Genomic DNA, 144,179 nt, shown 5'->3' on the forward strand with positions numbered 1-144,179 from the left:
GGGGGGCTGCATTGGGCATCTCCCCATGATCCTTGGAAGAGGCCAGGGTTCAAGGGGAGAATAGATGTTGTGCTGAGAGGATGGAGGAACTGAGAAAGTTAGTACTACTTGATGGCTGCAGGTGGGAATGCACATGCACTGGGTCTTTCATTGTCCTCAGCCTTTACGTAATGATGTCACCATGGGGGGAGGATTTAGGCCAAGAAAAATCACTTATATTGAAATGTGATTGCTTCTTCACTGGCCCATCTCTCCTGCTTGCCTGGCATGTAGCAAAGTCCTGATGCACCTCCTCGATGCAGGACCTTCCTGGCATGAGAGCACCAAAGAGCCACTAGGATAGAACAGGTACATGGAGATAATTAGACAGCTGAAGGCAGCTTGTTGGTCAGCCACTATAGGAGTAGAAAATTCAAGGTAGTGACTGACCATAAATCTCTTTGTTTTATGAGCCCAAAAGTTTGCCAACAATAACAGTAGCAATAATTTAAATCCATCCTATCATTCTGTCAGCGTAGACAGTACAGTGTAGAAATTCCAAGAGTTACAGCAATGATGATGGATTCTTTAGAGGTTTCTTACCTAAAGTTTCAGATAATGCTACAAGAATTACTCAGCCCTCATTAGGCCAGTCATTAAATATAATGCCCCCTTTGGCATATATCTGTCCAGACACATGCAACAACTGGAACACCCACAGTGATACCTTATTAAAAGGATGCAAGGTCTAAGCAACATATCCTGCATGGGCTGACTTAAAGTCCTGTCTCTATACTCAGTGTCCTACAGACTAAGAGTTGACCTGTGTCTGGTGTACAAGCCATCCACTGACCTAAAATCGATGGATTTACTGCATATCAGTAAATCAAAAGGCATCAGAAATACTCAGCCTAGGGATCTAAACCTCTTCTGCAACATCAACAAAACAGTTTTGAGGGATATGTGTATCTCGCAGAAGATACCACTTCTGTGGAAGAAACTCCCAATCCACATAAAACAAAGTTCAAACTTTCTATATTCAAGTGCAACTTAGATCTATGGATGGGAAACAGAAAATGTACCACATAACTTCCTCCTGTACTTCTAATGGACAAAGACAGCTTCTAAATGCTTTATCCCATGCATGGGTCACATGAAATTATCAATGGTATGATCCCAGTTATTCTCATTAGAGGTAATATATAATTATTGACCATGGGCTTGGTAAGGACAATCTATATCCAAATGGGATAGGTTATTTTGAGCATCTTCTTCTTCTTCTTCTTCTTTCGGCTTTTCCCGGTTAGGGGTCGCCACAGCGGATCACCTTGTCCGCACATTGAATGGCAGTGGAGTTTTACGGTGTCGAGCCAGCACCGGCGCCCAACCTTCCACAGAAGGCACACTCACCACACCTAGGGCCAATTTAGAGTGTCCAATCCACCTGCAGCATGTCTTTGGGATGTGGGAGGAAACCGGAGCACCCGGAGGAAACCCACGCAGCCACAGGGAGGACATGCAGACTCCGCACAGAAGGCACCCCAGCCGAGGATCGAACCGGAGAACCTCTTGCTGTGAGGCGGCAATGCTAACCACTGCACCACCGTGGCCGCCCGGATAGGTTATTTTGAGCATAAAAAGGGAAAATAGCTCAGCTTAAAATGGCCTACAAGCACAGCTAACATTATTTACTTATGAATCTATGGAAGGATCACCATCAAGTATGTGAAATGATTTGACTGTTGAACACTTTCAGGATATAACTGTTAGAGCAGATCCAGAAGCACAGGTAATAAGAACTGACCCTGACCTGTCACAAGCATTACATTTTATGATGGAAGGCTGACCAAATGCAGAAATAACATGAACTGAGGACAATCTGCAATTTCAGGAGATCTGAAGGTTCAGCTGAAAAAGGCTAGATCTTATGGCACATTGAGCTAAACTTGCTTATAAACTGAGAAAATCCACATTGCAGGATCTCTTAACAGGTCACCCATGTATTGCTAAAATGAAAGCAACTAGCCAGAAGGGTAACCTAATGGCCAATGCTGGATGAGGAGACTGAGAATATGTGCAGGGCTTGTGTACCAAGTCAGATGAATAAGAAAAAAGGCACCATTATACCCATGATAGATGTTGGGAAAGATTATACATCGGTGTCACATTGCTGTTTATGAATGAAGTATTCATGTTAGTGATAGCTGCATTTCTCAACTGGCTGAAGAATTTTATGTCTAAATCACAAGCTAATAATAATAATATGATAATTCTACTTGCTGTTTACTTATTCTGCCTGAACATATTGCCACTGAAAAAAAGAACTGTTTGTATCACATGAATTTTGTCATTTTGTTAAGCAAGATGGAATAATTCATTCCATTCTTGGAAAAGAATATCCAGCAGCAAATGGGTTATTAGAGAGATTCATAGAAGCATTAAAGCAAGTATGAAGTAACTGCCAAATTCCACACAGGAAACTGCAACTAAAATGTTACTGTCAGGAAACTGTAACTAAAATGTTACTGTCAAATGCTACATTGAAATCTTTAAATGAAATGTTGCTATTTTGTGACAATATCAATTGACTCCAGTTTGTACTGCAGGGCAGATACCGCTAGAACTGTTCTTAAGCAGCTATATCAGAACCAGATTGGACTTGATAAAATAAAGTTTTATTAGAACTATATAAAATAAACTGTACTTGCTCCATCATGATAGCATGCAACGGATAGATCGTTCACTGATGAAAATCTACCCATATCTCCAAGCTACCATTGCAAGAGGTCAAACATGCATTCCAAGAAATGTTATGAATAATGATTATCTAGTTGTATACTAAATCAAAGGGAGTGAGCCATGAAAATTTATTCATTCATTCATTCATTTGTTCATTCATCTGAATATCAATTTATCTATCTATCTCTCTCTCTCTCTCTCTCTCTCTCCCTCTCTCTCTGTTTACAGGGATTGAGGAAAACTCCTTTTCAACAGAAGCCTGCAGAGAAAAGCTCCAGAAAAAATGATTAAATATACAGAGTGACATGGACAATTTACCACAATAACTATTTACAATATACACTGTTTTATAACATATGAACTAAATATGTATGTAATACAGAAATGTAGTGACATCATACAGAGGGACAGACTTTAAAGAAGGGTAGACAAATAAGCAGAGAATCAAAAAGTGGAATAAGGGCATAGCTATTTGGAGGATAAATAGGTTTTTAACTTATGGATAAATTTATTGTCATTAGGTTCAATTCAGATTAAGAGGAGTGTAGTTCCAGACCCATACCACTCAATTGTCCAGATCTTTGCAGAATGCTCAGATTTTTGCCTAATATTTTTCCTATGTTACTCATTTAATGTGCGCCTTTCTGGTAAATCATGAAGGATGGAAGTCAATAAATAATAACAGACATTTGAGTGTCAGACTTAGTAACCTTCAGAAAATGCATGTAAATGCAAACCATCTTATTCTGCCAGCTAAGTTTATTAGAGCAAAATTTTAAATCTGTCCCTATTTTTGTGCCTTTTCCCCCCTTTATTTTTGGCTCTCTCCAGATTTCCTGGGCTACGAGGTATGTTCTGAGTTAGCAAACTGGTTGTTGCATTGCTTATATATAGTATGTTTTGTGTCTGTGACCTTATGTTTTTAGGAGGAATACATTTGCTTAAGACAGTAGATAGAGATGAGCAGCATTCTTGCTTCTGCAGTATGGTGTGCGGTGTTTGTACCTGACTGAGGAATATTATGTGCTTTAGTTCCAGCCATAATGAAACATACATAGCCTGTGTGGGGTTTTGAGGTCACATAGTCAATATATAATAATTACAGTGCAGTTTGAAATCAATACTAACTCCTAGAAGTTTGGCATTGTAAATTGCTAAATGAGTGTATCATGATGAGTTCTGATAGGGATGCTTCCTGGACCGAACATGATCAAATTTACTTTGTTGGGTTTTAGTAGAAGTTGTGAATCAGCCATTTCTCTAACTTTTAGAAGGATTCTTGAGTGGTGCATTGAAGATGAATGAGGGATCTGCCACTGTGTACAAGAGAGAGTTGTCTGCATACTGTATTAATTTGGTGCCTGAAAGTTTTGTGTGCATTTTATTAAAAGAAATGAAATGGAAATATTTTACATTTTCTTGAATAGCACTTCAAAGAGCATTGCTTGTTGTGTCTGGACACACCTTTCATTTGTCTGCTAGACAGATGAAACATAGATCATTGTGGAACTCCTAAGATGATGGGTTGAAAGATAAAGTATGCCTGTGCCCATTTCATGACCTGAGATGTCTCTGTGAGATAGCTTTCAAACCATAGTATTGAAGCTGATGTCAATTTTTGTTAATTTGTGAAGTAAGAGAGGATGAGATACAGTGCTGAATGGTTTTGAAAGCTCAAAAAAGAGAAACTGTGGAGACACACTGTCCATTTAAGACCTAGACCAGTAATGTCAATGGACATTGTCACTTTGGATGAAATGAATCCTGATTCTGCTAGCTGGGATAGTGACTGTTGTTGTAGTGCCAGATAAGGGACACGAGTCACTTTGTAGTCTTGCTTTGCTCCCAGATTTTACACAAGAGGCTGCTCTGCAGAATAACGAGTCTGAAGTGTCAGTGAGCCAGGAGTTAGTACCAGTACTGAAAAAAATCAAAAGGGTTTGAAATCAGCTTCAGTGTGTCATCAACTGACTAATGTAACCAATGACAACAGTTTCAAGCCTTTGTATGAATAGAACTAGTTGTGTTCTAGTACTCTACAAGCTACTTCATCATGGATGTTATGGACTTTGAAATGCCTTCTTTTCTGCAATGATTTAGGTTCATAGGCTACCCCTAGGCTAATGACTCCTAGGGCCCTTACAAGCCTAGCTGTGCCCCCTCTCCAGCTATCTGGATCGCAATTATCAAGAGTGTCTATATGGGCAGCTGCATGTTAGTAAAGAAGTAATTAATGGATTTGCAGCATGGTTTGAATGAGTCAAGATAATACTTTTCTTATTGAAGGCCTCTGTCCCTAAGGGACATGGGGGTCAGACCATGTGTAAATATACGATATCCCATAGAATTGTCAAGGTTTCATTTAACTAGGGTCATTGATGATCTCTGTTTTACACAAATTGTAAACCTATTACACAGCACAGGGATCCTTTGGGACATATCTTTCTCTCCAGCACATTCTATTTATGTCAGAAGTGAAGTTCAGATCCCTGGATCTAGTGTTTCTGGTGCTGTTTGTTTTGCACATGTGCAACAGATCCATCAGGGCTGAGCCTGAAGAAGCCCTGTAAGCCAGGCAAAGATTCCCTCTCAGCAACTTGTAGGAGAATGAATATAGAGTCAGAGTCTTTAGGTGATCAGTGTAGGACAGGGTATTCATGCCCTGAATTCTACTGATAAGAAACCTTTTGTAGCCATTCCAGCTGTTACAAGTGTCTAGTTAGGTACATGCCAAAGGTGACACTGTAGTCAATAATAGGTCTTATAAGGACTGAGCAGAGTGGTACTGTAACTTTCTTGGACCAGTATGCTATGCTCTTGCCTATAAAGTTGGGCAACATACAATAATTTTCTTAATATCCTAACTATGTGTTGCTCAAAGGCCCAGTTGCTGTCTACATATGTTCCCAGATCTCTTACTTCTGGGTCACCTCTTGGGGGGGGGGGTTCAACAGAGTCATTAACTTGGGTTGACAGTATCCCAAAGGGCATTAAAATACATTTTTTGGCTTTGAGCTTTAGGCCATGATTTTGGCACCAGTCATTTGTCTGTGTTAAGCCCACTTACAAGATGTTTGTGTCTTGGGGCGAATCTGAAAAAGCTCCCAATTCGCAGTAATCTGTGAATTTGGTGAGCCAGAGGCCTTGAATGTTAGCCTTGACTTCTGAGAAGTAGATATCAAACCAGAGTGGGCCCCACACAGAACCCTGGGTTAAAACTCTGGTGATCACTCTCTTGGTGAAGATGGTCTCATTAATCCTGACAGTCCTTGTGATGCCAGTGCCCTGGCCCAGCAATCAAGGACCCTCAATCCTCACCACTAACACCAGGGAGGGCATCTCATATATGAGGAAAGGATAACAAATACACACAGTAAAATGCATTTTCCCTTAAGAGCAGACAGAGATCACAGTCAGTCCGGGGCTGGTTGCTCCCTTGCTCTCCAGGTCCCCAATAAAACTCCCCACTGGCACAGCTATAGGGCCCAGATCTCAGCTTAGTGGGCAAGCTAAAACCTCTAGTGCCCTCTCTGTCCAACCAGTGTTTTGTGTCCCTGCCCAAGTAGCTGACACACACATGCACTTTGAGAAGAGTTTATACAACCATACAGACACTCCTGGGGAAGGCTGGCACAGTTTCTCCAGCTGTGCCCCTTTCTCCCAGACTATATGGTAGTTCCACTTGCCACCACCCACTAATACTTATCAGCTACTCAAAGGCCCTTAAAAGGGTGTCCATTATTACTGTGCAATATTATTATCCAATTGGTAGTTGTGACTAAACAGTCAAGGCTTATTAGAGTGACTTGGTACAGGATCCTTATATACATGCAATGTACTCTTAGAACTTAACTTATCTCTATACAAAACAGCCACAGTTGAAAAGTTTTAAAATATTTAATAATAAATAATTAAAACCACAAGACAATACTTTCTACTACACAGTGCTAGTCAAGAGTTCAGAAATCACACAGACAAAGAAATACTTAAAATAATTCAGTAGTACAGTTCTGACATCACAGGAGAACACTTAGTCTAATCTTTCTAGTTCATAGCTTTTTCTAAAAAAAACAAGATAACTTACATCTAGTGCAAGACAGTGCTGTGAGTTAGATGGTCAAGACAAACAATGTTTAATGCCTTCTGATTCTCTCTGTTTAAATTGCTATTTTCAGTCCTGATTCCCATTACATCATTTCATACTTTCCTGGGGTTCCCAGGCTAACAGATACTACATAATTGTTATCTTGCACCTGCAGGAAACTACAGCCATAAAAGACATTCCACATGTAAACTCTAGTAATTATTACTTAAGTTAAAACAATAGGTAGGATGCTTCACTCCAGACTCATCGACTCCAAATTCTAACTTCAAAGGGACAGACATTAAATAATTTTGACAAAACCAGATGGGATGAAGTGTCTCTTAAAGAAAAGAAAATGTATAAAAACAAGGAATTAAACCACACCGATTTCATTCTTTTTTTTAATTAAAAAAAAAACATCAAGCAGAACAGCTGTAGGAAGGAGTAAGTGCTTTTTTTAACAACTGAAGTCTGAAGAATGAAGAAGCATTGTTAAGCGTGAAAGCTTACCCTCTTCCTACAGCTGTCAAGTTTGATTTTTTAATCTATTATTAAAACCTGAAGAATCGTAAGTGGTGTGCCTCTTTTGTGTTTTTGGATTAAATAATTTTAATTTCAAAGGACAGACAAGAAATGCTTGACTTAGCTTTCTTTACAGCAGAGGGCAATGTTGCTACATTGTTTTAAGTTCAACATTTCACAGCATATTCTTTCTTTTCAGGAAACAAGTCTGTAGTTCAGCATTTATATTTACAAATGATAGAATTATCTGCACAATTCTATCAGGCTAGGCTGGCAGCCTTCACAGTCCTGATACCTCTTGTGTGGGGATTTATGCCTATCTTAGAGAGATTTTCAACAATGCCTGAGTGAGGTATTCCATCAAATGCCTTGGCCAGGTCAAAATACACAGTATGGACTGTTTTGCCATTGTTCATTGCTACGGTGACCCTCTCAAAGAAGTCTAACAAGTTAAGTAGGTATGACCTTCCATTAACAAAGCCAAATTGAGATGGTTCCAGCATCTGTAGGTTGCCAGTGCCCTTGTTCATCATTTATATGAGAATTTGTTTCATGGCTTTGCATATCAGGCTAATTAAACTGATGGGTCTGTTGTTCCCTGGGTCAGCTGATGATCCAGCTTTGTGGAAGAAAATGACTGTTGTAGTCCCCCATTCACTTGCAATGTAGTCCATTTAGAAGCTGTAGTGGATGAGTGCCTCAAGTGGCCCTAATAGGTCCTGTTTTAGACAGTTCAAGAGGCAAGCAAGGATGTTGTCAGAACCTCTAGTAGTGGACTTCTTGGTTTTAGCAAGTACTGTCAGCACCCAGTCCCTGTTAATAGTTGAGGGATGTATGTTGGAGGGGATTTCACTTGGAGGAACTGGGGGGGTGAAGTTTGAGTTGATGTTTTCAGCCAGCAAATTTGCTATGTCACCCTGATCGGTGAAGGTGGTACCATTCACCACTGGTTCAGCCCACTGCTGTGTGTTAACATTAAGGTTCTGGACATAGCTGAAGAAGGCCTTGTGATCGTCCTTTTCCTGAGAGACTATCCTGAATTTGTAGTTGGCCTTGTTGGACTTAATAGTTTTTGTTTAGTTGTGTAAGAGGCCACTTGTCTTTAAGGGAGTTGATCTTCCTGATTTTGGTCATGAGTTATATTATTTTATTATATACCCTGTTTATGTGAGATTTTACCAGCGGGAGTTTGTTTTTAGAGTTTGGTTCGAAATTACTTCTGGTAGGAGTGGCAGCCTCTATGTAGCCATTTACATGTCTGTATAGGAACTCTGTGAATAATTCTGCATAAGTAGCTGTTGTTTCAGGGTTAGGAGGGAGCCTTGAATTTTGACAAACTGTCACTTAATAGAATGTAATTTTCCTTAGAATAATACCTTACTTTTACAAGTTTATCTGGGTTTTCCAGGCTGATATTTATTTCAAAGAGATAGCTTTGTGATCCGATCTCAGTAGTGAGGACATAACATGGGGGGGGGGGTGCAACTCTCTCCCATGTTGGTTAGTACTAGATCCAACATATCTGATCCTCTGGTTAAAGCATGCACGCTCCTTCTAGGGTGTTTGTGTTAATAAAGTACAGGAAGCATTGTGCCTATGAGTTTGAGGCAGTGTAAGTTTCCCAGTCTACATTGGAGTAGTTAAAGTCACTCATGAATAATGTGTTTGGTTGAATGGTGACCACCTCTAGTAGGTTTAGGTCAAAGTCATGAGACTCTAGGGGCATCAATGGTGACCCGTAGCTAGCTATGACATGCTGAAGGACCTTATCTGTGGAAACTTTCATGTGGACGAGCTTAGTGGTATCATCCTGTTTGACCAGCCTGGAGGCATGTTTGTTGCTAACATAGATCAAGACACCTTAACCTGTGGCCTCAGTCTGTGCTGTTGTTGGTCTGTGTGTGGAAACCACTATAGCCTTGCACTGCCAAAGTACCTTCTATGGATTTAAACCAAGTCTCAGTCACAGCACAGATGTCTACATTCTCCAGAGTGAGGAGGGCTTGAAGGATGTAGTGTTTTTTGTTTAAGCTACTAACACTGAACAGTAACACCTTAAAGTTTCTTGGAGACTTCTTACTATATTGGTAGATTTGTCTTTTTGGCATTGCCAAAAAAAGGCTTTAAGGGGGGTGAATAAAGTTTTACCCAATACTGGAAAGCCTATGGGTGACAGATGCACCGCACCCTTGGCAAAACAACGTGGTCTGTCAACCATGTCCTCCCATGCTGACATATATTGCATCCCCCTGGTGTGACACCAGAAACTAAGCCAATTATTAAAATCAATCATTTTATGTTCATACTGTGACATCATCCTTGGTGAAAGTAGAATGTTGCTCAGTGTATGGCTTTTACCTGTATGTGACGCATATTCCAAGAGATCCATTATGTCTCTTGTCATATGGTCTAGTGAGGTTTGCCTCAGGTCATTTACACCCATATGGACTATGACAGAATAATATTGGTACCTGCCTGGGGTGCATTGACTTGAGGGTGTGCATGATATTGCAGATCCTGGCTCTAGATAGGCACCTAATCATTATCTTCTCCTTGTCTGACCTGGTGAGTGAGGCATCTGTGTTGCACAATGGAGCCCCAGTGACAAAGAGTATTAGGTAATGTATGTGCTTGCCTTATGCTTTACTCTTGGAGGACCATTGGGTGTATGCTTATGTTGGTGTCTCTTTTGGTGTGTGTTTTAGTGATTGCTGAAGAACAGTGTTACCATTAGGTGACTTTGGAGGTCTTTGAGATTTGGGAAGGTTTCTTTTAAGCACCATATCATAAGACAGTCAGTGTGTGTGTGGTAAGCAATATGTGTGAAGGATGTAGTGCGGGTATTGATAACTTTGTTTATATGCAACATTTTTGCCTCCAAGGAAATTGTATATTTACATCTCTTGTATTCTGTGTTATTTTTATTAATGATTAACTGGTTATCTGAGAACATGAGACATTTGCTATATTGCATTAGGATGCCCAACTCTACCAAGCTGGCCACAGAGGCTTTAGGAAATTGCATATCTATGTTGTACAGTACTGTAATAGGGTGGGGTGCTTAGGATTAAGGATTGGGTTTTAACAGGGGTCTCCTAGGGTAGTTTCAGGGTAAAGGCCATGATGTATAGTGCTAGGATATGGTACTTGATATATCAATATGGATAGGATATGGTATATGATATAGGATATGGAATAGGATATGGTATTTGATGTGCAAGCTAGCTACTCTAAGCTTAATTCCATGCAGTGCCATGCTGTTTACCAGGTTTCATACCTAATAATAACTTTAAAGAAAAATTTGACTGCCTAGGTGTTTACTACAATACATGGTACTGCTAACCGCCACTACATCATGGGTTGCTCCACACATACTCTCCTCATTTATGGCAGAGAAAAAATCCTGAAAACTGACTCCTATACCTTCTAGCCAATAAATGACCAGACTTTGAATTCCCTGGATCACTTCCCAACTCAATGAGACTAGATAAACACCTTTTGCTACAAGACTGATGAGTTTAGAATTTGTAACTGTTGCATTGAGCAGTACACCTAATTTTATAGGTCTGCACACCCATGCATAAGGTGACTGAGTATGTGTACATCAGTTCATTAAGTGCTTGGTCTGTAGTCAGGTAGTGTTCTGTCTGTACTGGCACAATTAACACATGGCTTACGCGTTTGTCTCTGCAGTCATTTGTAGGGAGACACATCACACACATTTCCACTACATATCATCATCTCAAACTTGATTGAAGCTTCAGTTGTATTAAAAAAAGCCCAACGCTGCATCCCAGTGGGAAAGAAGGGGTAGTCACTCCCCACACACCTCTACCCACGTAATTATATAAACTAACTACCTGATTAGACAGCAGTGCAAAAAATCCTAAAGCCATACATTACTATTGGCACAAAAGTAGGAATGACACTAACAGTGAATCCCTATGGAGAACAAGATGAACCAGATGAAGATTATGGAAAGTTTGAGTTTACATTCGGTCAAGGGTAGGGAAGTGATGATGTCCAAGCAGCACCAAATCATTGCATGGGTAATACCAGATGATTGCCTGATCCGACGGCTGATCTAACAGGAGGTGATGATGACACTTTGCTTTTCTACTCCTTACATCTGCCAGTACTAGACAGAAAAGGAAGTGTACTTTTTGCGTCATGAAACTTATAACAGTAACACTTAGCACGCTCTGTCAATTTATTTACTTTCATCTTACAAATATAAAGCATCGGTTTGAAAATTTGCTTGCAACACTTAAGGCCTGTCTTTTACGATCACAAATGTGCACAGATATATACAACTTTGCTGTGATACCTTCCTCCAAGTATATATACTGTTTTATTGGTCCCATACACTACAACATTTCTGGCAGATAATGAAACGTGGCACAGTGTATAGGCGTACAGCATCTACATTTGAGTATTTCTTTGACAAAAGGTTTGGCCAGGATTAAATTTTTATGAAGTTTTGTACAGTTTCACTGAAAGTGTAATGTTGCATAAACAATTTCATGTTTTTCTCTCTTGTTATTTTACTTTTCTTATCTCATAGACTCTCAGCTGGTAAAGTGAAGAGACCATGCATTTTATTTCCGTCAATGAAAGAATGACAAGAGACCGATTAGCTTCAGAATCCGGGGTCACACTCCAAGCAAACATCTTTTATAGGCTGTCAGAAACAAACAAAAAAAAAAATAAAAAGGAGAACACAAAACAATTAAAAAAAACAGGCAAAGGATTTTTTCTTTGGGCTTAGTTTGACTTTCTTTTTAACACAATAATCAGCCTACCACTATACTGTTGACTTACATACATTATTTTCAGAACTAGATGCAAACAGCTGAACAGAAGCCAATAAAGAGTTACTTGTGTAAATCTTTTTAATGTTGCCATGAAGATGTTATCTGTATTAACCCAAAGTTACTACTGGGTCATTACTGGAAAAGGTCTATAGACTCTATGTGTTCAGTGAGCTTGCCTGATTAACAAATATTTATTATTATTATTATTATTATTATTATTATTATTATTATTGTTACATACTGTTTCTGTAGGAGTGCAAAACTTCCGAATAAAACAGAGTCAAATCAATTTGTGAAATTTAACTGTGGCTAAAACATATTTCCATTTAGTTAGTTAGTTAGTTAGTTAGTTAGTTAGTTAGTTAGTTAGTTAGTTAGTTAGGGGCATCAGGGGAGAAAAGCTTGATTTCAAAATAATTCAGTAAATGAATGACAAATTCAACACACTTGCATTGAAAACTAACTACACAGATGCACAAAAGACCATAAACAATATTGTAGAAAGTGTAAACATATTTGAAGCCTGAGAAGATGTTATTCACACAAATTTATATAGTTACATTTCTTACCTTTATTTTGATGAACTGAGCAAGATTAGAAATCTTTGTTTCATCTTGTGATTCCACTGGTTGCCAACAGTTTTATGATACTTCTCACATAACGGTTTACATTCTGATTTCTTATTTGTATTTCAGTATTACTTTTTTTTAATTTTTTGTGGTGAACTTTAACTATTAATTAATTAAAATGGCTGTTTTGTTGACTAACCCATTGTTGTGGACACAATCACATTTTAAGGCATGATTAGGGGAATACAATGACAGTTTATGGAAATGCATACTATTAAAACAATAGAGCTAAATTATATATGGGATGGGAGAGACTTTCCAAAAAAAAAAAAAAAAAGCTTTACATGAAAAAAACTTTATAATTATTGTCAGAAATTTCTATGCAAAGTGCAAAGAAATAAACTGTCTGGTCAAATGTATGAATGTAATCAATAGCTGTGTGTGCACGTATGCAATTTTTTAAATAACTATACTTTCTAAAAAAGAATAATTAGAAACATACATGAAATCAGCCCATCTGAAGTTGCTGCCAGTTCAGTCAATATCTGCTGTCTCTTCAGCCCACTATAACCCCTGACATAACTACACACCACAAGCAACAAGCTACAGACGCAGAACTAATGACTTACTTACAATTCACTGAGCAAGAGAGGGAAATTACAGTGGGGGAGGGGGAATTCCTTAATAAAGAGCAGCTCCAGCCAAGAGACAATGCTTCAGAAGTCAAGCAGTATGATAGCCCCCCCCCCCCTCCACACACACACACAGAAGAGACTATGACTCATCTGTCAGAGCTGTCACCAGCTGCGACTGCCTCTGGCTTGGCACAGTTAACCCTGTGACCCACCATACCACTATAAATCAAAGCACTGTGGAATTAGAAAAGCAAATAGTGTCTGTTGAGCAACAAGAAAGGAAGGAAAATGAAAACACAGACTAAACTAACAGGTCAGCCAAGGCATTTTTAGGTAGGGTGTTGTAAACTTGGCTATTGAAAGAGCTGAATACCAAGGCAAGGGCCAGTAAAACTGAACAAGTATTTTTTTTACGTCAAGTGATGACCTAGTATGGCAGTTATTACCACATTTCTTGTATTCCAGGCTTTTATGATTTAATCTGTGAGTAGAACTCCAATTGCCCCTCCTAATTTCATACAGTTCTGATAAGAACAAATCTTTGAACAAATAAACAATCTTGAAGAGTTTTTAGCAGTCCTGTTTTGTTTCTGCCTGTACAGAAAGTTCTCAGCCCACATGTGTACTTCAGAAGTATCAAACTATTGGAATATGAAACCATACAACTAGCCTCTTGCCATGATTTCTGAGTAAGCTTTACTTCAGGAAAAGATAAATGCGGTGATGACAACCTTCTCATATGTTGAAAAAAAATTCCACAGTGCATATCTAATATCCATTGTAACTCTGCTGTTAGGGAACTAATTTCATGGTAACTCTTTGGGCAGCTATTTTGGGCATGACACTTCATATCTGAGACATATCTACCATCTACCTCCAAATATGGAGCAAAGCTCAGGAATCATACTCTCACTTTTTGTCTTCAGCTCTCTGGTTTCCCCAGAAAATAAGTAATTATGTTTAATAGGTCTTAACAAACGAATAAATATAAATACATACATGCATACATACATAACTACTAACATACATACATACATACATACATACCTACGTACATACATACATACATACAGACATACAGACATACATACATACGTACATACATAGATATGCACATACATACATACATACATGCACATACATACATACATATGTACATACATAAATAGAGCAACCAAAAGCAGCAGACTTGGGACGGCCTCCTGTTGCAGTTTCAGATGTACACACCCTGAGTTTTAAAGACCTGTGACGCCCACTTTTTGTCCTAGACCAAGATACTGCTTCTGCGCCTTTTACAATTTATTTATTTATTTATTACATTTTGTTGACCAGGAATGTCCAGCTGGGCCAGAGGCCCATTTTCAGCGGAGGCCCAGGGAGAAAAGCTCCACAGAAAAATACAATACAAGTAGATTTTAGATACACAGATTATAACAAATTAGCATGCAATTTTACAAATGAAAAACAAACATCACAAAATAGTATGCATTTCTACAATAGCAAAAACATCACCTATCAATAAGAAACATTCCATGAGAATTCTGTGTTTAAAGGTGCAGATCCTAGGGGAAGATCTACTTTGATGAACAAACACAACAGGATAGTGGGAAACTAAAACCTGCTAATGGAGCAGCTCTGTAGTGAATAAAAAAGAAGCTGAAGTAAAGCATTATTTACAAGCTGAGAGAGCTGATGGCGAAAGTGGTAGATGGAGTAGAGATGAGTTACAAAAGAAGCAGGAGAAGAGCTTGTCCTGAGCGTAGCTAACACGAGAGGAGAGTAGGCTTAAGCAGGGGAGTGGCAGGGGCATAGCCAGTGGTTGCTAAGGTGGTGTTTTAGTAATGTTTTGAAATGATCATGTGAGGGTATGTTCCTTAGGGTTTCTGGGAGGGACTTCCAGAGTTTGACTATGGGAATAGAGGTAGTTGCAGTGTTGGTTGTGGGAGTTAGATGCCTTAAGTAAGAGTTTGTTGGAGGATCTGAGAGTTTGATGGGCGGAGTGTGGTTGAACTAAGGAGGATAGGGCAGGGCAATTATTTGGATTGCAAATTATTTTGTGGGTTAAAGCTAGATGATTGAGAGAGAGAAGGTTTGGTAGCTCTAGTCAGTTTAATGCTGAAAGTGATGAGCAGTGGTGGGATGTGAGTGGGAGGTTGGTGGCAAATTTAGAGATTTTTATGGTAACAAGATTCCAGTTTATTGAGGTCAAATTTCCGGAGGTTTGTGAAAACAATGGAACCATAGAGAAAGGTACTTAGGAGGTGTGTGCATGCAGTGACAAGATGGCATTTGGTGTTGGGAATTGCTTGGCTCTATACAGGCTGCCTAATTTGGTGTGGACTTTTTTGATGGTTTGGGCAATATGTGTGTCAAATTTGAGGTATTCATCTATGGTAATACCTAAGAGTTTTGTGTGGTTGGTGGGGGTAATTTTGGTACCATTAGCAGAGGTGATGGACAGGGAGATTTGTGAAATTTTGGATTTGTTATTTCTAAATACTATAACTTTGGTTTTGTTGGGATTTTTATATGATTTGGTGTTGAGAGAGGTATGATTCGATGTCCTGAAAAGCAGATTGCATTCTGATTTGGAGATCTTGGGTGGAGGGAGCAGAACAGATAAGGGTAGAGTCATCAGCGTACTGAACAATGGTGGCATGCTGGGTTGTTGTGCTACTTTCCTCCTGTAAGTATAGCCATCCTGCTAAAAAATAGTCTATACTGCATAGCCACACAGTCATTGATATACAGACTTGCAAATCAATGGACACATGAGTACCATTACCAATGTTATAACTGGCTTCTTTTCACAAATACACTGATATCCTGTTTATGCTGTGGTCATCTCACTGTCTATGGATATTGACTGGAGTGCTGGGTTGCTTATAATCCCCTGTGCCTTCTTTCCCCATGTAATCACCTCAGATACTCACATCTTCAGTCCTGGGGTCCATGTTTGTAGATCCAGGCATTGCATATAAGAAGTACCATTTACTTGGCATCCTGTGATTCACTAAGCACACTGTCCATCACTGCACACTGTCCATCACTCTGTCCCTCTAACTCTATCTCTGCTGTCTCCACATAGTCCTTTTACTCTCCCAAATTGCTGTGTGGGTTTGTCACTGCATCTGAAGAAGGAATGGGTTCCAAGTCTTGACTGGATTACCTGTTAGGTTCTCAGGAGGTCTGCATTCCTCACCTTAAGTCCTCCTCTGACACATGGGACTATCCATGTTTTTCATAAAATTAATTGGCCTTTGTATCCTGTTCTGTAGTTTGTACAGCAATGTAGTAATGTCTTCGTCTTACCGAGCTCAGTCAGTTGCATCCTACCTGCCTGTTGACAAATGCACTGATATCTAGACTGAAAAACATTTCTTCAGTGTCGTTCTTGAATCTGATCCTTCATTTTGTGGCTGGTATTAAGCAGTCCTTACCACCTTCTACATGAGTTCAGTAATAAACAGAACAGTGGACTATGAGAGGGGAATCTTCAGTACCCAAAGTACAAAATAAATGATGATTTTTACGATGGTGAGACACTCTTTTTGCAAAACATCCCTGATTTACTTTATACTTTGGTTTATAAAGGTTCCTTACAGGGTGTACTTCTTTTGTTTATTTTTTCATCTGACAAGTTTTTTTTAGAACTGTGTTTTATTTTTCCTGAAACCCGCTGTTTTTTTTTTTTTTTCAATTTTTAAGAGTTTACTTGGAAAACTTATATTAAATGTACAGTGTCCTAATACAGAGTTTAACATGGTAGATTTGTCAACAGCTGTATTAAAATGGGTTCTTTTTATAATCACTGCATTGTAAAGTTTCATTGTAGTTAGCACAGAGGATTAAGGTTATGATAGGCTTCATCTTGCAGCCCTGAGTTTGAGTCCTTTGGTCTTCGCTTACATACTGTGTGACTCTATGCAGTCACTTAACTGGGAAATACAGGCTTACACAGAAAATACACCTCAAACCAGTTAAATCTCAGGTGGGGAGGACATAAATTTCATATAAAAAAATAAAACACAACATAATATATACACAGTAAACAGCTATCTGCATGGCAGACAAAGTGGAATATTCCCCATTTGGGTTATAGTCATCACAGTGACATCACTACAGTCACACATACACAGACACACACATAAAAATACATACACTCATACACTTTCGCTTATTTCGAGAAAGATCACCCCTGGATGCGCAGTGGCAGACCTTGCCCAAGTCCTGCCTATAATGAGCCAATATCAATACCCACAGACAAGGGGAAGCTCTACTTTATGAATATTCATCATCTCTCAGCAGTGTGTGCATTCAATATTCACTGACTGTTTCTTGGGATGTATGAGGTTCCATCCATCCACAATCCCTTTTCCCATTTTTTGCACATGGGGTTGGGGTGTCACTTCAACAGTGACAACTATCTAGAGCCAAGGTTTACACCACCAGGTCACAGCGACTAGCCCTGCCATGGTAGTTCTTTCACACCACACCTCGTGGGACGCTATAAGACCGACAGTTATTAAACTCATTCCAGTAATGATAATAAAAAATAATGCACAAAATATCAATTATTTAAAAATATCTCAATTACTCCGATTAAGGTATGTCCAATATCCAAGAAATCCCCACAGTTCCTTATTTTTCCTATCTGGAATGTATACAATCACAAGTGTTTTCAGAACAGTCTGTTGTCATACTGAAACATTCCTAATGCATGAGTGAAATTTACACTTTTTAGTAGTCAAACTAAGAGTATAACATGGAAATGGAAGTGATCAGCTTGGTAAACACCTATCTGGTTCTTATCACATGGAATACAGGCTTTCTGTGACTGTCCGTATCCCCGCCTGTGACACTGGGTCTTACTGTCTTTTACACTGCCTTGCATGCATTACTTTTTTGTATTTGTTTATGTGCAGTTGTACACTGTTTTGTACTCACTGCTTTTTTATTTATGTGCAGTTACATACTGTCTTGTATGTACTGCTTATTGTATGTACTGCTTATTGTATTTGGTCATTTGCAGTCATGGCTGGTAATGCATTGCAGACACAAGAAATTAAGCTATCATACTATTTTTTTCTGCCTTCTTCAGGAAGGCTTCAGGACTACACTTTATTCATTTTATTTCAGACTGACTGCAAGCCAGTGATTTTGACCTCATCTTGTTTTGGCTGTTGCACTGCTTTCCAGTGTGCGCAGCCCCAGACCTAAAGGTGCTATGCTTCTCTTCTGGCATTACCCATTTCTGATATTTAAACATTTAGAACTGTGTTGTAGCCTGCTTCATATCAACAGTATGACATGTAAGTACAAATCACCAGTTAATATGCCTAGCATTAGCATTTACAGATAAAGAAAATGGCCGATCCGTGTGTTCCACATTTTGGGTTTTTGGGGATTGTGGGTCGATTATATAGTGTTTGTTATTCATTGAATTCTCTAATATAATATAGACCCCAAGAAAATTGCTTTGTAAAAGTGAATTTCGACTCACTGTATTAATATCTACCTCTATCAATGCTTCAAAGTTTTTGATCTTATGTGGAAAAAAACACCTTAATTCACTAGTTACAGTAAATTGTCCATATATATAATGTATTTTCCAGCTCTTGTACCTAGGGGTCATGCTCCAAGGTCCCTTGTAAACAGGGATTCAATTGTAATGTATTCCTGATGTCATAGCCTCATTAATATAACATACCTTCCCAAGTAATGTAAGAGTGGCCACTTCTCCTGCATGTGTTAATCAAGGCAGGAATGCCAACACCTGCACAGTCCCACTCCTGGGCGGATCTTTCTAAGATTGAACCCACATTTTTATTTTAGATATATATTAAAAATAAAGCAAACATTTGCAAAACAATTGAAGAGCCTGTTTTCTAAGTACAATAACGGCTGGTATGTGTGTGTTACCAGGAATAAAGGAACTTCAAAAGGTGGGGAGGTTTTCCTCATGACACCCCTGGGCAGTCTCGTTGTAACACCCGCCCTGTTGGGCAGTATTTCTTGTCAAAGAAACCCTTATGGCATTAATAATATAACTGACATTCTTGTGTATAAAGTATCTGTCAAAATTCACATCAGTCTCTCTTCATTTATCAGGGCTTTCTGCCATACCTCCCAACTGTACAGATTTTGGTAGAATGTCTATAATTTTGCCTCATATTTTTGGTCTGTTTTTCATAAAATTTGTGATTTTCTGACAAATCACTGGGATGACCTGAGGATTGAAGTCACTAAATAATGATATACATTTGTGTTTCAGACTTCATATCCTTCAGAAAATGCATGCTAAGACAAATTATGTTATTCTAGCAACTTTCTAAGTGTGTAAGAGCAATATTTAAAATCTGTTTCTATTTTTGGGCCTTTGTTCCCCCATTCTGTAAGGCTTTGCCCATGTTTTTTGTGCTAAGAGGATGAGAGGTATGCTTTCTGCTTTGGTAATGTTTCCCCATTGCATTGCAAAGTGCTCACTGATTCATGTTTATGTTGTTCAAAAATAAATTAATATAAAGTATCAGTGCTTAAGGTAAACACTGCCCACAATAATTACCAATAGTGGGTGAACCATCACACAAAGAATAGGTTCATAGGTTCATAGGTTGAGGCTCCCTTCACTCTGGAATAAAATCCCAGTCCAGGTTAGGCAGAGTCCCTCATTGACTCTCTTCAAGAGGAATCTTGATGAGTGGATGGGGGATCGTAGGTTTACCCAGGGTATCACTTCTATGTCACTGTTAGACAAAGGCACAGTATACTAACCTCGAAAAAGGGCATAGCAAAATTAATTTAAAATGGGTGGCAAAAGCCAAACACACTCTGGCTAGGCTTATAAATGCCCTAGGGCAGATAGCCTAGTATGAACCTATGAACCTATTCTTTGTGTGATGGTTCACCCACTATTGGTAATTATTGCGGGCAGTGATACTTTATATTAATTTATTTTTGAACAACAAAAACATGAATCAGTGAGCACTTCGCAATGCAATGGGGAAACATTACCAGTGGATACTGTTGGTTTGCTGTGCTTATTTCTGTTACTGATTATAAATAATTTTCAATTACTTTAAATTAAAGACGTACACTAGTTTCAAGTTGATACAGCTGTATATCTGATTATCTCTGCCCTGGAATGTCATTTATACTTAAGTTTAAGACTTGCACGACTAATACTTGATGTGATGACCCACCACTGGACCAATAATCAAGGATCCTCAATTCTCACCACTGGCACCAGTAGGAGCTGTACATTGGGAGGATGACAAGTTACACACACAGTATTTCCAGATGCAACTCACTGCATCAAGTGCAATTTCCATTAAGAGCACACAGTGACCATAGTCAGTCCAAGGCTGGTTTCTTCCTCTTTCTTCAGGTCCCCAATAAGATCCCCACTAGCACAGCTATAGAGTCGAGATCTCAGCTGAGTGGCCAAGCCAAGGCCTTCAGCACCCTCTCTGTCCAACCAGTGCTTTGTGTCCCTGCCCAAGAAGTTGACCCACACACTCTTTGAAGTTTGATTTACACACACACACACACACACACACACACACACACACACACACACACACACACACACACACACACACACATCTGGGAAAGGCTGGCACAGTTTTACTAGCTATGCCCCCTTTTGCCAAGACTGTAAGGTAGTTATCACTGCCACCAACCAACTTTTAGATATAGATGCGTACATATATGTGTAACAATACATAAACATGGTATTTAATATAAAAAAAATATATATATATATATATATATATATATATATATATATATATATATATATATATATATATATATATATATATATATATATATATATATATATATATATGTATGGCAGACAAATGAATAATATCCAAGATGTATATTAAAAGACTATGTAGCATCTAAAATTATGTATTAAGAAGCTATATAAAAGGCTGTGTAAAAAGCTAGGTATTATGTGTTACATATTAGAAAACATATATATATTTATTTATTTAATATCCACTAAATAAACATAAAATTCCAAAAATAAAAATAAAAAACTCTCAAGAGTATATGCGATACAAATAGAATGTTGTTTTTTTTTTTTTTTTTTTTTTTTTTATATTAAATACTATGTTTATGTATTGTTACACATATATGCACACATCTATATATATTATTTGAATTTTTTTGTGATTTGAATGATGCTCTATATATACATTTTTGAAATAGGCTCAAGTTTCTAAGATATTTTGACATTCTGACAATATCATGATATATTAGTGCTTAGTTCTTTGAGCTGTTATAGGCTGACATTGTGCGATCATTAGCCTTTAATGATTCAGTGTACTTGAACTGGTCTCATGTTTTTTAATTTGATTGATTGATTCTAATTATTAGTTAATTGAATAATTAACTATGAAGTTTATTGTATATAAGACCTCATGTTTTAAGACACAGTAGATCTGAAGAAGCGTACACTGAGTACGCGAAAGCGCTCATCCTTTCTGTTTGTTCACGAATAAACTCATTTTATTCTTCGTGGTGGTCGAGATCCTGTTTTGTTATCACATATATATACTTGGCTTAGACAGCATATTACTGACTCTGAAATAATTTCACCTTCTATAATATTATCTCTAACAGATTATACAAAAAAGCTGGTGGTGTAACAATACTATATTCAAACCATAAGCCTCCTTATTTTCATCCTACTGAAATGATAATTGCCAACTGTAAACTTAACAGTCATGAAAAGCTAAGTATCATAGGTATATAGATCCCTCCATGGAATAAAATTCCCATTCTAGAAGATTTTCTCTCCTGGACCACCAACTCTATATCTTATGAAACTATAATTGTTGGTGATGTCAGTATCAACTGGCATACCTTAAACACTGACTTACCTTCCTCAATCGTTATGGCTACCCTCAACTAATTACCGCCTCTACTCATTACAACAAATCCACAAACACAGGCAGCATCCTAGGCTGGATCCTAGTATCCAGTCCTAGTCTGTACTAAAACCCCAAAACACTCTCTGATTCTATCGGTGACCACTTCCCTTCATCCAGCTAGACAACAGAAATATAAAGAATGCCGCAGTCTCGCATTTTCAATCTTAATTTATTTATCATCTTACTCTCTGCTATAAAATGGTCCTTCCTCTTTAACTGACCACTAGATGATGCTGTTCTAAAATTCAATTCCATATTTCTAGATTCTAATTAATAGCCCAGCTCCCCTCAGGAAAAAAAAGTGAAATCTCTCCATGCACCTTGGCTATTCCATTCCACCCAAGCCCTAATGCACAAAAGGGAAGCTGCATGGGAAAATTGGTTAAAATCTCAATCTCCCAGCCAGCTACAAGCAACTATGGAACTTAACAAAAAAAAAAAAAAAACAAGTCAACAATGGCAAAAAACCCCAAAAAACTACTATCTCAAACCACAAATTCACCAAAAAAAAAAAAAAATCCCCAAAAATTCTGGGTTATCATTAACAAGATTTGTAACCCTGGTTCTCCTAGCATACCAAACCCTCGCCGTAATGACTCTCAGTTGGCAACCACCACAAAGTTCAATTCCTACTTCATAGACTCCATAGTCACTCTAACTCAAAACCAACTCAACTCAAATCAAACTCCACCTCTCTCACCTCCCCACAATAATGCTACTTTTTCTCTAATGCCTAACCCTACCTTGTCCATCAAATCTTTGTTGTCTAAATGTAAGTCCTGTTCCCCCCTCCGCAGACAACCTACCAACTGAATTCCTAAAACTTGTGTCTCACTCCATAGCCTGCCTAATGTCTATGCTGATCAACAGGGCAAGCCAAGAATGTATAGTCCCTTCCATCTGGAAACAATTCTATGTTATTCCACTTCATAAAAGTGGACACTCTACTGAATTCACAAACTGTAGGCCCATAGCTATATTGTCCCACTCTCAAACATACTCAAAAAAATGCATACACAAACAACTTCTAGATTATATTCTGCACAAAAATCTACTCTCCTTAAGGCAATATGGATTTTGCCCATACCACACCACAACTACTGTGTTACTCTCATTCACTGATACCATCATAAAAGCCAGGAAAAACAATAACTTGGTATTATCCCTCTTTCATGACCTGTCCAAAGCTTTTAACACAGTCTCCCACCCTAAACTTCTCACCAATATATCTGCCCTCAGTTTCTCTAACCCTACTCTTAACTGTTTTTTCCAACTACCTTTCCAATCGACAGCAATCAGTTAAGTGGGATTCTTCAGATTCCCAGTTCCTCACAGTTAGTTAAAGCTGGTGTACCTCAAGACTCCATTCTTAGAATATTCTCTTTAACATTTTTATAAACAATCTCCATTCATCCTGCCCTCAATCCACACTTGTACAATATGCCAATGACTCCACTATCATCTGCTCTTCAGACAATCTGCCACACCTCCAATACATCACCCAACAATCCTTTAACTCTATTTAAAGCTGGCTTAAAGATAACCAGCTTCAACTCAACCTAAAAAAAACGTAACTACTGCTATTTCTCCCAAAAACTAATTCCCGTTAGAAACCAACCTTTACTATCACATCCCTTGATAACACCAAGATAGAAGTAGTGCCACACACCAAACTGCTTGGTGTTATCATTGGTGATGAACTTATGTATGATCTCCATATCCTAAACTGTATTAAAAAAACTTACCAGAAACTTGGCTTGCTCCATAGATCTCAACTCACACCACTGTTGATCTCTAAAACCCTTAAACTGACTTGAACTGCCTCACTATCTCCTCCTCTCTCATCTAGCCCTTCCACATTTCATATTAAATAAACCTACTTTCTGCCCATCCATCTCATCTGTAATCACCTATTTTATTCTTAACTGCTCCCTCTAGATTTCTGACCAGCTACTCTTGAATATCTATAACCCTAAAAGATCTATAGACCACAGCCTATACAGTTGTACATTGGCCTTAGCCTGGAAAAGAATCCCTTTAGACATCAGATTCATACCAAACTGCCACAATTTAAAAAAAAAACTGCTAAAAGAAAGGCTCCTTAACACCTTACTCTGTTTCTGCCTTAATCCTGCCTAGCATCTCCATAATCCACTTCACACCCCTGCCTAGTCTGCCAGTAGCCATTTCTTCCTCTGTCCTTCCTTACCCGACTTGGATACTAGTCCTCCTCCTCCTGTTTTCCTCACTTCTACCATCTATACTGCCCTGCTGCCTTTTGTTAGTATTCTGTTTACCTTCCCCTTCCCACTTACCCCATTACTACTCCTATTCAAAACTCATCTTCTTCTCTGTATCCCCTTTTCTCATTACTAACCTTCAAATACTTAACCATTACTTCGTATACTTTTCTTAAACACTGCACGTAATCTATTCTGCCTCTTCTATACCATCCTTTCACCTATCTGTGGCTGTAAACTTGTCAGTCCTCAATGTGCAGTCCAACTACTCTTGTTTTATCTTATCTTATTGATGCTGAAACTTAATTGTATTTGCTAAATCTTGATTTATTATACTATTACCCGGCTAAGTGATGCTGAAACATAGTTGTAATTTCTAGCTTCAATTCTCTGTATACTTATCTATTTTTTTATATATTTGCAGCTTTTCTTCCCGGGCTTCTGCTAAAAATGGGTTTTTGCCCAGTCGGACTTTTCCTGATCAACGAACATCAAATAAAAAGATAAAATAAATATGTGGATTTTTCCTTTGGTTAATTTTTGGGGTGCTTTTGTGCATTTTTCTGCCAAACATGACCACTTTTGGGTATGTGCACACTAAAGAACTGTTGTTTCTTAGAAGCTGTGACTTAATTTATGTCAGTAAGTGCACTTGAGTGGGAGCAAGTAAAATTATTAATGCTACTTTGACTGGATGCCATTCCAATGAATAACATTTCATCAGAGTTTGGCTATATGAAACCTTGGAGGTAAGGACACTGGACAGGTAGCCCATCTGGTCCTTTTACTATATCCTCCATAAAGACAGCCATTTCTCTCTGTCTGTCTCTCTCTCTCTCTCTCTTGATTTTCCTTCTCTGTCTTGGGGTCTGTTCACTGTTTCCACATTCTGGTCTGTCTCACTTGCAGCATTAGATAACCTTTTGTTTAACTCTTTGAAGAATAAAGCAAAGTGCTCATTCAGCACCTCTGCATTTTCCAAATCTATGGTTTTCCTGCCACATTTGCTCATTCTGGGCAGTTTTGTCCCTCCCTTGTATCTTTCTTGTACGTACCTAAAAATCGTTTTCCTTTTGGATAACTTGACTTAACTTCTTTTCATCTTTCTGCTTTGATGCCTTTATCCTTTTTGCTATTCTTCTGCTTACCTTCTTTCAGTGTGCTGACTCCCCCCTCCTAACTGCCTCATTTCTACCTGTTGTAGGTTTATAGGCCCTATTTTTTTTTTGCCTTAATTACTAACTTCATACCATAAGCCTCCACAGCATCCTTTTTCTGATTCTTCCTTACAAACTTGACCATAATCTCATTTATTCTATCGCAAATCCATTCCCATATTTTGTCTCTCTCTCTCTCTCTCTCTCTCTCTCAATTTATGTCCAGACTCTTAACTCATCTTTGACCCTCTCCCCAGCACAGCATAATCCACTTTGCTAAAATCTCAATTTACACACACACACACACACACACACACACACACACACACACACACACACACACACACACACACACTTCCAACTGTTCTCATCTACTTTATTCTTTCCTCCAGTCTCTTATCTTCCTCTCTGCATATGGTTGATGTTGATATACTATGCCAGTACACCAGCTCTATAATAATAATAATAATAATAATAATAATAATAATAATAATAATAATAATAATAATAACTTTGTAAACATGGTAAATCCACTAAACACACAGTTCTTTTTCAGGGTGACCCAGGAGGAATGGCTGGTTAAGTGGCATGCTCACAGTAGGTAAATGGACACTGTGGTAATAAAACATAGGACTCTGATACTCTCCCCTTCCTGTACTTTATCTTGCAGGACATTGAGGGGTTTTTTGATGCTGTCTACTGCTTCTCTCTTGATTTGGTGCCCTTCTTCTTCTTCTCAGACTTCATATCTTATGTTCCTGTTTATGAACATTGTTACTCCATTCAAATGTGTAAAATGGCACTCCACCCTCTCTCCATACCTCCCAGTCACTACTGGTGTGCCACAAGGCTCTAGCCTTGGTGACCTCCTCTTTAACATTCTAATCAACACTCTCCACACATCCACACAACAGGTCTCCCTAATACAGTATGCAGATGACTCCACACTCATTTGCACATTTGACAACATGGCTCACCTCCAAAAAATTACTCAGGAAGTTTTAACAGTGAATGAAACATGGTTTTGTAACTCATGACTCATGCTTATCTCTAAAAAAAGACAAACCCTATTACTTTTTTCTCCAAATCCCTCTCCCATGAAAAAAACTAAATTTAAGATCATCTCACTTGATAATATAACCACTGAAGTCACTTCTCATAGCAAATTATTAGGGATGATAGTGGATGGTAATCTTATAGTAAATTGCATATACAAAATTGCCTAAGAAAAACTCATCAAAAACTAGATAGGTTTATAGGTTCATAGGTAGGTACTAGTCTATTGGCCCTAAGACCTATATAAGCCTAGCCAAAAAGGTACCTTGGCTTTCCCCACCCAAGAAAATGATTTTCCTGTGCCCCTGTCGAGCAGAGCCCCAGAGGTGATCCCTGGGGTGAATTTCCTATTTCCCATCCAAGCATCAAGATTTTTCTTGAAGAGTGCTAATGGGTATTTCTGCGGCCTTTCCAGATGAGGTTGTTGCAGACAGAGGTAGGGGTGTGTACTCTATAATGAGATGCTTTATAGAGCCAAAAACCATCTCACTGACACAACTTAAGCTACAATTGCCACTCCTTATCTCCTCTCCACACTTCTTTATGGTGCTGCCATCTTGACTAACCTTCAAGCATCACAAAAATCAAAACTTGAACAATGCTATAACAAGGTTGCTAAATTTGCAGCAAATACTCCTTTCAGAACCTACCACTGTGTATCACTAAAAAGCCTAAATTGGTTAGAACTACCCTGTCAACTAATATGCTGTATAAAAAACTTCTTACCACCTATATAATCATCCAGAATCCATCTGCTTGTCCAGCATTAAATAACATTGTACACTACTATGTTCCCAGGTGGTCATTATGATCCAATGACCAAAGCTCCCAGCTGGTCATTATGATACAATGACCAGAAACCCCTGTCTGTCCGAAAAGCCATGTCTTTCGGCCTTTCCCAGTTAGGGGTCACCACAGTGCATCACCAGTCTGCAGATTGATTGGCAGTGGTGTTTTTATGGTGTCGAGTTGCCAGCCCAGCACACAACCTTCACAGAAGGTACACACATACACACCTGCACCTACCCACATGTCTTTAAAAATCACTTGACCGCAGGGAGGACATGCAGACTCTGCACATAAGGCACTCCAGCTAAGAACTGAACCAGAGAACCTCTTGCTGTGAGGTGGCAATACTAACTGTTGCACTACCATGGCTAACCTGTCCACAAACCTATCAAATCTGCTGGGCAATGTCTGTACTCATACCATGCTGCTAAGGCTCAGAACTCCTTATCTGTATCCATTGGGTAAATAACCCCCTCCCATCCTTCGAAACCGTTCTGAAAGACTTGCTAGCCAAAAGATGGCTCTGCTCAACACCAAGATAAACTATATCCCTAAATGTGAACAAATACCTAGTCATACCTTACATCTCCTTACTCTCCCTTCTTCACTCACTTCCTGACTTCTAACTTACCTTTAATTTTTCTATAAACTGGATAAAATTTCTAATTATTAAATCATTGTCATATGACTTGTATATATCCTTAACCAATGTCTTCATATTATGTCTACTTTGGTATAATTATTTAAACTCTAGTTGTTTTTTGTGTTATTTTTAATGGCTGTAAAATTATTGTTCTTAAAATGTTTTACAATACTTTGGAGCTTCCCCCCTGGGCCTCAGGTGAAAATGGGAAACTAGCCGGTCAGAATTTTCCGGTAATCAAGTGTCAGTAAATAAATACTCCGCTTCCATGTCTCCTTCCCCTGTCATGTCTGAACAACATATATCCTGCCACCTCCATGTCCTAAATCTTCTTGTCACTGGCCCATGCCTCTGTGATACCTGCAATGTCCACTCTTCCTTCTTACACCACAACACTGTACCTTTGCTCTGTCTCTTGCTCACTATGTCAAACCTCAAATGCCTACATCTATCAAAAGAAAAGCTTTTATTGTTACTGTTAAACAGAGGAAAGCAAAAACAGTAACTCTTGCTTGCCCATGTATCCCACCAGATCCTGTTATATAGGATTTTTAGAATCAAGACTGAAGAACTGGGTTGCCCGTTGTTGAATAACAAGGCACAGGGGGTTGTGGTGAGGGTGACAATGCCAGAGATAAAGAAAGTGACTCCATTGGGTTCATTCAAGTCATACATGAGGGGAATAGAACAAAAGGTAAAACTCTTGGCTTATGACACAAAGTTAGATGCAGAGAAAGCAGATCAAGTGGGTTGAAAAGAGGCAGATGAAATTCAGTGCAGACAAATGCATAGTGTTGCACCTGGGCCTCAGCAGGTGTGATATGAACTAGCAGCCAGAAAGAGTGGAAATTATGGCAAATAGCATTAAGAAAATAATGGGGCGGGGTTGTTTACACATTGATTACACCACCAGGATCAGAGTGAGGGGGGAGTGGTGGCAATGAGAAGAACACTGGGGGTACAACTTCAGGGAAATTAACCCTAGAAGTGAATAGAGTCACAAGTAAAGAGGGTCTGCATCAGTTCTATGTCATTGCCAACTTCCCCATGTCCTCAGTACAACAGACTGCATCTACACCCCAATTAAAAACACAACTATACCTGATGCTGAATAGTACATCAATAGAAAGAGTGGCCATTGCTCAGTTGTCAGGTGGTGTGCTCTACAGATGGCTCATTACTAATATCATGGCAATACACCCCAGTAGAGTGCATAATGCAGCAATCTGGAGAGAAAGTACCTTACGGTCTGCTTTCCAATATGGTGAAGTACTGGAGGGACTTGTGCTAGGTAGGAACATGACTTCCACTATAAGGTAAACAGCAGCCAGACATTGCAACAGGAATCAAGATGAACAAATATTCCTGTTCATTCCTATTCATCCATGTAAAAACAGGTGACTGTGGTTATCCACTGGAGCCTTGGCTAATGAAACTATGCAGAGCCCCATCAACCTCTGCCAAGATGCATACAACAGAGCACATATGACACAAAACACCAGTGAGCATGTGTTTGGTGCATTGAAAGCAAGAATCAGATGTCTGAGCACATCTGGGGTGCACTCCAATACACACCAGAAAAGACATCACAGATGGTCACTGTGTGCTCCATGATGCACAACAGAATAGCATCAAAACACGGTGGTTACCAGCCACAGGTGCAGATGATCTACCCCCAGAACCCCAGATGTCTAATGTTAAGCTATTAGAACTCTTGCAGGATGATCAGGAGGACACAGGGATGAAAAGAGACAGGTGTGGGTGACTGAGATTGTGACCACAAGTCCAGGCTCATGCAGCACAGCAGCATCTGACACACACCGTTGAGTCATGACAAGTCACACCTACAGATGCACACAGACTAAACAGTGATGTTCATGTAGTGTTGCCCCACAACAGCATCACAGAGCATGACTAATGGAAAGAAACCATTAGTTGTTCATATTGAACATAATGTGCAATAGAAGCATATAACATACCTGTAAGACCATATACAAAACATTCAGCAAGTAACACATCTAGATCTATATGAAGGAAACATCACCACAGGAAGTCTGTCTGCATGATACCTCACCAAATAGGACCACACTAGCATTTGTGTGACATGCAGGAGATGTGCACAACAGAAGGTGTCATTGTATAGGTAGGATATTATCATACAGACAACTACATGGGAAGGTAGCCATAAAATAGCCAGCAGCACAAGAAATCTAGGCCCATGCAGTGTATGGGAATGTATCAGCACAAACATAACCTACATGGAGAGGTCATGCATTAACAGTGATGCAACGCGCATAACAGTGATGTGCAGCAGTGTGGTACAACACAGTAAACAGCTTGCAGCAGTATGGGTAATGCAAACATCCCTAGGCCTATCCAAAAAGAAAAAACAACACAAACAAGTCTCAAATTCCATGCCTGACATGGAATGTCGCACATAAGACAACACCTTGATGCACAGGTTATTGCTGCAATATAACTCAGTTAGAGGGAAGAATGCATTCAATCATGCAGAACATCAATGGCAGTGAGTAAATATCAGCCATGGAACTTGCAGCAGTGTTTGGGATACAGCAGCAATGTTATATATGTGTGTGGAATCAGGTAGATATGGGAAGACCCTCATGGGAATTATATGTCAGTGTGCAGAAAAAAAATGGAAACTGGTCCACAGAAGTGCATTGAGTGATGAGGGTGAGGCATGTGCAGTACCATATTAAAAGGCCATAAGTAACATAGGTATGCATACCTGTGCATGTGGAAATGGCAGACAGCAAGCAAATGTGTAATATAGTAATCACTAAGATAACATGCTATTAATCATGAAAATATGTGTGTCAACTAGTAAGAGATGATGATTCTGACACACAGCACTACTCTCATCAATATCTGTTCTAACACATACTAATGACAAATATGTATTACATATCACAACTTAAAATTAGTCACCAAGGTTAGATAACTGATCAGAAAAACCTTGTGGCATCAGACATTTAAAAAAAAAACACCACCAGACTGATTAGGTAGTGGTCAGCACAGCAGTCATCATTGCTACAAGGTCAGAATGACACAACAGGGCACAGATTGGATCCACTGTCAGTTTTACCATGTTCCTGGCTGCCCCTCCCAGCCCCACACAGAGGGTTACAGAGGTCTGACAACAGCTACCTGATGCCTACAGTAAGTCACATACTTTGTGCCTTGACACCAGCATTATCATATATGTATGTAGTAAACATATGTGTTTAGGTAATGCACTGTGTTTCAAGTGTATTCCATGATTATCTGTAATAATAATAATAATAATAATTTATATGGAAGAATAATGAGTTTTAATCATTAAAGTTTACACTCCCTTGTTGACGCATTCTGAAGTTATGTGCAACTATACTGGTCCAGTGTAAATATTATGCAGGACTGTCTGTTATACCAGTTTCAAACATAGACCCCAGGATTTAGCAAACGGAAGAGATCTTTCCTGTACAGCATGGCAGAGCACCATGCATATTCATGAAGGTGTGCTGCCGTGCTGTTAAATGGACATGGATCTGTGTACAAATGCAGGGGATGTGTCCGAAAGCAGTGCTCTCACAATACACATGCCCCCTGCACACCAGAATTGTCGTTCGGCAATATAAAATGAGCAAGAATGCTCGTAATATTCCCAAACCATCAGGGTAAGAAATCTTGTCAAAGCCATAAGGGACAATCGTCCCTACCAAGGTAAAAGTCAAAAGAATAAGAGTTATAGCATAAGCACATAGCACACACCTCCCAATCCATCAGAGTAAGGAATGTGGGCAAAGCCATAAGGGGCAATCGTCCCACAAAGCAGAAAGTTGATAGACTAACAGGTTCAGCATTAGCAGGGATTCTCTGAAGGGTACAAATAATAAAACACAACAAATAATTTATTTTTTATACATGCAATAAAGTTTAAGCATAGCTGCGCAGGTGTGCCCGTTGCTTAGCTACTCTTAGTCTAGCTTAAACAGCACAAGAAGTTAAATAGCAAGTGCCATCCAACATAAGCAGTACTGCAATAGTGTAGTGGTTAGAGCGTACACTTTGCAAGCAGCCATTCCCGATTCGATCCCCACTATAACCAATTTGCATTTTACATGTGAAAGCAGTACATAAACATTTTTTTATCATTAGCTATTAAATAACATATATTTGTTAACCAGGGTACTGTAGTAGGTCCAGATGTGAGGTGTTAGTTTAATAAAGTTGTGAAACCTCCATATAAACACAAGTGCCCCATACAGTATAGTCACACATGAATAAATGTAATGAAAGCATATTGGGGGATGTTAGGGACAGCAGACAAATTTCTAATATGTAATGAATGATGAATCAATCCCATACAGCAGATAGTCTGTAAAATAAAAAATAAGCAATGCTAAGCATTGTGTAAATATGACTGGTAAGCAATGAGTAGCCCAGCTAAGTGGATTTGCCCATTGGAAAGCAGTGCTGAACCTGCCCTTTTAAGCACTGCCAACCTTAGATAAGCAGGTTTGCCCGTAGCTTAGCTTAGCTCAGCATATTCAAAACTGTCCAATCACAGCAAAGGGCAGGCAATCTGCCGTATTTAAACTCTGCAGGTGGAAATGCAGCTCATAACTGGTTGCAGCTTCCCACTGTAGGCAGTATGGCAGGTGTTGGTGAGGGCATGCGCTTCTGGGTGCAGCAGCGCTGGAGTATACAGGAGTCCAAGGTCATGGTAGGACTCCTGGTAAAAAAACATGATGAGAGACTGCTGCAGTGCCAGTACCAGGGCTCCCAATATAAAGCAGAAACCTGGGGCCGTCTCCGCCATGATCTCACCAGTGCCACTGGTATCCCTCGGACTGGTGAGCAGGTCCCGCACCACTATGCCGACGTGAAGTGAAGGAAGAGTGAGCTCTTGGATGAGTAGCTCCAAGAAGCAAGGCAGAGGGGTGATGTCCCAGCAGTGTGTAAGTATTCATATCAATAACTGTTTACCAAAGTCCAGCCTGTGTATGTGATGGATAGGTATGCATACATGTAACTCTATTCCCTTTACAGCTGCAGCTGAGCTGGCTGTGAATCAGGAAGCCCATGCAAGTAGGCTGCAAAGGCTACATCGTGAGGCTGGTGAATAATACTCCTGCTTGTAGTAGTCATACCAAATAAATATAAAGTAGTAGAAAGTCACCTGGCAGTATAAAAACTGTGTATGGGTTGTACTGAATAAACCAGACAATATGACAGTAATAGTCCCATATAGGTGATATTGAAATAAAACTGTAACTGCCTGGCAATAAAGTTCTAAATCCTGAACTGGTTGTGTTTACTCTGGTATTGTATGGCATTTAGTGTTGCATTCTCTGAATAGTAATGATGTGTTAACCACTGTTACCCACACTGTGCTACATAAAAAATGTCCAGGAATGTCTGTATAAGACTGTTGTAAGTATAAGGTCAGCTTGTACAACCAAGAGAGACTTAGAGAGAAAACATTGAAGGAACAGACAGCAGCTTCTAAATAAATCATGCTGATGAAACAGAAATTGTTGTATTTTTAGCACACACAACCATGGTTCGAATCCTGGGAGTGGTAGTAAGCTGTATGCATAATCATACCTCTCAACTGTACAGATTTTCCCAGAATGTCCAGATAATTGGCACATATTTTGGTCTGTTCCTCTTTCTCCCTGGCAAATCACTGAGATGATCTCAGAATTGTAGTTACTAAATAATGACATACATTTGAGTTTCAGACTTCTAATCCTTCAGAAAAATGTATATTAAAACAAATCCTGTTACTCTAGCAACTCCCTAAGTTTATAAGAGCAATATTCAAAATATGTCCCTAGTTGTACCCCCATGTTGTCAAGCTTTGTCCAGAGTCTGTGCATTAAGAGATTGAGAGGTTTGTGCATAATTTCAATTAGGAATCTGGGAATATGTTTAGAAACAGTCGGGTAGTGTTAACAAACATTTCCCCCACAGGTCTTTCAGATAAGAAAACTGTAACTGCCTGGCAATAAAGTTTGAAATCCTGTACTGATTGTGTTTACTCTGGTATTGTATGGCCTGACATGTAGCATTCACCAAGATCTGATATCAGAATAGTACTGTTGTTTCAACTACTGTTTCTCACACTGTGCTACATACAAATATGTCTAGGAATGTCTGTATAAGACTGTTGTAATTACAAGGTTAGATTGTACAACCAAGAGAGACTTAGACAGAAAACACTGAAGGAACAGACAGTGATTTCTGAATAGCTCACTCTGATGAAACAAAAATTGTTGTATTTTTAGCAGACGCAGCCATGGTTCGAATCCTGGGAGTGGTAGTAAGCTGTATGGATAATCATACCTCTCAACTGTACAGATGTTCCCAGAATATCCAGATAGTTGGTTCATATTTTTGACCTGTCCCTCTTTTTTCCTGGCAAATCACTGGGATGATCTCAGGATTGTAGTCACCAAATAATGACATACATTTGAGTTTCAGACTTCAAACCCTTCAGAAAATGTATATTAAAACAAATACTGTTAGTCTAGCAACTGTCCAAAAGTTTATAAGTGCAATATTCAAAATATGTCCCTATTTGTACCCCCATGTTGTCAAGCATTATCCAGATGTTGTGCATGAAGAGATTGGGAGGTATGTGCATAATTGTAACTAGGAATCTGGGAATATGTGTAGAAATAGTCAGGTAGTGTTAACAAACATTCCCTCCACAGGTCTACCACATAAGAGAGTTAGGATTTAGCTATATGACAGTTGAAGTATACACTGTGTACAAACATACCACTGCCCAAACCAAGGCCATAGGGTATGGTAATAATACCTGTAGAGTAATGATTAGAGCAATGATAATTAAAGTTGTGAGTACTACAAGGATATACAAATTGTTAATTGACATCTCTCCCCCCACCATATCTGCAACAATAATCTAAACACACAAATCAATGGGTATGTTTACACCAAACTTACTGTTGTTCAACAAATATTGAAATGTGTTTCTATTAATGTTGCATGTTGAAATACTATCATTGGTGGCCTGTTGCTATAAATGTAACCTGCATGCCATTGTAATGGCCACTTGGTTCCATATATACATGTGTTCTGTTTGTTATGCAACTGTTCCAAATCTGTTGTTTTGGGTTAATGGGAATATCTATGCATGCTGTTATAACTAATCCTGGATTGTGTTGACTATTACTAACCCACTTATGTTCTAAAACTGTAACACCATAGCACATTTGGAAAGACCGGTCCCAGTGGACCCACCTCTCCCACCGCATCTGGCCATGGCACCGGGCCCCAGCACATCTGGTACCCACCCCAGGACCTCCTCGTCCGCTGGTCCTGCACCACCTTTGGGTGGAACCACCTCAGGGGATGGGGCTCATCCCTCCAGGGAGTGGGCATGGGCAGGATCCTGTCACCCGAAGCCAGGTCCAGGGTTTGGTGTGTAGCAAACTCTGAAAGGAGTTTGGAGATATTCTACACCAGGTCGAGGGCCATGTGGCACAATTAGAGGGTCAGCCTTCCCCTGCTGCACAGCCCCCAGTGCAGCCACCTTCTGGGCTGTGAAGGTACAGTGGTTACTGCCCATGGGTGGGGACCTCAATCCCACTGTTCCCATTTGGGAGCTCATGGTTTTCCGATTTCCAAACACCCCTCCCCATCCAAAGTGTTTACCCCCACATGTGTCATATACTGCCCCTGTATGCTGTCTTATCTGTCTTCCTACCCAACCTTCCTCCCGAAATATACCAACTATCCTTCCCCAACATCACACTCTCACCTTAAAAAAAGGGCAATCTGTTCCCAAAAAAAAAATTGCCGCATACATAGCTGTCCATTTCACACACGTGTCCACTGGACACATGTAATCTGGTCTAATTGGCTTCACAACACATTATTGTTGTCCTCACCCCTCTCTCAAGGGTTTGAGTGTCCAAATATACCTCCAAATTCAGTATATATGCACAGCTGTTGCTTTAGAAGAAATGGACAGCTATGGACCTTCTCTACACCCATCTTGCACATCCTAGCTACTTCCCCTATTGTCTTTCCCTCTTTGTGCCCCCTTTTTTACCACTTTCCTATCACCCCTTTTTTCTTTTCTTTTAAAGAAATTAGTGTAGGGGGTAAGCAGGAGTAAGCACTTTTAAGCAGTAGTAAGCAGGATTAAGCCTTTCCACATGGTGGTAAGCAATGCCTAGACAGATTAAGCACTTTTCAGGCTAACTGCCTGTAAGCATAATTAACCGGAAGTCAGCATTGCTTACCACAGCACAAACTCACACAAACCCAGTTAAAACTGCTTAAAAGTGCCTTAATCACTCTGTATACAACAGCCCTTGTTCTGCCCAGCAACAAAAAAAAACAGCCCTGCCCAGTCTTGAACCCACTACCATGTGCACCATAGTCAGAGCAATATACCACTACTCCATCAGAGCTGTACTACTGAATGTTTTTTAAATATATCATTCAATACAGGTATAGAATACTATGGAACAAACACTGTGGAACCAGCATGTTTATAATATATAAATATACAAATATAGATGCGTATGGTGATAGATGCATATGAAAAGTGTATACATCAGATATATGTAGCTGTACATGCGAGATTACACATATAGAATATGTACATATATATCATAAAATAATATAATGTGTACATATCAAACAAGAAATATACTGATATATCATAGGTTCATAGGTTGGTACTAGGCTATCGGCCCTAGGGCCTATACAAGCCTATTCATAACAATTCCCTGGCTATTTCTTCCCACACTATTTACTTCCCTGGACCCTTGTCTAGCAGGGCAACTGATGTGATCCCCAGGGTGAATATTTCCTTTCTCCCATCCAATCATCAAGGTTCCTCTTGAAGAGAGCCAAAGAGATGCTCTGCTTGACATGTATTGGCAGTCTATTCCAGAGTCTGGGGAGTCTCTGGGTCAAGAACCTATCCCTCCAGTATGTCTTGTTTATTGTGATGACAAGGTTTAGATCCCTGGAGCATGTGGCTTTGAGGGATTGGGATTTCTTTAAGTGTAGCATGTCCAGCAGCTCTGGGTTTGACATAGCCATAGTCGACATACTTGACATAGTATGTTAAGCAGAGATTGCCTCTGAGTAGACGATATGTGACAGAGTATAGCTGGAGTTTTTTAAGGTGGTCAGCGTATGGCATCTACTTTAGGCCTGTGATTCTTTTAGTGAGGTATTTCTGTGGCCTTTCCAGTTGTTGCAGATGTCTTGAGAGGTACATACCAAATGGGGTGTTTTATTCTATAATGGGTCTAATGAGGGATGAGTACAATGGGACAATGACCTCCTTTTTCCTGGATGAAAAGCCCTTAATGATGAGGTGTGCCACATAGAAGGATTTCCTGACTGTTGCGGCGATGTGGTTACCAAAGGTGAGACCACTGTCCACCTGTGTCACTAAGTCTCTTATCACACTTACGGTGTTTATTGTACTCCCACCTATGTGGTAATTCATGGGTACATGTTTTTTCCCAAAGGGGATAACTATACATTTCTTGGCATTGGGCTTGAGCCCATGGCTCTGGCACCAAGCATCTCTTTCTGTAAGGTCCTTTTGTCCACATCATTTGGGGATTCAATAATGGCCCACAGTTTGCAGTCATCTGCAAACTTTGTTAGCCAGTGTCCCTTAGTGTTGGCCTGTACCTCAGAGAATTAGATGCCAAACAAGAGCAGTCCCAGGACTGAACCCTGAGGTACTCCACTTGTCACTTGTCTGGAGCTAGATTTGGAGTCGGCTACTTTTACAGTGTGGGTTCTGTCAGTAAGCCAGTTGGCAACCCATCGAGTGACGTAGGGATTAATGCCCAGCTTAGTAAGTCTATCTATGATTCTAGAGTGGGGAATGGTGTCAAAGGACTTGGCAAGGTCCAGATAGGCTGTGTGGACAGCCTTACCCCCGTCCACGGCTCTGGAGACTGATACAAAGAAGTCAATCAGGTTCAGGAGACAAGATCGGCCCTTCGCGACCCCAAACTGGGTTGGGTCCAGTGTTTGAAGGTTGCCAATGTCTTTGTTTATAAGTTCCATGATGATATGTTCCATGGCCTTGCAGATTAGGCTCGTCAGACTGATGGGGCAGTAGTTCCCAGGATCCAAGGTGGATCCCCCCTTGTGGAGTGGGGTAACTGTAGCTGTGCGCCACTCAGTGGGCATGAAGCCTGAGGTGAGGCTATGATTAAACATGACACTTAGGTGAGGTGCCAGTTCATTTTGTAGTTCATGTAATACACAGCCCGGGATGTCATCTGGTCCCATAGATGGGATTCATATATAAAAAAATATATACAAAATATCTATACAAGGATAAATATATAAGAACATAATATATACATATACATAAATATATATCTAGATACACACAAATATCTATCTATATATCTATATCTATATATATATATATATATATCTATATATATATATATATATAATATATATATATATATATATAATATATATATATATATATATATATATATATATATATATATCTATATCTATATATATATATATATATCTGTGCATAACATGCTGCAGTTATACCCAGCACCATACCTCCCCACCCCCAAGTGCAAGAGATCTGGGCAAAGGCTGCAAAATGGGGGGGCAATGGACCAACACTAGAGACACAATATACATCCTGCAGGTATAAATGTAGAATGTCGCTACAGGAACAGGGTGTGTGTCAGCATACATGTTCAGAAGGATGTCAGTTATGAAACTGTAATTTATGTCATCACATACTGACAGACATCCCCACATGATCACAGTGATTCATCACAGGAAGGAATAAAATTATACTGTTAAACACACCAGAAATATGGGCAATAAATATGGACAGTCTGGAACAATCTGGCCGGTGAAAGGTATGCTCAGAACAGTTTAGTGCAAGAAAGCATAACCAAGCCTAGCAAAGAGGAGGGGCGTGTGAAAATGTGGACATAGCTGACATACTGGTGTAGATGAGCTGACACATGTGATGCAGTAACACCCTCCTGTCTGTTCTAATATCTATTGAATGGAATAGCACAAGTCAAAAACCCAGTGACTTCCCAAGAGTTAGGCATGTAAATCTTCACATCCCCCCACTGATGTGTCAGACATACACAATGCTTATGTGGGCCAGGAAACACTACACATCTGACAAATATCTGGGCATAACATAAAATTAGAGAAAATATACTGAGCTGCTAGCCATGTCACCAAGCAATATCCAAACTACAGGCAGAATGACACAACAAAAAAGCAGTCTTGCTATGGGGGAATATACATGTAATTGTAAATATACCAGGCACTCTAGAGATGTAACAGCATTGAGAAACAGGCACCAGTGTGAAAGTGCATAAAGTATATGGAGTGTGTGCACCAAACTGTCAGCATGTTTGATACTCACACACTACCCCTACATATAATGGCCCAATACACAGTGTAGTATGATGCCTGACTGTGTTATGGGACATGTCTCAGTCTTACCCAACAAAAATGTAACACTTGATAAAGCACCAGAAACTGGATCCGCATGCAAAGGCAGATAGAAAAGGAAACATAACACTGACATCTACCCCCCCCCAAGAAATATATTCACAATACACTGTTACAAATTCCTGACAGTCTGTCAACAATAGCCGGAAATACAAAGACCTCCCAACTGTGCACACTCCCAAAGAATGTCTAGGCCTTGTCATCATATATAAGGCCTCTTACACATAAAATGTCTGGCAGTCTGATACCTAACTGTGATCATATTATGACTTACGTCACTAAGTAATGATATACCATTTCTCTATGCTTCTGACTGCATGCTATATGGACAAAGTTTGACATACTCATGGTCAGAAGCCTAAACACAGGTCTAGGATGGAGATATTGCAGTTATAAACTGAGAAAATAGCTGGTGTAGGTCTAATCCTATCCCCTGTCACATACAGTGCAAATGTGAACATCCCACACTCTGCTGTGTCCAGCCCTGAATCCTGCCTGTCTGTACAATCCCACTGTCTACAACCAATATAATGTAGCCAGTCACACTACCCTCCTGTAGACTTTACAAATCACTCTTAATAGTACTTGCCTGTCACAAATAACTCCTGACTCCCCTCCCCACCACACACAACCTGCCTGTACTCTCTCGTACACCTCTCCCCCACACTACCCATGTCTCTGAACTGCTGTTCCCAAGCAGTTAGATCTATCCACCTTCCAAACTGAATGCCAGGGGTGGCTCATGCTATTGGACTGCAGGACTAAAGCCCCCCCCAGCTGAAAAGGAAAAGGAAAAAAGAAAATAAAAAACTCCTGGAACAGGCTCCATTCATGCGTGTGAGCATTCCCGTAACTACACACATGCATGCAGAATCCGGAGTGTTTTAAGAGCAGTCTGGATTAGGTAGAAGGCAGCAAACTACAGGAATGCCCAGAAGTCCATGCAGTTGCACCCGCATAGACTGGAAGGTGACTGGACTGCAACATCTGCAAGTTGGATATCCAGATGGCTCTCACAGGAATGTTACTTTATCATTGCGGGGATTAGGAAGCAGGGAGCCTTATTTCTTCAATGGAGATAGAGCTGGGAGACCTATTTAATAGCACAGTGTGTGTGAGTGAAATGCCCCAGATAAACATATCTGGTGGCTAGACAGACTCAGGCAAATGTGTCAGGGCCATCACCATCAGCCAGAGACATTTCAAATTGTGACATACTTGTTGTACCCCACTCCCCCATGTAGTGACTCAGGATGTGTCCAAGCAAGGCAAGGAGCAATTATGCAGTGTAAATGTGCAGAGTATCCCTCCATCAAAGGTAGGCACAAGTACTACAGTGGCTTTTCATCTGTCCTTGATTTTGCAGAATGTTCTGGTTTTCTGTCATATTTTTATTCTGTTGATTTATGCTTCTTGTTCTTCAGAAAATGCATGTTGTTGCAGTACCGGTTGGTCTTTGTTTAAGTAGCAATGCTTTAATGACCATCAGGTAAGCTTGTCTGAGATTGTAAGATGCAAGTAAGCTTTAATAAGCATACTGTTAAAGAATTATCAACATTGAAACCTTTTTGTTGTTGCCATGCAGAGAATATTTACATAACTATATAATGTATTAAGCCTTAGGTACTGAAATGCATATGACAGTATTTGTAATAAAGGACAGGATTACAGTATTTTCAGAACCTCTTTACATTTGTTGGAGACTTGCAGTCATCTTTGCAGGCTTTACCCGTAAACTAAACAGAATGCCAATCTATCATGTGTGGTCCATAACCTGTGCAGTAATCTTTTAAGCAATTTATCTTGAGCTCGTTTCTTGTTTGCTGTTCATTTTTTACTTTGATCATGTTTTCCCCATTAAAAAGTAGATAGTTGTTGTTAGGCAACAGGTCTGTTTTGGATATGAAACATTTTTACAAGTGGGGGGTATCACATAGATTGCTACTTTCAACATGTTCAAACACAAAAAGGACATCCAAAACTAGTATACTCCACAAATGAAATTGAAGAATAAAGCTCAAGACCACAAGTTAGTATAAGTAAGCGCTTTCGTTTACTAAAATACAACAAACTTCTGCAGACATAAAAATCCCTACATTAACCAGCTTAAATACTATACAGATATGACATCATCACGTGCATTGAGCAACACCTGCCCACATTTAAACTAACAACAGCCAAAAGTCAATAATCACAATTAAATTAAATTTCATCAGTACACTAAACCCATCAGTTAATCCAAATTATTACCATTAAAATCAGTATCATACATAATTATTATACATAATTAAGAAATATATATAAGAACACATGCTAAAAAGTTTCTACTTCAAACTTATAACCATATAACCATCCTCATTCTTATTCAAAGATCTTAATAGGGGAAGATGTCAATTCCCAAATATATACATTTTACAAATTTTACAAATCCACCCAACAAGGAACATCATAAATAAATTTAGGGAATGCGGTTGATTATATCATCTAAGCAAAGATTTCAGTTTAAGGATACATTTAATAGATAAGCTATTGTTTAGCCCTGGGGGTGTATAGGCATTAAGCCTAAGTTGCCAGGCTAATTCTTTTTCATCCAATCTTAGGGATGTTGGACCCCACCCCATCATTGTCCATTACTCTGTCGATAGCTAAAAACATGAATTCATGGGTAGGGTTTAAACTCACATGCCTAGCCAAAGCATTATTCAAATTCATCTTATTGATGTTATAAATATGCTCATAAATCCTAAGCTTAATTGATCTCTCCGTCTTTCCTACATAAAAGGACAGGCAATTCTGGCACATGCTCAAATAAACAACCCCATTTGACTCACAATTAAATTTCCCCTTAACTGGGAAATGATGATTCAGTACTGAAAAGGTATTACCAGTGTTAATATATTTACACGACCAACAATGTCCACATTTTGACATACCACAATAGGGGGAGTGATTATATGACATAAAATTCTCCAAAATTGCTTTCAGGTTCCAATCCTTCCTAAAAACCACTGTTGGCGTATCACCCACCTTATCTTGAATAGATGTATCCTCATAAAGGAAACGCCAATTTTTTTATCAGGATATCCCTCAATAAGGGTGCATCTAATGAAAAAGTGGTAACAAATCCAGTGGTGCTACCCCCAGGGGTTTGTAAGTGTGGACGTTCATTATCCATTATTATACTAGTTGGTTCAGCCAACAAAACTTGCCCAACATTAGGCGTCAAAAAAACATCTTGTATAGGGACCACTTCCTGACCAGTTAGATCCCCCACCAACCTATCTCCAATCACATGTTCACACTTACTTAACCCAAACAGTAATGGTTTAAATGTCCCATTAGTTCTTTTAATGTGAACTTCACTGATTAACTGGCTCACTAATCTGGAAGGGTAACCCCTCTTAAGGAACATTTTCCTCAATAGGTTACATTCTTCCGAGAAATCAGAGTCAAGGGTCACCATCCTTGCTGCCCTAACAAGCTGGCCTTTAATGACTGCTCTCTTCTGGTGGTAAGTGTGGGAGCTTGTGTAGTGCAAAAAGGCATTCAAGTATGTGGGTTTCCTGAAGATCTTAGATGTAAATCTCCTATTACATCAATTCTTAGTCAATTTGACATCTAGGTAGGCAATTTTTTCTCCTTGAAAATCACAAGTAAACTCTAAAAAGCTAGTGGACCCTGAAATATAATGTATAAAGTCTAATGTCATAGTTTAATCACCTTTCCACATGATGAAAATGTCATCCAAATAACGGGTGTACCACACAGCTCTCAGTTGAAAAACATCATCTCTAAATAAAAAGTTTTTCTCCCGGTGGTCCATTACAATGTTCGCAAAAGTGGCTGCACAGGGCGAGCCCATGGCCACACCCGTCTTCTGCAAATAATATTCTTTATTAAATATAAAGAAATTATTGCTTAGTACTAAATCTAATAGATAGTCAATAAGATCGATAGTTACATCATCCATGCCTTTATCCAACAATAAATCCCTCACCCAATTCCTCCCTATATTTTGGGGAATGGATGTATATAAATTTCTGGACATCAATTGTTAAAAAATTAACTTTGTTATTATACAGTAACTTGTTGATGGCCTCTAGGAATGCCCAGGAGTCTTTACAATTGTAATGATCAGAGTTATAGATTACTTTTAATTTCAGAAATGCATGTAGATTTTTATTTTGTCTGCTGCTCAAGTTAACAGTACTAATAGTAAAAAAGTGTCCCTTTTTTGATAGGTTCCCAGCTGTATTGTGTTGCTATTTTATATATTTTCATCACATTTTAGTCTGTTTTTCATAAAATTGTGGTTGTCTGGCAAATTAGTGGCAAATCGATAAAGATTAAAGTTAGAAAATAATGACAGACATTTGAGTTTCAGATTTCATACCCTTCAGAAAAATCATACTAATGCAAGACCTACAATTCTATTATCTTTCTAAGGTTATAAGAGCAATATTTAAAATTGTCCTTATTTTGGGGCCTTTGTCCCACCTCTATTTATGGCTTTGTACAGATTTCTTGCTCTGAGGTTGAGAGGTATGACAAATGTGTCAGGGCCATCACCAGCAGCCAGAGACATTTCAAATTGTGACATACTTGTTGTACCCCACTCTCCCATGAAGTGACTCAGGATGTGTCCAAGCAAGGCAAGGAGCAGTTATACAGTGTAAGTGTGCAGAGTATCCCTCCATCCAAGGTAGGCACAAGTACTACAGTGGCTTTTCATCTGTCCTTGATGTTGCAGAATGTTCTGGTTTTATGTCATATTTTTATTCTGTTGATTTATGCTTCTTGTTCTTCAGAAAATGCATGTTGTTGCAGTACCTGTTGGTCTTTGTTTAAGTAGCAATGCTTTAATGACCATCAGGTAAGCTTGTCTGAGATTGTAAGATACAAGTAAGCTTTAATAAGCATACTGTTAAAGAATTACCAACATTTAAACCTTTTTGTTGTTGCCATGCAGAGAATATTTACATAACTATATGATGTATTAAGCCTTAGGTACTGAAATGCATATGACAGTATTTGTAATAAAGGACAGGATTACAGTATTTTCAGAACCTCATTACATTTGATGGAGACTTGCAGTCATCTTTGCAGGCTTTACCCGTAAACTAAACAGAATGTCAATCTATCATGTGTGGTCCATAACCTGTGCAGTAATCTTTTAAGCAATTTATCTTGAGCTCGTTTCTTATTTGCTGTTTATTTTTTACTTTGATCATGTTTTCCCCATTAAACAAGTAGATAGTTGTTGTTAGGCAACAGGTCTGTTTTGGATATGAAACATTTTTACAAGTGGGGGGTATCACAGAGATTGCTACTTTCAGCATGTTCAAACACAAAAAGGACATCCAAAACTAGTATACTCCACAAATGAAATTGAAGAATAAAGCTCAAGACCACAAGTTAGTATAAGTAAGCACTTTCGTTTACTAAAATACAACAAACTTCTGCAGACAAAAAAATCCCTACATTAACCAGCTTAAATACTATACAGATATGACATCATCACGTGCATTGAGCAACACCTGCCCACATTTAAACTAACAGCCAAAAGTCAATAATCACAATTAAATTACATTTCATCAGTACACTAAACCCATCAGTTAATCCAAAGTATTACCATTAAAATCAGTATCATACATAATTATTATACATAATTAAGAAATATATATAAGAACACATGCTAAAAAGTTTCTACTTCAAACTTATAACCATATAACCATCCTCATTCTTATTCAAAGATCTTAATAGGGGAAGATGTCAATTCCCAAATATATACATTTTACAAATTTTACAAAGCCACCCAACAAGGAACATCATAAATAAATTTAGGGAATGCGGTTGATTATATCATCTAAGCAAAGATTTCAGTTTAAGGATGCATTTAATAGATAAGCTATTGTTTAGCCCTGGGGGTGTATAGGCATTAAGCCTAAGTTGCCAGGCTAATTCTTTTTCATCCAATCTTAGGGATGTTGGACCCCCCCCCCATCATTGTCCATTACTCTGTCGATAGCTAAAAACATGAATTCATGGGTAGGGTTTAAACTCACATGCCTAGCCAAAGCATTATTCAAATTCATCTTATCGATGTTATAAATGTGCTCATAAATCCTAAGCTTCATTGATCTCTCCGTTTTTCCTACATAAAAGGACAGGCAATTCTGGCACATGCTCAAATAAACAACCCCATTTGACTCACAATTAAATTTCCCCTTAACTGGGAAATGATGATTCAGTACTGAAAAGGTATTACCAGTGTTAATATATTTACACGACCGACAATGTCCACATTTTGACATGCCACAATAGGTGGAGTGATTATATGACATAAAATTCTCCAAAATTGCTTTCAGGTTCCAATCCTTCCTAAAAACCACTGTTGGCGTATCACCCACCTTATCTTGAATAGATGTATCCTCATAAAGGAAACACTATTTTTTTATCAGGATACCCCTCAATAAGGGCACATCTAATGAAAAAGTGGTAACAAATCCAATGGTGCTACCCCCAGGGGTTTGTAAGTGTGGAAGTTCGTTATCCATTATTATACTAGTTGGTTCAGCCAACAAAACTTGCCCAACATTAGGCGTCAAAAAAACATGTTGTATAGGGACCACTTCCTGACCAGTTAGATCCCCCACTAATCTATCCCCAATCACATGTTCACACTCACTTAACCCAAACAGTAATGGTTTAAATGTCCCATTAGTTCTTTTATTGTGAACTTCACTGATTAACTGGCTCACTAATCTGGAAGGGTAACCCCTCTTAAGGAACATTTTCTTCAATAGGTTACATTCTTCCGAGAAATCAGAGTCAAGGGTCACCATCCTTGCTGCCCTAACAAGCTTGCCTTTAATGACTGCTCTCTTCTGGTGGTAAGGGTGGGAGCTTGTGTAGTACAAAAAGGCATTCAAGTATGTGGGTTTCCTGAATATCTTACATGTAAATCTCCTATTACACCAATTCTTAGTCAATTCGACATCTACGTAGGCAATTTTTTCTCCTTGAAAATCACAAGTAAACTCTAAAAAGCTAGTGGACCCTGAAATATAATGTACAAAGTCTAATGTCATAGTTTAATCACCTTTCCACATGATGTAAATGTCATCCAAATAACGGGTGTACCACACAGCTCTCAGTTGAAAAACATCATCTCTAAATAAAAGGTTTTTCTCCCAGTGGTCCATTACAATGTTCGCAAAAGTGGCTCCACAGGGCAAGCCCGTGGCCACACCCGTCTTCTGCAAATAATATTCTTTATTAAATATAAAGAAATTATTGCTTAGTACTAAATCTAATAGATAGTCAATAAGATCAATAGTTACACCATCCATGCCTTTATCCAACAATAAATCCCTCACCCAATTCCTCCCTATATTTTGGGGAATGGATGTATATAAATCTCAGACGTCAATTGTTAAAAAATTAACTTTGTTATTATACAGTAACTTGTTGATGGCCTCTAGGAATGCCCAGGAGTCTTTACAAATATGAAACTCCATTAGTAATACTTGCTTCAATTTATAATCAATAAACTTGGCACACCCATAGATAATCGATTGCTTCCCATCCACAATTGGATGTAAAGGAGGGTTAACCAAATCCTTATGGATTTTTGGTAATCCAAAGATGACAGGCACAACTGGGCTAGTGATGTTCAAATAATTATACAAGTTAATATCAACTGAACCATCCATAAACAAATCATTAATAAACCCTCTAATTCACTGGTAGGCTCCATTAATTTAATTTCTAGAAACTTTTTCGTATGCTCCACAGACAATAAGAGACACAGTCTCTTAACATAGTCATCATTGTTCATGAAAATTAAGCTTCCTCCTTTGTCAGGTTTAATAATATGAATGCCAGCAAATTTCAAATCCAACAATGCTTCCCTTTCAGGGGGGGGATAGGTAATTAACATGTTTATAATGAACACATTTATTATTCAAGAGAGACCTGATATCATTCTCGCACACCTTCTCAAATAATAAAATAGACGTCTGCAGTGGGGGATTAAAGATACTGGCAATTCTGAAATCAGACACCAAACTACTCAAATTACCTAATAAGACATTCAAATTAAGCTTCCTAGTATAATATCTCAGGTCCATTAATGTCTTCACCAAGTCACTCCGCTTGCTCGGTACAAAAGTAAGACTTTTAGCTAAGGTTTCAGTCAAACTGATTGATGGTTCAAAGTCAGAATAATTGAATATCTTAAAGTCACCAGTGCTATTATAAAGAGTTTGCACTGTAATAGCACATTCAGTTGACTTCTCACATATATTAGACTCAGTCTCAACTATCTCCTCCTCTGTCTGTTCTGTTGTTTCTTCTTCCAATGTTGTTGTTGGAAACCACCCTGTTGAACAACTGGTTTCTTCCCATTGGCTTCCGAAAATCCTGGGGGTCATTGGAGTTATTATCCACATCCATAGTGTTAGTGGTGACTATGTAATCCCGCTAATTAGCGATTCTCTCACTCCTTCTAACACCTGGTCCCTCAGGTTCAGTGTTGTTGTTACAACCAACATTACCATTAGCATTAGCAATATTTACCAAATTAGTAACATTTGTTCCCATCCCGCTCCCAACCCGTATGTTAGTCTGTACATTAGTTAGAGGCAAGGGGTAAGCAAGCCCGTGTTCATAATCCTAATTGTCCCTATTAAGTTTTTTAATTTTTATCTCTTTGATTTTCACCAAACCACTCTCAATACTGGAAAAGATGTGGATAAAGTCATACTTATAACGCAGAAATTCAGGATCCGCCTGAATATCCCCATCCAGCCAAGTCAAATCTACTTTAAGGCCCTCAATTTGTGAACTGTAATCCTTAATTAAATATTCTAGGAATTCACAGCTCTGCCCGTCGAACAACTTCAATAATTCCACATGCAATGTGGAGTTAGGTATCAGTCCAGTGGGGTAGCACCATTGCCTTAACCCCTTTGGGACATGTTGCTGATTTAAGCATTCCCTAAGATATTGTATTTCTACCGGAAGCTTTTTGAATTTAAAGAGCTTCTGGTCAAAAATCTTCAGGTTCTCAACAATTAAGTTTCGATTCAATTCAGGGTCATTAGGCGAACTATCCGGTGACTCGTTGTTAAGCCCCATCAAATTAGGTTCTTTTAACCAGTCATTCAAATTCGGAACAAGATTAATAGTACTTACATTCCTTGACATGAGTTCATTAGTTGTCAGCTTTCATTCCTGATGGTATTAAATTCCGATATCATCATTTGGCCAGCAGCACCACTTAAACTGGCCAAAGAAATGGGAACAGATGTACTCATCCTTCGATCCTGCGATCCAGAAGGCTGAACCATAGTAGTATTCCCCATCGGTTGAGTCATGTTTACATTAATTTTTCTGTACAGGTCAGTAACACGTTGCGTGAGATTCTGGATAATGCCCATACACCCCCAGGGCTAAACGATAGCTTATCTATTAAATGTATCCTTCAGCTGAAATCTTTGCTTAGATGATATAATCAACCGCATTCCCTAAATTTATTTATGATGTTCCTTGTTGGGTGGATTTGTAAAATTTGTAAAATGTATATATTTGTGAATTGACATCTTCCCCTATTAAGATCTTTTAATAAGAATGAGGATGGTTATATGGTTATAAGTTTAAAGTAGAAACTTTTTAGCATGTGTTCTTATATATTTTTTTTAATTATGTATACTAATTATGTATTATACTGATTTTAATGGTAATAATTTGGATTAACTGATGGGTTTAGTGTACTGATGAAATTTAATTTAATTGTGATTTTTGACTTTTGGCTATAGTTAGTTTTAATGTGGGCAGGTGTTGCTCAATGCACATAATGATGTCATATTTGTATAGTATTTAAGCTGATTAATGTATGGATTTTTTTGTCTGAAGAAGTTTGCTGTATTTTAGTAAACGAAAGCGCTTACTTATACTAACTTGTGGTCTTGAGCTTTATTCTTCACTTTCAGCATGTTACTTGGTCCTTCTATAAAGCTGAATATAAATTATAATTAGAACTGCAGTGCAAGGAGAAGTGGTTTAAGTTTAGTGCTGCTTGTTTTTTATACTTGATTTTGACAGGCATTCCAGTAATGTATTTAAAAAGTAATTTTTTTTTCATGCCTCACAACCTTTTTGTTTCCATCTAGATATTAAGTAAGCTGTCATGTAGCCAATGCATTGAAATATTTTTTTTTATTCTACACTTCATTTTATCTTGATTGGATTCTCATAATGACGGTTTGGCACCCAGGGCAGCGTATTTAATTAAAGTCCCACTTTTTGCATTTTTAGCATAGCTCCACCCTTTCTAGTTGGCTACACCCCTTCTCATTGACCCCACCCATTCAGCTGACTCCTGCAGCCCCCTTTTGATTTGAAGTCACCAGCCTCCACTGCTGTACACCCTTCATTGTCACCATTCCTCTATCCCCCACCCCATTCACACACATGTATTCTTACTTAGTTCTGCTGACCATCATTCCTCCCTGCTCCACAACATAACTCCACCTCCCCAGGGTCTCCCCAACCTGTCCCCTAATCTCACTACAAATCACAATGTTATCTGAAAACTGCACAGTCAACAGGGCCCCCTGTCTGATCATGTCTGCCAACCTGTCCCTCACCACTGCAAATGTGAAATGACACACAGCTGATCCATGATGTACTCCCACCTCCACTTTAAATCCACCTGTCATATCAAAACCAGAAATCAGTGCTGTCACACTAGCCTCTTACATATCCTGTGGCATCTGACAGACCCGTCTTGCACCCCTGACCTCCACATACAATACCACAACTACTCTTCAGGCAGCATGTTATATGCTCTCTGTAGGTGCACATAGACACAATGCAGCTGCATTTCAGCCTCAGTGCAAAGCTCCATCAACACTTGTGGATCAACATTTGCATCTGTAACACTCTTACCAGGAATGAAACCATACTGCAACTCATCAATCATCATCATGTTCTCAACCTAGCTGCCACCATCCTTTACCATTACCTCATCCTGTGACTGATCAATGTTATCCCTCACTTGTTACTACAGCTCTGCAGACCACCCTTGTTCCAATAAGCAGTGCCCATACATATTCATCAGCATCTCACACATTCTCTCACGTTCCAGGATTACAGTAAACAATCCAGTTAAAAATACCACTGTTAGGTCTCAGAAACACCTCCAGGCATTCACAGGTATGTCACTTGGAACAACAGCCTTTCCAGTGATAGCCCCCTCATAGCTATCCTTACATTCTCCTTGATAATCTGTTGCACCTCCTGATTAATTATACCCACCTTAGCCAACCTATTCCTTTATCACCCTTTTGTGCTGCACATCCTTCCTAGCTATGTGTCTCTGTCTAGCCAATAGGTACAGGCCCTATACACCATCCATGCTGTCCAACATTACATACAACCCCAGACTCCACATCTGTATGTCAGACTCCACATCCATAGCCATGTGCATCACTCTCTTTGCCACACACACCATCTCTTTATATTCATGTCTACTCTCTACATCTGTCTGTCAATCCCACTTCTCCTTTGCCAACACTTTTCTCTGCATACTCCCCTATACTTCTTCATTCCACCACCATGTGTGTAGGAGCAGTCACCATCTGGGCAGCATGTCAACCTGTGTCTGATTGAGCATAGTAGATCACAGGTTCATTAATGTAATGCTGAATACGAGTACAAAGAGGACACATCCACTGAGGGCAACCGGAAGGCCATCCCCACATGTGGTCTCACATGCAACTATCCAACCCACCCTGAAATGGAGGTCAGCCACAGCACATATAAACACACCATAGCTACAGATGACCAGTTTCGGACATGTTTATGGCAAACATCACCCCCCTGGCTCAACATCAGTACAGAAGGATATGCACACCACATGCACCTCTACCCTCACCATTAATCAGGTGCAAACTGCCTACTTACACATAATACTATGCATGTCCATACAATTCTGCTAGGTACTGGAGTATTATATGATGTAATGTTGTGGCTACTGATACTCATTACTAGTGAGCTGTCTCTGTAAAGAACTATGGACAATGTCTAATGTCCTGTGATGTGTTTTTCCCTGTTTATGTCTTTCAGGTGTGATGCAGAGGCTTAAAGCCTATGATGTCCAGGAGACAGCAGCCATAACTGAGGCCATCCTGGAACACTATCACATCCTCTTCAGTCAGGGTTGGCAACATCAGCGGGTGAGGAGAGCCCTCTGGGAAGACCTCACACACACAGAGTGAACAGCTTGGGGAACCATGGCTGCACATACGAACAGGTCAGGCACAGAGCAACTGACCTGATTTGGTGTGCACAGCAATGGGCTGCTGCGATGGTGAGGGACCATTTCACTACTGGTAGGGGGACAGCCAGAGAAGCCCCATTTATATGTATAAATTTATATATATATATATATTTATATATATATATATATATATATATATAGAGAGAGAGAGAGAGAGAGAGATACAGCCACATGTATATCCACATATATGCATAGATACACACACACACACACATATGTATATATATATATATATATATATATATATATATATATATATATATATATATATATATATATAAAGATGAATACATACATACATATACAAACCAGCGCAAATCCACTTAAAGCCGCTTTAAACTGCCTTAATCACCCTGTCTCCATCAACCCTTGTTCTGCCCATCAACAAAATAAATAGCCCATGCAGGTCTTGAACCCAGGACCCTGTACACTACACTACACTACCAGGACATAACCACTAAGCCATCTGAGCTATGAAGATGTCTGTTAGTTTTTCAAGTATATAATTCAGTACACATACTGAATAGTAGTGAGCAACTGCTTTGACTACTACAATTGTTTAGTACTTGTAAGTGAAAATAGTGTTGAATCAGTCATGTTCTTATATGTAAATATACACATTTCAGATAAATGTGGTGGTATACATCTGAGAAAGTACATACAACACTCATGTTTACATATATATATATATATATATATATATAAATATATATAAATATATATACATATACATAGTCATACACACACACATGTATGTATATATATATATATATATATATATATATATATATATATATATATACACACACACACACACACACACACACACACACACACATATATATATATATATATATATATATATATATATGTATGCGTATATATGTATGCATATATATAACATGCCCATAACGTGTAGTGGAGTCATACCTCAGCACCATAACTCTCAACCTCTTAGTGCAAGGGAACGTAATGTATGTATTGCAGTTATAAATGTAGAATATTGCTACAGTGACAGGGGTTGTGTCAACATACATGTTGTGGAGGAAGGCTCTTCTGAAACTGACATGTACGCCATCAGTTACTGACAGACATCATAAAATCATCACAGTGAAGTACCACACAAATCACAGTAATGATCCTGTGGAATACAGATGAAGTATGAGCAATAAACATGGACAGTAAGAAACAATCTGGTCAGTCAGGAGGTATATACAGAACTCCTTAGTGCAAGAAATGTGGAACAAAGCTGACAAAGGGGATGTTTAAAGCCATGAAAATGGGGATATATCACACATACTGGACTAGATAACTTCACACAGTTGATGCATTCATAACTTCCTGTCTGTCCTAACACATATTAACTGGAGGAGCAGAGGTCCCAAGCCGCATACTCCCCACTAGTCAATGACATACATCTTAACAGCAGCCTACTGCTTTGTCAGAAATACACAACACGTATGGTGGCCAGGTAACAGTACATCTGACAAATATCTGGACAGAACATCACACTAGGGTAAATACACTGAGCTGCTAGGCATGTCGCCAAGCAATGTCTACACTACAGGAAGACTGCCACAACACTAACCAAATTTACCTATGGGGGAATACACATATAATTGCAAATATAGCAGGCACTACAGGCATGTATCAGCACAGAGTAACAGACACCAGTGTGAAAGTGCATACCCAGAACCAATCTTAACACAGTCACAGTCACATAATGGTAAGCCTAAGTTATAGTACACTATATGGACTGTGTGAACAACAGTCATCATCATGTTTGCCACTCACACACTAACCCTACATATACTGGCCCAATTCACAGTGTAGTCTGATGCCTGACTGTGGTATGGGACATGTCTCAGTCTGGTCCTACAAACATATAAGCTGACAGGGTATCAGAAACTGAAGCAGCATGCAATGTCAGATAGAACAGGACCAAGAACACTGACATCTACTCCAGTCTGTACACAGGCCAAGTAACATAATCACAATACACAGCTACATAATACACACTCTGTCAACAATCACCATAAGTACACAGACCTCACTGCTGTACAGACTACAACAGAATGTCCAGGTTTTGTCCTCAGATATTAGGCCGCCTATAGATTACCTGTCTGGCAATCTGATATATCACTGGCTTGATATCAGGAATTATGTCAGCAAATAATGGCATACTGTACATATTCACCTCTTACTGCATGACATATGAACAAAGGGTGACAGACTTGGCAGACAGAGGCAGAAACACAGGGCAAATACTGACATAATGCAGTTATAACCTGAGAACATTGCTGGTGTAACAGGGTTTGTTGTGACATATCTCTTCTGAGGGATATGAAGTCAGTAACACACATGGATGTTACCATTTATTGACTACAATCATCAGAGTATGCTACTGCATTTATAAAGACAGAAAATGTGTGAGTGACACACCAAATCTAAGACTCCAATCTCTGGCCAGTCTGCAGATAGCCCTACGGTGAGAGTTTTCTCAACCACATAACACTGTCATGCCAGACTTTAAATCATGCAGAACAGCCATATCCACACAAACCCTGCTAAACCAACATTACTTCAAATGTAGAAGAGCAATACTTACATTCTGTCCCCATGCCTAGAACATCCCCCTCCAGTTTGTTGGCCTGTCTCCACAGTGTTTGTTGTAAGAGGTATTTCCAACTACCCTCTGTGATGCTGTTTGGCACACACACATGAAGTCCTGCTCACGGTGAAGGAGAAGGGCCAACACCCACTTGCAGTGCTTACTTATAGGAGTGTGTTTCCATGCAATTGGCTATAGGAATGATACCACAGCTGTTCCACATACAATTAGCAGGTGGAGGACTCCAATTCATGCACAGGCCATCAGCTGATCATGAGCATTACCTACCAATGTCAAGCTCCTGCCTATGCAAAACAGATGCATTTTTCCACATCTACCAGAGAGGGGGAGAGAGAGAGAGAGTGAATTTATGGCTGTGTATTGTCTACAACAACCTCTACGGTGTTTGACAATGGCTGGCCTTGTAATGTGACATTGGGACATATGGTTCCTCAATATGAAAATGTAGCAAAACCCATCCTCCAATGGATCGTGTTATTACACAATCACACCAACACAATAGTTACCAGTACTGTGTTTCAAACTTCTATGTCTTGGAACTACAGTGTTACACAGTTATTGCAGGCACCACACAGCTTATATATTAGAGAGCTGTCCAAAGGTATCTTTGAAGGTGAGTGATATCAGCTGCATTGCTTAAGAAGGGATGAGAGAAGTGTAGGAAGTGTGATTGACCACAAAGTCAAGTGTTAACAAAAACACACACACATTATCACAGTTACCAAAGACACACACACTCTCACTCACATTATCACAGTTGCCAGAACCAGGATTAGTAGTCCTACCTAACTAGTTTGCTACACTATGGTATTATACAGTTATCTTTGAAGGTGAGTGACATCAGCTGCAGTGCTAAAGGAGAGAGGGAAGTGTAGATGGCCACAAAATCAGGTGTCAGCAAAGACACCCATACTCTCACACACACATTATCACAGTTGCCAGGACCAGGATTAGAACTCCTACCTAACTAGTTTGCTACACTATGGTATGACACAGTTATCACAAGTGCCATGGAGCTTATATGTTGAAGAGCTGTCCAAAGGTATCTTTGAATTGACTGATATCAGCTGCAATGCTAAAGGAGGGGATAGGAAAGTGTAGGAAATGTGAATGACCACAAAATCAGGTATCAACAAAGACACACACACACACTCACACACACATTATCACAGTTGTCAGGACCAAGATTAAAAATCCTACCTAACTAGTTTGGTACACTATAGTATTATGCAGTTATCGCAAGCACCGTGGAGCTTATATGTTAAAGAGCTGTCCAAAGGTATCTTTGAAGATGAGTGACATCAGCTTCAGTGCTAAAGGTGGGAAGAGGGAAGTGTAGGAAGTGTGAACGACCACAAAACCAGGTGTCAACAAAGACACACACTCTCACACACACATATTATCACAGTTGCCAGGATCAGGATTAGAACTCCTACCTAACTAGTTTGCTACACTGCAGTATTACACAATCACAAGCACCATGGAGTGTATAGGGTTAAGACTTGGCCAAATGGTTATTTCAAGGTGACTGACATTAGCAGGCATGCTAAAGTAGGCCAATGACAGGTGTAGTAGTGGGAATGGCCTCAAAATCACTCATTGCTGCACACACACACACACACACACACACACACACACACACACACACACACACACACACACACACACACACACACTTGTCATGACCTGGATTGGAACCCCTACCTAATTAGTTTGCTATACTACAGTATTACACAGTTACTGTGAGCGCCACGGAGCTTGTAGAGTTGAGACTTGGCCAAAGGGTTATTTCAAGATGACTGACATCAGCAGACATGCGAAAGTAAGCCAATGGCAGGTGTAGCAGTGTGAATGGGCTCAAATTCATTTATCTCCACACACACACACACACACACACACACACACACACACACACACACACACACACACACACACACAGTTATCATGACCTGGATTGGACCTCCTACCTAATTAGTTTGCTATACTACAGTATTACACAGTTACTGTGAGCGCCACGGAGCTTGTAGAGTTGAGACTTGGCCAAAGGGTTATTTCAAGATGACTGACATCAGCAGACATGCGAAAGTAAGCCAATGGCAGGTGTAGCAGTGTGAATGGGCTCAAATTTATTTATCTCCACACACACACACACACACACACACACACACACACACACACACACACACGCACACACGCGCACACACGCGCACACACACGCACACACACACACACACACACACAAAATCACAGTTGCCATGACCAGGATTAAAACTCCTACCTAACTAGTTTGTGACACTACAGTATTACACAGTTATCGCAAGTGCCATGGAGCTTATAGGGCTGAGACTTGGCCAAAGGGTTATTTCAAGGTGACTGCCATCAGCAGGCATGCTAAAGTAGCCCAATGGCAGGTGTAGTGGTGTGAATGGCCTCAAAATCATTCATCTCCATGCACACTCACTATCACAGCTGCCAGGAGCAGGATTAGAACTCCTACCTAACTAGTTTGCTATATTACAGTATTACACAGTTATCACAAGCTCCATGGAGCTTATCAGGCTGTGATTTGGCCAAAGAGTTATTTCAAGGTGACTGACATCAGCAGGAGTGCTAACATGGGAAATGGGAAGTGCAGTGTGTGTGAATGGGACATAAATTATTCTTCTGGAAACATACACACTCAGTCACACACAACTTGACATTTGACAGGACTGAGTATACAAATGCTACGTGAATACTGATTTGTACTACCATCTTATACAGTTATTACAAGCACCACAGACACTATAGGGCTGAGGGCCACCAAAAGGAATGTGTACAGTGATTGACATCAGCACATCATGTGATATTGGCCAATTGGATGTGTAGTGGGTGGGACAGACCTCATAATTGAATTCTCGCTGTTACTGTCTGTCTCTCTCTTCCCCACATCTCTGTGTGTGTATGTTTAACATATTATAGTGTGTTGGCCTTGGATATGTGTGAGTGTTCCTATCCAATGTGTGTGTGAAGCATGAATGGTGTACAATTTGGTGTGTGTGCACAGACATCTGCGAATGACAGATATGTATACTCCACTGTGTTGTCAGTCATGGGCTATATTTCTCTAAGTGTAGGAGCATGCCCAGTATGACCGTCTGTATTGAGTGTGTGAATCCATTCCAGGTAGGGTTGTACTCCAGTCCAGGGTTTGGTGCTCTACACATACAGCTAGCAACCTGTTTCTGCAGGATATCTGTAGATAGGTTGATTTTATGGAGTCACAATGAGCTACAGATAGGGGGATACTGTAAATATTGCTATCTGTGCTGCTTGTGTTACATGGTTGGTGTTAGCAGAGATATTCAGACATATGTACTGTTTTACATTGTGATGTATTATGTCATCACCTACTGACAGATATAATTATTTGCTCACAATTATTTACTGGGAAATACCAGATGCATGAAGATGAGTCCAGTATTGTGGTCCACAGCCTACACATTCTTGCACACTCATGCCATTCTGGAGGGGTAGGTACAGACAGTTGCTGATGAGTCTGTGTAAATGGTCCAGCACCTTGGTACTATGTTGTCTGAGGATCCCCTTCTGGTACATATATCGACTTAACAAATTGGCCATATCCTGCTGTGGCCATACCTCTCAGCTGTACAGATTCATCCAGGTTACCCAGAGGCAGGACTCATATATCTGGTCATTTCCCCTTCACATTGTGGTTTATGAGCAGTTTGGAGCCACCCATTACTGGGTTTGCAGGCAGGGGTAGTATGGGCCCACATCAGAGTTTCAGACTTCACACACTCCATGACATCCATGCGTCTACACCCCCCACTCTGTTATTCTATCCTCTTCCTAACATTATGCGAGTGATATCTGAGAAGTATCCCTATAGTTGACCCTTCATCCCAGCGGTATTTATGAATTGGTCCACAGTTCATGCAGTGGGACATGAGGGGCATGCTACTGGGATATGTCAACATGGACTTGCATTTTTGTTCCATTGACTGTGTTAGGTTGTTAGCTGTGATCTTATGAGATACCATACATTGGCACTATGGGTGAGGCACAAGCCATTAATAGAGGACTGTAGGCCATTTGGTAGTGATGCAGACCATCTGTAGCAGGTCACTGCATTCTGTCACTCCTACATTCCCAGACTGCAAGCCAGTGGATTCCCCTGGGGTGACAGGGTAAGTATGCAAGGTGTTAATGGTAATAGTTCCTGTCCATATTGATCCATTGGTCTGGATGAAGTCAGGGTGCTGCTTACAGCTAAGAACACATGCATTCATAGGACAGATCTTCAGCATGCTGCATTCAGTGGGTATTCCCATACAGAAGTGGGGTGATACTGTACTCATTCCCAACAGCAAAGATATGACCTGTGATAAACCTGTGGCTGATGGTGGGGTGAGCTGAGTGCATGTGTGACATGGAAGCTATTTGCAGCTGACTCACAGATATACATGGGACATTCCCCTTATGCTGCATTGTGCAGGGACATAGGCAGTATCTCATTACTTCATAACTGTGCCTTTTGTGGTCTGCCAGTGATTGGCCAGACTACATCAGTATTCCATACTACACAGACAACTAATGTGCTGCTAACCTCTCTGTACAATTCCAATGTTGTGTGCAGCTGACAGTTAAATTTTATGCACTCTAGGGTACTTCCACATGTGTACTGTATGTATGTATGGGCCCACATTCATGGCATGTCCTGCTTTCAGACGGTGACAGATATTGACATTTGGACAGTGAGTATGGACGAATGCTAACATGGGTATTGCTGACAAGCATTTTGTTTGGCACTGCAGTTGTTGTAACATGGCCCTGTCAACCACAGTACTGGCCATAGGCCACCAAGACACAACCCTCCATGCCTACATGCTGACCACTTCCAGTCAATATTGAATACACAACAACCTAACACACAGACCCCTGCACATTGTACACATACAACACTCTATCCTGTAGATTGGGCGATTGATACCACTCCTCACACTTAGATGTTACTGCATTTCTACATATGATTGTGGGGCGGGGCACACCTGACAACTTTAAACTGTGCTATGACTGTACTGGTATGTCAGGTACTCTGTTGACTTTCACATAATTTTGTATTTGGACCTATCATGCAGACTGGAGGCATATCAGTGGAGTACAGATCTTAGGTTTTATTGACCTACATTTCATTTTCAGACTTCTTACTCTTCAGAACTAACATACAACTGCCAGACCTATTGCAGTCTGTCTGTGTAGCTCTGGAGGGGGTCTGTTTACCATTGCCATCAATTGGAGACCTTAGCCCAGCCTTTCTTTATGGTCATCTACACCTGTCCTGCTGGCTGAGGCTGGGGGTGGGTATGTGAGCCTCACTGACATGCATGTGTGTGTCCTATGGACACACATTTGGGCCACCACATGTACTGCAGTGGGATTTGTTACCTTGTCTAGTACTGCCTAGTGTGTTGACACCAGTATTTGTTATGGATTTCGTGCTGCCCATATAGGTGTCCAGTATCTGCTGCCATCCCATTCAGCCACCCGATTCTCTTGCATGCTTGCATCCATACCATACATACAACTATCAGAACATACTACTCCATTTAGTAATTAATAAGAAGAGTGACTTACCTTGTGGTGGGGCCAGTATTGAGGACAGTGCTGGAGGGCTGTCGGATGCACATAGTACACTCCCTATACATGGTAAAGCACAGGTAGTGTCATGTTTGGCATCCCTTTTACTGTATGTGCGAGTCAGAGAGAGGTGTCATTCCCTGGGTCCCTACTGTGTCAGTGCATGTGCTATGCGTTGCCTCTTTGCCAAGGCCTGGGCATACTAGGCATGCCTCCTGCTGCCTACATGAGCAGGCTCAAGTGGTGCCTCCTCCAAGTCCCTCTGTGCCTGTGCTGGCCTTGGCAATGGTGGGGGGTGTTGTGGCCTTGCCCCATGCTGTTCCTGCTGCAGCTGTTTCCGCAGGATCATATTGTGTAGCACTGCACATACTATGAACATTTGTGTACATGTAGCTGGAGAGTACTGCAAGGCTCCACCGGATATGTCCAGTCAGCGGAACCATGACTTGAGCATCCCAAACACATGCTCTGTTATGATTCTGGTTTGTGCATGTGCCTCATTATGGAGTTCTTGTTCAGGTGTGTGTACATTTCTGAGGGGTTTCATCAGCCACGGCTCCAGTGTGTAGCCAGCATCCCCCACTAGGTGGCCATATGGGATGTCCCCATTGGCAAATGACTGGTACAGCTGTGTCATGTGCCAGATGTGGGAGTCATGATAGCTTTCAGGGCTGCCAGCACACACATTCAAGATAATGCCCTGGGCATCACACTTGACCTGGCAGTTGATGGAGGGGAAGCCCTTGTGGTTTATGTAGACCCTACCCCACAAACTAGATGGTGCTTTTATGTGTATGTATGTGCAGTCTATAGCACCCACTACCTCAGGATATTCTGCTGTTTGGTGGAAGAGACCCATACTGCTGGTCAACGCCTCACAGGTGATGGGGAAATATATGTGCTCACCGGCATGTGCTAACATGGCATCGAGGAACTGGTGGAGTACCCTGGATGCTGATGCCTGTGAGATCTCAATGATATATCCAGTTGCCCTTTGGATGGTACCTGTGGCTAGTATTCTTAAGCCTACACATACCTTGGTATGGGTTCCCATCTGTTGGTTCTGTGTTTGAGGCGGGGCCGGCACAGCTCAACAATTTGCTGTAGAATGTCCCTGTCTACTCTATAGTGCTCCACTATCTCCAGCTCATTTAGCCCTGGTAGATTACCCTGGGTCTGTACACTCTTCTCCTCCTCCTAACTGTGGGATGGTTGTCAGCATTCACATCCTCATCACCCTCAGCCTCTTGCACATATTGATGTATGAGAGCGACAGCCACCCCTATCATTTTGTTAGTTTTGTCAGGTAAAATTTCCCCCTCTGTGTACAACGGAGGTGTAGAGTTTGTGGGAAAAAAAACAGAGTGAAAGGGGTTTGCATAGTTTATAGTAGTGTGCTGGGCTGGGCTGCTGCCTGTGTAATTGACTGATTCTGATACATTTCACCTGCCAGCTATGCTAGTTCTCCTTTATTACCTTCCTACTGCTGTTTTCCCTTCCCATTGCCTTCCTGTTTAAGCCCAGCAAATTAAGTAATTTGCATACTGAACGGAATTCCATGCAGGAACAGTATATGGCCACTTGTGCATGTGAAAATTACCCTATCCTGGATCACACAGCGGACATACTGCGTGCAGGAGCTGCTACACTGTTCCTGCACGGAATTTGGCCATTCATGAATCTGGCCCATTATTTTTACTGTTCTTCTATAATATCTTCTATTAAAATATTTAAAGCAACATGCTGGTTTTTTGCTCAACTGGTTCAGCAGTTTGGAAAAGTAAATGTAATTTGCCTATGTGTGGGTTCAAATCCCAGTCTATTCTATTTTGGAGAAATTATTGGTAGTAATTAACTTATTATTGCACACACCTTTGGGAAGATCTACATTTGTTTTGTAACTTATACAGTACATATTTTTACACAACAAACTTAGCCGTGGTGCACTGTCACCCATAGCGTTTAGGCCGCAGATGATTACGGATTTCTCTGTTATAATCAAATCTTCTAGAAACATCATATAGTTTACTATTCTAATGCATGTGTGAATGCTGAATACTACATACATTACTTAAGTCTAAAGTTTCTCCTTTCATCAGTTTAATGAATGTAAGAACAATTCAGGTAATCATGGTTAAAATATGAGTCTTGTAAACACAATGCAAGCACATAATGTGTAGATCTGTAATCCTTATACTGTGTTATGGCTGTCAGGTTAGCACTGCACTGTCATTAAGTCATTGGCTGCCCACTTACCTACTTTACATGTGCAGGTTTGAATCCCACATACAGGTAATAATTAGTTAATGCAGATGTCTGCATGCAAGTATGATTGCGTTATGTGATACATCAATACATACTGTGAAGAAGTAGATAGATGTGGCAATATAAGAGGACTTGCACATGTAATATGCCCAAACAGATGTCTCTGTTGTGAGAGTGACCTCCATACTGTGCCCTTCATAATGCATCAGTATAATTTATTGTGCATTGTGTAAACTGTAGTTTGATATACTATACATACAAATATAACTATTGGCAAGTTTTGTAACAGAGCTATCATAGCAATGGAATGTACATAGTCACACAATGCACATGATGATTGCTAACATACATAAGTAATGCATATGTATATTAATGGGCGGATGCATGTTTATGCATGCCTTATGAAGCATTGTGTTTTATTTTGGGCATGTTTGGCATATGACTGTGATGTTGATTACACACCTTTTTACAATTTATTTTAGATTGTATGTATGCCTGTCCTCAAAAATGCATTAGAGTTGGATAATATCAGACAATAGTGTAACATCACATACATAACAGTTAAAACATGTAGCTTATGTACTTTCTATCAGAATGTTCAGATAGTCATTATTTTGAAGTAGCTAACTCTTATGTATGTATAATTTTGTTCCTGCTTTGTAATGTGATAGAACATAGGATCCCTGCTGCTTCACTGATCAGATGACAAGTCAGACCACTGTCAGCTGAGTCAGACTCCAAAGACCAGGGTGGGGATCACAACAGAGATGATGATGATGATGATGGTGATAATGGCAGTCCAGAATATTCTCATACCATTCTTCCTGTGAATCAGTTTTGGAGACATCTACCACCACTCCAGGCTGAAGACCTTTAAGACTATGTCTGAGATGGGATTACTGATGTGTTCCCGACACAAATGAAGGACCTGAGGGCGAAACTTTTTTCAGGTCATGGGCCATGTGGGACTCCTTGAAGGAGATTGTTAGGGAGATCTTTTGTGATGTTTGACCCCATTAGGGTGGTTCCTCAGGGATGTTAAGTATTACCTGTGTGATCCAATTTTGTAATGCTGCCACCATGATGTTTTGTGTATTCCAATTTGTATGACATGGGCACAGTTGTGCACACATCCCATATTGCTGTCATGCTTTTTGAACAGACGCCATGATGAACACTGCCCATATCAAGTCATTTGTGGCTTTATCTTGCTGCTGCTGCAGTATGACACACATTAGCAAACGGCACATGCACTAAAGGTATGATGCAGCTTCACTAGAAGCATGTCTTAGAGTGTGGGCTGCATCATACCTTTACATTTTTGTATTAGAAATTGTTAATGTGGGTAACAGATTAGGAGATATAAAGAATAAGAAAGTATTTAGAACATGTATGGATTCTACTATTGAAACACTTTGTCGAACCTGACTTAAATGAAAGAGTTCTCTCAAACCTGCTTCGAAAGCATGACCCTTGAAGCATTAGACTATTTTTAGTTTTCGTTGTAGTTGATTTTTTATTGACTTATATTGTGGTTTCCAGGTGCCCAGTTGGGGTTTTCTTTGCATATTTTTATTGTGATCTTTAGGTTCTCTTCTTATGTTTTGTATGTATTTTAGTGGTATGTTCTTTGGTCATCCGTTATTAATGCTGTCTGCTTTTATTTTGTTTTTTAGGTTGATGTTTTCATAGGGGTTCTTTTCCACTTGTTCATTTTTTGCAGTGTTCTCTCAGCAGTGACTCCTTGAATTTAGGGTGACCTGACTGAGCTATATTTTATTTTATTTATTTAACAATTGTTTGCCAGGATATTCCAGTTGGACAACTGGTGTCCATTTTCAGCGGAGTCTTAGTGAGAAAAGCTACAGATATTACAGAAAGTGAAGTAAAGACAATGATTAGTTACAAAATTATAAAAATAAAAAAATTAAAAAATTTTACAGAAGCATAATAATTACTATTGTTCGTAGTGTCTGTATAATTTTTAATTGTGTGTTTATGTTAACAACTTGTAAACATTTTTTTGTGATTTTTATTTTGCTTTTGTTTTGGTTCTGTTTAGTTAGCCTCCATGAAGCTTTCTTGGCTATATTTATTTTTTTCTTTTTATTGGTTGTTATAATCAGGATCTGTTGCTTGTTTGATTGCTGCTGGTTATGTTCTGTTTCTATAGTGCTGCAATAGTAAGATCATTTTTTTCCCTAGGCAGTTTCTTTGTCTTTGCACCTATACAGCGTGATCAGCCTACAATAGTTTTATTTTTGTTCAATGGTTTATTTCCTGTGTATGCTTTTTCGTTTTGGTTATATGTATCATTGATAGGTACGTTGGGACTTTCATGTCAATTGTTAGTATTTGTGTGTCTTTAGTTTGATAGTTGCTCCTTCAGCAGGTTTTTTCTCATTGGTTGTTATGCTTTGCTTTATCCTGCTATTGGCCGTTTGTGGTGCTGCTGTTTCTTGTTTGCAGCATATTTAGACTGCCCGTTTTCAGGACATTTTTTGCCTGTGCATCTAACTTGAATAATAGCTTGTATTCATTTCTTTACTTGGCTTGCTTTGTTGATTTTACCTCAAGACCATTTTAGTTTTATCATTTTTATTTGATTAGTTTGTTTGAAGATACTTATGACATTGATGTATTTGTTTAGTACTATGTATGTTTCTATTGGTAGAGAAGCTAGGATATTCCAGCTAATTGGCTGCTTTTTATTTTGTGTTGCCCCACAGGCATACATTTAGAGATCTCTTTTAATTGGTAGATATGCTATGTACTGGTGGCTGATAGGCAATCCTCAGTCGTTCCTTGTTGTAAAAGGAAATATTGATGAATTTTTTATCCTGAGTACTGTCCAGTGTATTTAATATGTCTTCATGTGGTGATGAGGTTTTTTTTACGTTGTTTTATTTTTTTGATAGTTTAACAGTTTTAATAGTTTTTTAGTTCCAAATGACATTCCATGGCCATTTCCAGTGTCTTATTGGTGGTTATGCCTAGAATAATTTTTAAAAGGTTGCACTTTCTGTCACATGGTCCTATATGGACCAAGTGTTTGATCACTTTCTAATTGCTGGATTTGTTGAGTTTCTATATTTGATAGGTTTGTGCCTATGTTTCACAAGGAAGCATTATTCTATTTCAAGGGTTGCTTATTGTTCTCGCTTTTTACCATTAATGCATGTTTTAGGTTTTGATCAATATTTGTGTATGTTTTTTTCTCAATATTGTTGGATTTTTTTGCTTGTACACTATGTCTATAAATCTAGCTTCATCTATTAGGTTCTTATGTCGACAGATGCACAGATGTTTAGCCTATTAATCAGATTAATTTTTATTCTGACAGCATGTGCTTAGAAGTTTTAGCGTCTTAGTTCTATTGGTCAATTTTGACCAATAGTCACTTATATTTACATATTTTGGTCAATGAAAGGCAGTTTTCTGTTGAGATTCATTCTTTGTTTATTAGGATGTTTTCTCATTGTGGTTTTCCCCCTTTTTCTCTTGGTTATTTTATTGTGTTTGCAAGATATTTAAAATGATCTGTAATCTGATTAGTGTATTAAAGTGTCTTGTTTTCATATGATCTTTGTTTTTTTAAACATGTGACCTATATACAAAGTTTGATAGGTTCTTTATTATTATAAATACTGTGATTTTATTTCTGTATGTTTGATCTGAAGAAGCAGTGCTGTTCGATTGCGAAAGCACTAGCCATTTTTGTCAATAAACAATATCTTCACCATTCAGTCTTGGCAGCTCGGAGTATTTTTCTTTGAGTCTTTGCTCCTGCTTTACTCCATGCTTCTGGTTAGCAGTGTCTGTTTTTGTTCTTTAAATGTTAAATAAATTCTTACATGATCATTGTATGTTGCTATTACTTCATACATTCCTCTGTATGGCAGCAGTGCTACTCCTTCTAATAAAATATTTAAAGAGATATAAGAGATTCCATGATTACAGATAGTGAGATGAAATTAAGTGATGTCTTAGTATGAGAGTGATGTTCGTATTTTGGTTATAGTCCCCAAACAAGTGCAGAAACCACTGAAAGGTTACGGATGCAGTCAGAACACAATGCCAATGCAAGAAGTATAAAAAATCTTCCTTAATAAATGAGACATAAAAGTCTCGAACGCATTAAGCGCTTTCATCCACACTAAGGTGGACTTCATCAGAATACATTACAGCTGTTGAATATGCATTTAAATATCTCATTTTGGCACCAAAAGTCACTCAGTGTTCAAGATTTTAAAGTGAACTGGTGCCAATAAAAATGACATGATGCAAGTATCAAAATAGAAGTAAATAAACCCTCCATGCCTTCCAACACTAAAGTAATCTATTTAAAACAAAAAGTATATATCAGTTCAAATAAAATCATATTTACTGATTTCCAGTAACTATACTAAATACAATAAATACAATATTTATAATAATTATAAAAAATGTTAGTTTAAAAACTGTATGTGAACTTCATAGAATACTTATATAATACAACCAGTACATATCATAATGGTAAAAAATATATGTTTGTATAGTAATCTATCAAAAAGTCCCCTTAAGATGTTCTCAAATAGGTCATATAAATATACCAAAATACAACAATAATGTCTTAAAGATATATTTGATATACTAGCGTAGTTGTTATAGAGGTTTTATGGTAATGTACTCATTAAGTCTGGGCTCTCTTGCAGCATCAGTTAGTATTTGCCATATGATTTCTCTCTTACCAAGAAGTGCCTTAATATTACCACCACATGGACCTAAACAAACTTGAACTAATATTGCAAACTTCAAAAAAATGTGTGTCTCCATATTTTGCTACATGTCTGTACAAGGCATTATTCATGTCCTTAGTTTTTATACTATATAGGTGGTTGTAAATTCTCTTCTTGAATTGCCTCTCTGTTTTACCTATATAGTAACTGGGACATGACATGCATTTAGCCAGGTAAATAATGAATCTAGTGTTGCAATTACCATACCTAAAACTGATTCTAGTCCTGTTAGTATTTTCTAAACTCAACCCTTCTGTCTCCAGTATGGCACTACATTGCCTACAACTCCAACACTGTCTAGTGTGTTTACTGTGATCATTTCTTATTCCTGATATAAATCCATTTTCCAATTTTTTCTTAATATTTGCTCCCATTTTATGGACAAAAATTGGTGTGTCACCTATTATTTTCTTTATATCTTGATCAACCACAATAATGTTCCAATTCTTTCTTAATATGTTTGTTATACAATCTACATAGGGGGAGTATTCCAAAACACAAGCTCTGTTGTACTGAGTATTAGTACCTTTCACCACTGATGCTGAATTCGTAACAAATTCCTTGCCTAACAAAGGGGGATATTTTTTTCCCCATTCACTCACAACATAATTCGTAACATCATTCAACATAGGTATGGGATATCCCCTAGAAGTAATCATAGATTTAATATAATTTACTTAATCTATCATGTCATTATATATAGATGTCATACTGGCAGCTCTAATACATTGTCCCTTATATATATATTCTTCATCATGTTCCTGGGATGGTTACTGGAATATTCCAGATAACTGTTCGAAAAAGTACTTTTTCTGTATATTCTAGACTTGAACCCACTGCTAGAGTTGGAAATAAAAGTATCCAAGTAAGTTATACCATCCGAACTACATGAAAAAGTAAATTTTAAGAATGTACTCATACTGTTCAAGTAGTCCATAAACGGCCCAATACTATCCTGGGGTTCGTCCCATAGAATAAAAATATCGTCCAAGAATCTGGAATAATAGGACACGTTTGTAATAACTGCTACAAAACAGATGTGTAGTTTCCCATTCCAACATAACCAGGTTGGAAAAAATGGGGCCGCAAACAGCCCCCATTGCCACCCCCTGGTTTGTCTGAAGTGCTCCCCTTCAAAATATATGTAATTATAGTATAATACCATAGACATAAGTTTCATAATTAAACTAATTTTGTCCCATTCCAAATTAGAGAATTTCCTCAGACTGTTACAGAAATCATCCGTACCCTGATGTTTGGATATACAGGAAAATAAATCTATAACGTCTATGGTGATAAAAATAAGATTCTATTTCCATATGTTGGAGTTTAAATTTCCCAAAAAAGTCCAGGAGTCTTTAATCAAATGTGGTATATTGGTATATATGTGTTTTAACCATTTGTCTATAACCACACCTATAGGGTAAACTTTGGAGTGACTACCTGAAACAATGGGGCGAAAGGGAGGCTTGGTGATGCTTTTATGAATTTTTGGTATACCCATGATAGAGGCAAGAATAGGATGTTCAACCTTTAAAAAATTATACATATCTAAGGTAATATAATTGTCTAACAAGAATTCCTCAAAACGTAAGTCTATATGTTTATAGCCTATATTGATCTCATTGATAGACACAGACTCATAATTACCAGATTCATGTAAAATCTTATACATCTCAATATATTCCAAGGAATCATAAATAACTACTCTGCCCCCGTTATCTGGTTTCATGACTTTTATATCCTTATCTTTAGTTAACTGTACCAGTACTTCCCACTCACCTTCAGATAAATTGTCATGAAACCTCCTATTTCCCTAATTGTTTGTATATTTTATATATGTCATTTATCACCGATTTCTCATAAATGGCCACATTAGGATAAGTGGGGGTTATATATGTGCTTTTTCTTCTTTAATTCATCTTGTACAAATGGTTGAGCATTATTTTGAAACTGTATGGCTAAGTTTAATTTCCTGAGATATAATTTCATTTCCAAAATGGTGTCCACAATATTAAATTTAGTTTTGGGTATATATTTCATACCCTTAGATAATAAAGCACAATGTTCCTGTTTAACCACTAAACTGGTATAGTTATATATCTTAAAATTGTTGTAACTGTTAACTATACCACCAAAATTGTCAAAACCTGTTTTATCACTTAAATTTGTTACATCTACTGCCATTGTGTGGTCCTCTCTCCCCATTTTGTATCCCCATGATATGTCTGGTTCTAACCTTGTCTTTGTTTTTTCCTTTTCCAATCCTTTCTCCACTCCATCAGTGCTTGATATTGCCCGCCTCTCTGAAAATTTTGACCCCTATGACTCTCATAATAACTCCTAGCTCCTGCATGTGTGGCATACTTTACTCTTTCCTTATTACCTTTATCATCCCCTTCTTTTCATGGGTAAACATTATTATTGTTGTACTGGTCAACATCTCTCAATTTTCTTACATTTCTTATTATAAATAGCCTGAGCCTTTTTATCGGCTATGCTATATTGTTTCTCATACAATTTCTCCCATTGAGGGAACTATAAATAGATGCCAAATGCTCCAGTTGATCATGACGAGTTGCAGAGACTTCACTTGGAAGTCCAAATTTTAAAAGGGGAAGTTACTTGACTGATAGAGCTCTTCACCCAACCTAACAATAAGAGCCAGGGCACGCAATTTTGGTGGTATAGTTAACAGTTACAACAATTTTAAGATATATAACTATACCAGTTTAGTGGTTAAACAGGAACATTTCACTTTATTATCTAAGGGTATGAAATATATACCCAAAACTAAATTTAATATTGTGGACACCATTTTGGAAATTAAATTATATCTCAGGAAATTAAACTTAGCCATACAGTTTCAAAAAAATGCTCAGACATTTGTACAAGATGAATTAAAGAAGAAAAGTACATATATACCTCCCACTTATCCTAATGTGGCCATTTATGAGAAATCAATGATAAATGACATATATAAAATATACAATTAGGAAAAAGGAGGTTTCATGACAATTTATCAGAAGGCGAGTGGGAAGTACTGATACAGTTAACTAAAGATAATGATATAAGGGCGGAGCAGTTATTTATGATTCCTTGGAATATATTAACAAGATGTAATAGGATTTTACATGAATCTGGGAATTATGAGACTGTGTTTATCAATGAGATCAATATGGGCTATATAAGTATAGACTTAAGTCTTGAGGAATTCTTGTTAGCCAATTGTATCACCTTTGATACGTATAATTTTTTAAAGGTTGAACATCCTATTCTTGCCACTATCATAGGTATACCAAAAATTCATAAAAGCATCACCAAGCCTCCCTTTCGCCCCATTGTTTCAGGTAGTCACTCCAAAGTTTACCCTATAAGTGTGGTTATAGACAAATGGTTAAAACACATATATACCAATATACCACATTTGATTAAAGACTCCTGGGGTTTTTTGGAAAATTTAACCTCCAACATATGGAAAGAGAATCTTATTTTTATCATCATAGATGTTATAGATTTATTTTCCTGTATACCCAAACATCAGGGTATGGATGATTTCTGTAACAGTCTGAGGAAATTCTCTAATTTAGAATGGGACAAAATTAATTTAATTATGGAACTTATGTCTATGGTATGGAATATGACGAAGAATATATATAAGGGACAATGTATTAGAGCTGCCCATATGACATCTATATATAATGACATGATAGATGAAGTAAATTATATTAAATCTATGATTACTTCTAGGGGATATCCCATACCTATGTTGAATGATGTTATGAATTATGTTGTGAGTGAATGGGGAAAAAATATCCCCCTTTGTTAGGCAAGGAATTTGTTAAGAATTCAGCATCAGTGATGAAAGGTACTACTACTCAAAACAACAGAGCTTGTGTTTTGGAATACTCCCCCTATGTAGATTGTATAACAAACATATTAAGAAAGAATTGGAACATTATTGTAGTTGATCAAGATATAAAGAAAATAATAGGTGACACACCAATTTTTGTCCATAAAATGGGAGCAAATATTAAGAAAAAATTGGAAAATGGATTTACATCAGGAATAAAAAACAATCACAGTAAATACACTAGACAGTGTGGGAGTTGTAGGCAATGTAGTGCAATACTGGAGATAGATGGGTTGATTTTAAAAAATACTAACAGGACTAGAATCAATTTTAGGTATGGTAATTGCAACACTAGATACATTATTTACCTAGCTAAATGCATGTAATGTCCCAGTTACTATATAGGTAAAACAGAGAGGCAATTCAAGAAGAGAATTTACGACCACCTATGTAGTATAAGAACTAAAGACATGAATAATGCCTTGTACAGATGTAGCAAAATATGGAGACACACATTTTTTTAAGTTTGCGATATTAGATCGTTTGTTTAGGTCCATGTGGTGGCAATATTAAGGCACTCCTTGGTAAGAGAGAAATCATATGGCTAATACTAACTGATGCTGCAAGAGAGCCCAGACGTAATGAGTACATTACCATAAAACCTCTATTACAACTACGTTAGTACATCAAATACCTCTTTAGGACATTATTGTTGCATTTTAGTATATTTATATGATCTATTTGAGAAGATCTTAAGGGGACTTTTTGATAGATTATTATACAAACACATATAATTTTTACCTTTATGATATGTACTGGTTGTATTATATAAGTATTCTATGAAGTTCACATACAGTTCTTAAACTAGCATTTTTTATAATTATTATAAATATTGTATTTATTGTATTTAGTATAGTTACTGGAAATCAGTAAATATGATTTTATTTGAACTGATATATACTTTTTGTTTTAAATGGATTATTTTAGTGTTGGAAGGCATGGAGGATGTATTTACTTGCATTTTGATACTTGCATTATGTCATTTTTTATTGGCACCATTTTACTTTAAAATCTTGAACACTGAGTGACTTTTGGCACCAAAATGAGACATTTAAATGCACATTCAACAGCTGTAATGTATTCTGATGAAGTCCACCTTAGTGTGGATGAAAGTGCTTAATGTGTTCAAGACTTTTATGGTTCATTCATTAAAGAATATTTTTACACTTTGTGTATTGGCATTGTGTTCTGACCGCATCTGTAACCTTTAGCAATTTCTGCACTTGTTTGGGGACTGTCTGCATTGTTGTTACACTGAACTTTGTGTGTTATGGTTATAGAAGGAAGAAGGATGGAGAGAATGAGGTTATAAGAATCGTTCAAGGTAGGGTGTCTTCAGGTAGCTTAGGTGAGTAGAGAGGAAGAGGTAGAGGAAAGGTCTGCAGAGATTAAATACGGTAAAGTAGTAGGGAAAACAAAAAGGAGTGAAGCAGGAAGCTGGAGAGGATTGCGAAGTGTGGTCTAGGCTGAAGGGGGGTGAGAGAAGTATAGTGAGTAAGTCCATCCAGGACTGGCACAGGAGGAGGTTCACGATTTTGTGAGTCATTCTTTTAGGGAGCATTTAAAGGTAGGTAGGTTAGACCTAATTCTACTGGTTAGAGGTAAGGAGTTTCATTTTCTGCTACTGAGTATGAGTATAGGCTTTGTCCAGGGGATTTATTCGATTTATTTATTGTAAGAAGTTGTTTGACTTCAGATTTAAGAGTTCTTTTTGGAAAATATATATTGATTAAATGGGTAAGAGCTGGATAGGCTAATGGTTTGTATACAATTTTATTTATTGTTATAAGTTGAATGTAGGAGAGGTGGAGGAGGAGTTCCAGCCAACTCAGCTGATGCAAAGCTTTGTAGTGGTGGGTAAAGGAGGATGAATTAGTAGCAAAGTTGACAATTTGGTTGTAGCAGCTTTTAAGTTTGTTTTTTTATGGATCATTGTAAATTGGTTAGAATTTATGCTCCTTAGATTAGGGAGGGCAGAAGGTGGGTTTAGGTTAGAGTAATGTTTGTGTGTGTGCTCAGAAAATGATTGTTTCTGTATAGCATACCTAGTTTTTGATGGGTTTTCTTGATATTACTTTGGATGTGGAAGTCAAATTTAAGATTATCATCTATTATGACTCCTAATAGTTTGCTATGGTCCACTAACTCAATTTCAGTGCCATTTGCTGAAAGGATTTTGAAAGATGCTTTGTTAGGGGTATAACTGTTTGTGGTAAAGAGGAGGAGTTTGGTTTTTGGGGGTTGAGTAGGAGTTGTGCCATTGTAAGCCAGGTTTCAATGGAGATGACAGCTTGTTGAGTGACTTCTTGGAGGTGAGTTAAGATGATTGAAGAGCAGATGATGGTAGAGTCATCTGCATGTTGAATCAAGGTGCCTTCACAAGAAGTTGAATGCATGTTATTGGTAAAAATATTGAACAGTAGAGGGCCAAGAATGGATCCTTGCTAGACTCCTGTGGAAGTGGGAGGGTATGTGGAGATGGATCCTTGCCATTTTACAGCTTGTTGCCTGTTGACAAGGCAGCTAGAGAACCATTGAACAGATGGAGATGCTAGACCCAGGGTGGAAAATTATTGAAGAGTTTACTATGAGAGACTATGTCAAAGGCATTTGATAGATCTTGAAATATGCAGATACAAGTTTATTAGAGTTGCAAGCTTTATTGACAGTGTCTGTAAATGATAGTAATGCAGAAGAGGTGCTGTGATCTGACTAAAATCCATATTACATATTGTTTATTAGCTTATTTTGTAAGAGATAGTGGAGACATTTTTGATGAGTACATCTTTCAAGGATTTTAGAGAGGGGAGACAGGATGGCTGCTGGATGGATATTTGTAATGTCAGTGGAGTTACCTCCTTTATGTATGGGGGTAATGTGTACCATTTTCCACAAGTTAGGGACCCAAGATTCTGTTATTGATCTATTAATCAGAATGCTGATTAGATATGCTATTGCTTCACCAGCTAGATTTAAGTATTCTGGGAGAAGGTTGTTGGCTGAGGAAAAACAAGGTTTTAGTTTATGTAAGTTTTTTTTATGAGAGTTATAGAAACTAGTTGAAAGGTAAAGTAGGTGGGGGTCTGTGTAGGACACTGACCCTGTCTTACACAGATTGCCTTATGGTCCTATCTCTGTACTCAGTCTCCTACAGGTTACTGAAAGGCGATGTATGCCTAGCATGTAAGACATCTGCAGATCCAGCTCTGATGGTTCTCTTGAACATCCGCAAGACAAACAACACCAGAAACACAAGATGTAAGGATATAAATTTTGCCTGTGACATAAATAGAACCTGCTGGGGGGACCAATATGTGTCACAAAGAATGCCATGGCTATGGAATAAGCTTCTCATATACATAAAGCAGAGGTCATTCCTGACCCTATTCAAAGGAAACCTTGATCATTGGATGGGAAATCACAAAATCACACCCAGTCTGGTCTCATGTCTCTGATGGACAGAGGTCAATAGTAAGAAAATTAACTCCTCCAACTAACACACCCCACTAATATAACCCCTAGCTACCTCTTTACTAACATATTCCACTATATAGGCATCCAATGAACTCTGGGACTAAACTGAGTTGGGTTGCATGGCTAGGCTTGTAAAGACCTTGGTGGCCATTAGTTAAGTATAAACCAATGATTTTATGAGACTTGTTTCTATTTGGCTTATGTAATGCCATTGCATGTCAATGATCTGTGTTATATACCTGAACACCCATCTGTGTTGCTGCTGACATGGAATGTGTTCTTTGACATATGGATCCCATTTCTTCTGTGCTGCTTGTGTATATACTTATTGGTTTATTAAACAGGCACATTACTCTTTTGCTGCAGTACTGCTGATGTTCTTTGTGTTTCACTGTTGCAGTCATCACATTTGGGTTACCCTGGCAGGGTAGCTTTCAGTCAGCCCAAATACCAGAGGCTTACTATTTCTGTATCGGTTGCCATCGCTCCAGGACTGACATCAGGTCATCAGTAGTATAAAATAAGGCAGCCGACACCATTACATCAGTCTTTCTTGCTGAGGAGCCTGAAGCAGACGCAGTTAGCATGAGTGCCAGTTGGCTGCTACCTGAGTTTTTGTTTTCCAAATTGAAGTTGCAGTCTTCTAAAGCTAAGTACCCCATTGGGGATTCTTTTTTCTTGCTCTAACCAATGTTGGAAAAAGTTAACAATTGTCTTGCCTGTGGAAAGCAAATATCACACCAAGACTTTCATTCTTACCGCATCACTTGCTTAGGCCCAGACCATGACGCCCCTCTGCTGTCGCTTTTGTGCTTTGTTCAACGCCACTACTAAACGTCATCGGGCCCTTATTGTAGCGAGATATTTTCACTCTCAGTCCTCAAATTCTGATATGGCTTTGGTAAGCCATCTGACAGCAAATCCTCTGAAAAAACGTAAGGATAAAGACAGAAACAGACCGCACAGGTCCAAACCTACCGACGACACTTCCGTTAAGCTAGTCATCAGTTCTTCGGTTCTCAGTGAGGTGCTTTCGCAACCCCTTATGCCCACTTCTGTGGATTCGCAGGCCACTACCAAGACCCTTTCGGTGTCTGGTATGCTGTGAGACTCTTCATTGACTAAGGATCCTGCAGATGTCTCTAGCTTGGATGGGTCCGGAGCCGCTGAGCAGGCACCAGCTTCTGAGGAAGTACTTTGGACTACCAATTCTCGACACAGACCAATGACTTCTTTCACGTCTACTGTTCTTTCTAAAGCTACCAAGTTTCTAAGGCCCAGGGTATGAACTACACCCAAGAAACTGACGACCCAATCTCAGGCACCTGCTTTCCTGACTCAGTCTCAAATGCTTAAAATGGCAGAAGACCTTATAATGCTGATCAGGGGAAGCCAAGCTATCCTTTCCAAAAGAAAAAGAGATTTGTCCCCAGTACTTTTATCTGAACAGGAGTCTGATGACTCTGAGGCATCTGAATATGAAGACATGCAACCCCTTTCTGATTATGAGGATTTTGATGCAGAGGAATCCATTCCTTCAGCCTCTCCACCTGAGGACTTTTCCTTTGGGGAAACCCTACATACTTTAAAGGAGCATTTCCAATGGAAATGTCAGGACTACCATCAGTCTAAAAAGTGACTCATGGAATTCTTAGCTCTTCCACAGCACAGACCTTTGGCCATTCCTCCTGTCCTGGATGTTGTGGATGATGTTTTAATGGAATCTAGTTTGACTCCTGGCACCCTCCCTCCTGCTACCAAGAAACCTGACAGGTACTATAGAGTCCCTTACTCTCACAAATTTCTTTTCAAAATTCCTACTTCAGACCCTGATGTTATTTCTCAAGGGCCTAAAGGAATTAAATCAACTTTGGCTAAGAATCCCACCCCCGCAGAGAGGGATTCCCAAGTATTAGACAGATGGGGTAAAAAAGTATACACCTCTGCTACTCTTGCTATTAGAGCACTAAATTGTCAGTTCCATATGCTAAAATTTCAGCAACATACCATGGAACTCCTCAAACAAAAAATATATTTTCCTGCTTGTGCAGAAAATAAAGAGTTACAAGAGTTAATGCATTCTGCAAGTCAAGTAACTAAGCACACCTTACAATGTGGTTTTGATGCCCTAGAAGCATCTTGCAGGGCAACAGTCACTGGATCTGACCTTAGAAGGCATGCTTGACTTAAGAAACAGACCTTTCCAGATCATGTCAAATCCAAATTATTGGACGCACCCTTGCACAAAGACAACTTATTTGGCACCAAGGCAGGGGAGGTCTTAAAAAAAGATGGAAGAAAAAGCTAAATCTATGCAGACAGTTAAGGTCCTCCTGCAGGTCCAGCCACCCAGGTTCAGTAGGCATTGCCCCTCCAAGCACAGGTCCTTTCCTGTCCCCTCCAGGTCAGCTCAGCCCAGACCCCAGGGAAGCAGGCCCCCCAGACAGCAGCCCCAGAGAATGCAGAGATCTAAGCAATGGAGTTCCTCCTCTTCAAAACCAGGGAGTGTTAAGCCACCCCCTCATTGTAAGAACTCACAATGACTCTCCACTTCCACCCCCTCCCTCTGCCCACCTGCATTTGGCCCTAGGAGGAAAACTCTCCTTCTACACAAGCATCTGGGCCACCATTGCCAACGACCACTGGGTCCTCAACACAGTGTCCCAGGGATACAAATTTTATTTCCACACTCAACCAACCCCAAAAGGGTTCCCAGATCTTCCCACAAACCAGTGGGCAGAGGCCAAAAAGCAAGTTCCTTCCCTGGTCTCTATGACGGCAATAGAACATGTTCCTGCAGAACAGATAGGCCAAGGTTTCTACTCCAGACTCTTTCTGGTACCCAGAAAAGAGGGCACCTGGCACCCCATCTTCAATCTATCCATTCTAAACACCTTTCTGGTAATACCAAAGTTCAAGATGCTTACCCTTCAGCAACTACTACCTATGCTCTCCACAGATGCTTCGTTAGCCAATCTAGACCTAAAAGAGGCCTACCTACACATCCCAATCAGGGAATTATGCAGGAAATATCTATGTTTCGGGGCAGGACCACTGCACTTTCACTTCTCTGCACTTCCTTTTGGCTTATCCACTGCTCCCAGAGTTTTCACAAAATGTCTGGCTCCTGCCATTGCTTTTTGCAGGCAAAGAAATATTCAAATGTACTCATACTTAGATGACTGTCTTATTCAGGCAGACAGTCAGTAAAAGCTGTTCAAGCACCTGGCCTTTGTAAAGAACCTACTGACCTTCCTAGAGTATACTATCAATGAAAAGAAATCCAAACTAGTACCCACCCAAAAAAAATTATATTCCTGGGAGCAAGCCTGGACACAGCATCCCAGATGGCATTCCTTACACCAGAAAAGTAAACCTACCTGACAGCCAATTTCTCTCAACTAGCCACCAGACCCTAGTTATCCGCAAGGAAAATCCTGCAAGCCCTGGGGTTCATGGCTTCTTGAATTCTACTCATTCCATATGCCAGACTGCATATGAGGAAAATTCAATAGTACCTAAAAAGCCTTTGGTGTCAATACTCTCAAGACCTGAAAACTCTTATACCAATGATACCTTGTTTAAGGAAAGATTTTCTTTGGTGGGCAGCAGCATGCTACTACAACAAGGAACTACACTTCTCACAACCACCCAGACCCTCACCACAGATGCATCAGACTATGCCTGGGGTGCACACCTGGACTGCGGGTGCATACAGGGTCAATGGAGCTCACATCAAATACATCTGCACATCAACCAAAAAGAGATGTTAGCTGTACAGCATGCACTGACAACTTTCAGACCCCTCCTCTCCCCAGGGGGCTCTACTGATCAAAACAGACAACACCACTGTGATGTGGTATATCAACAAGCAGGGAGGGACTCACTCGTACCATCTGTGCAGGCTCACCATGACCCTTTGGCACATGGCCTCAGCCATGTAACTGCACCTGTTAGCACAATTCCTGCCAGGCTCTCTAAACTCTCTAGCAGACAACTTAAGCAGAAATCTTCTGGACCCACACAAGTGGCAGCTAGCCCAAAGAACCTTCACCCTTGTAACTCAGAAATGGGGCACCCCATGGGTCAACCTCTTTGCTTTCCACTTCAACCATCCGGTCAGCAAGTTCTGCACCAGGGAGCCTCACTGTAAGGCCTGGAAAGTGGATGCTCTATCCTTCCAATGGGTCAACCTCTCAGTCTATGCATTTCCCCTGCTACTGCTCATTACTAGGCTACTGCTCAAAATGAGGGAGAAAAAACTGAGGACAATCCTGATTGCCCCAGACTGACCATGCCAGCACTGGTACTTACTGCTGCACAGCCTGTTACCTCTGCCACCATGGCATCTCCCTCAGATCCCAACACTCCTGACCCAGAGGGAAGGACAATTCATGCATCCCCAATTGCAGACCCTCAATCTGGCACCCTGGCTTATTCCCTGACCACTGCACAATCTGCCAGTCTCAACAAACAGGTTCTAGATGTTATACATGATGCCAGACACCCTAGCACTAGAAATTCTTATGTTGACAAATGGAAAAGGTTTTTGCACCTGAATCCAGGCTAAGGGAGCCAGGACAACACAGCCCTCTCTACCTCTCATCCTGGATTACCTTGCTGACCTACTGCACAAGGGTCTATCCTTTTCTTCTATTAAAATTCATGCCTCAGCTATCTCTGCTCATTTCAGCACAGAGCCACCTCTTTCTCACACCCTCTCATCAAACAGTTCCTAAGAGGGGCTAACAACTTGAGGCCACCCAGAAGAGCACCTACCCCAGCATGGGACCTAAACTTTGTGTTGGAAAAGATAACCCTGCCCCCCTCCCTTTGAACCAGCATTTTCAGCAGAGTTAAAGTTTCTCTCATGGAAGACAGCCTTGCTTCTGGTCATCACTTCAGCAAGAAGAGTATCTGAGCTACAAGAACTAATGGCTGTAGAGCCCTTCATCACTTTCTATGCAGACAGAGTCTCCCTCAGGATTAATCCATCCCTCATACCAAATGTGGTGTCCAGTGTGGCTCTCAACCAATCCATTCATTTGCCCAACTTTTTCCCTAACCCACAAAACAAGAGGGGAAAGGATACTGCACTCTCTGGATGTGCACAGACAGCTCAGATTCTATCTAGACAGGACCAAATAATTTAGAAAGACTGATTAATTGTTAGTCAGCTTTGCTGCAGGAGCAGAGGGCAAGACCATATCCAAACAAACCATTTCCAAATGGATTGCACACTGCATTCATTTTTGCTACAAGCAACATGGGAAACCTCCCCCTAAGGGGGTCAGGACACATTCTTCCAGAGCAACCTCCACCTCTGCAGCTTTCCGCAGAGGGGTCCCCACCAGGGACATCCTGGAGGCTGCAATATGGACATCAGTTCATACCTTCACCAAGCATTACCACCTGCCTATCTTCTCTAAATTCAGGGCAGGCTTTGCCACTGCAGTCTTGCAAGACATCCTAGCTAGCCCCCAGTCTGCTTGACTGCCTCCACCCTTTTCTTCAGCTTTGGGAATCAACCCAAATGTGATGACTGCAACCGTGAAACATGAAGAACATAGTACGGATGTGTACACTTACCATAAATGTAGATGTTCGAATGTATTCATTGTTGCAGTCCTGGTTTCCCTCCCTCCATTCCCCTTGTCTCTCTCTCTCTCTCTCTCTCTCTCTCTCTCCTTACAAGGAATTTTTGGTATTTACCTTCTACTGGTGGTGTTCTTCCACCATAACCTAGCTCCCTCTTGGGGGCACCTGACAAGGCAAGAAAAACTGATGTAATGGCATTGGCTGCCTTATTTTATACTACTGATGACCTGACGTCAGTCCTGGAGTGACGGCAACCAACGCAGGAATACTAAGCCTCTGGTATTCAGGCAGACTGAGAGCTACCCCAGCCGGGATAACCCAAATGTGATGACTGCAACAGTGAATACACTTGAACATCTACATTTATGGTAAGTGTACCCAACCGTACTTTTGGCACTGCTTTATTATGTCCCTTTTGTATGCAGGGTTGGAGGTTCTAGTCTGCCCTCCACTTGCTTGCCTCTGCATTTCCTTGCCTGGATTTTATTATCCTTGTTGTTGTTTGCCTTACACTTGCACTCCTGACAGCCTGGTGGATGATGGTATTTGATATCCGTTGTGTACTGCATTGACAGCACTGCCCATTTACAGTTCTCAGCACAAACCTATCTGTCATACTCATTGTGGTGTGACTGTCACACAGTTTGTAACATCTCAGCACTGATTTATGTATTGGTACATAAGCATTTTGCATTGCACCATGGCTGGTAAGCATCTCTACCCTGTCATTTTGACTTCATCCATGTTGTATAGTCTATATATGTGCTATGTACCTTACCCATCCTTTATGTGTATCACTGGCATCTGTCCATCATGTTTTGTAATATTTGTTGTATGGTTGTACCTATTCTTTTGCTCATCTCCTCTTTCTGTGTCTTTTACATTCCTTTTATTCTCAAAAAGAAAATTAGGCTTATTCCCACCAAAAAAATTGCCCTTCTGACCCTCCTTGACCTTCCTATTCAATTATACCTCTTGTGTGGGGTCTACTTCTATATCCTGAAAAGCCACCATACTGAAGACCAGAAGATCGAGACGAGAAGGACGAAACTAAAAATCATGAATTGTGTGAGTACTCCCAGGGCAAGTGAACACTTGTCCAACAGGGGGGAATTATGCCCTTTCTCCACTGTAGTGTGATCCCAGAATTGGTATATATAGTTAGGGGGGTGGGGGGTAGCCCCTCCATCTAGGTGGGTTTAGCTGGTGCACTGTGATTTACTGTTATTTTGGCTAAACATTAACTTCCCCTGGGAATAATTATGCGATTCGGGATTTTGAGTTTCATCCTTCTCGTCTCAATCTTCTGGTCTTCGGTATTGTGGCTTTTCGGGCCTAGGCATCTTGACGTTTGAGCAATTGGTGCTCAAGAAATTAGTCTTCATCCACCAAGAAGGTAGGCCTAATTTGTTCTTAAATGGAAACATAACTCTATCCAACTTTATTTTTCCTTTTCACTGCTATTTCTGCCAAAACAAAACTTCAGCATTCATTTATAGCGTAGAAACCTTAGATTGTCTTAAGGCCATTTGCTAACAAAAAAAGAAGTTTCATCTTGTATGGAGATGTCCTACTTCGCTGTCATTTCAGAGAAATCTGGAATTAATTACAACTGGAAAGCACAAGTACCATCAACATGTAATAATTTAAGAACAAGCCCAACTGCACTTTATTTCCTTCAACACTTCTATTGCAAAATAGTCATTCTTGCCTAATTCTGCATGTTGTATGACACACTGACTATACTTTTTTATGTAAATCTGTTTTTTTTTTGGTGGGTTAATTAGTTTTTAGAGGGATATTCTGTACAATTAGATAACGTTGAAAGAACTTATAGCTTATTTACTGCTTCAGCTGAATTTTAGAATTGCACTTGCATTCTTTTGTAATTATTTCATTATTTGTACAAACATGCAATTGTGTTCTTTAGAGCTGATACAACAGATGGTATTTGAAAGATTTTCTGAGGCTTTATCAGCTGCTGTCGCTATATTCCAGCACTTATACATACTCCTCACTCACTTGCTATTCACAAACAAGTCTCCAAAGGGAGCCTTTATGATTTATTAATTAGGAGTTTGGTGAGCTGTAAAAAAACCTCTTTGTAGCTTATTTCAGCCATCCATTTCTAAATGCGTCATTACCTCATCAGCCTGCTACTGTAATGAAGTAAGATGCTGCAGGCATTGGCATTTCAACAGCCAAAAGAATGGCTGATTAAACAATATATATACATATACTGATATCAATTTACATATACACACACACACACACATATATATATATATATATATATATATATATATGTATTCATACATACATATATATATATATGTGTGTGTGTACACACATACATATATATGTGTATGTGTATGTCTGTGTGTGTGTGTGTGTGTGTGTGTTTGTGTGTGTGTGTGTGTGTGTGTGTGTGTGTGTGTGTGTGTGTGTGTATATATATATATATATATATATATAAAGAGTGAGAGAGAGAGAAAGAGAAAGAGAGATAATGGAAGTGGGCAGATGTAACTGTATCAAGAATACAAGTTTTTAATCCATTTTGATTACACACACACACACACACACACACACACACACACACACACACACACACACACACACACACACACACAATAGGGACCACAATCTCACTGAACAAAATTAAATGACTGCAAACAGCTACAAAATACAAACAGTTGTCTGCAGCCTGCAACCTGCAAAAACACTATCTTATATAACATCAACAAAGGCAAACAGCACCATCAGGCCAATGCTATAATTTGGCTCCTAGAAAACAACAAAGTGTAAAGACTTATCATCTTCTCTTTGTCGATGATTTAAAACTGTATAGCTCATCAGACGAGAAACTGAACGCACAACTGCAAGTAGTCAAAACTTTTTCAGATGATATAAGAATGACATTTGGTCATGAAAAATGTGCAATAGCAACCTTTAAAGCAGGAAAACTGCAACACCAGGAAATCATCAGTTTGGGACAAGAATGTGATATAAAAGAACTTGAGCAAGGGAGAGTCTATAAATATTTGGGAATTGATGAAGGATCAACAATAAAACATGAACAAATGTGAATAAAACTTAGTAAGGAATACTTTAGAAGACTTAAATTAATCCTGAAAACAGCGTTGACATCTAGGAATAAAATCCAAGCTATAAACCAGTTTAGTCTTCCTGTCCTAACTTACAGTTTTGGTGTGATTGACTGGCCCCAAAACATGTTGGATAGATTAGATAGGAAAACAAGAAGGATGCTTCATGCTCACCAAATGATTTATAAAAATCAGTGCATACCAAGATTATATATTCCCCATTCCAAAGGAAGGATGGGACTCCTTGAAATTTATTACATGTTTAGATCTGCAATCATGGGACTCCACACATATCTGCTGACCTCACAAGATCCAAATGTAGTGAAAGTTTTGAAACATGAGGAGAATAAATCTAAGATGACTTCTCTGCTTAATTTAGCAGAAGCAGAAATCAAACCAGAAGTAGATGAAAATCAGGCAGCAACTGAATGTGCCAAAAAAGAAAAGAAAGAATATAAGGTGAAGGACCAGATGAGAAGGCAAGAAATGTGGCAATGCATAAATATAGCTGCAAGTACAGAAAACTTCTGCAAGAACCTCATACTGATCAGGACAAATGCAGGAATGGTTAAGGAGAAGCGAGTTCAAACCAAGAGATAAAAGGTTAATATTGGTGGCCCAATATTGTGGGCTACATACATGCTGGTTTACAAAGTCCATTGAACATGTTGGAGAAACAGACAAATGTAGGTTTTGTAAAATCGAATTGGAAACAGTTGCACACCTTGTTGCCGGTTGTGATATACTAATGGCAAAAGGACTGTATACCGAAAGGCATAATAATGTGGCAAGACTGTTGCACTGGGGATTGTGCAAATATTATGGTATTGAAGTGGCTGAAAAACACTGGAAACATGAGCCACAAAGCATCATAGAAAATGATAAAGTTTATATCACATGGGATCACCCATTACCAACCGTTCAAAAGATAGATGTTAAAAAACAGGATATAGTGGTCCATGAAAAGAAGACAAAAGTAACATTGATCATTGAAATCACCACACCCAGTGACTACAGTGTGTTGCGAAGAGACAGACACAAAGTCAAAAAATATCAGGATCTCCAGGCAGAAATAAGAGCAATGTGTAAGAAAGATAGTTCCAATAGTAGTAGGAGCAACTTGTGTTATAAAAAAGAATCCACAATTGTATTTAGATATGTTAACAATCTGTGTAACCCCATACAAACTGCAGAAGAAGTCATTACTGGGCACATTGCAACTGCTGCGAAGAGCACTTTTGGCTGATTTCAAAGATTGAAACAATACTGATTTCATGAACTTTAATTTGTACTTTGACTTAGGAATGGGATCCATTCCTGTCATAGTATTAGAAACCCAAAAGATTTGAAGAAATGAAAAAGAGCAAAGGCATCAGTTTTTACAGTGGGTCTTGCCCCTCTGCACTCCCATGTGGGCCCAATACTTTATATATAAACCATCTCTGAGACTGCACTACAGCAGGGGAAAGGGCATATTTGCAGCCCTGGTAGTACTGCAGTCTCACATGCCTACCATATCAGTGTCTCCTTGTTTGTTTCATCCATTGGTGTCATACCTCCTAACCTCCAGGGACACCACCAACTTATACTGAGAGGTAAACTCCAAACATCAGGGTTAGATGTAAAACATTTTTCTTATGTACTAGTAAATTTGCTGTTAGAAAGAAGACATGGTTCCTGGAGTACAGGCATACCTCTCATTCTATAAGAACAAGGAATCTGGTATAAATGCCCAAAATCAAAGACAATTTTTTTAATTATTGCTGTTATAAGCTTAGAATATTGCTGGAATAGCAAGGTTTATATTAGCATGCATTTTCTGAAGAATCTGAAGATCGAAACTGGAATGTATTCCATTATTTAGTGACTTTAGTCACACACACACACACAGTCTCTTCAGCTTTCATACCTGCATTCACTCACTCTCTCACTCTCTCCGATCACACACACATACACACACACACACACACACACACACACACACACACACACACACACACACACACATGCACGCACACACACACACACACACACACACACACACACACACACACACACACACACATACTCCAGCTTTCATACCGGCATCCACTCACTCTCTCTCTTCGATTACTCACACACACACACTCTCTTCATACCTCTCAACTGTCCAGGTTTTCACAAAATGTCTAGATTTTTGCCGCATATTTTTTTGTCAGTTTTTCATAACATTTGTGTTTTCTGGCAAATCATTGATGACTGAAGTCAGAAAATAATGACAGACATTTGAGTTTCAGATGTCATGCCCTTTAGAAAAATAAAGCTAATGCGAAACTTATTAGTATATCAACTTTTGAAGTTTGTAAGAGCGATATTTAAAAATTGTCCCTCTTTTTGTGTATTTGTCCCCTGTTATATGTCTTTGTCCAGATTTCTTGCTCTGAGAGGTATGACTCTCTTCAGCTTTTTACCTAATTTTAAATATAGCAGTAAACTGTAAAGTTAAGCAAGGATGGAGGCATCCTTACAACTGCATTATTCTGGTTGGTGGCTTCTGCTGGGGTAGAGTGACATCATGCACTATTTGTAGGACAACTAAGGATGACAGGGAGGGAGTGGAGGAATGGGGCCTATAAAACAATACAGGACAAGCGGGATAACAATTAATTTCTTGGGCCTTATTCTCCCCGCTTTGTAGAGCTCTAGACTCCTAGAGTAAGGTAAGACTTCCAACTGAAAGTGTAGTATGGATAGTGAGGATCATGACAGTTGTGTTTGGGGGAATATGCTTTATTTTTCCTAACAGTAACTTATCTGACCCAGCTCTGGGGGGGGGGTCTGATTATGCTTTTTAAAGATGTCTGTAGTTGTACTTGGAGTTTGCCCTATTACTTGTTATTGTCAGTTTTAGTATCTGAAAATTGTTGAATTTAAGATGACATTATTTTGCATACTCACTGTATTAGACTGAAGAGAAATGTGCAGTGCATGAAAAGTTTGTGTTAAGTTTTGTACACTGTTTTGTTTTGTTCCAACGCACATTGTCCAGGGTAAATTATGTGGTCATGTTTCTGAGTGCACAATTAGTGTTGGTTTATTCAGTTTCCTCAGCTTCAGTATATTGAGGTTGTGTTTTATTATTACTTATCCTAAAATAAAAATGCCTAACAGGAAAAGAGAAATTGGAGATGAAAAGTGAGTATATCAAAACCAATGGGAATCAGACTATTTGATTACAAACAACAGGAATAAAATTCAATGTCATGTTTGCATGCAAATTTTGTCAGTGCCTAAAGAGTATAATGTGAAATAACACTACAGTACATTACACAGTAAAACATTTGATATTTATAGTGGAGAATCAAGATGCACCATTATTGCAGAATATAAGAAGAAATTGATGCATCAAACCACTTTTTTTGCAAAACTTAGCACTGAACAAAATTCTAGCCTTGCCACTTCATACAAAGTAGCACTGGAGTTAGCGAAAGCTAAAAAGTCTTTAAGTGACAATGTGATTGTGAAGAAATGTGCAGTTGAAATGGCAAAACAATTTAATGAGCCAAAATTAGCTGAGAAGTTCAAAACAGTGGCATTATCTCAATAGACCATCGCAATATGCGTACAACACATGGATCGATATGTTTCAAAAAAGCTGTGTGATTTAATAGCAAAATGTAAGTACTTTTCATTGTGCCTGGATGAAAGCACTGATCTAGCAGACATAAGCCAACTTTTAGTTTTTGTTTGAACTATTCAAGAGGACTTTACTATTAATGAAGAACTCCTCAGTCTTATATCTTTACATAGCACTACTAAAGGTACTGATATTTTTGAAGCAGTTAAAAGTCTGCTATGACAGACGCCCTTAATTACATAAGGTCGCTAGTTGGACCATTAATAACAACTTGTTATATAATCCATCAGTTACTGATGAGATTACACTAGTTTTATCTGAGTTTAATTCTAAGCAACGCAATGTTGATATTCCCTATGATATAAATCCAAAGAGAGTGCAGTGAACAGAAAATAAGCTGTACCAACCTATATCTCAATGTTTACAAATGGTCATTCAGTCCAGGAGGGAATAAAGTGCCCAATGTAATAATCCAATGTTGTTCCTTGTGAGTAAGTATTCTGTGCCATCCCTGGGGATTACTACGATCCCCCAGAATTCTATCAATGATTACAAAAGAAAACTGTTTATACACTGAAGAAGGCATTGGTTGCCGAAACCGGTCTGTTTAATAAAAGGTTTATTATTCAGCTATTTACACGTTTTTGATTTAATTATTTTATTTTTATTACTTCTGGATCGTATATTGCTGGCCTTGTGTTGTTTACTTGATTGGTTTGGCCGCGCATCTACCTACCTGCATAGCATCATGTTGGGTTATACTATAAATCTACCCTCTCTTGGGAGATGGCTATATTACACATTACTAACCTTAAGCTTACAAGATTAAGACTTCATATCCTTATAACACTCTGCCTTCTAGTAAAATTCTACATCTCCAAACACTGGCTAGATCGGTCTGAAATGTCTTGGAAGGGTTTCAGTAAGTTGGCCATTAAGTATATTACCTCTCATAAGCTCATAATCACAAATGAGCATAAACGTGCATATTTTCAAAAGCTGTGGAACGCCATATTTGAACTTCTGTCAGATATCACTGACATAGCATAACTAGGACTCCCAAGTTCCTTTTACACCCGAAGATTAAGCTCTGTAGTTACAGTTGGTATATATATCAAATAGAGGTTTCAATCTTTGAATTGCTTTGGTACACCTCAAATATATAATTGTTCTATTTTGTATTTAGTTTTGTTTACACCCTAGGGTTTGATTTATCCTATGGCAGCACTATTGTACATATTGTAGATAATTATTATTATTATTATTATTATTATTATTATTATTATGTTTTGTTTGTATGATCTATGAGTATGATGAGTATGTATCAGGGAAGTAAATAGTGTGGGAAGAAATAGCCAGGGAATTGTTATGGCTAGGCTTGTATAGGCTCTAAGGCTGATAGCCTAGTATCAACCTATGAAGCTATGAACCTATGAACCTATGATGTATCAATGTGATGTTTCTAGGTCATGTGATGTTTGAGTTTTGTCTTTAACAAAATCAATCCAAATTCTATTTGGAAAAAAGTCTGTTATGAACTGTGGATGATTTGATAAATGTTCCTGCATTGTAACAGATGGGGCTAAAGATATTACAGGGACTGGAAGTGGCTTTTGTGGACTATTCAAACAAAATAATATTAACTGCCCTACAATTCATTGCATAATTCACCAAGAAGCACTCTGTGGAAAATTTCTATTTCAAGTCAATGTCATGAAAGTTGCTGTAAAAATAACTAATATATGTGAAGGTAATAGATCTCTGAGTCATCCTAAGTTTCAAGATTTCTTGAGTGAAATAGATGCTGCATATGGTGATTTGCTCCTTTATTCTGATATTCACTGGTTGAGTGCTGAAAAATGTCTGGAATGCTTTTTATTGCAATTCGGAAAGAAATACCTATATTTCTTAGAAATGATGTGAAGTCTGACACAACAGAACCTGAAAATCTAATGTAAGGTTCTATATTTTTATCAGATCTTGCATTTATAACAGATACAGCCAACCATTGAAATGAGCTGAACTTAAAACTGCAAGGCAATACACAGAATATTGCCAACTTATATGGCTATTTGATTGGCTTTAAAAGTAAATTGAAGCTTTTTAGATCAACATTGGCTAATAATATTTTTACTTTTTTTTCCGAATTGCAAAAAACATTTAGAAGAAATGAAGAATTCTGAGGTAATATCATTTTCAGCTCATGTGACGTATATTGACATGATCACTGAAGATTTTGAGAGCTGATTTGGTGATTTTAAAGAAATTGAAGAAGATATTTAAATTTTTGCTCAACCCTTGACTGTCACCATTAAAAATGTAAGATCTGACCTTCAGCTGGAATTTTGTGATTTGCAATCAGACCCTTTTTATGCTAACAGAAGTGGAAACGGAGAAGATTTTTTAAAATTACTACCAATAGAAAGGTACCCAAAATTGAGGAAGTTTGGACTCAAGATGTGCTCAATGCTCAGGAGCACATATCTTTGTGAAAGCACTTTTTCAACAATGAAATTCATTAAATCAAAGTATGGATGTTCATTGAAAGATAATTCTCTTGCAAATTTACTGCGATTGACAACTACTAAACGAAGCCGAACTACAGCAGAGCTCTCATTAAAGTGCAGAGGTTAAGAGGTATACTGGTCACAAATGTAGACAGGATTTGGTCATAACTTTAAACAAAGGTGTGATAAGCACTTCGGGACAGACATTCAAATTCTAAAAAGGACTAATTTTTTGTGCATTTGAATCTAACAAGTTCCAGTGGTTCTGACCTGTGAAGAATTTCTTAAGCACTGATCCAGAGGCTGCCAAAAAGAGTGAGCATGCAGAAGAAAACACTAACACTGCCAACAACTGAGTTCTGAGGGTTAAATGCCAGAAGATTCAATATTTTACTACAGCTAGAAAACTGGCCCTTAATGGAAAGACATTTGTTCTTTGAAAATTACTGCATCTTGTCTTACTTTTTCAATAAAAAACTTTTATAAACACCTTGACTTTTTTCTTATGAAATTTTTGAAGTGCTTGCTAAACCTAACCAACACCATAGGACTCTCCAAGTAATTTCAATATATGCACTGTATTTGTTATTATGGATGTGAACCTCAGATAAATCTTTTTTTTTTTAATGTGACCCTCGGATTACCTAAGTTTGGGCAGCCCTGTTGTAAGCAATGATTTGCGGTGAAGACTTATTGTACATCACAGGTCATGTTTGGTGGTATGGAAAAGTTATTAGATTTAGCATAAAAGTTTCTTTCTGTGAAACAGCTGGGCAACCAACTAATTATAGAGGTTTCATTCTGGAACATACATGTAAAATATTAAGAAGTGTATGATTTGCTGAGTCAAATGCTTTTGTAAAGTCTCCAAGAAGGGCACTTGTGAGGTAGCTTTTATTAATATTTGTGAGAATTGTGCTTGAAATGTGAAAGGATGTTGTAATAGAATGTAAAAGTGGTAAGATGATTGTATACGGCTTTTTCTAGTAATTTGCATAGATGTAAACATTGAGAAATTGATCTTTCTTTATCCACTCCCTCACACATACTGGTGATACTAGCACCCCTGGCAATGTGAGCAACCCAAGGGCTGCTTCTCTGGTAATGTTGTTCTTTACACTGCTGCTGTTTTATCAATGAATACAGCTCCTGCTTCCCTGTATCTGAGAATATTATTATTGGCTGCTGTTATGAATTTGTGAATCATAATGAGTTCCTTATAAATGCTGGGTCACTGTTTCCATGAATGTTAGCATCGGCTGTAGCTCCACCAGACACCCTCCCTCTCTTGTAAGGACCTGACCTCAAGATAAATGGGCAGTACAGCCTGCATCCATCAAGGCAGTGTATGTTCTCTAGTTGGACATTGTGGTACTGTTCTTGTACTGTTAGACCCTGCCCTTGCTAGTTGCCCCTTATCGCCAGGCTGCTAACACTCCCAGTATATAGATCACCCCTCCTTCTCCAACATCCCCATTAAACCTAGGTCTTATCTGCACCAGCTGTCCCTCTCTTCTGCTTGCTCAGCCACTTACCATCTTAGAGCTTTCTCTATAACTCAGTTCCTCTATTTTCTGGTTTCTTCCATTTCCCCTGTTACTAAAACCTCACCTCCACCCCTCCTACTAGTACCTTGCTTTGGTCTTTTTTCTCTGTTTCTCAGATTAGTCCTTATTAGCCTTTTCTTCCCTCTCCTTTTACTCATCTCCCCCTGTCTTCCTTTCCTACTGCCAGCAGTAACTATCCTTCTGAAAAGTGAATTGCCTATCTCTGACACTGACACACTCCTCAGCTCTACATAACTCCCCCACTGCCTCTGCACTTGCTAATCTGTGACTATCATCCTTACCTGGCTGATTGTCTCTGAAAAGCTTGGTCTCTGGGTCAACCTGCTCCCTTTGCCCTTGCTGCACTTGGGCTCACTCTGCTCCCCTACCCTACCCCCATTCCCAACCACCCCCACTTTCATTTCATTTATACCTAGCCTGTCCACTCCCCTACCACACCCCATCCAATCACTACTACCTTCCCAGAACCCCTTGTTCTACCTAATTACCAACTCCTCCCCTCTCTTTCTCCAACTACCCTCCCATCCTCTAACCTCCCAACTACCATGCACTACCTGTACACCATTCTCACTAATACCTTACTTCTCCACTTTCTATACCTCACCTACAACTCCACTTCACTCCACTCACTCCATGTCAAACACTTCCAGTCCCCTATACTCCCACACTCAGCCCTCCACTCTCATTGCCACTCTTATAGTAAAATAAGCCCTCAACCTTTCAACCACTTACCCTCTCTCCTCTCACCTCTCAAATACTTACACATACACTATTCTACAGCCCCAACACCCATATGCCTCCATCTAACAAACAAACTTAAACTTCTTCTCCTTCATGCCATTACCCAAATTAAACTCCGACATGACATCTATCCCAACCCAGGCCCCAACAACAGCTAGGCACAACACACAATATCCTCCACATACCCCACTCCCATCACCTCAACTCAATGTAGTTCTCACTCACATCCCTCCCACCTTCCTAAAAGCCTCCAACTCAAATCTATTCCTGATAAATCTCAACCTCCGTAGCATCATAAATAAGACCAGCAAGTTTCACATTACACTATTCACCTACTCACCAGATATAGCTGTAATAACAGAAACCTGGCTAAAGCCCCACACTAAGGACAGAGAAATTCTAACAATAGGCTATAACATCATAAGAGCAGACAGAGTCAACAAACGTGGAGGTGGCATTGCAGTTATGTTTAAGAATACCCTCAAAGTATCCCAACTAAACTGTACTCCTCCCAATCTACTCAACTCTGAAATATTAATTACCCAACTTGAAATCAACCCCAACAAAGCAATAATAATAATCACCACCTACATCCCTCCCGGCAATAATTTCCTCACTATAGAACACCTAATTTCCTGGGCAGCCACTAAATTCACCCAAAAAAATATTATTCTTGGTGACTTCAACTTAGATTGGCACTCCTGCAATACTGATAACGCAACCAACTTTATTAATCTCTGTGCTTTCACCCAAACAATAAACTGCCCAACTCCTATTGACAAACACTCTAACAAACAGCCAACATTAAACTGGATCCTAACTAATAAACCTAGCCTAGGCTTTTTAGCAGGGTGCTTACTTGACTTCCTCAGTGACCACTATCCAACCTTTCTTTACAGAAAACGCGTGTACACCCAAAACAACATTTTCCATAAATACATTATTTCCAAGAAAAAACTTCTCCCCTTCTACTTTCAACCTTCTACTGCAACAATGTAAACTAGTCCCCTCTTAAATACCTACAATTAGATGATGCTTTCCAGTACTTTAACAAAACCTTCCTTACAATTCTTAATAGCCTAGCCCCTACTAGAAAAATTTGTGCTAGGACCAAGCCCCTCCCATGGCTATCCAAAGACACCAAACTACTAATGAAACGTAGAGACAAAGCCTGGTCAGTTTATCATATATCCAAAGACAAAGCTGACAACCTGAACTATCAACAAGTAAGGAACTTAACAAAAAAAAGAAATAAAAAGACCAACAAATATACTTTCTATCCTGTCAGCAGATAAACCAAAATAACCCACATAAACTCTGGTTTTCCATCAACCAACTCCTAAGCCCAGGACATTCCTCTACCCCCCCACACTTGCTACTTCAAACAACTCAGTCCCTATCTCTACTCAATTTAACACCCATTTCATCAACACCGTTACCTCCCTTCTAGACAACCAACCAACCTGGCCTCTTACCGTCCCCACCACAGCCATAGACAATCATAGCCCCTTCTCCTTCTATCCCATACAAACTAATTACATAAAACCTCTCTTCTCCAAACTCAAACCATGCTGTACAGCTGCAAACTCCCTAATGAATTTATAAAACTTGCAGCCACTTCTATTGCATACCCCATTTGCATCCTAATCAACCACTCTATCAAAGAACATTATACCCACTCTTATGGAAAATATCTCATATTGTACCTCTCCACAAAGGTGGCCCCCTCCAGATAAGTAACCAACTATCGTCCCATAGCCATACTGCCGCCCCTTGGGAAAATTTTAGAAAAATGTATCCATAACCAGCTCATAACCTACATCCTTAACAATAACCTCCTTTCCAACTCTCAGCATGGCTTCAGACCAAACCACAGCACTAACACTGCCCTCCTAACCTTCACTAACACCATTCACCAGCTCATGAATGAAGGCCAGCATGTCTCTTCCATATTTCTCGACATGTCCAAAGCCTTTGACACCATATCCCACCAGCTGATTCTAAATAAACTATCTTCCTATAGCCTTAGTATACCCTGAATAACTTGGCTCCACAGCTATCTTTCCAACCATCAACAAGTTACAAAGTGGGATAACTCTCTTTCCCCCCTACTCCCCATTTCTGTGGGTGTACCCCAAGGTTCCATTCTTGGTCCACTTCTCTTCATCATATTCACAAACAACCTCAGTACAGCAACCCAACATGCCTCCATAGTACAGTATGCTGATGATGCTAACCTTATCTGCTCTGTCCTCTCATACCAAGAATTCCAACTAAAAATGCAGTCTTCTTTTCAGGACATTGAAACTTACCTCTCCCAACACCAACTCATTTTAAATCCCAACAAAACCAAATTCATACTTTTTACAAACAAAAAACCCAAGACTTCTCAGGTCCCACTATCAATCACCTCTGCAAATGGTACCAAAATTGCCCCCATTAACTACACAAAACATTTAGGTGTCACCATAGACAATAACCTCAAATTTGACATACATATTGCTCAAACATAATGTTCTTTGATAGAGTAGTTGATTAGGATTCAAATGGGGTATGCAATAGAAGGGGCTGCAAGTTTTCTAAATTCATTAGGGAGTTTGCAGCTGTGCAGCATGGTTTGAGTTTGGACAACAGAAAACTCCACATCAAACTAGGTACCCTATATAGAGCCAAGCCATTCCTAACTCCCAATGCCAGACTAGCCACTGCTCGCACACACCTTCTATATACCCTTCTCTATGACTCTCTCATATTTACTAACCCTCATAAATCTAACCTCAACAATCTAGAATCTTGTTACCATAAAATTGTTAAATCTGCCACAAATCTCCCACACAGATCCCACCACTGCTCAGCTTTTTCAACATTAAACTGGCTAGAACACCCCAACCTTTTATCTCTTAATCAACTATTTTTAGCTCACAATTTAATCTACCACCCCAACAACTTCCCTGCCATCTCCTCTTTAGTTCAACTTAATACTAATAGCAACAACTGCCCTGCCATCTCCTCTTTAGTTCAACTTAATACTAATAGCAAAACCCTCAGATCTTCCAACAAACTTCTACTAAAAGTAACCAACTCCCACAACCAACATGGTGACTCCCTCTATTCACACAGAATTGCCAAACTCTGGAACACCCTTCCAGACACTATAACAAAAAATCCAGTGCATAACCAATTCAAATCACCCCTAAAGGAACACATCACCAGTCACTGGCTGTGCTCTTGCCTCTCTCCAGGTTAATCTATTTCCCAACCCTTAGTTTCCTTTCTCACCAGACCATCTAACACCCCTTTTGTGAACTTTAACTTACATACTATCTACTGTTTACTCTGTACAGTCCTACTGATTGTATTATATTTACTGCTACTGGGTTGTCCCTGCAGCTGTAATTGTATAGTTCTGCTGATTGTATTATATTTACTGCTACTTGTTTGTGTTGTACTACTGTGGAGTTTCCCCCCTGGGCCTCCACTAGTTAAATGGTCCTTGATCTTTACTGTTTCTAGATACTGTAAAATAATTCTATTGTACTAATGTCTACAAATATTGTTACTATGTTTTTTGTTTATTGTCATATATTACTGTGGAGCTTTTCTCCCTGGGTCTCTGCTGAAAACAGGCCACTGGCCTAGTCAGACATACCTGGTCATCAAATGTAATTAATAAATAAATATGATGGAAATATGATATGTTATTAAATTTGGTGCAACTTTGTATAGAAATGACCACTGCTTTTTTTTCTAAAGGTTAGGAAATTTTTGCTGAATAAGGGAGCTGGAAAAGATGGCATACTTGTGTATGTGGAAGAGGGGGGGTTATTTAACCAATTAATTTCAGAAATAATGGGAATATCCCTACACCATCAGGTGATCCGTGGTTAGGTACTAATTGTAGGAGTTTGTCGGCTACTTTATGGGATATCTGTTTTAAGTAGAAGAATGGAATGTGGTGGAGGTCTGGGGGGCTAATGGTGTATATGTCTGAGTTTCTTAGAGAATTCATAGGCAAATCACATTCCCAGAAATGTATGTAAAACCCCTAACACCTTAAAACAATGATTTCATTTTTTTCTTTCACAATGGTATTCACTGTGCTTCTTGGAGCTAGGGTTTCCAGTTTAAGAAGAGCCAAAATCTAGGCACATGCCACTCCCATGTTCAACCCCTTGTGCTACCTACTTCCTCCTTTGTCGCATTTTACAACATTCATTTCCCTGCTCACAGCAGTGACGATGGCAGTGCCTTAACAGGTGGCACACACTGCCTCAGGTGTTGAAAGGGCAGAAGACTATAGATTTAGCTCCCACACTCAGTGCTAGGATTCATTTTGTGTGGCTTTTCATGTACAGGACTAAGGCTGTGAGCTAACATCAAGTTGCTTCCTATGGTCCAAGGTTTAATTCTCCCAGCCTCCATTTGCCTACAATGTGACCTTGCACAGACAGTGCTTTGGGGCAGTTGAGCTAGGCTCTCAATGGTCTCCTAGAATACCTGAATAGTGCAACCCTATGAACTATAAACTCTGCTTCTCACTGCATCTATTTTATGATGTAAATGATCCCATCTGCTTGTCATTCAAGGAGGTAAAATGTCTTTTTTTAACACTGTTGCACACATTTGCACCGTAGTGGAGAGATGTGCAAATTTGCAGATTTGCTTTCCTTGCCAACAGCAGATCTCAACATTGTAAATTCCTACAATGTTTAAAATGCTTCCAGTCACCAATAAGTCAACATATTTCCTATGTACTCTTATTCACAAAACACTAAATGCTGGTTACTGCATACCTTTGAGATGGAAACTAACCATCCATGACTATGTTTACTCACTAAGGAATACCCATGTGAAAGCTGTTACTTTAAGCAAATCTCCATATAAAACAGCTTTTGTAGAATATGCCTTTTCCTGACTAGGCCCAACATTATGGAACAGATTCCCAACTGAATTAAGGTACGTGGAATATCTCAGAGTTCAAAAGGGCCTTCTCCAAACACTTGCACAAGGAAACTGAAATGTAAGCTCTTTAAGGACAGCGGTTAACCTCACCAGCTGCTGCCAAACAGCGAACTACCTCCATCATGATAATCGCTGTGAAATGTTGAAATCTAATAACACATTACCTGTAGTCTGTCCGTCTTTCTCTGCTTGTTTTCCTAAATGTTGTCCTGCTTGTTCCAGAAATGCTGAATTTCAAAATGGACTTTATGTACATACTGTACATACTGTAAATATTGTAAAGAAACTTTTATTTTACTGTTAACTCTATCTCTGCTATGTTTCTTTGTACAGGAAACTTTAACAAGCAGAATGATCTGCAAATGTCCTGTTCATTGACCATTTAAAGGTTTGGCATTTGTTCTTAATTATTATATGCTTCTTGAGTGTTCATGTTGTTTGCCTTTGTTTGTGTACTTTTGAAACATGGTTACCAAATCAATAAATATTTGAACAAAACTTTATATCTAGAGGAAGAAGCTTCACAAATCCTGGTATTTTATTTACTGTGGCAAATATGTTACTTTGTCATTGCCTCAGTTTATTTTTTCCCAAATTATGTTGTTCCTAAACATGTAAGCATGCAAACTAGATGCCAAACCCAATAGAAAAAATAAATAACAATGAACAAATTATAGAACTCTGCATCAAAATGAGCTGCTATATTTGTGTTGAAATAAATATAACTGAGATCCAAAAGCAAATTTCTGTGCGGGACAATCAGGAAGTTGTATGAAAATGTATATAAATCTGTGCCTTCAGAAATGCACATGCAGAAGGGTCAGGACTCTTGTAACATTTTCCTTTGTTAGTAAAGTAAAAAATGTAATTAAGATGACAACTGCAATGGGACAGAGATGTTCCTCAATGTGTCTTTTCCTGGTGTCATACATTTTTCAGTGGCTCTAAAACTGGCATTACAGATCTCCACCCCACCCACTGCTTGGAATCCAGACTGGGCTTGTGGCTATTGTTAGATGCCACAGGTGGCAGGGCACAAAAAAATAGAACCGCATGGATTCATGTCTTCATGCTATCTACATAATAAGAAACCCTGCTGTATGGAAGTTACTGACTTCAAAGTGATATTAATGCAGTTTACAGAGGGATTCCTGGGCTAGGAAAACAATAGCCCACTCTTATTTAAATCTCATCACCCTGCTGAGTTTGACTGTCAGTTATTAAATTATGGATAATACTCCCCCTCTTCAGTTAAAGAGCTAAACATCTTCTTCCATTCCTCACATAAATATATTCCACCCCCAACTCCTTCAGACTTAATACACATCTATGCCTTGGAGTCGTGCTTGGCACTGTTTTGTATTAGGCTTAATATTACTAAAGATACAAAACTCTGCTACTCAGTGATTCTTAAGAAATCTAAAAAGAAGATTACAATAAACCCTGATAATTTCCTATGACTGGGATTACAGAGGTGTGTAGCAATGTCTAAGCAGAAGTAAAACACTAGACCACTTATACTTAAATCCATATTAAGTCAGACACAAAGGAAAATATATTAACACCTGTGTGTTTAAAAGCATTTGGTATAGTACTAAAACAGCATATACATGTTAATTAATAAAAAATGTTTTACAAAAAAATATACAGTGAATTGCTTCATAAAATCTCCATCTACCATTTGAGTAGATACAGATGCTACTCATTTGTGATATACAATGCATTTGATATGTTCCATGATAGTAAGTTTTTTGGTTTTGATTTCCCATTTTTATTTTATACCCTGCATCATTTTAACACTTTAAACTCTGCTTGCAGTTAAATACATTTGTATTCTCTCTGCAAATCTCTAAGAAGAAATAAGCAATTTTTGCAGTAAAATATGAAGACAGTCCATGAAGTTGACTTCAATGAATCATTGTGTAGTGTAGCTTTCTTTCTTTAGTAATATTAAGCCAGAAAGAAAAAGGTGCCAAGCATGACTCCAAGTCATAGATGCATATTAAGTCTCAAGGAGTTGGGGGTGGAATACACGGGTCTATATTATAACATCGAAATCTACAATGATCGAATGTTATAATATCGAACCCTAAACACCGAAATATGCAAACATTGAACAGTCAGAATAGCGATTTTTTTCCTAGGGAAAAAAAAATCGCTATTCTGAGAAACATACACACAACACAAATACGCACACAAAACAGCAATCCACACACATACACCTACAACTAAACTAAACTTTACATACAGTACTAGCTATCCACTTACCTTAACCCGACCCTAACCCTAAGGTCCATCACTATCGCACACTCACCTCACCCAAGCCCTAACCCTAACTCACCTAACCCGCCCCCTAACCCTAACCTACACACAACCGCACACTTACCTGACCCGCTCCTAACCCTAACTCACCTAACCCGCCCCTAACCTACACACAATCGCACACTTACCTGAACCTGACCCATAATGCTCCAAGATATAGAAAGCTGAAAACAGCAAAGCCACAGCAACGGCCCACCAAATTCTTCCCTGGGAAAGAATTCGGTGTCCTGCACCTTTGCTGTTTTCAGCATTCGACAAAACTGGCTCGATATTATAACATTCGAACTTTATAAAATTCGATGTTGTAATATAGACCCGAATACACTTATGTGAGGAATGGAAGAAGATGTTTAGCTCTTTAACAGAAGAGATGGAACATTATCCATAAAAGGAAATAAGCAAGCTAAATGATGACATGACTGCCATGGTGGTGCTGCGGTAGCGTTGTCGCCTCACAGTTAGAAGTTGCCCGTTCGATTCTCAGTTAGAGCGTCTTCTGTGTAGCGACATGCGTGAATGGGCATTCCTTCATTGAAGGTTGTGCGTTAGGCCAGCAAGCCAGTACGTAAAAATCTACTGCCAATCATTAGCGGACCGGAGTTCCGCTGTGGCGACCCCTAACCGGGAAAAGCCAAAAGACACAAACAAACAAAGTAGTATTGTAAAGCATTCAGCATTTACTATGACTATTACATAAAGGATTATGACTGGATCTCTGATTGCAGCCAAAGTGTTATGTGTTCAAGACATGAATGGCAAGAGATTCACCTTGAGAGTAGAGTTTTGCAATAATCAGGAAGTCGTTTTCTTTGCTATTTGCATGTTTGGCCTTCGAATTCTGAATCTGAATTTTAGGCTACAGTATATGTACATTGTTTACTTTCCTTATACATTATTAGCACTGGCTGGAGTTGCCTAGGGTCCACTGGCTTTTAGGGTGCCCCTGCTGTTGCCTAAGGCTCACTGGCTTTGAGGGGGCCTGCTTGCGAGGGAATATCACACTTACTGTTTAAATTACAAAAGCATATGTGTTTTTGAAGGTGCTCTTCTTGGAACGCCTTCTGCATCCAGTCTCACACACTTGTTGTGTCTGTGCATGCATCATCGCAGACTGCTATTCCTTTCTGCACATTGTTTAGAGATAGAAAGAGCCTGAATCCTCTAGCCCAACCACCCAACCACCCAGCCACCAAGATGTTAAAAAACTTGAGTTTCAAGGAGCTGAGCCTTGAGTGTCAAGTGCATTTTATAAGGAATTGAGAGCTTCAGAGCTCATGCTAAGTCTGTTTACAATGTGCAACTTTTGTTTAGCAAATGGTATCATTATGCTAAAAAAATGTTAAAGCTTTGTTAGTAACAAAACAGGTAGTATACTTGCTTTTGATGCAGAAGACTGTGGGTTCTACTCTCACAGCATGTAGATGGATAACTAACACTGTGTCATTATTTAAGGAGGATGGTGTGCTACAGTCCTGAGTATGTCCTGCTTTGAAGGAGATGTCTAGTAACTATGAACCTGTTGTCAGTTTGCCATCCATTCCCTATTGCAATATTACCAGCTTACCATTTATTTAGTCTAACATAAGCAAATTATTCTTCAAGGGCAGCAGGCACTGAATTTGTAGACGAAACATTGAAATATAACATTATTTGCTAGCAGCAACCTCTTCTTTAGTTTCACATCTCTTTACTGTGGAATTATTCAGATGCCTTTTACATCTGTCGAGATTGTGCATATACTGATATTGGTGGATTATAACGACAGAAGTTTGAACAAACTTTTATTGATGAAGTGTTCCGAATAGGCCAGTTTTGTCATTATTGGTTCATAGATCTTGTTTCATTGCTTACTGGAAAAATGTTCAAAATTACACTTTTAAAACATGCTCTAACAAGTGGTACTGTATTATATAAGGACTACAACTTAATACAATCAGGAAAGTGAATCAAAGAATACATTTATGTATGTATCTATGTATGGTCCTAAAAATGTGTGCAAAGGTCCTATGATTTGAAAACAGCCCAAAGGTAGACTTTATCGAGCACTGTCCAGATACATTTTCTTTGAATATGGGTTTCAATGCTGTTTCAATGAATGTAAGTTTTAAGGGCAGAGAAGTTTTAATGCTAAGTCTGTTTTCATTGTGAGACTTACTGCTATATTTAGCAAATATCTTATCAGTGTTTGTGCTATAAAATTTAAAATAAAAGTTTTAAATTAAATCCAAATAATCATTGTAAAAGTAAAGCAGGAAACAGTATATACACTGAGAGATTTGAACAGTGTTTATGGTAACTGGGGAGAAATAGCCAAATAATGGGAGTTTGGAATGGCTGCTGGGCGGGCATGTATGGGGGGCCCTGATCCATTACCCTGCCTAGAGCCCCTTTGGACCAAGATCCATCTCTGGCTGCAGTACATTACCGTAGAGACCAAAGCACTCCACAAACAAAAGCTTTAATTACTCTGAATAAGAAATCATAATACACCACCCTGCTTTATTTGGAACAAGATGGTATGTAATACAAACCATCTATAAAGCTTTTGTCCACAGGTACCTGAGGGATCTCTACCATTTATGTGGAAGTGATGAATACATCTTGGACATTGGCTGAGTTTCAGAAAGCCTCTCTGCAAACATTTCCAAGTACAACTTCTCCAGTAAGAAAACAAAGTAGAGTAGAAAGAAAAACAGGTGGTTCATGCAACTAAATCCAGAGCAAGTCAACAAAAGCTCAAAATGAAAATATAACAATGGCTGAAGAAATCATGAGTTAAGGAGCTTTAATAAGCAAAAATTACAATTACACAAGCCTCTCAATGGCTTTCAGCATTGAGCTTTCTCAAGTGTATAATTACAACATTTCAAAGTTACCTGTAAATAGTTAATTAAAATAAAATAATCACCTGCTTCACATTTGAAATACAGATTAAAATTGCACATGACAGCACTTAAAGATACAGATGCAATCAATTTCTTATTCCCTTTGATCTTGATATATGTGTTATGCTATTCATTACATTATCCCCCAGATTTACTAAACTTCCATGCAGGATTAACTTAGCCATGTACGGAAGCGTCCATTTAAGAGCAGGATGGCAGCGCGCCATGCATATTAATAAAGCGCACTGCCTGAGCTCCTAGGCTTACATGGAGCATGTACGAGTGCAGGGGGTGTGTCTGAGAGCAGAGCTCTCAGAATAAACACTCCCCTGCAACGTAAAACAGCAGAAAGTGGTAAGTAATGAGCGAGACCGCTCATAGGTGTCTGCATTTGCCCACCAACAGTCCCCCATGTGTAGAACAGCAACAGTACATATAAATTAAATGAAGAAACACTTTTAAATATTTTTTTCAAAATCCGAGTACAGCTAACCATAGGTGAGCGGGTCTGCCCATCGATTAGCTATGGTTAAAGCAGCTTAAAAGGCTGAGGAGGATAACAAGGAAGATATATGCAGATGAAGCAGCACAGCAATAGTGTAGTGGGCAGAGCATTTGCCTAACTAGCAGGTATTCCCGGTTCGAGTCCCACTGCAGCACAGTCTATTTTACATGGCAAAGTACATTATAACCAACATTTTTGTTAGAAAACCCACTAAATAACATATATTTATGAAATGGAGTACTGCAGGAAATGCATATGTGAAGTGTCAGTGTCATAATCAATAAGGCACTAGTAAGCAGGTCTAAGCACAAATAAGCAGTAGTAAGCATATGTAAGCACTAGTAAGCATGTTTAAGTGCGTTTGCGTGGGGGTAAGCACTGCTTACACAGATTAAGCAATTTAGAAGCTAATGGAGTATAAGAAACTGTAACCAGAAGTTAGCAGTGCTTACCTCTGCGCAAACTCGTGCAAACCCACTTACAACTGCTTTAAAGTGCCTTAATCACTCTGTATCCAATGGCCTATGTTCTGCCCAGCAACAGAATAAACAGCCTCTGCAAGGCTCGAGCCCAGGACCCTGCACACCATAAACAAAGTGATATACCACTAAGCCATTCCAGATATACATAAAGCTGATGTTTTCAGAAACATAACATCCACCTCAGTCATGCAACAGTTCAGAGAATGTATACCAACATCTAGATGTATGTGTGTGTAAATATATTAATATCTAAACAGATACAGCGCATCTATATATGTAAATATATATATATATATATATATATATATATATATATATATATATATATAAATATTTAGAAATATATGCATATATATAAATATATATAAACATATATATATATATATATATATATATATATATATATATATATATATATGCAAATGCCTACATCTACACATATATATGTCAACACCTATATGTCTACATATACACAGCAAGTTACATATATGTATGCAGATATATATCTCTGTAGGTATATACGGCCATAGTTATAAATATGTAAGCAAATATATATACCTATACATCTGTAGACAGCAATGGTAGATTAACAAAAACATATATGTCCACATGCACCGTTAGTGGGGTTGAGAGGCCCCAAACAATATACGTCTTGTACGAATTGTCATACCCCCCACAGCCAGACATGTCCGCCCTGCAATACACTACCAAGTGTTGCGGATCCCATAACCAGGACCTGACATGACATGGGCACATGATGTTAACAGTAATACATCCCACCTGTATGATGACAGGCTGGTATTCATAACATATCATGCAGTACAGTCTGGCTCACATAGGATATGTAAAATGTGGAAGCTATCAACATCCCCAGGATACATATACACAGTCACATATATGCAGATACAGATATATATATATATATATATATATATATATATATATATATATATATATATATATACACACATGTGGCTACACATACACATGCAGAGATATGTACATTAAGATACTTATGTAGTAGGCGCACACAATATCGTACACCCACTATGCCTACAGTTAACACCCTAACAACTGGACACTGGATGACCCACTCATACAAATGACATTTGTTGCCTGCAACATATACCCACAGAGAGGTCATAGGATAAACACCACACACAAATTTGCAGAAATGGAATACCTTTATTTGTGTACTATTACAGAATTACATGCCATGTCATATAGCTGTTCAGACACTGACATCCATATCAACAGAGTAATGCAATTGTGAAACAGTTAAACTAATACAGTAGTCTTAAAAGGTCCACAACTGTTGCTGTCCAGGCCAAGCCCTTCAAATCATACAATAGTAAAGACAGACTGGGCCACAGGATACCACAAAATCAACAGTAAGTGATTCAGGTGTATAGTCTAGCAGCCTCTATCGACACTCTGTACACAATCGCTAGATGGTAAAGACTTCAGTTGACCAAATGGGATGTAACTGTTACATAACAAGGCATAGCTGGCATCATCACAGGCACACCGGCAAACAGAACAGTCTGTATGGCAGGAGGCAGTAGGTCTGCAGTAACCCACTTTATGTAAGTAATGTCAAGATAGGTGACATGTATGGTACTGTACATCCAGATACCTTAAGGCAGCTCACCCCTACATGTTGTAACAGCCTAGGTTATGTATGGTGCATCCCCCCTAGACTCAATAATACAGGGCCATATACCACTGTTACATACACTGGCCTCTGGAGTGCATATGGGCACATATGTATGGTGTAGGTGAAGCCCACACATTTATGGTCCCAGCCCCACCATATGTGACATACATGACTATTAAGGGAGGCCTAGCAGCAGTACATCTGGAAAGCATCTGGACATGACACCTCGCTGGGTAAGTACACTAAGCTATTAGGCATGTAACAAACCACTGTGCAGGCTCCAAGCAGACTGGCTCAACACTGGCCTACATCTCCTATGGGGGAATGCACATGTACCTGCATATATAGCAGGCTCCACATGCATGTCACAGCACAGGTTAAGATACACCTGTGTGAAAGTGCATAACCACAATCAATGTGAACACTGCCACAGCCACATATGGTAAGCTAGCATAATATTACAGTATATGGAATATCTGTTCAACACTATCCTCATATGTGCCACTCACACACTAACCCTACATATACTGGGCCACTACACAGTGTGGTCTGATGCCCGTCTGTGATATTGGACATGTGTGTGCATGGCCCTATAAACATGCAAGCCAATACGGTAACATACAGTGGAGTCACATGTAAAATCAGATAGGACGGGACCTAGGATGATGACATCTACCACAGTCTGTACACAGGCCAAGGTACATATTAACAATACACACACTGTCGGCATTCACCATAAGTACACAGACCTCAGTACTGTACAAAATACCACAGAATATCCAGGTCATGTCATCAAATATAACCCCCTACTGCACATAATATGTGCAGCAGTCTGATATCTCACTGGCTTGTTATCAGATATGATGACACTAATGATGGTGTACAGCACATATGCACCCCTTAATGCACGGCATATGTACAAAGCTTGACAGAGTTGTGGCTGGAAGCACATACACGGGGCCAATATTGACATGTTGCTGTGATAACCTCATCCATTTACTGTTGTAACAGGGTTTGTTGCAACATATGAGGGATATGAGGTCAGTAACTGTCATGGCTTTCACCATCTGCAGACTGTATTCCTCACACTACCTTCTGCAATTTACAGATAGATGGTCTGTGGGTAACACATGAAACCAAAGGCACAACACACTGCCCAGTCTGTAGATGGCCCTACAGATGGGGATTCCTCATAAACATAGAACTGACATGGCAGGTATTAAAAAATGTAGGACAGCCATATCCACACACACACTCTTAAACCAACATTACTCCAAATGTAGTATAGCAGCACTTACGGACTAGTCAGGTCAGGCACATCCCTCTCCTGTGTGTTGCCCTGTTTTCACAGTGTATGTTGTTAGAGGTAAATCCCCAATCCATCTGAGATGCTGTTTGCCAAACAACAGATCTAGTTCCTGCTCACAGTGAATGAAAAGGCCTAACACCAACATGATGTTCCTGGATTTTGGAGTGTGTTTCCATGCAATTGGCTATGGGAATGTTACCACAGCTGTTCCACATACAATCAGCTAGTGGAGGGCTGCAATTTGTGCAGAGGCCATCAGCTGATCATGAGCATCGCTTAAAATGCACATGCTGCTGCTGCCTAAGAAAAGCAGGTGTAGGTCTCCACATCCACCAGTGAGGGAGTGAGAGAGGCAAACAGAGGCATTGGCAAGTCAGGGAGGGGTGGGAGAGTAAAACCTAAGCATGTTTGTGTCACACACCTGCCAGCACAGGGTATCAAACCCCTGATGACTGTGTAGTGCTATCACAGTCTTACGCAGTTATTGGATGTGAAACATAGGTTACCTGTTGTGGAGCCCTCAGAACATATATGTGATGGTGAGTGACATCTCAACAGAGATATGGTAGCTATACGGTAGGTGAAGTACATGTACCTGTCCGCATGAACAGGTGCCAGCATCAACACAGCCATGCTCTCACAGGGACACACACACATTGGCACACTTGGCAGGGCCAGGGATACAGCTCATCACTAGTGAGATTGCCGCAACACATTACTGTGCAGGTATCACATGCACCACACCGGTCATATGGAGGTTATATAGGCAAAAGGTATGGGGAGGGGTCTGGCATCAGACAGCATGCTTCAGTATGCCACTGGGGTTGTAGTGAGTGTGGATGTAATCATACGCATCATACAACACACACACACACACACACACACACACACACACACACACACACACACACACACAAACACACAGGGTGCCAGTACAGACATGCATGGGTGCATTTATGCACTGGTATGTGGTGGTCGACTGTCCCAGATGGCTATACAAGGCTAGGTGATGGGTATACCTTGGCATCAGACCACATGACAATGGTCTGCATTGTGGCTCAGGGCTGTGGTTTCTGCATTTGCCCACACAGGTGGGTATTGTATTGACCATCCAGTCACCTGGGTGACTATTGCGTGTAGCAAATGCTGTGCATCGCTTGCCATGCATGTGTTCTGTTGTCCGTGACATGGACAGTGTCTGGGATGTGCACACCTCCGACATGCATGTACAGAGACATGTGGAACTGTACCTGGGGTGTCGGGCACATGTTGTGTGCACAGATTATCATCAGATGTGCCAGTCTTGGCCACCTCTGTCAGAAACTGGTAATGGACAGCAGGTTTCCCCTGCACCTACATTGATAGAATGCTAATGACATTCCCTGGTGTCAGCGGCATCTGTCCATACAGGTCATGTTTTCAAGCATGGAATGTCCTTTGTGGGTCACATGTGATGGCACCACAGGTGTTGCAGTTGTCTAGTGGGGAACATGGGGAAGGTGCACCATTTGCATGTATCTACCTATTGGACAGATGGACAGAGTGTCATGCCCTCTGTAGGCCACTGCATTCATTCCATAGTTACTATCAGTCGCCAATATGCAGGGTACTATACACATATTGGCTGTTGCCTCGGCATGTGTGTGTGTATGTGTATGAGACATGAGTTGAGAGTGTGCTCTGGGTAATACTGGGGTTGCTAACTGTGATTGCCAGGCCTTGATGTCATATGCATGGGTATGGATTTGCACCCCAGCCTCTTGGCTATTTCACATCTGTTATCCCTGTACAATGGACATTGTGATATATACTAGCGCCACCATATACAAAATTGCAAAACCCACTCCATATTGGACCCAGGTGTTACACACTCACACACACATGTCATGCTGGGAGTAGAACCCCTACCTAACTAGTTTATTACACTACAGCACTACACAGTTATCACACGCGCCACGGAGATTACTGGAGTACTCCTTTCCCAAAGGTGTATATCACATTGGCTGACATCAGTAGGATAGCCAAAGTAGGGCATTTGACATGTACTGAGTGTGACTAGCCTAAAATGTATTGAACCCTACACAGACATTGAAACACACACAAAGCATCCACAACCAACTTGTGTGGGTACAGAACCCCTGACAGAGGTCTATATCACACTATAGTGTGGAGCGGTTATAGAATGCACCACAAGGATTACTGGAGAACTCCTTCCCCAAAGGTGTATATCACATTGGCTGACATCAGCAGGATTGCCAAAGTAGGGCATTTGACATGTACTGAGTGTGACTAGCCTAAAATGCATTGCTCCCTACACAAACATTGGAACACACACAAAATCAACATGTGTGGGTATAGAGCCCCCTAACAGAGGTCTATAACATACTACAGTATGGAGCTGTTACAGGACACACCACGGCGATTACTGGAGTACTCTTTCCCCAAAGGTGTATATCACATTGGCTGACATCAGCAGGATTGCCAAAGTAGGGCATTTGACATGTACTGAGTGTGACTATCCTAAAATGCATTACTCCTTACACAACCATTGTAACACTCATAAAATATCCATAACCAACATGCGTGGTTATAAAAACCCCTAACAGAGGTCTAGATCACACTAGAGCATGGAGCTGTTATAGGATGCATCATGGAGATTACTGGAGTGCTCCTTCCCCAAAGGTGTATATCACATTGGCTGACATCAGCAGGATTGGCAAAGTAGGGCATTTGACATGTACTGAGTGTGACTAGCCTAAAATGCATTGCTCCCTACACAGACACTGGAACACACACAAAACATCCGCAACCAACTTGTGTGAGCAGAGAACCCCTAACAGAGGTCTAGATCATACTACAGCATGGAGCTGTTATAGGACACACCACAGAAATTACTGGAGTACTCCTTCCTCAAAGGTGCTTATCACATTGGCTGAAAACAGCAGGATTGCCAAAGTAGGGCATTTGACATGTACTGAGTGTGACTAGCCTAGAATGCATTGCGTCCTACACAGACGTTGGAACACACACAAAACATCAACAGCTGACTTGTGTCGGTATAGAACCCCTAACAGAGGTCTATATCACACTACAGCAGGGAGTTGTTATAGGACACACCACAGGAATTAGCAGGCAGCTCCTTTTCCAAAGGTGTATTTCACAATGAATAACATCAGCAGGATTGGCAAAGTAGGGCATTTGAAATGTACTGATTGTGACTAGCCTCTAATACATTGCTCCTTACACAGACATTGAAACACACACAAAATATCCAGAACTGCTATAGGTGGGAATAGAACCCTACCAGCTTTCTAAATCACACTAGAGCAGCACGCAGTTATGGTTTGCGCTACGGAGATTACTAGTCTATAGTCTTCCCAGAGATGTATTTCTGGGTGGATGACATCAGCAGCCTTGCCAAAGTTGAGCATTTGACTTGTAGGGAGTGTGACTACCCTAAAAAACATTGCTCCCTACATAGACAGACACACACAATCACACACACCTGCCATGTCTGGGATTAGAGCACCTAACTAACTATTTTATCACACTACAGCACTACGCAGATACAGTTTGCACTACAGAGATTATTGGCCTTCAACCTTCCCAGAGGTGTATTTCTAGGTGGATGACATCAGCAGACTTACCAAGGTAGAGCATTTAAATGTATGGGGTGTGACTACAGTAAAAAGCATTGCTTTCCATATAGACAGAATCAGACAGACACACACACACAGTTGCTAAGGCTGGGATTAGAATTCCTACTGACCTACTTTATTACATTACAGCAGTATGCTGTTACAGGATGCACTACACAGATTATGGGTACACAACATTCCCAGAGGTGTATTTCTATGTGGATGACATCAGCAGCATTACCAAAATAGAGCATTTAACTTGTAGGGAGTGTGCCTACCCTAAAAAAGCATTGCCTTCTACAGGGGACAGAATCAGACAGACACACAGTTGCCAAGGCTGGGGTTAGAATTCCTACCTAACTAGTTTATCACACTACCGCAGTACACAGTGACAGCATGAGCTACGGAGATTACTGGGATATAACCTTCCCAGGAACATATTTCTAAGTCGATGACATCAGTGGCCTTACCAAAGTAGAGCATTTCAATTGCAGGGAGTGTGACTACCCTAAAAACACACAGACAGAGTCACAGTTGCCAAGGCCGGGGTTAGAACTCTTGCCTAACTAGTTTATCATACTACAGCCATAAGTAGTTATGGGATGCACCATGGAGATTACTGGGCTGCAGCTCTCCCAAAGGTGTATTTCACAGTGGATGACCTCAGCAGGCTTGCCACAGTGGGGCTATGGGGAGGGCAGTGTGTGTGCATGGGCCCATTCATCTAGGGGTTGACACGCCACATGCGGGCACAACCTGGGTCATATTTCACAGGTACGTGTATATAGCTGCTAGATGACTACTTCCTTGAACAGTCATGTTGTACAGCTGGCACGTGCACCACATACTCTGTAATGCTGACAGATACTGGTGGCTAGTATCTGCAGTAAGTGACATCTGACCCTTGTGTGGTTGTGGCCTTTTGCTTGTGTGCTGGGTGGGACAGGCCTGGATGGCTCCTTGTCACAGTCACCCTCTTCCACACATCTATGTATGACTACCTTTGGCTTATTATAGTGTGTTGTCCTTACATATATGCTTGTATTCCTATCCACTGTGTGTGCAAAGCATGAGTGGTGCATACTGAGGAGTGTCTGCACTAACATCTGCAGCTGCCAGATATGTCTGGTCCACTGGTGTTTGCAGACATAGCCTTCATGTGTTTAAGTGTGTGGGCATGCCCTGTATGACTGTCTGTACTGAATGTGTGGATTGAGTCCAGGTCGTTTGTACTGTAGTGCTGACTTTTGTGTTGTACACCTACAGGTAGCATGCTGTCTCTGCAGGGTATCAGACGATCATTTGGCATGGACTGTTACTACATTTCTGCATGTCTACATTTCTGCATTTCTACAAAGGATGGGGGGGCACACCTGACTATTTCTACATTTCTACACAGGGTTGGGGGGGCACACTTGACTGTTAATACATTTCTACATAGGATGGGGGGCACACCTGACTATTTCTACATTTCTACACAGCATTGTGTGGGGGCACACCTGACTGTTACTATATTTCTACGTAGGATGGGGGGGGGCACACCTGACTATTTCTACATTTTTACACAGGATTGGGGGAACCTGACTGTGACTACATTTCTACATAGAATGGGGGGGCACACCTGACACTTGTACACATTTGCTTGGACTGTACTGGTGTGTCGGGTACTCCATTTCAGTCTGTTGTCTTATCTATCGTGCTTACTAGAGGCATACAAGTGTACTACAGATCTTACCTTTTAACCTACATATTAGTTTCTGACTTCCTACCCTTCAAAACTGACATCCCACTGCCTGACTTGCTGTAGTCTGTCTGTGTAGGCCTGGGGGGAGGTTACCCATAGGCCTCATTCAGAGGCCATAGCGCTGCCTTTGTTTGTCTACACCTGTCCTGCTGACTGTGACTGTTGCTTAGTATGTGACCCCTCCTGACTGGCATGTGTGAGTCACTTACCTTGTGGGTGTTCCAGTATTGAGGGTGGTGCTGCAGGGCTGCCTTTGTTGGATACACATAGTACACTACCTACACATGATTAGGCACAGGTAGTGTAATGTTTGGCATCCCTTTTGCTGTATGTGAGAGTCAGAGAGAGGTGTTATTCCCTGGGTCCCTCTTGTGTCAGTGTATGTGCTATGCATTGCCTCTTTGCCAAGGCCAGGGCATACTGGGCATGCCTCCTTGAGCCTACTGGGGCAGGCTCAGGTAGTTCATCCTCCGAGTCACTCTGTGCCTGTTAGGCCTTGACAATGGTGGGGGCCGGTGTGGCCCTGCCCCGTGCAGTTCCTGCTACAGCTGTTTACGCAGGATCATATTGTGTAGCATGGCACATACAAGGACAATTTGGGTACATGTAGCTGCTGAGTACTGCAAGGCTCCACCGGATGTGTCCAGGCACTGGAACCGTGACTTGAGCATCCCAAACATATGCTCTACTATAATTCTAGTCTGTGCGTGTGCCTCATTATGGAGTTCTTGTTCGGGTGTGTGTGCATTTCTAATGGGTGCCATCAGCCACAGCTCCAGTCCATATCCAGCATCCTCCACTAGGTGACCATGAGGGATGTCCCCATTGACAAATCTCTGGTACAGCTGTGTCAGATGCCAGATGCGGGAATCATGATAGCTTCCAGGGCAGCCAGCACACACATTCATTATTATGCCCTGGGCATTGCACACAACCTGGCAGTTGGAGGGGAAGCCCTTGCAGTTGATGTAGACCCTTCCCTGCTCACCGGGTGGTGCTTTGATGCATATGTGCATGCAGTCTATAGCACCCACTACCTCAGGGTATTCTGCTATTTGGTGGAACAGTTGCATATTGCTGGCCAATGCCTCACGGGTGTAGGGGAAATATACGTGCTCACAGACATGTGCTGACATGGCATCCAGGAACTGGGGGAGTACCCTGGATGCTGATTCCTGTGAAATTCCTATAATATCCCCAGTTGGCTTTTGGTTGGTACCTGTAGCTAGTATTCTTAGGCCTACACATACCTTGGTATCCACTGGGATGGGTTCCCCTCTGTTAGTTCTGTGTGTCAGGCATGGCCGGCACAGCTCAACAATTTGCTGTAGGAGGTCCCTGTCCACCCTATAGTGCTCCACTATCTCCAGCTCATGTAGCCCCTGGTAAGTTACCCTGGGTCTGTACACTCTTCTCCGTCTCCTCACTGTGGGTTGGTGGACAGCATTCATATCCTCACCACCCTCTGCCTCTTCCACAAGTTGTTGCATGATAGCAATTGCAGCCCCTATCATTTTGCTGTTCTGAGTGTTAAAAGTTCCTCGCTTGTTTACACCGGTGGTGTAGAGTGTGAGAAAAGCCAGAGGGAAGGTGTTTTCATAATTTATAGTAGTGTTCTGGGCTGGGCTGGTCTGCTGCCTGTGTAATTGGCTGATTCCGATACATTTCACATGCCAGCTAAGCTAGTTCTCCTTGATTACCTTCCTACTGCTGTTTTCCCTTCCCATTGCCTTCCTGTTTAAGCCCGTGTGTACGCCACGCAGAGTGCTCAAATGTGCACACTGCTGCTATTTCCTGGTTCAACTGTTTTTTTCTTCCTGTAAAACACACCCGCTTAGGCTTTGTACACACTGCTAAGCAGGTTTAGACATACCCCCTAGCTTAGCTCTGCTAAGCTAGGAGCAATCCTGAGCCACAGGGCTCCAATCCGCTTACAGTATGCCTGACACCCCCCCCCATGATGTCACCTAACTCCTAGGCTTGCACCAAGCTATTCCTACTCTTACACTGTTGGGACCTGACTCACATGCTGGGGAAAACTGGGATTCACTATCCTTCTCCTCATTTCCATAGGATTGCCTGCTAATGCATAGTTACATGTCTCACACTGAGCCTCCCCCCTTAGCAACCACTACTCACTGGCCAGGTTGTCTTCTGTCTGCCATTGATTTGCATGGCAGAATAGTGATTTTAGTTAGACTGCTTATTTTAGATTTATTTTATTATTTCCCCCTTGTCCCATTTGCACTCTGTTGCCCTACGCTTAAACAGCCGCGATCGGCTAAAAAAAAGTAAAAGTTGATTTTTGTTTTTTTTTTTTGTTTGCAATGCCAATGGCCTTATACTTGGCCATTGACATGCTTACTACATGATATGCAGCCTTTATTTGGGGCTGTCACAGCTCCGTTTTGGATTTTGCAGAAATGTACTCGGTTACTAACCGAGTACATTTCTGCAGATAGCACTAGTCCTGCACAGACTGTTGGAAGCTTCCTGGATTGCAAAATCACCTCATTTGCATAGATTTCTCCTGCAAATGGGGTGATTTGCATACCAGGGCTTAGTCCGTGCAGGATTAGTGCAGGAGCGCTTCTACACGCCCCTGCAGGCTGTTTCTGGATCACACGGCAGACATATTGCTTGTTTGACCTTCTGCACCGATCTTGCACTCCATGCAAGCTTTTGAGAATCCAAGGGTTAGTCTCAGCATTCTGTCTGGCCTGAAGTTCATCATCCACTGATATTCAACTTCCTTTATTTTTAATTTTATATTGCCCCCTCTAATGAATGTATTAACTATATGTAGAATAGCAAAATAAAATAATGCTTTTTCCCTTTGCTTTCTATATGTTTATACAGAGCATTCATTTCTATTTTCTGATTTATAGCAGACATAAATCCTATTCTTCAATCTTCTATTTGATTTCCCTACATAAAGTTCCTCAAATATTTTGCATAATGCAGTGTAATTGATATTTTTGTTACAGTTAGCATATAACTTCAAAAATAATTTTTGTTTTGTAAGGGGATGTATGAAAAATTATTTCCGATATATAAAGGTATATTGATGGCAGTTCAGGCAAGTATAGATTCCTTTCTTTCTAGTGACAAGTCTTTCTTTTAATGTTTGTTCTTGATAACATAAGATTTATTTAGATTTTTTTCCCTTTTATATGAAAATCTTCATTGACTATTTATTAGATCCCTACCATCATTCAATGACTGTAAGATATGAAAGTTCTTTATTATAATATTCATATAGCCTCTTGTCTCTCTATTATGTTTTCATATCACTTTATTTTAATTGGAAATCTGGTTACCATCATTATAAGCATCAATATCTTCTGAATAATATACCTTCTTTTCAGTACTATCCCTATCCACCTTTAAATAATCATTCTATCCTATTACAATCTCTTACTATAAGATAATTTTGTAACACAGTCATTTGTACTGTCGCAACATCATAAACATGACATTCAGTACATTTGACCTTTAACTATGTTTTGGAGTACATAAGGTGGATGTATACTTGTTATTTGGAGATAATTATTTCTCCTGGTAGGCTTTCCGTAAATGGTAGTATTCAGTTTTTTTCTCCATTTTTTCCCAATTGCAATATCTAAACAAAAAAATATATATATTTTGTGATAACTCAGTTTTAAATTGTAAAAACTCAGTTGTACTAAAATATTCTAAAAACAAAGTAAACCACTCCGAAGGGCTTCCCCAGACAATAAAACTGTCTTTCACAAAATGATTGTAAAACAATAATTCCTGTTTAAATTAATTTTCTCTGACGACATGCATGCTTCCTATACTACATAACTAAGAAAATAACATAATTTGTGATACCCGTAGAGAATGTCTATGGGATTTGAACCCATTACAGTGGATATCACTGGAGATGAGGTCCAACCATAACAGCATTGTGCTACATAATCTACACCCAAAGCAGCTAATTCACATTAACATACTAATCATAACATATGTGTAAAACAAAATTGTTTGATGGTTGTCACACACATCCTGTACTGTCAATATCTATAAAGCAACTAGTGTCTAAACAGACCATCTGTGTAAAAACAGCAGTCATATTAACCTGAGGTGTTACACAAGATTAGCTTATGAATGTTATCCCCATTAGCAGAGAGTATCTATGAATTATTAATTTAACAACTTATGGAAAATGTTGGAAATCCTCCATATCCATAAGCATACCACAAAAAGTACAATATAAACAGACATAACACTGATTTAGTTTTGTTGAGGCAATATTTATAGTACATGTTTTAATAAGCATCAATGAATAAATATGCATAACATTACAAAAAATACATACTACATAGCAACATACCGATAATGTCAGAATCCCTAGGTTTCCATACATACACCACAGACAGTACCGAGTCGCCAGCAGTATATACAGAAAATTGGTTAGTCGTCCTTATGTACTGTACACTGGTGCTGTTTATATTTTTCTGTGCAACTGCATATGGGGAAGCAGTGCTTGTTAGTGATGTAGAAGTACCTAACTGTATGCATACAGGTGAATCCTGTACCCCTCCAGTAAGTCACGTACATTTTTTATATTGCACACAATTTTCCTTAAATGCATCAAACTCAGCAGAGAAACATATCCCACCACAGCAATGCCATCAGGTGCAAAATTACCTTTGCAGATACCTGTGAGTCAGGTATACCTAAGACCAGATATGTGCACACAGCTTTAAAGTCTCATTTGCACCATACATAATTAATGAAGTTCATTAAAGTTCAAGGTTTTGGAATTCCATTTGTACATGTCCATATAAGTTATTGAAGTTTGGTGCATTAATCATTAGCTTGGTATAACAGGAATGTGCTCTACACAAATACACAATAGGTATCATTAAACCTGACCATATATAGCACATACCCGTTATCTTCCAATAATCTTATACAGCACCATTTTTAAATTGTGGTTTTGATACATTTACAGATCAGACCATTGCTACCTGTGAACTGAGTAGGACCAGAGCAATATATTGAACTGTGATCTGTCAACCTTATCAACATTATCATTGAGATGGCTACTTCCAGGAGGCTTTGATGTGTCTGAGCACTGAACTGGACCAAGGAAGAGACCACCCAGATGTTGACGGTTTATGCTGGACTGGAGTATCTTATGAGATCCAGACCATGGCATTTTGTGATGGTCAACATCTGGAACTGGATAGAAAGGAAGCATCGACATCATATGGGAATCTGCAGGACTGCCACCACTATAATGATCTGCATAGCAGGGATGTTATGGATCTTCGTTAGAGGGTCTCCGAGGTAAGGAACCACAAGATGCCTACATTAAGTGTCACAATCCTAAGTATAAATGTACATTCCTAAAGAAATTAGAGATATAGCTATGACCCATAAGTCAGATATATGCCTTCTAAACCAGTTATGTAGTTGTTCTGACAGTTAGCTCATCTCCATGATCAGGATGGCACCATGACTGTTCTCCCTTTACCTATGGGTTCAATTCCCATGGGGTTTGTTTGTTTAATATTGTTTATCATTTACATACTATTAAATATTGTAGATGTTTTTGTTTTTCAACATATAAGTACATCATTTCACACATTCAGTACTGTTGGATATCACTGCCTATAGTGCCTTGGCCACTGATGACTACACATTGCTCCATTATCCATAATAACTTTGAGATTATCACACAGTCTGGTTTTATATGTGTAAATAATAACTCATACAGACATCCCTTAATCCATTCTGCTTAAGAAAATGGCCATTATTATAATCCATTGGTTTAACATAAAACCAGTGCAGGTCTGAGTGTCTACTACATATTCTATGTTGCAAAATTTGATGCTATCTGGCAGTTGAGTGGAGCATGAGGGCCTATAGGATTTAGGTATCGCATGTTTCCATATTCCACCATTATCCACGGAAATATGGATACACATACACACAACAGTACTTCATTAAGGAGGAAGGAATTGTGCTGTGTGCTAGCTCAGCCTGTAAAGTAAGAGGCTAACACACATATATTCTGGCTTATTGAGGGTACAAATCCACGTATGAGATGATTCTCTTTAAATTTTGATCAGTGTTTCTGTGCAAAAGTTTTGAAAATGCTTGTATAGATAGCTGCTTGTTGAAATTAGCAGGTATTTTGCACTTTCTTACCACTATAGCATTTCATAGGTTCATAGGAGGTTACTAGGCTAATGGCCAAAGAGCCTTTACAAGCCTAGCCTTATTTATCCCAAGTTGCTCCAACTGTTGGTGGTTAGGTGAGTGAAGTTCACAGAGGTAAGAGTCTATGGTATTTAATACTGATTTCCTCTGTCCAGGAGGGACATAGGCACCACCACAGGTGGTCACCCATCCATTGATCTAGACTGTGTTTGAAGAAGGTCAGGGGCTCTGTTTCACATGAATTGGAAGCTTGTTGCTGATAAGTGGCAGTCTGTGGGAGATGTATCTATCTCTCCAGCATGAACTGTTGATGTCAGAGGATAGGTTATGATCCCTGGAGTGAGTGACCTTCCTTCAGCTTGATTTATGCATGTGTAGCATTTCCATCAGGGTCTGATCAGAGACTGCCCTGTAATCCAGGTACAGGTCATCCCTTAGCAACCTGTAGGAGACAGGATATAGTGACAGGGCTTTCAGGCTTTCCACGTAAGACTTGTTTTGTGTACCCTGTACTTTCTTGGTGAGACACTTCTGTGGTCTGTCCACTTGTTGCAGGTGTCTGGTGAGGTACATGCAAAAGGGAGAATTGCACTCAATTATTGGTCTGATGAGGGCAGAATATAATGGAATTATAATATCTTCAGGTCTAGATGCTATGCCTTTATTTATAAGATGTGCCACATAGAAGGATTTCCTTACTATTGTGGATACATGCTGGTCAAAGTTCAGATTGATATAAATCTGAGTACCCGGATCACATACTACTGGGTTTACACTTGAGGAGAGGGGGTTGGTGTCTATAATATAATAAAAAGGGATGTCAGCTTTCCTAAAGGGAATAATAATGCATTTTTTTTGCATTTAGCTTTAATCCATGGATTTAGCACTAATCATTTGTATGTGTTACCCTGTCTGCAGTATATTAACATTATTGAGGGGCTCAATGATTGCTCCTAATTTGCAATCATCAGCAAACTTTGTCAGCCACAAGCCATCCTAGTTTGCCTGGACCTCTGAGAAATAAATTCTGAACAGTGAGGGGCCCAGAACTGAACCCTGTGATACGCCACTGGTGAGTGGTCTTTTGCTGTAGGTGAAGTCACCCACTTTGACAGCATGTGTCCTGTCATTGTGCCATTTGGCTACCCATCTGGTAATGTAGGGGTTAATTCCCAACTGGGAGAGTTTCTCTATAATACATGAGTAGGGGACTGTGTCAAATCCCTTGGCTAGGTCAAGACAGGTGGTATGCTCTGCCCCCACCCCATACAGGGCCTTGGTGACTTTTTCAAAGAAGTCAGCCATGTTTAACAGGCATGATCTACCATTAATGAATCCAAACTGGGCTGGGTCTAGAGTTTGGCGATTACCTATGTTCTTGTTAATCAGGTTTATAATGATTCTTTCCATGGCCTTGCAGATGAGCCTAATCAGGCTTATGGGCCCATAATTCCCAGGGTCAGTAGATGCCTTTTTGTACAGAGTGATTACTGTTGCTGTCTTCCATTCCACCGGAACATAATCACATTGCAGGTGGTTAATCCAAGTGGATCTGTTAGGCCATGCTTTAAGTTGTTTAAAAGGCAACATGGGAAGTTGTCTGGTCCAAATGAAGCCATATTTCTTGCCTTGGAGACCACTGAGATGACCTGCTCTTTTGAGATAATAACCTAAGGAATGGTAGGAGGTATACTTTGGGGGATGACTGGAGAGGGTAAGGGGTAAAGTTTACTCCAAATCTGTTAGCTAGCAGGTTGGCTATTACCTCCAGTTGAGAATGGGTAGTGCCAGCCACAAACAGTTCATCACATAGCTGGATATTCCCTTTTAGATTTTGGATGTAGTTAAAGTTAAAGAATGCCTTGTGATTATCCTTAGCTAGGGAGCCTATTTTTGCTTCATAATTAGCTTTGGAAGACTTGACAAGATCTCTAATTTGTTTGTTTAAGCTAGAGAGGAATTTCTTCCTGTGTTGAGCCAGTTCCCTCTTGTTCTTGGACATTAGTTTCTTTCTCTTATTGTATAACCTGTTTATACAAGGGCTCCACCAGGGTGGCTTGTTTTTTCTTGGCAAGATCTGGTTTTAATCCAGTCAGGTACAGGGTGCAGTGGTGCAGTGGTTAGCAATGTCACCTCACAGTAAGAGGTTCTCTGCTTTGAATCTTGGCTGGGGTACCTTCTGTGCAGAGTCTGCATGTCCTCCCTTCATTTTTATTGGTTTTCGCTAGGTCCTCTGGTTTCCTCCCACATTCCAAAGACATGCATCTGGAGTGTTTCTCCCTGGGCCTCTGCTTAAAATGGGCTCTGTCCCAGTTGGACTTTCCTGGTAAACAAATGTTAAATACAATTCTATACAACTGGTTAAGTGGTTATACAGGGCATTGGTGTACACTTCTGCATAGGAGTCTGTGTTATGTGGATTAAAGGGGGCTTTGAAACTTCTTATACCATCACTTAATATGAGTTAATTTGTCTTTGGAAAATTCTTAAGTGTTTTCAAGCTTGATGGAGTATCTGGTGTTATAATCACATCGAATGAGACTAAGTTATTGTCTGATCTTACCAGGGAGGACATTACAATGGGGGGGGGGGTGGAATGGTCTCCCATGTTAGTGAGTACTATGTCCAGGATATTTGAGCCTCTTGTAGGTGTGCTGACTAGCTATTCCCACAGCATTTGTATTGGCAAAGTCCAAGAACCTCTAAGCAAGTGTGTTTTGGTCATGTATGTTTCCCAGTCTATGGTAGGATAATTAAAATTAGCAATAAGTAGGGTGATGAGCTTTATGGCAAGTGACTCCATTAAGGCCAGGTATGTAGCATGCTTTTCATTTTTCATGGTGGAGGACCTATAGCTAGCTATGATGTGGTAGGGGGCTTTGTTTATAGTTAATTGGACATGGGGTAGCTCAAGAGAGTCATATTGTTTTACCAGTCTCAAGGTGTAATTATCCTTAATGAGGATGGATACACCTCCTCCTTTGGTTCTTTCATGCTCAGTTTGTGGTCTGAACATATGGAAGGCACTGTAGCCCTGCATGGCTGGAGTGCATTCTATGCCTTTGAACCATGTCTCAGTGACTGCACAGACATCAGCATCTTTCAAAGTGATGAATTCTTTCAGAGAGTGTAGTTTCTTGTTTAGATTCCTAGAATTAAACAGCAGTATCTTGAGTGTATCTACAGAAGATTTTGTTATGTTGGGCGGTTGCTTATTTTGGCACTGCCTAAAAAAGGCACAATAGGGGTAGCTAATGCCTTTGCCAGTATCCAAAAGCTTAGAGAAGACAGGTGCAGACCATATCTGGCAAAGCAGTGCGGCGTATTGACCATGACTTCCCAGGCTGATATTGAATCTACTTGGAATGACACCAGGAGCAAAGTCAATTGTTATAGTCAATCATTTTTTTTGTTTGTATTGTGGTATCATCATTGAAGAAGGTAGAATACTGCTTAAGGCTAGGCTTATACCTGTCATTGAACCATAATTTGAGAGCTCAGTCATGTCTATCTTCATATAGTCCAGTGAGGTACATCTGAAGTTATTCACCCCCAAAAATGAACTATGATGGAGTCATACCATGTTTGTGGTAGAGTGACTTGAGTGCATGAGTGACTTGAAGGATCCTGGCACCTGACATGCAGCTAACCGTAACCCATACATTATCCAGCCTGGTGAAGAGAACATCTGTGTTTCTCACAATAGAGTCACCTATGACCAATACATTAGGTTTTGTGGTGTTACATCTTATAGGCTTATTTGCTAACATGCTGGTGTATGTGTTATTATGTGCTGTGGTTACTTTTTGCATTGTTATGTGTGCAAGTTGTTTCCCTTGGGAGGTCTCTGATCTTTTGGTAAGTTACTACTGAGTACCTCCACAAATATGGGTTTAAGTATCATGTTATTACTTAGTCTGGGAAGGGTGTGTGTGCTGACAACCTGTTTGGCATTTGATTTGTCCTTATGTGAGAGTCTTGCCTCCAATTTCATAGTGTAACTGCATCTCTCACATAAAGTATTTGTTTGTTTCAGGAGTAAGTGGTTGTCAGTATACATGAGACAATTGCTACATTGCCTCAGGGACCCCATGTCTATCATGCTGGGCAGACAGATGATGAGAAAATGTCCATCCATGGCATCAGGCTCTTACTGTATGTTTTATTAGGGAAGGGCGCGAATTAATTTCACAGGACTGTGCTGGCAGCGCTGAGACTTTAAGAGGGACATATACTTCATGTAGGCTACGGTTGATCAATAAGAAACTGACACTCAGTGCACAACTGAGTTGCTCCTAGAACAGCAGAAAAGCTTGAAAGGGTTTCACTGACAGCTGTTTGGGGAAAAACTGAACTTTTAGGCTTTTGCATCTATACAGGACACAACTAACTAAAGAATGGCACCACGCAAGCGTGAGGCTTAAATACGAGGAAAGAGAAACAAGTTTTAAGCTAGCTACCAATCAGAAAAGTACACAATAAGCCTTCCACCAGCAATCCCCAGCTCAGACAGGTTACATCAGTACATTTCTGCCATAAGGGTACAGAAAAACACCTTAATATAGAATAGCTGGTTTGAAGCCCAAGTGTAACAAGACCACACAAACTACCTACAGCAGCCTTACAACTACTAATAGATGCAATGTAATACAGTTCAATTAACTACTTAAAAACAGTTTTTTTGAAACTGAGAAAAGTACAGTCAGAGTTCATAAGAGAAGTGCAAAAATTACTTGGAGCCCTTTTGTGTGCTTCCCAGCTTAGATATACCAGCTAAACACCTACTGCCACTGGATGAATAATCCCAGTCTTCCTAATGTAAAAGCACAGTAAAGGAGTGCCTGGAGTGAACTGCTACCACAAACAAACTTAAATGATATGAAATGCTACCCCAAACAAACTTAAAGATACAAACACAATTGTGTACTTTAAACAGTTTATAAAAGTGTCATTATTCAATTAAAATACTTTCTTTGTATAAATGAGCCACTGAATTGTACAGGATATATAAAGACACTAAAAACAAGATGAGCTGATTAATAAGCCCTCCAGCCAATAAAGCCACATGCAGAAATCTCAAGTGTTTTTCCAACTGAAACAGACCAGGCTACCTCTCAGTGTACTAGATGGAAAATCCACTGACCTTTTGATGTAAAATCAAGTGCTTGTTAAAGTGAAAAATACACTACTTTATTCAACAGCTAGCTAGATAATGAATTCAGAGCAAGTAAATCAATAGAACAGACAATGAGAGGCAATATGCACTTTTTCAATATAAGCACAAGGAAAAGCAAATACATAATTCAAAATATCAACAGCAGTATAAAAAGGAAGGTGCTTATTAAGCTCAATTTACAGTAGGGGTGGGCAGCTTAAAATCACCAGGTTTAAAAAGCAGATCAACAAATGGGAGAGCAGTTGGGAAAAACTAGCAGAAATCACCAGCAGTGCTTTAGTTTATGCAGGCTTGAAATCTTTTCAGAAAAAGACAAAGACCCAGAAATTCACTGTGCATTTAAGTATCAGTCAGGAAACAATTTAACCAGTGGAAAAAACTGTGATATGTGCAGCCTAGATGACCAAAGTTTTTAATCTCTCAAATAGAACAAAAACACCAGGCCAAACAGATTTCTTAAAACATAAAACAAAATGGAGCAGGTAAAACAGAAAGCAGCTCTGTCACTCACAAACAAAAAAAAAAATATGTCTGCTTTCCTCAGCCAATAGGGAATCACCAGCAGTGCTTTAGTTTATGCAGGCTTGAAATCTTTTCAGAAAAAGACCAATTATATGAAAATGTTTTTGTTTATTTGAAAATGTTTATTGGTCAGATTTCTATGAATATCTCTATTATTCATAATGTTCTGCCAACAGCAGCTCTGTTACTACAATTGTATGTGTTAAGCTTTGAACATCATGGAATAGTTCTGCAAAGTGAATGTAGAATATGATAACACTGGCAAACTGAATTTAGTGTACAAGTGTGTCATTGTTTATTAACTTCAATTCACCACTGTCTCATACTTATATCTTGTGGGACTGAGATGGCCAAATATACATTTTGACTTTCGAACAGAGATATATCCTGCTGTCTGAGATATTTGTGATGCATAAGTTGTAATTAGTCAAAATAAATAAATATATATATATATATATATATATATATATATATATATATATATATATATGTCACTGTTAAACCATTAAATTCACAAACTATCGAACACGGGTTTCAGAAACACACTTTAGCGAATGTACAAACTATCAAAATCACATACAACCGAAACACGAACCATCGAAACTAAATGCAGCACATGTGGAAGACAAACCCAAAGTGCAATCTCACAGCAAATCCACAACAAATCCAACCTGTGAAACCCCAGTGACATGTGTCAAATCAAACTTCACATTTTTAAGAAATTAGCAATGGCACAGACAAACTCCATGTGAGAATACTCTTCTCTGTGAGAGAAAATTGTTTCAAACTGCTGTTCACAATGTATTAATGCCCTTTTCTTTGGTGACTGTGGACAACCTACACTCATACGTATATGGTACTCATCGACCCTATTCTGCTTCCTGCAAATAGCACACATCATGGTGTACAAATCAGAAACAAACTTCCCTGTTAAACATTTAAAGTGATGATGTCACGCTTCAACAGCATTTTGTGTCTTAGGCAAACAGAGGTGATTCAAAACAGACACATTCCAAAATTCAACAGGGAACAGAGGAAGAAACCATATTTGAGTGGAAGATCTGGTAGAGAAACTCCTTGGTTTTCCCCAGGAGATACCATTCCTCAAAATATTTCAAGAACTTCTTCCCATCATTAGGGAACAAACTCTTCAGCTGATAATACGTACTCACAACATCGTTCACCTCCAAAAAAGCAAGTGCAGTAAGCTTCTTGACAGCAAATTGGAATGAAATATCTCCATTGTAAACTGGCCCTAACCCTAAGGTCTGTAACTTTCACCATAAATTCCTGCCGAAGTGAAAAAAACACCCTTTGCAAATCACATCACTCACATTATTCCTAATGCTTCTTACAGCAGCAATCTCAAAATAGCAAAGGATATAACGCACTGAAGTGGTACAATCATGTTCATTAAGCAAAGCAAACACACAGTCTCCACATATAATTGTATGATTTAAGATTTGTTTTGACATTAAACAGAATAGCAGTGGCATAACTCTTTTGAAGGCTCCACATTTCACTATACCATGAAAGGTATACAATTGACGGCAAGCAGCCCCTTTAATGTAATAAGTTCCGTCCATCAACCAAATATCTGCCTTAGCTAGATCTTGCAAATTACCTTGTGTGGTAAATACTACTACAACATTATCATTGCTTTTATCAGATTTCTTCTTTTGCACAAACGTACTACCTTTAAGCTGGAACTCCAACACATTTAAATTCAGCAGAGTCAAACCTGCTTTCTTTGGTTGCCATTGTAACTTCTTTCTTGCTCTACTTACCTTCTGCAGAAGAGTACGCCTACTCTGCCAACTAGAGGCGTACTCTAAAGAAGGAGATGCAATCGCATCATCCACAATAATACAGGGTGTATCACAGGAAAGAGTAGCCCTTTCCTTTAGATCAACAGCAACGCTGTACTTCTCTACCTGTGTAGGATCCCCTGGATGGTCATGCCCCACTGATTTGAGCAATTCCTCCCCCGACGTAACACAGAGAGTAATTGCTCTACCCTTGCACTTATCAGGCAACTTCCTAGTGCAGCACCAATATTTATTACACTTCGTAGCCTTCTTCAAATTATATGTATAGCCATCCAAAACAAGGATTTCTTTACCTCTTTGAGACAAAGTAGTGGTATAACTCTGACCCAGCACTCCCGGAGGCAAGTCTTCCATATTTGCTATTTTAAAATGAGTACAATGTACAAAATACAAACTCTCCCATACTTTAAATACTGCTGCAGCCTGCTATTCCATTCGGCGATTTGCTATTCGACTCAGTGACGTTTCGACAGGCTGTTCATTCGCTAAAGTGTGTTTCTGAAACCCGTGTTCGATAGTTTGTAAATTCGATGGTTTAACAGTGACCCATATATATATATATATATATATATATATATATATATATATATATATATATATATATATAGATATATATATATTTTTTTCCGTCCTCCCATCTAAACTAAATTTGTATGTATGTGATGAACAGGATTTCGTAGTTGTCTGTTAAGATCAGCTATGTGTTATATGACAGTGTTCCACTGTGTAATGTATGAAGCTTTACAGTTGTGTTTTTGTGTTGTGATCATTGTACTGACATGCATTCATGCTTGCAATTTTTTTATAAATGCACAACACATTGTACTTTATTTTAACCATCTTGTAATGCATAAGCTGTAATCCATATTACTACCCCCTCCCTGCACATTTATACCTCTGATCTGTATAAGTGCATTTCTTCCATACAGTATCAGGCAAGATGGATTAAGTAGGCAGGTAGCTGTCAGGGTTAGAGTGTGGACATAACTAAGGGATGAAGGTTTGAATCCTCTGCTCAGTGTTCAGTAGTCTTCCAATGTGTAAAGGACTGTGTTATAAAGCATGCAAACCTATATATGCAGATTGTACAATGTTAATCAATTTAAAAGTTAGAGAACATGAGCTGATCAATGCATTTCAATATTATTTTATACCTACATAGTGTAATTCAAACATGCTTTTTATTTTTTGCAGGTGAGAAGGAATGCACTAGGAATCATGCCTTGTGTGCATACATAGGCTGGAGAAGCAGTATAGGGAGCCAGGTATGTTTTTTACTTTTTAACATGTTTTACCTAGAATAAATCTTATCATTGATAGAGGATTTTTTTTTTGTTTAGGAACATTTTTTTGCCAAGAGTAAATCTTATCATTGTTAGAGAATTTCTTTTGCATTTCCATGCATACTACTGCTAATGCAGGAATACCCATCATGCATTGGTAAGGTAGGTATAATAACCATGCACTCCATGTGATTACCAGTATGAATTTCATAACATTATGTTTACATATGAGTTCGCAGCAAGCCATGTTTGCTGTAAGTAATGTTTTGAATTGTATGTCACATCTTAGGTGACAGTGAATTATGTATAGCTGTCACAGTGCTTTATTTGTGTTTTGCTTGCTGTTTGTAATGTAGGTATTTGTACATTTGTATGCAAAACCATGGAAAGAATTATCATGCAAATGATCAATAATGATATAGTAAATCTCCAGATGCTGGACCTAACCTAGTTTGATTTTATCAAGGGCAGATCATGCCTACTAAACCTGGTGGATGTCTTTAAGAAGGTCGCCAAAGCAATGGATGAGGGCTAAATGGTTCACACTGCCTACCTTGACCGGGCCAAAGCATTTGACACAATATCCTACTTGAGCATTGTTGACAAACTCAAGAGGTTAAGCACAAACCCATATGTCCCCCAGTGGATAGCCAACTGGCTCACAGACAGGACCCAGGAAGTTAGAACTGGGGAGTCCGCCTCCATAAAGAGGTCAGTCACAAGTGGAGCCCCTCAAGGATCAGTTTTTGGTCTGCTCCTTTTTGGCATTTACTTCTCTGAAATCAAAGAATGTCAATGGACTCTGGATGACTAAATCTGCAGTTGATTGCAAATTAAAAGCTGTCATTGAATCCCACACCAATACAAATGTTCTCCAGGAAGGGCTGATACAGACAAATAACCGGTGTCACAGCCACAGACTAAAACTAAATGTCAAGAAATGAATAGCAGTATTCTTTGGGAAGTCATCCACCCCTGGTAACTATCATATCGACAACACATCCCTTAGAGTTGACTCAGTAGCTAGGAACTTAAGGATACACATAGACAGTAATCTATTCTTTCACCATCATGTGTCTACAGTAGTAAGGGAATCATTCTATGTTGTGCAACTTATAAGCAAAGGTATGGCATTTAGGTCCAAGGAGGTCATTGTTCTACTATAGTCAGCATTCATCAGATCTATCGTTGAGTACAGTGCCCCCTTTGGTATGTACCTAACCAGGCACATCCAACAAATGGAACATCTGCAGATATTCCTCTGGCATAAGTAAAATGTTCTTTACAAACCACCTCAGGCCCTATCTGGTATTCTGTCTCCTACAGGCTGTTGAGGGGAGATCTATGCCTGGCTTACAGGGCATTATCAGACCCCACTCTGATGGATCTCCTGCATATCCACAAAACAAACAGCACCAGAATGACCCATTCAAAAGACTTACACCTTGCCTGTGATATAAATAAGACCTGCTGGGCAGACAGGTATGTATCCCAGAGACTTCCGCATCTCTGGAACAGACACCCAGTCTATGTGAAGCAACACTCCTCCTTAACTTAATTCAAGTGTAACTTGGATAATTGAATGGGAAACAGGAAATCCATCCCTGGCTTGGCATCTATGTCTCTAATGGGCACAGGCAACCTGTAAATGGTTCATCTCCTAGGCCCCTGTTTGTAAATGCTTCATCTCTCAAGCCTCTATTTATACTTAACAAGGATACCAGAACTTGTCAGAGATTTGGGGTGCAGGCTATGCTTAAAAAAGTCCTTGTGGTCATTAGCCTAGTAAACACCTATGACCCTATGATGTTCAATGATTGGTTGTGCAAATTGCCTGTTCACATAGTAAATAGGTGCCTGCTGTCTTGGTGTTCACACTGTTGTTGGCAGATTATGTTTGGCATGCATTTCAGTTCAGTATGGGTATAGCATTTGCCTACAACACCTTTGATGTTTTGTTTATGACACAATTGTATCCTGTGTTTAGGGATAGTTGTGCACATACCCATTACTATTTATCATTTTTAACTCTCTGTTACAGAATCAGCAATTAGCATCATGCTGTTTATATTTTGCAGGGTCATACATAATGATTGCTAAATGTATGCAGGGCACTGATACATTAGTATACAGATAGCACTGTTTGTTGGATACAACTTATGTTGTCATCTGTCACAGGCTATCACTGTTTCTATGATTGTCCATTATTTCTAGGGTATTGTGTTGCATTCCAAAGATTTGATGATGGGTTAGCCAATGACCATGTTGCCTTGTTCAGGTCTTTTGCATATAGCTTTTATATTTTCCACTGGATTGTCATCTTACTATATATTCATTATACTAATATGTTAATTAGTGGCTGTTCACATGACTCATTGTGTGCACAAACACCTGGGTTACAGTTGACATTCACACACTCATAAATGTGCAAGGCACACATACAAAGAAAGAAACATGGAAATAGTGATATTCTCTTAGACAGTCTGCTGGTCAATGTGGTGATGTATATATCAAGTATTAAATACTGCAGGTCACAGTGTTGCTTTGCACTGTAGACACATGCCAGTGTTGCATGACACATTGTCATGGCATGCTTCTCTTTCAATGTCATGATATGCAAGTGTGCTGGCTGTATACATGCTTATCATGCTTAATGATGGCTGATAAACAAATGTTCAGGTAATGACTGGATTTCTACTGGTAAGCTATGTTATGCATGCCATGGCATGGCCTGGAATAATCTGCTCACATTCTGTGAGGGATACAGTGACTCTGACATGAACCTGTATTGAAATCCTCTATAAGTATAGATAATAGGACATAGAGAATGTGTCTTGTGCATGAATATTCATCCACTAGCAACAATTATTTTTTATACTCCTCCTACATAATCATTTTAAGCCATATCATCTGGAAATGTGGTTTTAATGACACCTTCAATGTATGCTGATATACCTTTATTCTCATATACAGATATTGCATGTCGATGACATAGTACTTAATGTCTGTTAGATTTCTGATGTGTGCATCAGTTTGTGTTTTCTGTCAGCTATGATTTTCACAGGAATGTGTGGCTGATAGATGTGTTTTTTTATTGCTCTGGTTTTGATTAATGACGTACATCACATATGGTGGTACACTTAACTATGGACATACCTTATTCTAAGGTTTCATACTGACTGTTTTCTGCCTGGGCATTGTGCATTGTGTCACAGTGAGTATGTTATGTACTCATATAGTCGCAGGTATGCACATTATGTAATTTCTTTCTTTCTTTCTTTCTTGTCTTCTGATTCACCTTGAAAGAGCATGGGACCTGTGGATGCAAATGAATTAGACATCAGAGATGAGCACATGCCAGACAACTGCCAATGCTCCTTTGTATAGATGTTCAATTAGATTTACAAATGCATCTGAGAAGTTTGTGCACTTCAGTAAGGTAAACAGGTAGTCCCAACTTACTGAATCAAATGCTGAACTTATATCAAGACTAATTAGTGTTAAATCTTTCTTTTTCCTATTTGCAAAATCAATTAATGTTAGAGTTCTCCTTATATTATCAAAAGTATTTCTATTTACAATGAAGCCTGTCTGATCTATATCTATAATGCCAGGGATAATTGTCTTCAATCTATCAGCAAAAATACTCATAAACATTTTATAATCAACATTAAGTAATGAGATAGGTCGATATGAAGTACATCTAGTTGGATCTTTATTAGGTTTTAAAATTGGCGAAATAAATGTATATTGCCAAGATGAGGGGGTTATTAGCTCATTTTGGGCCAAAATAAAAACCTTATGAATTAATGAGTATGTACTTTTAGAAAGGATTTTATATATCTCTGGTATAATACCATCATTACCTGGTGCTTTGTTTGATTTAAGCTTGTTTATTTGTGTAACAACCTCTGTATATGAAATACTTGTATCCAATAGTTTAGTCTGTTGTTTATTAAGCTTTTTTTCATGTTTGTGGTTATAAATTCCTTTATTTTATCTTTAGGTTCCATGCTAATGTTATTATGATTAATTTTGTGAAAGTGATTTCTAAATTCATCTAGTATTTCTGGTAGACTAGAAACATTCTTCTTTTTCCTTAGAGAAAAGATTTCTTTGATATGATTTTGTTTATTCAACCTTTTTGTTTTATTTTTAAGTCTATGTAAGTATTTGGGGCTTATTGAGTAAGACAAAAACTTGTATTTCTCTAAAGTTATTTTAACTTTATGAGTTAAAATTTATTTGTATTTCTCATTTAGTTTGTTTATTTCTTCAATGACTTTCTTATCCATAATATTTTCTTTATTATTATGTTTATAAGAGTCTAGTTTACTTTGAATATCTAACAATTCCTTATCCCAAGATTTCCTTTTATTATTACACCATCTGATACTTTGTCCATATAGATATGATTTTAAAGCATCCCAAACATAAACAATGGAGACTTCAGGAGTATTATTTATGTCTAGAAAATGTTGTACTTCTGAAAGTATATGTTCTTTATAGTCTTTTAGTTGAGTTAAGTATGCTGGTATCCTTTTGATCTGAACATTGTGAGTATTTTTTATCATGAACTCAAAAACAATTGAATTATGATCAGATATAGGACATGAAATGATTTTAGAATTAATTAATTCTGTTACCATCTGGTTAGAAATAAAGACTCTATCTATTTTTGAATAAGTTTTGTATCTGTTAGAAAAAAAGGTGTATGGTAATGATTTTGAGTCTATCTGAGTATTAATATCATTTAAATTATCAGAATTAGCAAAATCCTTTAAATGTTTTGCATTAGATGTAATTTTCCTTTTTCCTATAGTGGTAGTGTCACTTTCATGTAGTATACAATTAAAATCACCAGCTAAAATAATATCTCCTATAGAGAATGATATGATCTTATCAAGTTGGTATTTCACTGTATTAATACCAATTCCAGGTATCCAATATACATTAATTAATGTATAAGTCTTCCCATTAATTTGTATTGTAACCATACAAAACATTCCTTTATCATCTTGATAAGACTTAATAGTTTTAGGAATGGGCATACTTTTATTCCATAAAATAGCCACTCCTCTTTTTTTCTGAGTGTGCTCTGAACTAACCAATACTGTATATTTGTTTGTGGCTAGTTTATCAATATCTTTTTTCAAGAGATGTGTTTCTTGAAGGAAGACTAAGTTGGCCTTATGTAAATTAATGTATCTTATTAGGCTTGCCCTTTTACATGGATTATTCAGTCCATTAATGTTTAAAGAAATTCCTTTTAGAGAAGTCATTTGGCATTTTTAAAACATAAAAACTTATGATCAAAATAACAATTGACAAAATAAGTAATGTTATACCTCCTCCTTTAGGTGTGCCTTTAAATATAGCTGTGTTTATTGAATCTCTTATGGGATTTTGTATAAGATTCTATTTTGTTTGTAGTGACAATGAACTTACAAAATGTATTGTGGATGTCAGAACTATATACATACAACAGTGAACAAGAGAAAATGATGTAAGGATTAAACCTTGCACCCAGCCTGGAGTTAAAAACTCCAACTTAGAGTAGTACATACTACTCAAGTTAACCCCCTACCCTAAGCAGCAGTACCTCAGCTACCACCTTATCAATTTAATACTAGTTATATTTAACTTAAATTAACAACGTTCAATTAGATTATCTGGTAAGACAAAACTACACATTTGATAAAACAGCATCATATAAACTAAGAGAAACTTTTTAAAAACTATTCATACTACTATATACATCTATTTAATATAATACATTTATATTCAAATAGCATTCAAATAAACTTGATATTAGGAACCAAGAAGAGAGAGAGAAATAAAAGACATGAGAGAGGGAGAGAGAGTGAAAGAAAGAGAGAAAAAAAAAAGGGAGGGCATATTTACATATTAATTTATTCAAAGTTTGTAAAAATAAGTTCTAATGTTCATTTAAATCAATAGCTTTGGCTAATATGGTTCAGACATTACATATATTAAGATGTATCTATTTTCTGTCATGTAAATGCAGTTAACAGCTTCCAAAAGACTTCAAATTACTTGTATCAGAGCTTTTTCTCATACTTATTATTGTCAGTAGAATAAAATATTAAATTTATAGAAATTGTTATAAATCATACTGCATAGTTATGTAAATTCTCAGAAACACTTGCATTACTGTGAAGAAAGCCATCTGTAATTTGTATATCTAAACTGCTCCTTTAAAATATATCACATGACAACTTCTTCCAGAATAGAGTCATAAAGTTATTTATGCTTGTCAATCAGATAAATCAAATGAATTATAGCACTCTATATGTTTAAATCATAAGTTTTTAACATACTTTAATATGCTGCAGTCAAGTAAACTTTCAAGAACACTTGTATAAATGTTTCACTTTCTATGCCTTCTAAAGTATCACATTTGCTTACTATGAGAAACTGCATCATTTAAAATCATTATAGCTTACATATTTTATAAATTATAACATAAATAATTAAGTAATTATATAAAATAACTCACATTTAAATGTTAAAAAGTTCATTTTCCATCGCAGAGTCGCATTTGCAGCAGTTCTACTTCCTGGTAGAGTGTTCTTCATGAATCTGCGATGTGTCAGTGTGAATTCTGGGGTCAAAGTTCAAATTGACTGCTTTCAGCTTCTCTGCATGAATTCAGAGTGTTGAAGCTTTTAAAACAACTCGAGGACACTGTTCACGAGGTAACCAACATCCCAGATTGTCTCCCTTAACATTTTGGCGGGAATTTTGTTAAAAACAAGTGACTGACATTCATTTAGCAGTATAAATGTAGCTAAACATAACAAAACCTTCACGAAGTATTTTTCAAGTTATTACAGCCTCTATGAAAGTGAAACTAAGCCCAAAGTTATTAATATGTAATAGAACTCAAAATTTTTGCCCCAATTCAATTTTTATACAAATCTTATTATTTACTGTACCAGTATGATCAAAAGCATGTCTATATATTAATATGAAAGAGAATAAAAAGAAAGAACAGAGAAAAGAAAAAAAGAGAGTAGAAAATAAAAGAGAGCAAAAGCAGAGATAAAAAAATGTAAAGGGAAGCTATAAAAAGTATTTACAATGGAATATTACTTGCTGCTTATATTAATAAAGATGAAAATGAAACATACTATTTACTATTACTTAGTTCTAATTATTATTAATTAAAGCATGACAGATTATTTGTAAACAAGCATAAACAATATAATCAAGGAAGTATAATTAGCAATAGCATTTAAACAACATATAAACTTTTTTTACAAGGAATAAATAAGTTATTGTTCCATTTATCATATTTTCATTACACTTCTCTCCCTGCTCTCCCCCACCCCTTACCCAGTGCATAATCTAAATAGAATGTCATTGTTTAAAATAAAGAAAAGAAAAAAGCGAAAAAAAAATGTATCAAGTTACTAACCTTAATTCTCTTTTTCAGAAAGAGAAACATATTGAATGATAGCTTGTTATTAGTTCCTCAGATATTTTGACTGATTATGAAACAAAACATTTCTTTGCACACAGAAAATAACTTTGATTAAATCTTTTTCAAAATATTTGTGGCTTTCTGAAAATGCAGTAACTATATTTAAAAAGATTAATAATGAAAAAAAAATAAAGAGAGAAAAAAAAGAAAAAAAAACATAGAACAAGTTATTTGTTTTTTAGTCTCTTCTTCTTCTCTGAAGTCTTCCACGAAGTTTCAGTTGCCAACCTCTTTAATGAAGGACTAGCCCATTCCATTTCCTCCATTTTATCCAAAATCTTATTTTTTTTGATAAACAGCAATGCAGAGTCTAAGTCATCAAAAATGTTTGGACCATCAGGAAGGAAGATTTTTAGCTTGGCAGGAAACATAAGGTAGGTTTTAAACTGTGCTTTTTTAAGCTCCCTTATTAATGGCAGAAAAACTTTTCTTTTAGTTATTACTAAAGAAGAATAGTCATTGTCAAAACACACAGTTGTCTCATTGATTTTAACAGGAGCTTTAGCCCAAGCAGATTTAAGAACCATCTCTTTATCAAAAGATGATAGAAATCTAACTATAACTGATCTAGGATACTTTTTGTTAGAGTTAGTATTAGCTATAGATCTATGGGCTCTCTCGATACCAAAAGAGAGTGCTTATGGTAAGTCTAAAGTTTTAGGGAGCCATGTTGTTAAAAAAGAAGTAATATTGTTACCTTCAATATTTTCTGGCAGTCCAAAAATCCTAATGTTATTGCGCCTAGATCTATTTTCCAGGTCATCAAGCTTTGTTTGTAGATGTGTATTTTGTTTCAACAAAAACTCAATGTTGATTTCCTCTTCTTGGATTCTATTTTCCATGTCATTTACAGTCTCTTCTATGCCTGTAATCTGGATCTTCTGTTGTTGCAAGTCTATATGTAACAAGTCTATTTGTTTTGTAGTTTTTTCTATGAAGGTATCAATTTTAGTATCCAGTTTATCCATCTTAGCAGTTAGTTGCTGGATTGTAGATATCAGAGACTGAAGTTTTTTCTTGATGCTGGAGTCTTGAGAATTTGTCTTACTGGAACTCATTTCACACAGAGAAACTGACAGGAAAATTTCCAAGGTGATTTCTGACAGGAATATTATTAAAATTTCCTTTCTTTTTTAGATATAGTTCAAGAAATAGATAAAACAAACATATTTCGAAAGAAAATTACTTCATAAATTATTTTTTTAAGTAATTATTTCCTGTCAGTGCAGTGAAATTGGTGGAGCTGAAGAAATCTGCTGCTATCCTGTGTTCATCCTTGGCCACGCCCCCCAACAGAAGTTATTTTTGAAGTTATATGCTAATGGTAAAACAAAAATGCTGTATGCATTGCATTATGAAACATATGTGAGGAATTTTATATAGGGAAATCAAATAGAAGGTTAAAGGACAGGATTTGCGACCATATGTTCAACATAAATTGGAAAATATAAATGAATGCCCAGTATAAACATATAGAAAGAGAAGGGGAAAAGTATATCTTCCAGGTTGCAGTTCTACATATAGTAAATACATCCACTGGGGGTGTTATAACATTAAAAACAGAGACAGTTGAATATAAATGGATTACAAACTTCAGGGCAGATAAAATGCCAGGACTAAATGAAATGAATAGCATTAAGCCTATATTAAGGTCAAGGGGGAATAAGAAAATTATAGCATCTGTACCTGTGAAACATGATCATTTTAATTGATTTTAATTAACTATATATATATATATATATATATATATATATATATATATATATATATATATATATATAATTTATTTATTTATTTATTTATATTTATTTTACATTTGTTAACCGGGAGAGTCCGATTGGATATAAGTCAATTTTCACCGGAGGCCCGGGGAGAAAAGCTCCAAGAGATACAATTTTATAGTTAACAGACAATACAGACAGTACATTAAATGCTAGTAAAAGGCAGGTTACACAAATGTTAGCATATGACAATCATATGGTACTTATTTTGAGACATAGTAGAGCAAAATAGAAGGGAGTACATTAACAACATTCAAGAGATACATTTCTTCCACCTCTAGAGAAGCTGGAAGTACAATTAGTGCTACAGTCTAAAGATAAGGCAATACTACTGGTTGTATAAGCATTATAGGTCTGTAGCTAAACTATGAATCTGATTGATAATAGCAATATAGTGTGTAAAAGCCAGGGTTGAGACAGGAGCATAGTCTGTTATTCATGAAGTGATTTTTAAGTAGTTTCTTGAACTGGGTTAAAGAGTTGTTGCCTGTTATATGGACAAGAAGAGAGTTACAGATTTTAGAAATATAGTGGCTGTAGATGGATTTTTCTGCCTCTTTGTTAATTTTGGTAATCTTAAGGAGATTTTGGGTGCTAGATCTTAAGGTTTTGGTGATGGTGTAGGGTTGAAGTAGTTATAGAGCTGGAGTGTTGTCTGAGTGATGTAATAATTTGTGTGCAAGTGATAGCTGATTAAACTGAAGCATTAGTGGGAGTTCTAACCAACTGAGCTTTTTGAGGCATTCACAGTCATGTGTTCTAAAGGAAGAACCTGTAGCAAATCTAGCTATCTTATTATATCAGCTGTCGAGTTTGTTTAAGTCAATATTGCGGAGATTGGTAAGCACAGGGGAGGCATAAAGTAAGGTGGATAATAGGTATGTCCTGGCTATTTTTATTTTGGAGTGGTTAGAGAGAAATTGTTTGTTTCAATAGAGTAGACCAAGTTCAAGTTTTTTATGAACTTTTTTATGGTTAGAGAAATGTGTAGGTCAAATCTAAGGTGATTGTCAATTTCCATGCCTAGCAGTTTGGTGTGATTGGTAGGAGTAATGGTGGTATTATTATCTGAGAAGATTATAAAGCTATCTGAGGGGGTATGGATCTGTGGGATCTAAAGAGGAGCAATTTTGTTTTAGCTGGGTTAAGAATGAGGTTTTGATTGGTGATCCAAGTTTCGCCGAGGGAAAAGTATTCTCGTGTTTTTGAGAGGAGGAGGTCCAGTGTCTTGACTGCGCATATTATGGTGGTATAGTCTGCATATTGCACTACTGAGGCTTTAGCAATGTTGGATGGGAGTACATTATTAAATAGAGTAAAGAGCAATGGACCCAGGATGGAGCCTTGGGGAACCCTTAGGAAGACAGGCAATAAGGGAGAGAGCTGTTTTTTCCATATTACAGCTTGCTGCCTACCATCTAGATAGCTCTTAAACCAAGAAATAGTGGAGATACTAAGGTTTAGGGTGGATAGTGAGTGAAGGAGCTTTGCATGGTTGACCATGTCAAAAGCTTTGGATAAATCTAAGAATGTGGCCAATACAAGCAGTCCGTTATTTCTGTGATTATTGATGGTATTAGTAAATGTGGTAAGTGCAATGGTGGTATTGTGGAAGGGTCTAAAGCCATGCTGCTGTTTGGATAGTAGTTTGTTTATACATATATATATATATAACTTTGAAATGTTTTAATTATACACTTGAGAAAGCTAAATAGCAAAAACCATTGAAAGGCTTGTTCAATTCTTTTTTTTTATTGTTGTTTTGTTTATTAAAACTCCTTAAACTCATTGTTCTGTGAGCTGTTGTTTTATTTTTACTTTGCTATAAAGTTGAGGGTATAGTGAAAGAATAATTAACTCTTTTGGCTTCAGGGTAATCTGGATACAGGTTTAGATTCTCTATAGAAGCAGCACTGTTTTGGTACTGGATTGCTTTGTTTTCTTATTATTTTGTAATGAGTGACTATCTACTGGATGAGAGGGTATATGCTTACTATGGGGAATGGGGTTGGGTTTGGGGGTACTGTATGGGTTTGGGGGTACTGTATAGCCAGATATGAATACAGTGGAAAAATCTAGTACTGTAGAGCTGGGTAACTTCTGAGATGGTCCATGTATGGTAAAGCTGGCTATGGTTCAGTAATATAATTTCCTACATGACAGCCAGACTGGTTGCTCAGGTGCTCTGTGTTGTCATTCGGTATTATTTTAACATAACAGGACAACATAAAATGTAGAGTTTGCCAAATTCCAGTTGGTGCAGACAGTTAAGGTGATGGTGTACTAATGAGCTTCATCCTGAAGTCCAGGTTTGATTCCCGCTGCTTCCATTAGCCCTGCTGGAAGAATACTTTGAAGAACCAAGCACCTTTACAGCCCAGTTATCTGCTGTAAAAAATATGTGCTTTGAAGCAGCAGAAATGAAAACGTATCTTTTACAGACTTAAATACAATAGAAGTGATGAATATTTTTTTAAATAAAATATTCATATTGTAATAAAACCTTCTGATAAAGGCAGTGGAGTTGTGGCACTTGACCAATTACATTAACTCTATGATTATGATGCCCAATGATCTTAATAGTTATCTTCCCATCTTGCAATTTGAGAAAAAGAGGCTATTTGCATCTGTGAAAACAGCATTATGTGATTCACACCTTACATTGTTGATTATTTTTATGTGAGTGACTTGTTTACACTTTGGAGTTATGGGCTCCCAAAAATATATAAGAAACTGGTAAAACTACCATTTTGATCAATTGTTTCTGGCAGAGTGAGGATTTATAGGTAGTTACTAGGATTGCAATGTAGGGGACCATTGGTGATCAAGTAATCTCCGTGGTATCCCCGAAGTCTCAAAACAACCCACTAAAGTGTAGTGGGTCCAAAAACAAAACAGTGTAAGAAACTTATGTGTGGAAGATTTTCAGTCCATATATTTCTAGTTAATCACTGTATATTAATCAGATCAGACAAGAGTAGCAGAAGTAGCGAACGTAAACTCATCTTAAGTCAAAACAAAACAAAACAAAAAGTAATAATAGAAAATATATAATTGTACAGCATTACTAAGTATTCAAAAGTAATCCAAGCAAGGCAGGCAGTCTGTTTCCAGTCGAAAATCCTTTATTAAGTACACAGACAAGCGATCCAAGTAAAACAAAAATAGAGTAATAATTTCCTCACAAGCTTTCTAAATATATATATATATATATATATATATATATATACATACTTTTTATCAGGCATGGGAGTGGTTTTTTGTGCTGTAAAACAAAGTGTTATTGGTACACATGTTAAATTCACATCCCTTCCCCCATCAGTGTGACATTTGAGCTGGTCCTGCCCTACTTAGTAGCTGTCATAATAATATATAACCCTTATGTACTTTAAATAAAATTATAAAATGATGTGGTACCTCTTATTTAACCAAATTATTAAGTAGATTATTAAGTCTGTGATTTTATCCAAGACAATATACTTCATGGCTGGAAATATGTCAACCTTAGTTCATTTGGCAATGAGAAAATATATATAAATATATACATATACATTTTGCATGTAAAAATCAGTTTCTATTTTCATAACCTATTGTTAAAGATCGCTTTCGTCCTTCTAGACTTCTTCAGGTCTGTGTACAAGAACCCTAAAAATCTATATAATTGTATAATTAGTTAGTATTGTTATTACACATCATTCTGAATAAAGTGGAAAAAAGAACCAGAAAAAAATAAAAAATAAGAAAAAATGTATGTATGATGATGGAAACAAAATATACACTTAAATTTCAACTGATTTAAAATGGTATTTAAAACCAATTTGTAGAATAAAATAAAATACAATTAGCCGTGTAAACATGCCACATTGTTTACATGTCTAAATGCATCCCCTCACTTTCCAAGATTTCATTAAACAATCTAGTTAAAAACTCCACTGCCATTTCACCTAAACACCTCCATGCTTCCACAGGTATGTCATCTGGACCAACAGCCTTTCCGTTCTTCATTCTCTTCATAGCTCTCCTTACTTCTTCCTTGCTAATCCATTGCACTTCATGATTCACTATCCACACATCATCCAACCTTCTCTCCCTCTCATTCTCTTCATTCATCACCCCCTCAAAGTACTCTTTCCATCTGCTCAACACACTCTCCTCGCTTGTGAGTATGTTTCCCTCATTATCCTTTATCACCCTTACCTGCTGCACATCTTTACTATCTCGGTCCCTCTGTCTAGCCAATCGGTACAGGTCCTTTTCTCCCTCCTTAGTGTCCAACCTTGTATACAACTCATCATACACCTTATCCTTAGCCTTCACCACCTCTCTCTTTGCCATGTACCTCATCTCCTTATACTCTTGTCTACTTTCTTCATCTCTCTGACAATCCCACTTCTTCTTCACCAACCTCTTTCTCTGTATACCCTCCTGTACTTCTTCATTCCACCACCAGGTCTCCTTGTCCTCCTTCCTCTTTCCAGATGTCACACCAAGCACCTTTCTAGCCATCTCTCTTACTAGCTCTGCTGTAGTTACCCAGCTATTCGGTAACTCTTCACTGCCACCCAGTGCCTGTCTTAACTCTTCCCTGAACATCACCTCACAATTACCATTTTTCAATTTCCACCATTTGATCCTTGGTGCTGCCCTCACACTCATCCTTCTCTTCTTGATCACCAATGTCATCCTAAAAACCACCATCTTATGCTGCCTAACTACACTTTCCCCTGCCACCACTTTACAGTCTCCAATCTCCTTCAGACTGGCCCTCCTACATAAGATATAATCCACCTCTGTGCATCTTCCTCCACTCTTTTATGTCACCCTATGCTCCTCCCTCTTGTTAAAATATGTATTCAACACAGCCATGTCCATCCTTTTCACAAAATCCACTACCATCTGACCTTCTGCATTCCTTTGCTTAACACCATACCTACCCATCAGTTCCTCATCCCCTCTGTTCCCTTCACCAGCATGCCCATTGAAATCTGCACCAATCACCAGTCTCTCACCCTTGGGTACATTCATCACCACTTCATCCAACTCACTCCAAAATTTTTCTTTCTCATCCATCGCACACCCAACTTGTGGAGCATATGCAGTAACAACATTCATCATTACACCATCGATTTCCAGCTTAATAAACATCACTCTATCTGACACTCTTTTCACCTCCAAAACACTCTTAGCATACTGTTTCTTCAGGATAATGCCTACACCATTTCTCCTCTCATCCACACCATGATAAAACAATTTGAACCCACCTCCGATACACCTAGCCTTGCTCCCCTTCCATCTGGTCTCTTGCACACACAATATATCAACCTTCCTTCAGTCCATCATATCAGCTAGCTCTCTCCCTATACCAGTCATACTGCCAACATTCAAAGTTCCGACCCTCACTATCACAGTCCTAACCTTTACCAGCCTCCGGCCATGCCTTCCGCCTCTTCTCCTCCTTTGGCCAACAGTAGCTCAATTTCTGCCAGCACCCTGCTGGCCAACAGTACTGGTGGCAGTCGTTGTTAACCCGGGCCTCGACTGATCTGGTATGTATATGTGTATTTTGTCTGCATGTATGGGGATGATTATGATTTGGATTTACTTATTAAGGAGACAGAATGGCAACTGAGGCTTAATGCTAAGGAAAAGACAGGGATCAATGGTAGTTTCTCCATTACAAGCATTTTAAAATGAAGAGCAAAGCAAATCTGATTTATAGTAATGCTTCTCCTGTATGTAACTAATTCATACAGGAAAAGCATATATTTTACATTAATATATGAACAGTTTACATTTTCATTGTTCTTGTGCTTTAGAAGTACCTAATATTACTGTTTCTTTGGCTGACAGGCGCAATTATCAAATACTGCATATATTTTTTCATGATAATAATTTGTTAGTGATCATTTTTATAACTTGTTTTTACAGGTTTTTAATGTGGATTTTTTGATTATTTAAGTATATAACAAATATATTTTTTGTTAATTATTTGATGATTTTAAAGGAGACTATTAGGATGTATGTATAAAAATTGTGGACAGGAAATTATGTATGTTGAACATTTCTTATTTAAGTTGTTTGCATGTGCTTAATTATTTGACTCTTATGATATCTTGTGTTACTGGAGGTGAAAGCGCTTAGTCTTTTGACTTTTGGATGTTATTAAAGTGCCGCTTCTTAAGATCGAGCAGTGGTTTTTCCTTGCTTTTTCAACTGAGAATCTGTGTTTGGTGTTGGAGAGTCGTATTTGGTTCATAATAATAAAGGATTCATTGGTGGCATCTGGTGCAGGTTTTTTTTTTAATTGTGGTTTTGGAGTATGCTATTCATGGGTACATTTAATGAGTTCTCATTTAGGTATATGGCTACATCTGAGGTGCTTTGCATTACACACACAATAAAACCTCCATAATGGTAACCGTGTGTGTATCTAAGCATGATGGTCTTCCAGTCCTGGATGTAGGAAGCCTACCTCAGACAACACAGGCACCTGATCCAGACTAACCTCTGGCACCACTATAGCTGTAACCAGATACTGGAAAGTATGGTTGTCTGGGTCTATATTAGAACATCGAATGTTCTAAATAGCGAATGCTCACATGAGCGAAAATGCAGGACCTCAAGAACATTATTGTGGGGGGCTGTGCCCCCCACATCCCCCACTAAATATATATCCCAACTCAGAAATTGCACTATAGCGAGGAAAGGGCAAATATTCTGATCTTCACTGTACTGTGATTAAAAAAAAAAACTTCGAGGTCCTGCATTTTTGCTCATGTCAGCGTTTGCTATTTTGAATATTCGATGTTCTACTATAGACCCTGGTTGTCTCATATGCAAAGCCATGGAAAGAACTATCATGGAAATGATCAGTAATGACATAAGAAACCTCCATACACTGGACCCAATCCAATTTGGTTTTGTCAAGGCCATATCATGTCTACTCAACCTGCTAGAGCAAAACAGTTCACCCTGCCTACCTTGAATTGGCCAAGACATTTGACACAACAACCCATTTGGGCATTGTTGACAAACTCAACAGGTTAGGTATAAACCCTTATGTCACCCAGTGGATAGCCAGCTGGCTCACAGATAGGACCCAGGAAGTTATAATTGGGGAGTCCACCTCTACAAATAAGTCAGTCACAAAAGGAGTCCCCTAGGGATCAGTGCTGGGACAGTTCCTTTCTGCCATTTAATTCTCTAAAGTTAAGGCCAATATCAATGGCCTCTGGTTGACTAAATTTGCAGATGATTGCAAATTAGGAGCAATTATAAAATGCCCCACCAACATAAATGATCTCCAGGAAGGGCTGACAGACAAATAACTGGTATTAGAGCCAAGGATGTATAATAGTATTTCTTGGGAAGTCATCCATCCCTGATAACTATCATATTAACAATACATCTCTTAGGTTCATAGGTTCATAGGTTGGTACTAGGCTATTGGCCCTAGGCCTATGCAAGCCTAGCCATAACAATTCCCTGGATATTTCTTCCCACAATATTTACTTTTCTGGACCCCTGTCTAGCAGGGTGACTGACATGATCCCCGGGGTGAATTTCCTATCTCCCATCCAATCATCAAGGTTCCTTTTGAAGAGGGCCAAGGAGGCGCTCTGCTTGACATGTATGGGCAGTCTATTCCAGAGTATGGGGAGTCTCTGGGTCAGGAACCTATCCCTCCAGCATGGAGTGGGGTTCAGAGCTAGAAGGTTGCCAATGTCTTTGTTTATACGTTCCATGATAATGCGTTCCATGCCCTTGCAGATCAGGCTTGTCAGACTGATGGGACAGTAGTTCCTGGGATCCAAGGTGGATCCTCCCTTGTGGAGCGGGATAACTGTAGCTGTGCACCACTCAGTGGGCACGAAGTCTGAGGTGAGGCTATAATTAAACATGACAGTTAGGTGAGGTGCCAGTTCATTTTGTAGTTCATGTAGTACACAGTCTGGGATGTCATCTGGTCCCATGGATGCTGTATTCTTAGCTTTGGAGACTGTGGTTTCTACCTGTGTGGCCGTGATTATCAGAATTTGGCAATCTTTTGGTATTGAGATTGCCCATTTAGGGGGTGAGAGGGGGTGAAGTTGGCACTAAATCAATCTGCCAGGATATTGGCAATATCCTTGGGATCAGTATATTTAATGCCATTCTGTTGTAGCTCAGAGCAGATCTGAGCATTGCCATTTAGATTCTTGACATAACTATAAAATGCCTTGTGGTTGTCTTTGGGATCTTTGGCAATTTTATTTTCATAACTAGCTTTTGAGGATTTTATGAGGGATCTCAGCTTCTTACTATGGCTGGTGAGGGAGTTTTTTGCATCCTGGGATTTTCCTCTTTTCTGCAACAGTTTCTTCCTTCTGTTGTATAGCTTGTTTATAGCAGGGGACCACCAGATTGGCTTCCTTTTTTTGGAGAAGAGCATCTTGGTTCTATTTGGGATGGCATGATTCATGCACACGTGGATGTGCTTGTACAGCACCTTAGTGC

Source organism: Protopterus annectens, chromosome 12.part0 (genome assembly GCF_019279795.1).
Source record: "Protopterus annectens isolate FY-2018-M chromosome 12.part0, PAN1.0, whole genome shotgun sequence".
Classification (NCBI taxonomy): Eukaryota; Metazoa; Chordata; order Ceratodontiformes; family Protopteridae; genus Protopterus; species Protopterus annectens.